At 43.3% G+C, this 134,887-nt stretch overlaps 2 protein-coding genes across 12 annotated transcripts; one reads left to right on the plus strand and one right to left on the minus strand.

Annotated features, from left to right (window-relative positions):
• The first annotated feature begins 34,227 nt into the window (after positions 1-34,227).
• Positions 34,228-95,595, plus strand: NID2 (nidogen 2). Of its 7 annotated transcripts, none has more exons than XM_036436771.2 (21): positions 34,228-34,533; positions 35,137-35,445; positions 43,167-43,399; positions 48,852-49,579; positions 61,315-61,464; positions 61,900-62,145; positions 63,747-63,947; positions 65,426-65,656; positions 72,940-73,083; positions 73,809-73,937; positions 75,271-75,414; positions 81,120-81,239; positions 81,990-82,220; positions 85,837-86,058; positions 86,968-87,137; positions 89,396-89,525; positions 90,390-90,561; positions 91,196-91,353; positions 92,613-92,736; positions 94,492-94,604; positions 94,879-95,595. In XM_036436771.2, the coding sequence occupies exons 1-21, from the start codon at positions 34,270-34,272 to the stop codon at positions 94,887-94,889; spliced, it is 4,230 nt and encodes a 1,409-aa protein (XP_036292664.1). In that variant the 5' UTR covers positions 34,228-34,269; the 3' UTR covers positions 94,890-95,595. The 7 variants fall into 7 exon arrangements, 6 of the variants coding, with proteins under 6 accessions (XP_036292664.1, XP_036292679.1, XP_036292671.1 ...); XM_036436786.2 differs by having other exon boundaries at positions 91,196-91,277; XM_036436778.2 differs by lacking the exon at positions 94,492-94,604.
• Positions 95,596-95,711: 116 nt separating this feature from the next.
• Positions 95,712-120,910, minus strand: RTRAF (RNA transcription, translation and transport factor). Of its 5 annotated transcripts, XM_045580739.1 has the most exons (9): positions 120,676-120,855; positions 118,499-118,623; positions 110,106-110,205; positions 102,225-102,311; positions 100,524-100,612; positions 98,377-98,445; positions 97,479-97,522; positions 96,167-96,215; positions 95,908-96,043 (listed from the first exon to the last, which is right to left on the minus strand). In XM_045580739.1, the coding sequence occupies exons 1-8, from the start codon at positions 120,734-120,736 to the stop codon at positions 96,197-96,199; spliced, it is 594 nt and encodes a 197-aa protein (XP_045436695.1). In that variant the 5' UTR covers positions 120,737-120,855; the 3' UTR covers positions 95,908-96,043; positions 96,167-96,196. The 5 variants fall into 5 exon arrangements, with proteins under 5 accessions (XP_036292722.1, XP_045436687.1, XP_045436690.1 ...); XM_036436829.2 differs by lacking the exon at positions 97,479-97,522 and having other exon boundaries at positions 95,712-96,043; positions 120,676-120,910; XM_045580731.1 differs by lacking the exon at positions 97,479-97,522 and having other exon boundaries at positions 95,712-96,043; positions 100,536-100,612; positions 120,676-120,854.
• Positions 120,911-134,887: the final 13,977 nt, after the last annotated feature.

The following is a 134,887-nucleotide window of genomic DNA, read 5'->3' on the forward strand; positions in this document are numbered from 1 at the left end:
AAGTGAGATCCAAACTGAGGTGTTTTCTTGAAAAATTGAGCCTGCATTCCCAAATGGCAAGGGCTGAAGAGAGGCTGTCACCTCAGAAGGGGTGTGTGCTCACAGTTTGAAAACTGTTCCAACACAGTTCCTTTTATTTGTTTATGCTGCTGGAGGTATTTTAAGTTTGATGCCCTTGATGTAGAGTTTTGGGTGTGTTTTTTAAAATCATTGCACTCATTTGAAGACACAACTTTATGCTCAGCTCTTTTCTTGTAAGCAACATGTCATTAACGCTTCCATACGCTCTCTCCAGTGTACCTACAGTCGTACATAGAAAGTGCATAAACATATAAAGAGGAAAGTGTTCTTTGGACTATTTCCTTCTAATTTTTTAATGCAAATATCCTTTTTTAAAATAGTGGGAATCATACTGTATGCACAATTTCCCCTTCAGCCTTTTCACTGTTTCTTATATTATAAATACCTTCACTACTTACAAGCTCTATGCAGCCTTGTTGACTTAGTCTTTCCCCCAGGGTTGGATATTCCTTTCTCTGTCATAATGAATATCTTTGTACTGAGAGCTTTTTTCTTTTTCTTTTCTTTTTTCCTTTTTAAAAAAATATATTTTATTTATTTTTAACAGAGAGAAAGGGAGAGAGATAGAGAGCCAGAAACGTCAATGAGAGAGAAACATCGACCAGCTGCCTCTTGCACACCTTCCACCGGGGATGTGACCGCAACCAAGGTACATGCCCTTGACCGGAATCGAACCTGGGACCTTTCAGTCCGCAGACCGACGCTCTACCACTGAGCCAAACTGGCTTCAGCGAGAGCTTTTTTCTATATTGAAGATTCTTCTGCTGGGACACATTCCTAGAAATGAGCTATGAAGTTAAAGGATACAAGCAGTTTTAAAGCTCTTGATGTGTATTGTCAAGTTGTATCCCAACAGGCCTAGCCAGTGTTCTGATTTACACACACACCTGCAGTATGTGAGAATACATTTCCTGACATCTTTCATAGCATTAAATGGAACACTTATTACTTATCTGACACAGGAACAAAGTGCCTTCTGGTTTTAATTTGCATTTTTCTCCTTCTCAAGAACCCAAGTTTCACTTTTTAAAAGAACAGAACACCAAGAAAGGAGAATCACTAATTCAAAAGGACAGCCATGGAGCAGCCACAGCCATGAAGGTGGAGGCAATTGTTAGAGGCAGAACTCCAGGAATCCCCAGCTGAGGCAGGAGCAGAGGCAGGAGGAGGATGGGATGAGGCAGAGGAGTGGAGGCCATGAGAGTCAGCCCTGGAAAAACCAGGAGGGTTCAGACCACCATCTATGGTTCAGACCTCATAGCTAAAACCCAAAGAGCTAAACCCACAAGATAATTTTTTTTTCTTTTTGTCTTCTAGTGTGTAATGTTTTCAGGTCCAAAGTCCTGATGAGGCCAGTAGTCTTGGGGAGGCCACTTTTCTGCCATGGGTAATTTTTTCATTTCTTTATTCTTCTCCCCATTTCATCCTGCTAGTTTAAAATCTCTCTTGAAAAAAGATTTGTCCCCAACCCAGTGCCCTAAATCCAAATCATTTCTTTAACTCACAGGAGCATGAAACCAAATTAGAAACCAGGTACTACCTTCGACCTGGATGAAGATGACCCAAGACAGGAGGGAGAGGAGGTCAATGGGCCGATGAGACTTCAGAGCCAAGAGCAACACAGGGAGTGGCTGGCGCTCACCGCCTAGAGCTATTTATTATTAGCATGAAATAAAAAATCTTTTCATGTTTTTTTCTGTGAACATTTCATAAAGCCAAAGTTTAGAGGGAAATATGAAAATCTGGAACCTCATATGAATAAATACTTTGCCACAGAAATCTGTAATCAAATTTGAAGGGATCAGTTGTTTCCAGATTTAATTTGAAATTTATTTCACTAACGGTGTTTTTATTAGTTGCCACCTCTGAGCCTTAGGATTTGCTAGTGACATTACTGCCTGGGAAACTGAGAGGGAGGAGCACAAGCTATCCTATATAATAAAACCCTAATATGCAAATCAATCTAATGGTGAACAACAGGTCACTATGACGCCAATGCAGGAGCTGCCCCCTGGTGGTCAGTGTGCTCCACAGGAAGCCGAGCTCATGGCTGGTGAGCACAGCAGTGGTGGCGGGAGCCTCTATTGCCTCCATGGCCACACTAAGGACCCCTTGTGGGATTTCACCTGCTGGCTTACGTCCACTTCCCCACTAAGCCAGCAGGTGGACATCCCCCAAGGGGTCCCGGGCTGCAAGAAGATGCAAGTTGGGCTGAGGGACAGACCTCCCCCCACCAAGTGCATGAAAGTTGTGCACTGGGCTTCTAGTATGTTAATATAAGTATTGGTCTTGTGGACGAAAGGGGCCATATGCTAACCTGACAAGCTCAGGGAAGGCCTGCATGGCCGTCTTATAAACTCAGAGACCTAAAGTAACCACAAAGGATGGTCTGAAATTAAACTTTAACTAAAAGCAGTTATGTTGGGTAGTTACATCCTAGGCTGGTATTTTCACTGACAAGGTCAACCTTTACCTTAACTGAGTCTGTCTTTTTGCATCTATAGTAACATATCCTTGAAATGTCTGGGTAACTTGTAACTTCCTTTTTTCCAGACCCGTTGAGGCACACACAACCTAATGTGCCTGGGTGCCAGGACAGATACCACAAATTCCTTCAGTGTTATGTTAATTGTTCCTGCACCCACCTAAATATGTGTCTATCATTTTACTTTTTATCCAATCCCAGGGGTTTCCCTGCCCCTCACTTTGCTTTCTCCCGCCTCTCTAATCTATCACCAATGGATATCATGTAACCCACCTATGTCCCTTCCTTTGATTGCAATGTATAAACACAGATGTAACCTGCCATTCTCCCGAGCATCATCTCAATCCATTGAGGTTCTGCTTCCCCACAATTATTGACAGCTTGACTCAATTAAACTCACAAAAATTCTTTATGGTTTGAATGTTGTTTTTTATGTTAACAGTCTCTACATGGGGGCTAGCAAACCTACTTGAGATCATACCTTATGTCTTTCTCAAGCTGACTTATCTCACTTAGCCTAATGTCCTCAAGGTCCATCAATGTTGCCACAAATGGAAGAATTTCCTTCTCTTTATGGCTGAATTATATCCCATTTGTGTGTGTGTGTGTATACACACCACATTTCATGCATCTATTTATTTATGGACACTTAGGTTGCTTCCATGTTTTGGCTATTGTAAGTAATGCTACAGTGAACATTGGGGTCCAGTTATCTCTTTGAGATTGTTATTTTCATTCTTTAGGACAAATACTCAGAAGTGGAAGTGCTCGATTACATGGTGATTCTATTCTTATTTTTATTTTTTTGAGGAAACTCCATATTGTTTTCCGCAGTGGCTCCGCCAGTTTACATTCCCACCAACAGTTGTACAAGGTTCCCTTTTCTCCACATCCTTGATAACACTTGTTATCTTTTTGGTCATAGTCATTCTAACAGGTGTGAGGTGATAGCTCATTGTGGTTTTGATGTGAACTTCCTTGATGATTACTGATGTTGAGCACCTTTTCACTTATCTGTTGGCTATTGTGTGTCTTCTTTGGAAAAACGTCTATTCAATTCCTGTGCCCACTCTTTAGTTTTTAATATTTATTTATTTATTTATTTATTTATTTATTTATCATTGCTATTGAACTGTATGAATTCTTTATATATTTTGGGTAGCAACCCATTACCAGATATATAGCTAGCTCACTGTATGTTAATGTAAGTACTGCTGTCTACATTGGGGCTAACAAAACTTGCTAAATCTAGCCTGTTTGTATAGTCTATGAGCTAAGAATGGCTTTTAGATGTTTAAGTGGTCAGAAAATAAATTAAAAGGGAAATAATATTTTGCAAAATGTAAAATGATATGAAATTCAATTTTTTGTGTCCATAAATTAACCTATTTGAGAATGTGGTCATGCCTGTTTGCTTATTGTATTGTCCACAGCTGTAGTGTTTTTGTTGTTGTTGTTGTTTGTTGTTGTTTTGCCATAACAACAGATCTGAGTAGTTGCGACAGAGACCGCAGGGCCTGCAAAACCTAAAATATTTACTCTCAAGCCATTTACAGAAAAAGTTTGCTGAATCCTGCTCTAGGTCATTTACAGACATAGCCTTGCCAGTTTTACACCCTCGCCCAGGGCTTCTTTCAGTAGTGGGAGAGAAGAGAAATGTCCCGTAAGGCCTTGAAATCAAGTATTGCACTTCTGTTGGCCAATGTGTAGATGCCACTCAATCAGGCAGGTCGAGGAGGGAATGTTCATCAGGTGTCAGAAAAAAAGATTAAAGATGAACAGAATAAACGATTAAGTTGAAGCGGACATTGAGCATCTAAAATGAAACACTACAAATCCAAAATGAGGCAAGCCCAAGGGAAAGCATGGCATTGACGTTCCGAATAATGTCATATTGTAATGGGAAATAAGGCCACTTCCTCATGAGAAGCAAACACGGACAAGCTTTTGCAGGAAAATTGGTCAAATTAGCTGATGTGTTTAAACTGGGGAAGAAAAAAGGAGCAGCTCGATGCTGTAGAGTTAGGAGTGGGTGTGAAACAGAAGGCTTGGTCTTTGATGCCTGGTCTTGCCACTGACTAGCTGTGTACTACAACCTAGCTAAGCTTCTTTATTGAAGCAACAGAAACACTACCTTCTTAAAATAAATTCTTGAGGAAATTAAATAAGGTAATGTTAAAAGAGTTTGGTAAATCTAAAACAGACAGATGTGGGACAGTGTTCTTGTGAGAAAGCCAGGCTGTAACAATGACTATTCTCAAGGACAGAAGAATTATCCCCGGGTTTGCACACTGTGCAAAGGGTTGCAGCCAAGTAGGCCAGCGAGGGCTTGCCAAGCCGCGCTGGCTTGGGCTGAATCCAGGAAGAGGAACATCTTTTTTTCATACTGAAGCATCTTTTACTTGCCAGACTGCACCCATTCAGAGGAGGTATCTTTTTTTAAAAAACAAACAGACATATATTTTATTGATTTTTAGAGAGAGGGGAAGGGAGAGAAACTCTGATGTGGACCAGGAATTGAACAGCCACCGACTAAGCCACACTGGCCAGGGCCAGAGGAGGTATCTTTCCACATTCATTCTCACCAAGGTGCTGATCAGGTTACATATTTACATGTGACTATACAGCAATGTTGTATATTTCAACTATAGTCAAGAGAAGATTGTAGATAGTTGTTTTCTATCTTCCTCAGAGGAGATAGAATATTGTGAGCAAAGAAGAGCTCAGCCAGGCAAACAGACGCTTTCCGTTGATCTGAGAGCTCCAACATTAGCCCACTTGAGGCAAGAACAGAATAGCCAGCTTTGCAAATGCTAACAACATAGGAAATCTAAGTGTCTGCCTTCTGAACATCTCCCTGACCCTCCTGGTCTCTGATTCTCACGTTTTGCTGAGATTGAAAAACCCAGAGGCTGCCAGTGGCTTCCCCATCTTCACGCACCAGAAAATAAAATGGTTTCTTTTTCTTAACTAGATTTGCATTTATCAAACATCAAACTATGCTGCATGGTGGTAATATGCAAGAAGAAAACATGCAGGAATACTTGAAACTTTTTGGAGTCTTTAAAAATGTCATCTATCCTGTGCACACATCTTATTTATATTTTCCCTGACATTTATTGATTAACTCAACTTTTTAACCTAGTTTGTAAGAAATGCTTCCCATATGGTGATGCTTCCTCTCTGTTTGCAGGAAGCTGAGCTGATCATTGAGCAATATATGTCCACAGTGATACAGGCATCAACCGCAAATATACGGCTTGCTCTGAGCCAGGAATTGAAATAAAAACAAACAGGTAAGCTGTTGGCCTGAGCCAGATGTAACTTTAATGATCCGATATGCTGATCTCCTACTTTTGGAAATTCTGCAGAAATTGTAGTTAAACAATGGCTTCCCTCTCAGAAGTACTTTATGCAGAGGACTCTTTGCCTTCAATATATGACCTTGTCACAAGTGCACCATTGAGAACCATTTGACTTTTTTTAGTAATGGCAAATGTCCCACACCATAAATGCCATTTAAAATGCATTCAGTGACTGAAGGGATGCTCAAAAACTATTGCTACAGAGCACTTTACATATGTATGCCTTTCTATATTATTTAATACTAGGGATTGAGCTCACAACCTGGGCATGTGACCCAACTGGGAATCAAACTGTGACCTCCTGGTTCATAGGTCAATGCTCAACCACTGAGCCACACCAGCCAAGCTATACTGACTTCTTGAGCAACTCAAGTTTTTGCTTTATTTTATATTGGGGCCATTGTCAGAGATGAATTATACATTACACATTATAGTTCAGGAATCCTTATGTAAACCAATGAAATTTACTATGCTGGACAACTCTTGGTCAGTTACTCTACAAGCTCTCAATAAAATGAGAACAAATAAAGTATGGCTCAAAAAATCAAAAATGGAACTCCCATTTGACCCAGTAATCCCTTCTAGTAATATATCCCAAGAACTCAGAAACATCCATCAGAAAGAATATATGTACCCCTATGTTCATAGCAGCACAAATTACAATAGCTAAGATTTGGAAATAGTCTAAGTGCCCATCAGAGATGAGTGGATTAGAAAACTATGGTACATCTACACAGTGGACTACTATGCTGCTGTTAAAAAGGAAGAACTCCTACCATTCACAACAGCATCGATGGACCTGGAGAGCATCATGCTAAGTGAAATAAGCCAGTTGGAAAAGGATAAGTATCACATGATCTCACTCATTTAAACAATGTAAACTGATGAACAAAAATAGATCCAGAGTCATAGAAACATCAAACAGATCATCAAACTTCAGAGGTAAGACAGAGGGTTTGGAGGTAAGAGATCAACCAAAGGACTTGTATGCATACATATAATCATAATCAATGGACACAGACAGTAGGAGGCTGAGGGAAATGTGCTGGAGGTGGGAGAGTCCAGGGAGAGGTCAATGAGGGGGGAAAGGAGACATATATAATACTTTCAACAATAAAGAGTTTAAATTAAAAAGGAAAAATGACCTTGAAAACTAGGAAAGACTCTAAAAGATATCAGCAACAGTAGCTAATTGGTTGGGGTCTAGAATCCCATTAAAGCATACAGATGTGTCACAGTTAAAAAAAAAAATTGTATCCTAATGAGTGTTGAAGGTATATATCAAATTTAATATTTAGAATGTTTGGTGGTAACTGATATTTGAGAGAAGCAAATTTAAGTCAGAGAGTTTTATAGGAAAGTAAATTGTTGAGAAGAGAGCAAAAGAGATTAGCACAAAAGGAAAGACGTAAAGAAGAAAGAGACAATAAATCTTAAGTCTAATGACAAGACTTTTGACCCTATCATTGGTGTTCATCCAAAGGTATTGAAAGGAAACTGTCTACACTTGATGTCATTTTTCTATCCATAGAGGGTTGGGAAGAAGCTGATGAACTCCAGAAGTTGCTGGCTTCTGGAGGCCTTGTATCCACTGGTCTAGGTCATGGGATCCAGATGGAGGACCCTGAGAATGTGTCTATGGTGTATGTCTTGAAACTTAATTTTTTTTTTTTTTTTTTGCAGTTAGGAGTACTTAAAAGGCCCCTTTCCATGTAGTTTTAAGACTGACTTTTATCGGAAACTGAATATTTGATCTTCTAAATCTATGCCATGTGGTGGTAATTCACTCATGTATGTATCGGGTCTAGTAATAATTAATGTCGTTTTTAAACATTCGTTTAAAATCTTGCTTGGCTTTGACTTGTATTGACATTACCTTCAAACACGTGGTATCTACAGAACGTGTGAAGTGCAATTAACAAGTTTTGCTTGAAAAAGTTTGTGTTTGGTTTGGTTTTTGTTGCAAAAGTAGGGCTAAGAAGATGGCGGATGAAGAGCATATTCGGCACTGCATGCTTTACGAGTTCCAATTAGGAAGAAAAGCAAGTGAGGCTGCAAAAAACATCTGTAGTGCTCTTGGTCAAGATGCAGTTAGTGCCAGAAAATGCCAGCGTTGGTTTGAGAAATTTCGCGAGGGAAATTTTTTGTTAGATGACAAGAGTGGTCGAGGCTGTGTGTCCAATTTTGATCAAGAAACTCTTCAAGCTCTTTTGGTGCAAAATCCTCAAATTACCCAACAAGAGCTTGTGACAACTTTAAATTGTTCACAAAAAACAATTTCCAATCAATTGGAAAATGGGTTCCTCATGAGTTGACCGACAACAACCGTAATCAAAGAGTCACAATTTGCAGTTCGCTCCTCTCTCATCAAAACCGTTTGCCATTTTTAGAGCAAATTGTTACCGGAGATGAAGAATGGGTGCTATATGTTAATTTGAAAAGGCGGCCTCAATGGTTGGACAAAAATGAGGCTCCGCAGCCCACGCCAAAACCTGACTTGCATGCGAAAAAAGTGATGTTGTGTGTTTGGTGGAATTTTAAAGGAATTCTTCATTATGAACTTTGACCATCTAACCAAACCATTACAAGTGCAGTGTATAGTGCCCAATTGGAAAGGTTAGCCCAAGCTTTAAGAGAAAAAGAACCCGCGCTGATTAATCGGAAGGGCGTAATTCTTCACCACGATAACGCACAACCGCATACTGCAAGAATCACTGCTGAAAAACTGCGCCAGTTGGAATGGGAAGTTCTCCCTCAACCTGCATATTCTCCTGATATTGCCCCTTCCGATTACCATTTGTTTCGTTCTTTGCAAAACTTTCTTCTTGGAAAAAAATTTAATAATGAAGAATGCCTCAAAAATGCATTGACCGAATTTTTTGTATCAAAATCACAAGAATTTTACAACAGAGGGATTAAAATGCTTCCTGAGTGTTGGGCACAAGTAGTAGAAAACAACGGCAACTATATTGTTGATTAAATTTTGTTGTATTGTTTAAATAAATTCGATTTTAAAAAGTATTAGAAAACGACATTAATTATTACTAGACCTATACCTTTGGGGATTTTAGCTCACCTCTGTTGGACCTATGACCACATGTCAACCTGATCATATCTAACAAGACCAGGAAGTTCCAAGTGCCATCTGCCAGAGAAAGAGTGAAAATGAGACTCATGGGGCTTTATGTAACAATTTTATACAGTGAGAATTTATGAGGGCTTTGACAGTTCCCATTAAAATGGAAAACCAGGATAGGTTTGATTATAAAATACCATTAGCTCATTTTATGCTCTTAGAGTTTCAGAAATAATATGTCAGTTACACATTTCTTTAAGTATTTCTTTACATATTTTAACTATAAAGTGAAAAAAAAAATTTTAAATCATCTGTTTTTTCCCTGGGTTATGATAATTCTAAATTAAGCAAGCTTCAACCACCTGTTGAGTCACTTGGGTGAAATTTTCCCACCCATAGTTTGTAAAGTCTGAACCAAATTTGACCCTGCCACTACCACAAGGCTATTTTTTTTTATTTATTTTTTTTAGTACATATGTATAATGATGTGGCTCAGAAACATCCCAAGATGTGAAATTTTTTTGAAATAATATTTTTTCTTTCTAGTGGAGTAAATTGTTATATTTGAGTAAGTCCATTTTATTCAGAAATCAGATTGAACAACTGTCTTAATGATAGTAACACCTGTAAGGGTTATTTGTTTTGTATAATAGTTGACTGATATATCTTTTAAGAATGGGCTTCAATCTTAATTACTGAGATTTTCTTTAGATGTTGGATTATTCCAATAAGTAGACATTAATTTCTTTTTTAAAAATTTGATTGGAATGTCCAAGGATGTTAGAAAAACCCTGTTTTAAAAAGAGTAATATGTCAAAATCATGACAGACCAGAAATATTTCTATGCATCAGGTGATGCTGTAAGATGATTTAGAGTGGAGCAGGGCTTCAGCCAGGGAAGTTAGGAAAATATTGCAATGTTTTTATAGGCATGTGGTGAGGAGAGCCTGTCCTTGAGAATGGAAAGGAAAAAACAGACCTGTAGTTGCAAATGAAGTGAGAACTGGCAGGATTTAGGCTTGCCTGAGAGAGAAGGCATAGGAGAAGCCAAAGATGATGTCTAACTTTTGATCCTGGGTCACTGGGATTGAGAAGGAAACCCCAGACAGAAATGAATTGGTAGTATGGAGGAGCTGAAGGGAGCTGAGGGTGGGGGCAAACAAGGAAAAAAAGCCAAGTATAACCTTCTAAAAGAGGAGAAGGAAAGATATGTGTGCTTTCATTCTTTCATTCATTCATTCATTCATTCATTACCTAATTCCACAAGGATCTGAAACCATTTATAAAATTACATAGTAGATAAAATTACATAAGTAGATGAGGGAATCGGTAGATGAGGAAAATAGGCACAGGAAATATCAAATCCAGATGTGATATTAGCACATAGGTTTGTGTACTATAGACACCACACTGCACGTTACTAGGGTGATGGTGTCAATTTGGCTCCAAACTTCCTAACGACCTACCAGCAGAGGATTCCCTGTACCCGTGAAAAGGAGTCTGCAGGTTAGTAGGAACGCAGCTTTCCATGATGCCGACACTCAAATATTTTCCTGTTGTCCACAGAAAAAAAGGACACAGTGATGCAACAGATGATGTAGTCTCCTGTCAGATCCCTTCAGGGATTTGAATGGAGAGAAGAAAAAAAGAATGCTGCCAGCGTCCCTTTCTCCCTGCTCCTTGGAGAGTATTTTAACTTTATTCACTCCGTTTCTTCTCCCCCTTCACCGTTTAAAAGCAGTTTGGCCTTTGCAGACTTCCCCCAGATTTTGTTGCTGACTAATCGAGAGGAAAGGGAGAGGAATGGGAAGCCAAGACATGTGTGAACTGAGATTGGAAGAGAACCCTTTACAGAGTGTTTGGAGGAGAGGTTGGCTCAGATGAAAGAGAACAAAATGGTTTTGAGAAATATTGCTGTTGGTTGTGTATCTCCCTCTTAATGTTTGAAAAAATATTAATCAGGGGTTGCTTTGTTTTGAAATCTTATTTGGCCGCTGGAGTTGTTTTTCCATGGATGCTGGCCCCATTCAGAGACCGGTTCATTATGGACAAATGAGGGAGCTGCCGGGTGGGATGTAGGTCTGCACTGCTGCACTCTTGCTGTCTGCTGGACTAAACCATTGCTGCATGCATGAGCTGGGGGCACAGTTTCCTCTTGGATGCTTAGACCCAGAGCCCAGGTGATCTTGAAACATTGGAACAGGAGCCAAACTTAAGATCCATTTGGAGTTGCAAAACAAGAGATAACGTACTGACGTTTGTGTGTTCACTGAATAGAGTTGTTTCATTTGAAACAAAACAACACAAGTCTCAAGAAATGACCAAGTTGAAATTGGTTTCTAGGTCAATATATATCAATATCTACTTTCTTTTTTTAAAAAATTGATTTTCTAGAAAGGAAAGGAGATGGAGAGAAACATAGATTGGTTGTCTGCCACCCCCACCCCATTCGGGGATCAAAACCCGAAACCTTTTGGTGTATGCGATTGGCACTCCAACCAGCTGAAGCCACACTGGCCAGGGCAAATGCCTACTTTCCTAAGCAAACGCCAAAAAGAGGCATAAATTAGATCCATGCTCTGCATGTTTGAGACTGAGATTGTTCCAGTGGTACATTTGACGATAAGATATTTCTTTGTGAGGGCCGCAAAAGCTGAGTGTTTCTAGCCTCTCTTTCCTATTTCTCCACCCCTCTTCTAGGAAGATTCTGGTTTTAGCTGATTAGTTTTTCCCCATCCCCTGCCTTTAAGCTGGGTCCTGTTCTTTGGTAGACCAGATCTTCTGAGGTTCCTGATGAAGAATTGATAGAAAAGGGGGTGGGATGGTGAAGGACAATGGGTAAGATAAGTCAGGAATTTTCTTAGGGATTTAGCAGCTGAGAGGCTCTGTAGAAACTGTGGGGTATGATGGTGGAACACAGGTGGCATTTTTCCTGGAAGCTTTATTTGTTACTTTTCACAACTTTATCAATGTATATCATACTTCAACATGCATAAACTCCACATATTTAAAGTGAACTATTTAATACATTTTGGTATATGTGGACACCCATGAAATTATCTTCACAATCAAGATAATAAATTTATAGATGAGAGTTTTAAAAAATTGCCTTTGCTATGTTTAAAAAAACACAAGTTAAGATCTTGTATGATTTTGAAATTACTTTTTGGTTGCTGGACTTTTTATTTTTATTTTTATTAGGACTCCATTCAGATTTATGGCCATTGCTTCAGTAGGGTTCTATATAACACAGAATTTAGATGGCTGTTTCTTTAACTTTCTTCAATTAAAAATATAACTAAAAATGTAATGCTGTGGCTGATGAGTGACTTGGGAGAGTGGGGGAGGCATAACAGTACAGCCATGGTTGCAGGACAGCTTGTTTGAGCCAAGGGCAAAGTGTCTCATCTCGGGGAGTATGATGAAGTATGTGCTTTTTGGCAAGCTCTATCCTTTTAACTGAGCTTTGGATAAATCTTGGACCACAAAGTTGAACGTTGTAATATTTAGCAAAAATCTGGAGTAGAGATTTCTGGATTCCTAATTAAAACAAGTTCCAAATGCGTTGGCAATCAATAGAGCTGAGGATAAAATGATGGTCCTCTTATTAGCATTAAGGAGCCTGATCAGGACAGTTGTCTGAACAGACACCTTCTCACCACTGATGGCAGGACCAAATCATCCTCAGGAAACAATTCTGGGTCTATTCTAATTTATAGATGCCTCTAGGACTCCAAAGTTTTATGGCACAAAATCTATTAAAGAAGATAATAAGTTTCCCACAAAAGCCATAGAAAAAAATGTAAATAAAATCCCTATGGAACTTCTGATTTTAAACAGTATACCTTTCTGGTTTTCTCTCCAATATAAGTTAATTGTAAATTGTATCCCCAGATAAACTCATTTGACTTGCTCTCATCAGGAAACTTTCAACTGCAAGAAACAGAGACCTTGACACAGCCAGCCCAAACAATAAAGGATTTATTATCCCACATAAAAAAATGCACAGGTTGGGCATCTCCAGAGTTGGTCAGTGTAGTGACTGAAAGATATCATCAAGAACCCACGGTTGCCGAAACCGGTTTGGCTCAGTGGATAGAGTGTCAGCCTGCGGACTGAAAGGTCCTGGGTTCTATTCCGGTCAAGGGCATGCACCTTGGTTGCAGGCACATCCCCAGTAGGGGTTGTGCAGAGGGCAGCTGGTCGATGATTCTCTCTCATCGATGTTTCTAACTCTCTATCCCTCTCTCTTCCTCTCTGTTAAAAATCAATAAAATATATTATTTAAAAAAAAAAAAAAAAAGAACCCAGGGTTTTTCTAGCTTTCCATTGTGTCTCATGAGCCTCACCTCCAGGCTGTTCTCCTCCTGTCACAAGATGGCTGCAGAAGCGTCTAACATCCTATTCTAACTCAACAACATCTGGTGGCAATAAAGTCATTCTTCATTGTTAACCTTTTTAAGATCAGGTATAATGTTTCCCAAAACCCCATCCACAGGATCCCCTTCATACTGCACTGGCCAGGATGGTAGCATGTATCCACACCAAAACGAATTGCTGGCATGCCGAATGGGACCACCCTGAGAGACACAGACAAATCAGGGCCTAACATTAAGCCACTGGGGGAGAGGTGGCTCCTGATGCAAAACCAGGTTCTGCTAACAAGGAAGAAGGGGAGCAACCACATCTGTCAAGCAGAGTTAGGGGTAGAATCTGATTGGATATTGGAAACATATGCCAAGGTTGATTATTTTCATTAAGATTCATTCCTAAGCTGTTGTTTCTGGCAAAACTTTTCTGGCAAGCCTAATAGTCTATAAAATCCAGTTCTAGTACATTGTAATAAAGCCATATCCTTTGTGTAGAGATCACCACAGCCATTTAGTCATTAAATTCAAGTTCAAAAGAAGGAAGCATAGAACATCTCTCTTTGCAGTGCTGCAAATGGTTACCTGGTCACATAGAAGGCCAGTCTTATCAGCCCTGACCCTAAGGAGCTGTTAAAAGCTTCATATGAGTATGATTACCTGGAGGCTCTGTATTCAGGTTCATGACTACAGAACACACATCAAAGAAAGGTCAATAACAACTGTAAATAACTCTTGTATTCTTATCTTTATAAGGAAATAGAGAGCAAGATACATGTCAATAGTAGTTGTATCAGACACCTGCATCAGGTCTCACCTGGTCTTGTTCAAGCCCCCGCTGAGGGAACCAGCATCGGTGTGGACTCATTGTCCTACTGCGCTCTGACAGGGCCTCCGCTTCCCTGCATGCTGCACCCCTCCTATCTCCAGCCCATAGCACCCCTGCTGATGCTGAGGTGTGGGACAGGCCCCTCTTTGGTTCTCACCCACTGCACAGCCTGAAAATGCAGAAGGCAGTAATGCTCCAGGGGGCAAACTTTTGGCCAGTAGAAAAAAGGAACTGGTGGATAAATTCTTCATCTTATACCCCTGCCCCAGACCCAGTTATATCATGGCTTTTTAAAGAGGACAGTGCCAACAATATCAAGGCATCAGTTGAATTTAATGGCAGAAAATTCTATTGAGTATCCTTTTTGTTCTCCTTCCTTCCCTGCCTCACTCTCCTTGTCTCTTGTGTTTGCTGCCTGAGATTGTGAACTCTAATAAAATAGTAACAAATAAAGCAGCTTTGGGGAGCTCTGGTTAAATCAATAGAATAGGTAAATCTAAAATCTACCTTGTGTAAAATATGGGGTTGAGAAGCCCTGGCTCAAAATTAATAATGGAGAAAGTCAATAGAGTTTAGAGGAGACAGTTATTTAATACATATCTTTAATACATTTAATAAATAAAAATATCATTTGGGAGGAATTTAAAATAGAATAGGCAATACTGGATTCTTCTAGGAAGAGGTGTAGACTTAGGAGGATGTGTGTTCATCCTCTTAGCTGTTGCACCTCCTTTATGTATGCTGACTGTGTAGTAGATGCTCACTTGATACTTGTTGAGTGAAAGGAGGAGAGAAAGTGACAGAGATATTTGAAAGTGGTGGAGGGGATGTGTGATTAGAGAACAATTTGAAGGTAGGGGGTCAGGAGGAAGAGGACATTGCTCTAAACTCTGCCTGGGGGCTCTAGGATGTTGAGCAAATCACATGGTATATCCAAATCTCTAGTGCTTCATCTCTCACAGAGAGATGACATTTTACCCCCTGAAGGTAAGGTCTAGGCCAGGTAGGCGCCTTGAAGTACTCTCTGAATACCAAAGGTCTTGAATTCCCTTCATTGTCACTGAATCTCCTTGAGTCTCATTCTCTGTAGAATGAGAGTATTGAATGACATAATCTTGAATGAATCTATTTCAGAAGTTCTATAGGCTTTCAGAGAAGTATGGGGCTGGGCTGGCGGGGGAGGGACTGTGAAGAGAACAGGGCGAGTGGGAAAAGCCTCACCGAGTCTCAGTGGCGAATGTTGGATGAGGGCACAAACCGGGTGCTGAGTTGCAGGTAGGACCCAGCTGAAGCCATACAAACCCAGCCAAGCGGCCCAAGGTTGCCAGTGGAAAAGTCAAGGGTTGGAAAGGCCCAAAGTCAATAACCCTGGGAGACCTATGAAGCCAAACTCTGGGGCCCAGCCGCTGCAAGGGGAGAAGTGAATCCAGGAGGAGGTGGTGTTTGTAGAAAATGGAAGGGGAGGAGTACCACTGCGTAGGAATTTGGTTCAGGGTTACCCTGGAGAAATAGAATTCAGAAAGTCAACTCAGGGAAGGAGACCTGAAGTTTAAGGTCTTGGAGGTGAAAAGTTGCAGTCATTGTGTGGACGGGGAACATTGCACTTGGAAAGAAGCAACAAATAAAACAAACAAGCAAACAAACAACTGAGCTCTAGACACACAGCCAGTTCGTGAGCTGTGCAACCTCAGGAAAAGGATTCCAGCTCTCGGAGTCCTGTCCGTGGAACAAAGTGCAATTCAATGCTCCTGCTTGTCTTCCAGGTTCCGCGGTGGTGGGCAGTGGCGGCACAGCTCACGGCGATGGTGCCAGGGAAATTCTGAATAAGAATAGAGGCCACTGTCCACATAAAATCTTCATTTTACCATGCTGTGGGTGCATAAATGAATCATGTGCTCCTGCCCGTCCCTCGAGAAAAGGAGGAGGTGGATGGCAGCAATAAAGAGGAAGTAATAGAACTTTCCGAGAACATTGGAGGACCTGCAAGGAGCCATTTCCCCCACATTCTTCCTTCAGCAGCTTCTGGGGTGTGGCTTCTGGGGCTCCTCCAGTGCCCTTAAGTCATGTCTGTGCTCTCCTTTTCCTACCTCATCCCTGCACGCCCTGGCAACAGAGAGAAAAATGACTGGCCCTTCACCTCACTGCCCAACCGGACTGCCTTAAGCCATTGCACTTGGCCTCTGCCAAGGGCATCCCTAGGAAGGTGACCAGCTACTCTCTTAATGATGAGGAAACAGAGGGTGTGGCTTGGGAGGGGACAGGGAATCCAGCCCTGTGGTTGTCTGGGCCATTCCTGCAAAACATCAAGAGGGACCACATGCCTCCAAACCACAGATTTTTATATTTTGAATATTTCTTTCTCTGGGCTCTGTGCATTTGGATATTTTGAAGCCAAGTTTTTGAGCTACTTTTTTTTTTTTTTTTACAGAAAGGATGAAAGCCCAAGATAGTCGGAGGAGGAAGATACTCTCGTTGGCATTGATTCAAATTCTTTTCTCTGGGGGAGGCCTGCGGTGGAGGCAGGATGGGGTGATTCATAAAGGTTGTAGCATGTTCTGGTTTGGAGCCCAACATTGTTGGAAAATGCTCAGAGGAGACTCGGAGCACTTAGATTTTTGGCTTGAGAACTGTCTTTGTTAAGATGTTCATATTTGTTTAAATATTTTTGTCAAACAGAAACAATAAAGGAATTTACATAGAATTTTTTTTTCCACGAAACGATTTTTTCCCCCTAACCCAATCTGACAAGTTCACTTCAAAATTACGTTCATGTTTAATCGATGAGTATCATGAAAACGAAGTGAAATATATAGTATCCAGCTGAGTTTTAAAACACTCTGGACTTTTTACAATAGCAGTTAACAACCACTTTCAGCTACTATGTGAGGCTCCGGCAGAGGTCCTATTGTGTTTCTTTTTGACAGTGATGTACTATTGTCCCCATCTTGAAGGCAGGGAACCAGACACTCACGGCTGGAGGAGCTTGCCCAGGCCACAGGATCAGTGTCAGAGTTTAGGTTTGTATCCAGACCCAGATTTGTTTGACTTTGAAGCCTGATCCCTCGCGGGTGTGCTGGTGACTGTTGAACAGCTCTCTGGTGGGGGGAGGGGGAGACGGCGTTCTAGTGTTTGCCAATTTCCTGCAGTATACATATTCCCACTGTGGCTGGTTTCAAGCTACTGACTTGACTTCATTGAACTACAGAGTAGAGAAAAGAAAAATACTCAAAATACACTCTTGCTGGTATCAGCTGCCTCCAGCACACCATATCATGTTGTCATTAAATACATCTTAGGGCCTGGGCCAAACTTGTGTCACCCACCATTTAGTAGCAAGACCCAATCTTCATCCCCTTTGTATTCACGGACACTTATTCTTGTCGGGCTCCTTCCTGCCACTGAGCACCAGACCCGGCCAGGCACTGCCAGAACAGCTCTGCAGGCCCTTTCCCACTGGATTTTCCCTGCAGCCACTTTGAGGAGACTGTTGTTGTTTTCCTTATTTCACAAAATGAGGAAAGAAAGGCTCAGAGAGCTGAAGTCCTTTGGGGAAGGTCACACAGCTCACAAGTGAGTGAGGTGAGGCTAGGTCAGGGGTCTGCAACCTTTAAGACATAAAGAGCCACTTGGACCCGTTTCCGAAGGAAAAAAAAACCTGGGAGCCGCAAAACCATTGCGACATTTAAAACAAATATAACACTGCTTATATTGTTTCTTACCTTAATGCTATGTACCGGATCGTGCAGTTAGCTGTCAATCTGAAGAAAAAAAGGATTTTTTCACTTAACAATGTAAAATATATTTTTGCAAATTAATAGCTAATTAAAATATTTAATTTACCTGGTTAATGGGATTTTTGCTCCTGAACCTCAGTGCACAGTGTCAGCACATCAGGGCTGTAAGACATTACCTTCATTTTCACACAGGCTTGCAAGTTGTCGGAGCCGCGGTAAAGCTTCAAAAGAGCCGCATGCGGCTCTGGAGTTGTAGGTTGCCAACACCTGGGCTAGACCAAGACTAGACCTGGGTCCGGGAGTCCTGTGGATGGTGAACTAACTCTTCAGGAGGAACTGGGAAATGAGATGGGGGGGGGGGGGAGAAGTAATGTCAGCCAAGTAAGCTTGGACATAGATGAAATTTTATCTATATAATGCCAAAAAAAAAAAGTATCGGTCACTTGTATCCGGATGATAACAAACATCAGAATGATTAGCTGTATTTTTAATTGTTTAAATGTGGATAATCAGCCGAAACCGGTTTGGCTCAGTGGTCAGAGCGTCGGCCTGCGGACTGAAAGGTCCCAGGTTCGATTCCGGTCAATGGCATGTACCTTGGTTGCGGGCACATTCCCAGTAGGGGGTGTGCAAGAGGCAGCTGATTGATGATTCTCTCTCATCGATGTTTCTAACTCTCTATCCCTCTTTCTTCCTCTCTGTAAAAAATCAATAAAAAATATATATATTTTAAAAATGTGGATAATCAGGGGGAAATGAAGGGTCTGGATTGAATCCACCCTCAGGCAATGGATTGTGGGCATGTCCCTTGACCCTTGACCCTCCCTAGCTTTGCCTCTTTATCTCTAAAATGGTTGCATAGGCACCGAGACCATATCCTAGTAAGTGAATGATGTCTAGGACCTACATGTTTGTGTAATATTACCTTTTGGGGTTGAACAGACACAGCTGAATCAAAGGAACTTCTTTTTGTTCACAGTCTTTGAGCTTTCAAGAAAAGTTTTAAAAGTTATGAATTAGCTCAGTTTCTGTGTAATTTGGGGTTGGATGATAAAAAACAACACACAATTTTTTAATCTTCAGGTTCATGAAACTAAAAAGCTGTGAGTTCATGGGTGACTATTTGGAGCCAGTCTTCTCCAGGAGGACTTGGTCCCGTCCTTTTATTCCGTTTCTTAGACTTTCTGGTTCTTGGCTGATTTTAAGGTTGGAATAGAAAACCAACTCAATCCAGATGGACTGAACTGCTGCTCCGGTTTCTGCTTAGGGCTGCCTCTCTAAACTCGCTCTGCATGGAAATGGTAGGTGTATCTAGCCACAGGTTTATGGAAGTTTTCTCATACACACAAATCATAAGTAGTATTAAGTTAAGACTTGATGCTTTAAGGAATTAAATCCTCTACATTCTCCTTTGACCAGAAGGAATGTTGAGAAAGAAAAGTACGGCTGTTTCCCCATGGACGTGATAAAGTCTGAGACTTGCAAAAGAGCTTAAGTAGTACAACTTGTGTAAGAAGAATTCTTTGGGTGCAGTTAGTATAAACAAAAGGGTCCTTGGCACGAACAGAGAACTAAGCAGCTGCGAGAGATTTGCTTAGAAACCAAAAGATTAAATACTCTTAGGAGAGGTAGAGAGGAAATACCCACTAAGTTCTATGATATTTCTTTTTTTCTTTCCTACTTCTCTATTGCCTTCTAGGATAAAATATGCCTCTCTGTGGCTAAAAATTCAAAAAAAAAAAAGTTTTCCTTGAATATTACCATTTTGTCAGTATTTTCTCTTCATCTCCTTAAAATTAAAGGAAGCTTATGGGTTTAAAGTCAAGTTACAAGAAATAAATTATTTACATTCTCTTGCCAGCGTTATCTATTCTCTATGAGATCATCAATGAAAGGACACTGATAGGAACTTAATCCCCATGAGAATATTATGAGTTAAGGGGAGTCATTGATGCAGAAAAGAATTGCCTTGAAATGAAACAACTAAAAGAACATAACAGAGTCAGTTTGTTTATTATGGGAAAACCCTGGTGAGCAATAATGCAAGGTAATAAATTTCTTTGTAGTCTTGCTATCTATATACAGCAGCTACCCACAGACCAAGTTACTTCAAACATAAACATAAAATAACTGGACTCTGTTTCATATTTCCACATCATTCAACTGGTCACATTTTTCTAAAAGAGCCCTTATTGCTGCTGCAACATAATCAGATCAAAGCTGGGAAACATGCAACATATAATTTCATCCGAGAGTTTGTACAACTTTAAAATTTTACTCAAATAGCAACACGACTGCTGTTATGTTGAAACATATGGGATTGTCAAAAAGTGACTTTTTACCTAAAAAACAAAATTTCTGTTTCATTAAAAAATATAACACAGTAGATAATTGAATAAGGCATACAATTGAACACCCCGACATGGATGGCTAGCCAAGATTGTTGGTAAGTGATAAAAGCAAGTTTTCAAATAGTTTGTATAAAATAAAATACCACTATTTTTGCTGCTCTGCCACACAAAAAAAAGGTATACTTTTGATTCATTCACACTGACAGCTATTGTTGTGTTGACTATTCTCATTTTTTAATTTGACAATCTAAGAGAAAGGAGGTCAGTGCCCCTGACTAAATAGTCAGGTATTGCATGTTTCAAAAACTCTTGCGGCACACCGATTGATAATCACTGTGCTAAGTGATAGAAGGCTGACTCATAGCTGCATGGTTCAGTTTATGTGACATTCTGGAAAAGGCATAACTCTAGGTTTGGAAAACAGATTAATGGTATCCGGGGATTAGGGGTGGGTGAGGAAAGTGAAGGTTTTAGAGTGAGGGAACTGTTCTGTGCCTTGATAATGATGGTGGTATTACAACTCTAAGCAACTGTCAAAACTTACAGAACTATACACCAAAAATGTGACTTTTATTGTATGTTAATTTTAAAATAACTTTAAAAAATAGTATTGGAAAAAAATCTAAGATTTTTATTAAAATAAAATATCTTCACAAGTCTTAATGTATCCTGTAATTTTCTGGGTAGAATTAAGAAAAGAAACTGCTTTGAAATTGACAAAGGTGGTTACCAAGTGTAAATTAATGATGATATTTTCCTACTTGAGGGAAGACGGGGAGTTCAGGGCCAAGCTCACAAACTCTCTATATAAATGCCAACTGTCTGAAGTGTAGACCAGCACTTGGTGACTAATGAGTAGACAGACTGTGGTGATGTCCATTGAGCTTTAATACACCACAGCTCCTCCTTCAAACCTGAAAGTTGCTTTTCCTTACCAATCAACTTATCAGATGCAAGGGATTGTTTGATCATGGGTGTCTTAAATTCCTATGCTCCTCCTCCTTTTATTGAAACCATGAGTAAAGAAGGCCCTTGAGGGCCAGAGAAGCAAGCTTTTCTCCCCTGACTGCTTTGTGGACCCTAACTGCATTTATCTGCTTGGGCTCCAAAATGTAAACTGTAAGGCTTAGATGGGCAGCATGAGAATAATCTCTTTAGCAGTTAGCATGGTATTTGGCAAGTAGAAGCAGTGTTTCCAATTATCTTTTTCCTTTCTTTTTTTAAATACATTTTTATTGATTTCAAAGAGGAAGGAAGAGGGAGAGAGAAACATTGATTGGCTGCCTCCTACACACCCCCAACTGGGGGATTGAGCCTGCAACTCAGGCATGTTCCCTTGAGCAGAATTGAACCTGGGACCCCTAGGTACCCAGTCCAACCCTCTATCCACTGAGCCTAACCAGCTGGGGCCAATTATCTTTTTTCTTTAAGTTTGCTTTTTTAATGGAGGAACAATCTTTAAAAAGAGGAAAAAGAAAGAGGAAAAGGAGGAGGAGGAGGAGGAGGAGGAGGAGGAGGAGCAGGAGGAGGAGCAGGAGGAGGAGGAGAAGGAGGAGGAGGAGGAGGAGGAGGAGGAGGAGGAGGAGGAGGAGGAGGAGGAGGAGAAGGGGGAGGAGGAGGAGGAGGGTGAAATAACCACAAAATCTGGATCCCTAGGCCAGAAGACTGAGCTCTTCTTGGTCATGTCCACTTTCCAGCTCAGCTGAGCAATGAGACCCACCCTGTTCACGTGGGTTACTAATGAGTCAGGCTAACCAACTTGGGTTTATAAACAGAAGAGGCAGAAACAGATTGTTCCGTGTAAATAAGTCTGTAAAGTGGCACCCTGAGTAACGGCTCTGATGCACCAGCTGTCCTTCATGAAGTGAGCACTTCACAACAACGGCGTGCCCAGGAGTCTAAACTGAAGGAAGCTCCTCCATTGGCCTGTTTGTCGCTTTCTTTCCCTGTTTGTAATAGGAGACCTCCTCCCAACCCACACCCCCATCAGAAAATAACACGGGGCAGCCACCTTGATGCTTATTTGAGTCTGTCTGTTATTGTTGACTGTGCTGCCAGATGCTTCAAGTGAGGGCTCAAAGGTCTTTTCCATCCCAAACTATCAGGCTAATGCTACCACATCTAAGTCCAGGGAGTGAGGGTCTGTTAAGCCCTTCTGATGTGCGTTGTCTTTGAAGAGATTATGCTGCAGCCAGGAAGCTCAGGAAAGAGCATCACTAGTGCTTCCATCTAATCTGAGAGAGGGGCTTCCTCTCATCGCCTGTTTATCCCTGGCAGGACGTGCAACAGAAAGGCCTGGGACTTTGGTCCAATGGTCCTTAGCCTGGGAACTTGGAGACTTGATCCTGGTGTTGTGACGCTTGAACGTGTAACTTAATCTTCCTGAGTCAGGATTTGCCAGACGAAAGCCAGGGATTCCTCAGGCCCCTTTTAGTTGTGAAAGGCCAGAAGTCTATAAAACAAGGGGGAACTAACTGTATGAAGCCCAACTAGATTAAATCAGTAATGGAGCACAAGTACACAGAATATTCAGGATTCTTTTTTTTTTTTAATTTTTATTGTTGAAAGTATTACATATGTTCCTTTTTTTTTTTTCCTCCCATTGACCCCTTATAGCCAGCCTCTGCCATCCACCCCAGGCCTTTACCACCTTACTGTCTGTGTCCATGGGTGATGCATATATGCATGCAAGTTCTTTGAGTTGATCTCTTCCCATCAACCCACCAACCCACCCACCCCAGCCTTCCCTCTCAGATTTGACAGTCTGTTCCATGCTTCTATGTCTCTAGATCAATTTTGTTCATCAGTTAATTTTGTTCACTAGATTCTACATATGAGTGAGATCATGTGATACTTTTCTTTCTCTCACTGGCTTATTTCACTTAGCATAATACTCTTTAAACCAGGGGCATTGGATTAAAGGATCTCTCAGGCCTCTTCCAGTTTTGAAAGGCTATGAGTTCATAAAATAAAAGGAGGAAATGTATGACTACCAACTAGATTAAATCAGTAATGGAGCTCAAGGATCCAGAATGCTCAGGATCTTCCTGAATCATTAAGCTCACCTGTTTCTCAGTACACTACTCCTTCAACATACAGAATAAAAATGAAAGAAGTGGCAAGGGGACAAGTGACACTATCGAAGGAGGACAATTTAGGTGGGGATGTTTCTAAAGTTTTAGGGCATCTAGCATAATGATGTTCAGTACGCAGGCTTTTGAGTCAGCCTGCCGCATTTGAATTTCAGCCTCACTATTTGATGCTGGTGTATCCTCAGTTGAATTTCTTTCTCTAGGCTTCAGTTCGTCAGATTTGAAAAAGAGATAACAATATTATTCACCTCAAAGAGTTGCTATGAGGATTTAATGAAATAACGCATGCTTGCCTGGATCATGAAACATTTGCCTGGATCATGAAACATCCTGACTCAGGAAGATTAAGTCACACGTTCAAATATTATATGTTACCCCTCCTGCTTTGGCTGCTGCTCCTCCTCCAAGTAGAATAAAGTGAATCATATGCTTCAGAACTATGCAGAGCAATGAATAGTGCTGGGGAGAAGGGACAGCTGTGATGGAGAGACTAAGGCACCAGGCTTGACATCCAAAGTCTAGGGTTTTAGTTCTGGATAACACTGAAATAAAGAATGTTCCCACAGACAAATTCCACAGTGCAGATTACATTAGGCACATGCTGCCTCTTACTAGCTGCGTGACTTTGGGCATGTCACCCAACCTCTCTGAGCTTTGGTCTCCCCATGAGGATGTGAATGCTTATCTCCCAGAGATACTGGGAGGAGCTGTATGAGAGAATGCATGTGAAGTCATGCATTGTAAACCACAAACCCCTCTGCAAATGTAAGGATCATTACGCGCTAGACATTCGTTCTTCCGATGCCCTGAAATACTTGGCACTTTTCACGATGACTCAGGTTTATCTTCATGAACATCTTGTTCTGACAAATCAAACATGGCTGTCTGTGGCATGTTACCAATTTAACCTGCTTTCACGTACATAACCTCTTTCATTCCCACAACCTAGATAAAAGGCACATTGGCTGTTTGTCCCCATCCTAATCCTGTCCTTAGTTCTAATCAGTGTCTTTTTTCCACAGCTGCCATGGTCTGGCTTCTTATCCCACTTCTCTGTACTCATGGAGTTATTCTTGGAACCAGACGTAAGACTATCAAACACCTTGAGTGCTGGGTCAAGGAAGAATTTGACAAGAAAGGAGCATGTTCAGTATGTTTAAAATCTTACTTAGCATCACTTGAACTCAGATAGACTAGAACATATGGCCTGAAGTCAGGATAGATTAGAGTGTTATTTAATAACAAGGAAAGGTGGTAAGAGCCTGAGCTTGAGTGATGGTAGGGAGGATGGGAAGGAGCCAAAGACTAAAGAGACTAGGAGATAAGGCAATAGACCGTTGGAACTTTTTAATTTGTTCAGTAAATGTTTATTGAACATTTGCCGTGTGTCGGGTATTGCCCTAGGGGCTGGGAACATTTATTGGTCAGACAAATTCTTGATCTTTGTGTACTTACGATCGATGGCATTGGTCCAGCAATTGGATATCAATGAGATGGGAAAGTGGAAAGTCACTCAGAGGTGGCTGGGGTTTCCAGCTCCAGTGTCTGGGGAAATGGTGTCACTGAGTAGCAATGGGAGGCAGGAAGATGCCTGGGTAGGTGTGAAAAGCGACACATTCCATGTCCAGCACAATGAACTTGGAGAATTGATATCGAATTAAAATGCTTTCCTAAAATGAAATCATCTCTGGAGTTAACTCTTGGGCTCTGGGGCTGGCACCACATGATCTCTGTGGAGCTGTACAGTGTCTAATTAAGGACACACTCAGGTTGGGCTGGAGACACAGTTTTTCCTGGCCCCAAATTTTAGGAGCTGTTTTTCTTGTATCTTTATATGAGAAAACACATTAAAACAGATATTATTGAATAGAGTTATTAATATATGGAAAGATACCGAATTGCATACCAAGTTGAGTTATCTCCTAAAGACCTTCCATAAAAGTTAAAAGTATAAATTAAACTTTAATTCGGTCAAGGCATTTTTTTGGAGGCAGTTAAAATAATCCAAGTACATTTATTTCTGATGATATAACTTAATATAGGAATGGAATATAGAAAATGTGTCCTGTAGGCTGTGTTTTAAACATCAGCTGTGTCTAAGAAGCTATTGCTGAGGGCTGGATTTTGATGAATTCCTAATTAAATTCTCAGCCTGATACCTGACACAGCAGTATTCTGCATGGCTCATCAAAGAAAGCTCTGAAGGCCATAGATATACATTAACACAGTTGACATGCGATTGGGAAACTTAGAAGCCTTCCTTTTTCTTTCCCAGCCTAGCAATCATTCTACTTTCTCATAGAAGTGGTCACAGAGGTCAGATCATTTTTTTAAATTATTTATTTATTTTCTTGATTATGGTATCACATAATTGTCCTTATCCCCCCATTCCTCTCCCAAACCCCTCCCTGTTGTCCATGGCCACTGGCTAGGTCCATATGCATGCATGCAAGTCCTTTGGTTGATCAGATCATTTTTTTGCCCCAAAAACATATTGAATCTCCTCAGACTTTTAAAGGGTTGGTTTAAACCTTACTGCTCTGTAACAAAAGCTCTAGAAGAGATCATTTTTATCTTGAACAAAATATTGAGATTAGGTTCAACAATCAATCACTTATAAACAGGATTTTCTTAGGTCAACGTGACCATCATAAGCTATTTATAAGGCACCTGTAGAGCAGTGGCTTTTAAGCATGGCTACATTTTGAATCATCTTGGGAACTTTAAAATATACTGATACTTGAATCTGACACATTTTCTCAGTGATTTGGTGGGCAGCTCTTATTGAGAACCACAGCTGTAGAATATCTGATTTGGAATAAGACCACATCCCAGCGGTCCTTGCCAACATAAGCCAGCTGAAAAATTAAAGTCCAAATAAGCTGACCTATTAGAGATACTCATTTATTGAGACCCTATTCTAACTTGATGCTGTCACTGGCTACCCTGCTGTCACCTGTCTAGGGCTCATCCAGAGATGGAGCTGTTTCTGAGGTCTGCTCCAGATTTTTGCTAATAAAACTATGCCATCAGTGTGAAGGAGGGGGCTCCTTTTCCTCTTCACATTGGCCGTTGAAATGCACCTTAGCCAGCCCTAGCAGGTTTGACTCAGTGGATAGAGTGTCGGTCTGTGGACTGAAGGGTCCCGGGTTGGATTCTGGTCAAGAGCACATGTCCAGGTTGTGGGCTCAATCCCCAGTAGGGGGCATGCAGGAGGCAGCCGATCAATGACTATCTCTCATCATTGATGTTTCTATCTCTGTTTCTCCCTCTCCCTTCCTCTCAGAAATCAGTAAAGATTATGAAGGAAGGAAGGAAGGAAGGAAGGAAGGAAGGAAGGAAGGAAGGAAGGAAGGAAGGAAGGAAGGAAGGAAGGAAGGAAGGAAAGGATGCACCCTCCAATCCAATTCATGGAGTGTCTTTATCAGGTTACATGGCCTGCTAATATAAAAAAAGGGGGGGGGGCAGCTATGAGACATAGTCCTAAAGCCTACTTTATATCATTTAGAATTTGAGAGCTTGTTCTACCCATGCTAATCTTGGTAGCAGTATTACAATATGAAGAATCATGAGTAGTGTCTGATATGGTCATATCTATGAACTTACCAATGGAATAAAAAACTGAAGAGATTTTGTAGCCTTCACATTTCTGTCTTTTCTTCATTTGCTTGTTTGTTGTTGTTGTTTCAGATGTACATGTTTGGAGGATTTCTGGCTCATTTTGTGGCTCACAGTCATTCCGGATGACTTATGAACTAGGTTCCTGTCAACAGATGCATGAAACACAACTCTATTTATATTTGATGTGGCCCTTGGGGCCATCAGCTCCTAACTCAGCTACTAATAACTCTTATAGCCTGAGCATGTCAGTTAAATTCTCATAATCTCATCTTCCTATCTTGTAATCTCATTTTCCTTATCTTGTAATGTTGTTGTAAAGATTACAAATAATATATTACAGTGTCTCCTGCATAATAAATGGCCAATAAATTATAGTTATTATTTTCTCCAAATCTAGATTGCAAACTCCTTAAGGGTCATGTTTTCTTTACCAAGTTTAGATACTTATAATTCTCAAGCATGCATGAGTTGGTGCTCAAAAAATATAACACAAGTCCAACTTTACAAATGATAGGCTTGCAGAATTAGAGATATAGTCTACAATCATGCTACTGAGCAATGTGACTGGTCCATGAGAGAATCAGATACAAAGTCTTAGGAGGTTAAAGCTTAGGTCCTGGAGTCAGATTGCTTGAATTCTTGATCAAGTTGCTTTATCCCTCTGAGCTCAGCTTCTTTATCTACAATCTGGACATGCTCAATGGATTAATGAAATAATACACATACAGTTCTTAACTAGAAGCTGGTTTATTATAATTGCTTAATGAAGCCTTGCTGTTATTGTTGTTGTCTTTATTAGCATTGTTCTGATTCATGCACTAACTTCCAGAGGAAGTGACAGTCGCCAGCAGGTTACTTGCAACAGAAACAAGGTGACTCAGTGTGGTAAGAAGCACAGGATGTCTAGGAAAGAAGTGCAGAGGGAGCCAAAGACAACAGCCTCTGGAAACACAGCCACAACCACTACCCAATGGAGATAGCACATACTGAGGTCACTCTTGGGCAGTCATTCAATTCAATAGAAATTGAGCAGCCTTTGTTTATTTAACATTGTGTTAGATAGCTGCAGGAGTCTTAAAGGAAGTGGAAAGTAGAACCTTTGAGGAACTTGAAGTCTGTGTGGGGAGAGAAGTCTCTGTGAAGAAGATGGAGACTGATGTTATATAATTCAGTACTGACTTGGCGCTTCAGCTTGTGCTTGCTGAAGCAATTTGAAGAGGAGAGTGAGCAATACTGGCTTGTCGACACCATTAATGGAAAATAATGTCATTTGTAATAACTCCTCCATGATGAGCAGTGAGGATATCTTATCTACCAACATAAAAGCCACACTGTTTAGTTTCTATGTTTTCCAGAAACAATCCAGAATATAACAAATATGTGAAAAATCAGGAATATAATCAGGAATATAATCCAGAATATAACAAATATGTGAATTATTCATGGAAAACTACAGGAGTCATGAAAGATTTCATTATGACATTTTCCCCAATTCAAATCCACAGTGGTTCATTAAACAGCCCAGAAGGCTGTACTAGGCACTGTGCTAGGCCCATGAGATCTAGAAAAAAAAGATATGGTCCTGCCCTCAAGGGTTAGCTCACATTCTCGTGGTCATGCGGGACTACCAAGGCCTGTCTCTTCCTATGCTCTCGCCCAGAGTAAACACAGTCTGAAATGCAGATCCTGGGTAGATAAGATTGCACACGAAATAAGATGACAAAGTGTGCATTACATGAAAACTACCCCTGAGGCCTTTGAATCTCAGAGGGGCAGGTGTAAATGGACTATTTGGGTGTGTTTGGCTAAGAAGGGGTGTGCCCAGGTGTTACAGCTGCTCGGAGGAGAAGCTTTCTGCCAGAACTCAGGACCACTGCCCCTGCAATGTGCTGTCTGAAATGAACTCTGATGGGAATGAGAGATGATCAGGAGTTGGGCAGGGTGTTCCAGGCAGGGAGCAGCAGAAACAGGAACTTGGGAGTCAGGCTATTTGTGTGGATGGGAACTACAGCCAGTTCAGTGTTGCTGAAGGTGTGAGTAGGAAAGGACAGGAAGGCCTTTACAGCACTGCCGGGCAGCCTAAGTTTCACCCTAAAGGTGAGGGAGATCCACCAAAGGAACATGGGGTGATAGGATTTGTGCTTTAGATACATGCAGAGAAAGGATTGAGCAAAATCTCAATTAGAATTGAGTGCTGTTGCATAGAATAGTGGCTTAAGCCAATTGGGGGTTTTCTCACATAACCAGAAGTCTAGAGGTGAGCAGTTACTCACTGGCTCAGGCACTCCTCTCCTTTCTCCTTTTGCTTTGCCATGCTTTGTCCTCTCAGTTGTCACCTCGTGGTCAGGAGGTGGTTGTCTGAACGTAAACTATTACATCCATGTTTAAGGCAGCAAAGATGGCAGCGGGGGAAAAAAATGGAGCTATTCCCTTTAATCCCCAATGTAAAAGGCCTCCCAGAAACCACCAGCCTTTTGACAGAATCCTGGTGGTTAGGTGAGGACTAGGCTAGATGGCCACCTGTAGCTGCAAGAGATGCTGAGAAAGCAATCATCTTCTTACTTCTAGAGCAGCTTCCTGTCAGGGAGAAGGAGGTCATAAAGAAGGAGTGGATATTGTTTCCATTCATTGAAATTCTTAGTGCATCTAGTTCTCCTGGATGTGGGTGGGAGGTGTCATCCCAAGGGGATATTCAGCGGGGAGTTGGATATAAATTAAAAACTCAAGCCAAGGCTTAGGGCTTGGGATATATTTGGAGGTCATTGGAATGTAGGTGGGGTGTAGGAGGATGCCCTGCATTCTCACAATTTCTGAGGCGTGAATGGCTTTTCATCCTCCTAACAGAATTTCCCTTTAGCCCAAGTTTGCGGAGACGAGCTAATTTTTCTACATGCTCACACACCCACCCTGGAATTTAAGGGATAATAAAGTTATGCAAAGAATCACTGTGTGCAACAAAAAGCAGAGCCTTTTCTGCCAGACCTACCTCCAATACAAACATGTATACACAGCAGTCAGTGCTATACATAGAACTGGCTCTTAAATACCCACTTCTATTTGCCGCGCTGCGGAGCAAATGTGTTTTCATTCTCCTGATTAAAATAACAAGAACTATCATCATACTGGAAGGCTTGGTATTTGTTACAGAAATATAACCGCACAAAAAAAATACAACTGTGGAGACTCTTGCTGAGGTCTCCTGGCAAGGTGTCTGATACTATCTGGCTTGGGATGAAAATCCTACAACTAAACAATCTTACCTCTCAAGCAATGCTCAGACCTACTACTGTGAAGACTATTGAAGAAGTCCTCTTTTACCTTCAGCCTGGAAGGGGCCTCTGCCTTTTTAGCCAGGCAGGCCAGTCACGGAAATTCTACTCTGGAACTGTGGATACAACAGGAGCATGTCTTCAGTATTTACTCTGACCGGTGAAATAGCTATGACAAATTTTTTCTTTCCCCAGAGACACAAGGTGACATTTTAAAGGAGAAACCACTCTTTTGGTGCCCTAGAGTCTTTTGAAAATATTAGAAGAAGGGCTCAAAGGAATGTCTGCTCAAGCACAGCTATCCAAAGCCTCCCATTTCAAGGAGAATCCAGCCACTTTATGCAGACAGGGATCCATCTCAGCCTCTTCCCAGTTGGATCTGCTTTGTACTCAGCATCAGATTCAAAACTAGTAATATCTTCTTGGTTCAATCCCCCCCCCCCCCTTTTTTTTTCCTGTTTAGCTAAATCCATGCTATATTGTAACATCACTCTGTGCCCCAATCATGAGCTCCTTAAGGTTAGGGGTCACATCTTGTACTCGGTTATTTCTTGCAGAGTTATGTCTGTCATGGTAAACCTGCAGGAAATACTTGTTAAATGAATGAATGAAAGAACAGAGAGCAATAGTAGGTGAGTTGCTAGGCAGCCTGGTAAAGAGGATTAGAAAACTCAGGTCAGGTTAGCAGGAAAGGTGGGGTAGAGGAAAGAATGTTTTATTGAGCCAGCAGACAGAAATCCTAGCCCCAGGTTGGCTTGTTTGCCTTTACTTATTCAACAAACATTTCTCTAAGCTTCTTCCAGTGAGCCAGGCTGGCCTTGCCACAGACCATGAATAAGACAAAGCCCCTGCCTTCAAAGTGCGCTGGGGGTGGTGAGGGGCACATGTGACAATCAGGGATGATAGAGATATGTGTGATTGGAGACATGATGGCCAGCACAGGGCACATGGAACAAGGTGAAGGGGCTTCTAAGTCAGACTGTGGTTTCCTGAAAAGCTTCCTGAAGAAGGATTTTGATTCAAGTATTACAGTGAGTGTTGATTAGATGAGAGAGATGGATTAGGTAAAGCATCATAGGTACAGGGACTAGCAGGTGAGGATCTTCCAAACCATAAAATAGGAGGTTGCAATTGAAAGCTAAAGTCTCAACTGAAAGATTGGCTACAGCTAGAGCTACCTTTCAAAGGGCTTTCTGGCAATATGATTTAGTGCCTAAGGGGAGAGGTTTAGAAATCAGACAGAACTGAGTTCAAATCTCAGCTGTGGTAACAATAACCAGATTGTTATTTGTGTGTGTGAGTGTGTGTGCATGTCTGTGCATGCGTGCGCGTGCGAGTGTGTGTTTACCCCTCTAATTCTTAGTTATCTGACATGGTGTCTAGCTCTATCACATATAGTATTGCTGCATAACAAATCATCCCAAACCATAACAGCTTGAAACAACATGCATTTATTAAATCCTCATTTTCTGTGGGTCTGTAATCTGGGCCCTGCTTATCAGGGCCCTCTGCTTCAGGATCTCACGAGGCTGCGATTAAAGCGTCAGCCAGAGCTAAGGTGTCATCTCAAGACATAACCTGGAAGGATTCATTCCCAAGCTCACTTACATGTCTGCTGGAAGAATACAGTGCCTTGCTGGCTGTTGGCCAGAGGCTGCCTCAGTTCCTTGCCATGTTGGCCTTCCCATCAAAACAGCTTCCTTCATTGAAGCCAGTGAAAGAGATATGCTATCAAGACAGATGTAGCCTGATCATTGAAGTGACTTCTCATCACTATTACCACATTGTGCGGGTTAGAAGTCAGTAGGTCAGCTCACATCCCAGAGAAGGGATTTATACAAAGAAATAATCACCAGGAAATTGCAGGCGGGAGGGTTATTGAAGGCCATTTTGGGATCTGTCTGCCTGACCCACTAAATAAATAGCTTCTTACCACTAAATAAGTGTTAGCTATTATTATTATACTAGAGGCCCGACGCACGAAATTCATGCAAGGGGCTTGGCCCTCATAGCCCCGGCTGCCTTGGCCCTCGAAGCCCCAATTTTGTCTGGAAGGTTGTTCAGATGGTCGTCTGGATGGTTGTTCTGCTGTTCAGTCTAATTAGCATATTAACTCTTTTTGTATAGAACTAGAGGCGCAGTGCACATAATTTGTGCACTGGAGGGAGATGTCCCTCAGCCCAGCCTGCACCCTCTCCAATCTGGGACCCCTTGGGATTGGGCCTAAACCAGCAGTTAGACATCCCTCTCACAATCTGGGACTGCTGGCTCCTAACCACTCGCCTGCTATCCTGATTGACATCTAACTGCTCTCCTGCTGGCCTGATTGTCCCCAACTGCCCTCCCCTGCCTGCCATCTTGTGACAAAATGGGGGCAGCTATCCTGTGATGACGTGGGGTGGCCATCTTGTGGTGGTTATCTTGTGACCATGTGAGGGTGGCCATCTTGTGAGGACTTGGGGGCGGCCCACCTTGTGATGTGAGGGCTTGGGTGTCAATTTGCATATTACCTCTTTATTATATAGGATTCAATTGAGAGTTGAAAAAGCTAGAAAGTCTGTGAGGAAGTAACATGGGCAAGTAAAATAACCTCATGTCATTGAGCCTTCATTTCCTGAATACATTGAAAAATACCTAGCCCCAAAGAAATGAGAACGCATCTATGCAAGCACAAATGCATTTTGTAACACCAAATATACAACTCTACACAGTCTGTGGAAGCAAACTGTTTTGGGCTAATTTTCCATTTTGTGTGGATTCTGTGAACTTCACAGTCTGATATCCTCAACCTTGTTAGGGCTTGGCTCTGTGGGCCCAAGAGGATTTGTTCAACTGGAATAAACATTCACAAGAAAAAAAAAAAAAATGTAGCTGTTGAGTGTCCCTTAAGCAATTCCTTCTTTTTGCTTTTTTTACTTCTTCGTACCTTCTTTTTGCTTCCAAGGACCCCATGAGGGACTGGAGAGAGAAAACAGGCTATCTGGGAAATTTCAAGCTCTTGATAATAAAAATGCTAATAAAATCTTGGCCGGCTCCTGATGCTTCGCAGAGGGAATGTTTATGGTGGATGGGGTTCCTCCACAGCCTCGCAGCTGGTTTGTGCGGGTTTCCAGTCCCGCGGAGCAGCAAGGGTCCCACCTCTGTCTCCAAGGGCGAGGGCAGCTCCGATGCCCACACCCCTTAAATAGCGGGTGAGAGACCCAGGGTGCCGCGCCCCTCTGTCTGATTCCCAAACCCGACGCCTCTTCCCACGCCCCAAACGGAACCGATCACACACTGTCGTTTTTCATGTTCTTCCCGGGTGCGGTTCTCCCCGGGGAAGGCAAACAGTTCCATGACCTGGACGGAACTTAGGAGTCAGCCCCTCTGACTCCGTACAAAGCCGCGCTTCTCCACTGGACTTCTTTGGGTGCCAGAGAAGCGGTCCAAGAGGGTGCGACTGCGACCAATCCCCTTTGCTTCTCGGCCCTCGGGGTTGGCCTGGAGGACAAGGGGCCCCTGGGACCCCGGCACACACCCTGGCCCTGCCAGCTGGGTAGGGGGCACGCGCCGCCGCAGGGTTCCCCCTTTGCGCTGAGATCCCCTCCTGCAGCGCAGCTGCCTGCAGACTAGCGGGCCCTCGGGTCCCGGGGGGCGGGGCTCGCGGGGACCGGACGGGAGGGAGGGAGGGGGTGCCCCGGGAGATCTCGGAGCAAGAAGGGGCAAGCTCTGGGCAGCGCAGGTCGGGGGCTTTCACCTCGCCCGGGGTAAAAGCGGGGCCGCTTCCGCAAGCCCTGCCTCAGAAAACTTTTAACAAGAACCAGATGTGGCAGCTGCTGTCGAATTTTTCTCAGAGCCGGGGATTGGTCCCCGGGAAGGGCCTCGACCAATCAGCGCGCGGAGAGGGCGGGGAGGCCCGCCCCCTCCGGAGCCCGCGGGGAACCAGGTTGGAGCGGGCGCTGCGCGGCCAGTGGGCTCGCGGGCTGGGACCGTGCGGGGGGCAGCCCAGGCCGAGCGAGCATGCGGGGGGACCGGGCGGCCGGGCTGCGGGCGCTGCGGGCGCCGCCGCCGCTGCTGCTGCCGCTGCTGCTGCCGCTGCTGCTGCCGCTGCTGCTGCCGCTGTTGCTGCTGCCCCGGGCCGCGGCGCTGGACCCCAGCGGGCTCTTCCCCTACGGGCAGTTCAGGGGGGACCAGCTCCTGAAGGAAGGCGACGACGAAAGCTCAGCCGCGGTGAAGCTGGCGAGCCCCCTGCGTTTCTACGAAGCTCAGTTCGACTACCTCTACGTAAGTTCGGTCCCCTCTGGGTGCGGGACCCGGCGGGTTTCATGCAACTCCTTCCCAGGGGGTCCGTGCAATGTGGGGCTCACCGAACCCTGGCTTCCGAGGGGAGGAAATAGTGTCCCTGAGCGCCCCTGGGGTGGGACCAGGCTTTGCGACGATGCTGCTGCCGGACCCACTGCTTTCCTTGCCTCTAGGGAGCGGCCAGGCAGGAAAGGAGGTTGCATGGCTAGGGCAGCCCAAGGGGCTTCCAGGGAGGGCGGCGAGGAGGCTGTGCACGTCTGCAGAGCTGGGGTGCCCCCTCCCCGGATTTGGAAGGTTTTCTCCAGGGTTTCGCGCGAAGTACGCGAACACGTTTTAGGGCTCCCGGACCCATTCCGTCGTTGTAGGGGACGGGTGGGCGGGTGGGACACGGGCTGGAGTTGCTCTGAACCAGGAGTTGGCCTCCCAGGCTTTGGGGAACGGGGAGCTTCACGCCCGGGGCGGTTCCCTTCTCTCCCAGCGGGGCAGGGTGGGCGTGCACGTGTGGGTCCGTGGTGGCGGCCCTTGGCTTCTTGTAGATCCTGCGACCGACCGCCACCTTTTGTCCCCCTCCCCTCCCCATCCCAGGTGGGCACCAACGGCATCATCTCCACCCAAGACTTCCCCAGGGAGACCCAGTATGTGGACGATGGTTTCCCCACGGACTTCCCGGCCATCGCCCCCTTCCTGGCCGACATGGACACGAGCCAGGGCCGGGGCCGGATCCTGTACCGCGAGGACGCGAGCCCCGACGTGCTGGACCTGGCGGCCCGCTACGCGCGCACCGGCTTCCCGAGCTCCGCCTCGGACTTCACCCCCACGCACGCCTTCCTGGCCACCTGGGAGCAGGTGGGCGCCTACCAGGAGCCCAGGCTCGGGATGCCGCCCTCCGGAGAGGTAAGGGACAAGGGGTGCTTGGGAAGCTGCTGAGCCAGTTGGGGGATGGGCTTGAATTCTAGGCTAGAACCCAGGGAGCGACTTGGAGTCTTTTCCTCGGAGTCTGCTAAGTGGCTTGAGTATGAGGTCTTCAGGCTTCCATTGAAGACCTGAGAGGTGGTCCCTTCTAGCGGGAGAATGTGGTGAGGGGGTGAGAGGGCCCCTGTGCAGATGCTGAGGGCCCTCAGAGCACAAGGCAGTTCCCTGTTTGGTTGTTTGTTTTAAGAATCACCTCTAAGTATGCAAGAATTATTTCTAATTATATGTTCATTGAAAGAAAAACATAAGCAAACACAGGCAGTTCACAAAAAAAGAACAACCTCTCTTTTTCCTACCACTCAAAGATAACCACTGTTAAACATTTTTCCTGTTTATTCCAGAAGTTTTTCCCACCCCCTCTATCAATATCTATATTTATCTGTCATTTTCTGTTAACAATGATGGGTTCACAGTGCACATACTGTTTTGTAGCCTACTTTCCCCCTCACTAAATAGTATATTGTGAATATGTTTCAGTGTCAGTAAATCTGTTTCTACAACATTATTTATAAAGTCTGCATCATAGTCCACCCACTGGATTTACCACAGTGGTCATTAAGGTTATTTCCAAATTTTTTTTTTTTATCATTATAACTAATTTTGGGAAGCACTCTTTTAAAGCTAAATCTTTGCACATGTCTTTCATTGACACTTTAGGGTTTGAATTGGTGGGCCAGAGGGAATGGGCTTTCTATAAGGTTATTGATAGCTTTTGCCAACTTGCCCTCCACATTTCCATGCCCCCTAGTTTACAGGAGACTGTCCTCAATTTGTTTTATAGTCCACACCTGAGGAGCAACCCAGGCTTGGCAACAACCAAATGGGCATCAGGTGGGGTCAGAGTGGCTTGACAAATGGTAAACTGCCTCAATCCTGGAGTAAGTAGGGACTTCCTCCCATGAAATGAGACCTGAATCAGAAGTGTTGTACTCCAAGGGCTGAAACACTTACAATTTATCTCTATTTTAACTCATCAAAAAGTTTCTTAGCTACAGAAAGACGGTACATCTCTTCCCTGAGAGATGAAGTAGCTTGCCCACTCTCAACTGAGTATTTCAAGATGGTGGCCATTTTTATGAGTTCTGTAAGAGAAGTATTTACTATAAAGACTGCACTAAGCAAAGAAGATTTAGAAATAAAGTGTTCAAATTTATGATTTTTTGGCCACTCATTCTTTTTTTTTTTTGGGGGGGGGGGTGTCAGGCAACATCTAGTTTTATTTATTGAATACTTTTTAAACAATACATGGTTTGACATTTTAATTATTCAGTTCAACAGAATACATTGAATTTGAACAGATATATTGAGCACCTCTTTTGGGCAGGACATTGGGCTAGGTAAAGAGTTGGAGAAAGTAAGGTATGGCCCTCACCATTATGTTGCATTCATTCATTCATTCATTTTTGTTTATACGTTTAAAAACATTTAAAATTAACTATAACATACTTACAATAAAACATTTAGAAAAGAAAATAAACATGAGTTATAATTCCACTTACCAGAGGTCACCACTGCTAATAGTTTATTTTCTTCCAGTCTTTTTTTCTAAACATATATATGGCGTATTTATATATATATGTGTGTGTGTAAGCAATTTACATTTAAGCGTAGTTGAGATTTATTCATCCAACAAACCTTTTTTGCATACTTACTGTATGTCAGGACTGACATAGACATCATGAAAGGACATTTAGAAGGAACATTCATTGTTATTCAATATGATAAGTGTAAGTAGGGAGACTAACTCTACCCCTCTCTGGTTAGGAGACACTATCAGGGAAGGGTTCAATGAGTCAGTAGCTTTGAGTCTGAGTTGAGCAGAGTGGAACATTCCCAGAAGGATAGTCTATGACACATCACCCATGAGTAGAATGGGTTTGGGGCACTATGTGTGTTATATAATCACTGAAGAGGAAGGGGGTGGGACAGGAGGCCGGAAAGGCCAAGAGGTGGGGATTAGCAGATAATGTGCTGAGAGCTTGGACTTGGTTATTTGGAGATAGGCAACCTTTGAAGGATTTAAAGCTGGGGACTGATAGTTTTTGTTAAGAGAATTCTTTCTGACTTCATTGAGGTGAGGGCACCAAGAAAGATTGACTAACTTACATAGGTTGTTAAGTTATCTAGTTCCTGCTGATAACAATATTTTTATCGGTACTGTCTTCCCACAACAATCCTACAAGATAAGTACCACATGACTTATCATTTGTATTGCACAGATAATGGAAAATAGAAGTTAAAGCTGTTGTCCAGACTTGTGCTCTTAGTGAGGGAAAGGTAGGTTTAGAATACAAATTTCTTGGGTCTTAGGTTTTTTGGTTGCTTTTACCCAGACATTTTTTTTCCACGCAAGACCCATTTCCTTGGCATGGGTGATGAAGGTAGACACAATAGTTGTGCCTTTTCGTAAGACTCCCAATAGATAAGGCTGGACCTTTATGGTCTTGATGTGATCTTAGTACCAGAAGAGTCCTAGGAACCATAATGCATTCAAAGAAAAAATGAGCTTGGAATGAAATCTGCTACCTAGGACACTCTTGATACAAATTAGTATTCCAACAGTCTGGAGCGATTCAGCTGTATCTGCCTTACTTTTCACCACGGAATAGAAAGACTAACTTGAGTGAGATAAATAGGGGAGATGAAATCACACTACAGCTTTAAGTTCTAATTTTGTCAGTTCCTTATTTGAAATAGAAAATTAAAATACAGATAGCATGACTTTGTTAATTTTCTCAATTTCTTCTGTAGTGTGGAAATAATGCTTCTCTTACCCATCTTTCCGGGTGATGTAAAGACAATGGCAATAAAGATAAAACCATTTTGAAAGAAAAAGTGATTATGAAATGTTATCCGGTGGTTTCAGAAACAATGACTCAGTCTCAGCCTTAGTTTCCTAAGCTGGGAAATGGAGTAGCAATGCCTGCCTTACAGGATTGTTGTGAGAATGAACTAAAGTGACATTTTTATGTAGCCACTGCCATCCCTTAGTCCAGTGATTCTCAACCTTTTTAACACCTCGACCCTTTAATACAGTTCCTCATGTTGTGGTAACCCCCAACCTTAAAATTATTTTTGTTGCTACTCCATAACTGTAATTTTGCTACTGTTATGAATTGTAATGTAAATATATGTGTTTTCCGATAGTCTTGGGAGACGCTGCTAGCGGTTCTCAACCTGTGGGTCATGACAGCTGCTGTAGAACCTAAGACCATCAGAAAACACAAATAGTTACATTACGATTCATAGCAGTAGCAAAATTACAGTTATGAAGTAGCAACAAAAATAATTTTATGGTTGGGGTCACCACAACATGAGGAGCTGTATTAAAGGGTCGAAGCATTAAAAAAGTTGAAAACCACTGCCTTAGACCCATCTGGTGTGGATGCTCACCCAATCTGTGTTCCCCTTTATGGCTTGATGGGACCAGTTCTGGTTCTTTTATTTCTTGATCTTGCAAGGATGCTATGACGCAAGTCCTTTATACAAGGACTCTTTAAATACAAGGTTTTCCAAATTGCAGTTTCCATTCAGGCTTTTTTGGGGGGAGGTGGGGAGTGCAGGAAGATTTGTGGATTCCATCTCTTTATCACTTTTCTAATTAAAATCTATCTTTGGACATTGGCATGTGCTGAGTTGGCTTCAGAGTTTGTTTCATTTAGAAAGGAGATAAGGATTCTGTTTCGAGAAAGCCTGTTGTTTTCAATTACCCATGCTGAAGGTTGTTCTGAATACTTCACAGAGCTCTGTGACTTGAGTTCTTGTTTTAATAGTTCTTTGGAGGTAGATTTTGGCAAGTCGTCTACTTTGCGTGAAGGATTTCTTAAACCTTGGCATATTAACCTTATGTTGCAAAGTTACCTGAAATGTGAAGATATCAGAGGAATGGCATCTTTACTACTCAAACAATGTCAGTTGTTGCCCATCCTCTCCATGGATGTTCATGGTGGGTGTGTCAGGATGTTGTAGCTGATACTGCAGGGATATCAAGATGTAACTGCATCTAAAAATATGAACAAATAGTGTTTATCAACTCAGTTCATCTGAGATTCCTAGAGCTGTCATAGGTACTTCACGGAGCAAAGAAGTCACGGTATTGACATTAAGAACTTATTGACGGACAGAGGGCTAGTGTTTACTTTAGCTGCATTTTGGGGGGGAAGAGGAGTATTGCTTTGCTGTTGTTGGAGGGATGGGGGTTACACAGAACTGTTTACACAGATCTGTGTGATACAGGAAATGTTGTGTTGATCTGGATTTTAAGTTGGGCTAGAAGAATGGATCTTGAGAGCGAGGCAGCAGGAGAGGTTGTTCTGAGCTAGGGTGTGGGAGAAGGCTGGGGAGCTGAGGCTGGAGAAATGGGTGAAGGAGTCATGGGGCAGTAGCATAAGATGAGCAGAAAGGTGCCCATTGGAGGCCCCTGTGGGGCCTGAGATATGTTGACTTGTTTCAAAGGATGGTGGTCATTGATGGAGGGCATTGGAGGCACAGAGAAAATTCGAGGTAAGAGCAGGACTTTGTTGCTACTTTTTGACTTCTGGAGCTGTAGTCTAGAAGAGGGGAGGTTTGCAGTTGATCTGAAAGAGTTTGACCTGAGGCTGAGTCATAGCTGTGAGGACTAGAGAATGAGACAGATAAGGAAATTGATGAAAGAAATGCTGACCTGCTAAAGACTAAAGGTCAGGAAGGGATGTGATAGCACTGAGCATTTACCTTTGGATTTGGGGCGGGCTCTGTAGGATTTAGGCAGAAAATGAGTGGGTGAAAATCATGCATGTGACAGTATCATACAGGTAATGGGCGATGGAGAATTATGCCAAGGCATGGCATTTAGTGCTGACACCAAACTCTGAGGCCAGAAGTCAGAGATGCTGTACTGTGGAAAGCATGCGACCCTCAGGAAGAGAGAAAACTATGACCCCTTTATGAGTCACCCTATAGTGACTAATTTTCATTATTTTTGCAAGCCACTACAGGCCAGTCTTTTTGGGATAAAGTTGGCACTGTTCTGATTTTTTTTTGCCAGATGACAAATTAGTTAAATCTGTGGTTGGCAAACTGCAGCTCATGAGCCACATGTGGCTCTTTGGCCCCTTGAGTGTGGCTCTTCCACAAAACACCGCCACCTGGGCGAGTCTATTTTGAAGAAGTGGCGCTAGAAGAAGTTTAAGTTTAAAAAATTTGGCTCTCAAAAGAAATTTCAATCATTGTACTGTTGATAATTGGCTCTGTTGGCTAATGAGTTTGCCGACCACTGAGTTCAATGAATTAGATGGGTACATTTGATATCCATCAGCTTGGCTCTGCGAGTATCCAGGCAATACTGACGGGTGGTCCTATACCTGCAGAGGACAGCCCGACTCCTGCCTGCCTTCTGCTGAGGGCTCTGGCTTTTCTCTCTTCCTGATAACAAGATGACAGAAGCCTTGCAGCTCCGCAGCCCCTGGCCCTGATCCTGTCTATGCTGCTCCTCTGACTGGGAAGGCCCCCCTCCCCTCCCTGGGATCCAGGGGGAGTTGGGAACCTGTGACCCTTTTGTGGGGTTTGGCAGCCCATCTGAGGGTTTCCCTTCAGGGACAGAGCGTGTGGGGTTCTTGCAAAGGCTTGTCTCTAGGAATGTGAAGACCTTTCCGGTCTGGAAGCCGGTCAGCGAGTGCCTTGGGAGGAGGAGCAGCCCTCAGGACTTGTGTAAGCCACGCTTTAGCAATGAGATGTAGAATTTTCTGGAACTGACAAATGGCATATGAACCTTTTGTTGCATAACCTTATGTTGATATACGATAAAAAGTGATCATTTGGTGGGTGGGTGGTTTTCAGTAGCCAAACTGTTGGTGTGTACTTGGGGACCCTAAATTCTATTTTAAAATTCTTCTTTTATTTGCCTCAGTGGAGACACGTAATTAAATGCTTGCCACCTGTAATAAGTGCTTGTCTCCGGGATGGCGTGTAAAAGACATTGAGTAAATGTTCCTTGAATTTGCTGACTGACTGAAAGAAGGAATAAAAAGTGCTTAATGCCCAGGCCCCACAGTACAAAGTCACACCCTCCTCTTCCCAGCTCTGTGTTTTTCCCCCCTCCCCCAGCTCACCTCCCATCCCTTCTATTCCTTCACCATCTGTAGACTTTCCTTATCTCGTAGAATGTCTCTAAACTTAGAACCAGGATTTCTTCCTATCTCGGGTTTATTATGGGCAATCAATGCCAGGAGCTTTGAAAGCTTAGCTTTTGGAAACAGGTTCTTTCTCTTTCCTGGAGTTCTTTTCTCTCCCTAGTTGAGCTTTATTTATTCTGACTATAGTAAAACTTGAAAGTTCCTGGATCCATTAATTGATGACGTAGTATATATATATATATTTTAAAAAATATATATATATTTTATTGATTTTGTACAGAGGAAGGGAGAGAGATAGAGAGTTAGAAACATTGATGAGAGAGAGTCACCCATCAGCTGCCTCCTGCACACCTCCTACTGGGGATGTGCCCGTAACCAAGGTACATGCCCTTGACCAGAATTGAACCTGGGTCCCTTCAGTCCCCAAGCCGACGCTCTATCCATTGAGCCAAACCAGTTTCGGCGATAACGTAGTATATATATTACATGATGATGTATAGACATGATGCAGACACTCTTGGTTTATATTTGGCAGAAGCTCTGGCTTCCCAGCTTTGAGAAATTCTAGAAAACATCTCTTGTCTTTTGTTTTTGGAAAACACAAGTCTTGCTGATAAAATAATCAACAACTATAATAGCAAATATACCAGCCCCACTCCCCTAAACTCTTTTTTTTTTTTTAATATTGATTTCATAGAAGAAGGGAGAGGGAGAGAGATAGAAACATCAATGAGAGAGAGTCATTGATCGGTTGCCTCCTGCATGCCCCACACTGGGGATCAAGCCCGCAACCCAGGCACAATGAGGTGAATGTGAACTAGAAACACTCACAAAGGTGTCACGGAGGGTCAGAGGACAGACATCGATCTATATGGAATCACAGCACACCCTAAGGGGAAGCAGCAGAGGGTTAGGAGGTTTTCAGTCCAGGAAAACGTGAAAACCTACACGGGACAAAAAGGGGGAATGTTAACCTCTGTGTCTCTGCTTCCTCTAACCTTTATACTCTGGTAGGGGGTGTAGAGAGATGAATGGAAGAGAAAAGAGAGTGAGGCAATAGTAAGGAGGTCTTTCGATGAGCCAGTGCCCAACACCATGCTGCCCACAATGGGCATTCAATAAATAGGTGAATGAATGAATGAATGAATGATCCAGGTGAGTGTCCAGGGCAGGAAGCTAGGGCAGTGGGAATGAACAAGGTAAGTTTGCTACTTGCTCTCAGCTCTGAAAGAGTTTGGAATTGAGCATTTATACCTTAAAAGGTATTATGTTTTTAACCAGTTTTTTTTGGACCTATACATATTTCAGCTATTAATCTGAATTGATAAAACATGATTATATCTGACCTAGCTTATTAAATTATATTGTCACTTGAAGAGGAAATTTAAAAGAATAGTACATATAAAAAATTTTTGGAAAAATCCTAATGAGGGGGGAAACCCTTTGTACTTGATGGTGCTTTGCTTGCATTGTCTTTTTGTTTGTTTGTTTTATTAAGAATATTTCCTTTTCTTTTCCCCCTCCCCGCAGCTGAACACTTTCCAGGCAGTTTTGGCATACGATGAGTCCGATACCTACACCTTCTTTCTTTACCCTGTCAATGGCCTTCATTTCTTTGGGACGCGCCCCAAAGAGTCCTACAATGTCCAGCTCGAGCTTCCAGCCCGGGTGGGCTTCTGCCGAGGGGAGATCGATGACCTGAAGACAGAGGGACCGTACTTTAGCTTGACTAGCACTGAACAGTCTGTGAAAAACCTCTACCAGTAAGTGCCCCAGGGCTAAGCCTTTCCCTGTTGGAATGGAAGGACCCTCTGGAGCTCCCCAAACCCAAGTGGTCAGAAGACCATTCAATAATATCTTGGTGGTTTCTAAGGAAGGCATCTAGACTAGACCCCGGGAGGAGCAAGGCCACCAAATATAAAAGGTCCTTTATTTTCCTTGCCCTGTTGGCTAAAGATACCTGAAACAGAACTCACGTGTGTGTGTGTGTGTGTGTGTGTTTGCAGAGCCACTGAGGTTTGCTATGGGAAATATTGCTCTTGGAACCACATAAAAATACCCAGGAATATAACTGCCCAGATTGAAGTTTTTCCAGGTTACTTATTTCACAGAAGGAGGTGTTGTGATTTTAGTCTTTTAAACAGATAATGTGTTAAAAGTTAGAGTAAAGTAATTCGGGAAACACGTAAACAAATAGATGGATAGGCTTTTAGCAGTGTCATGGTTTCACTGTGGCCGTATTATTGGTTTTCCATGGAGCAGCCCCTCAGTCCCATCGGCGGCTTACTCTGCTCATGCAATCTAAGCCCTTTCAGTTCTCGTCAGTCCACATCACGCCAGTATAGGGGCAGCACCTCTGGTCATCTATTAATTTTAAAAATATATCTGCTTTTATTTCTTTCCTGAATACGGATGCCAAAGCCAGACAGAACACCTTGGCTGTGCAGCCGCCCTTCCTGCCTCTTGGTTTCACTAGAGTATTCCTGGGCATTGAAACACTTTACACATTCGCATGCCATCTGCTCTGCTTAGCTACCGAGGGCTGGTCTTGTAGCCAAATATGGTTACTCGGCCTAACATTTATTGAGAACTTACCACTCACCAAACATTGTGCTAAACAGTCTCTAGAGGCTGTCTTAATTAAAACTCACAAGAATCCTAGGAGGTAAGTTAGATTCTTTTCTCAAACTTGACAAATGAGCTTAGGGAAGTTAACTTGCCTATAATCCCAGTTATTAAGTGGCAAAGCCAAAATTTAAGCACAAGACTGGGGCTCTGAACCACTTATTTTGTGCTGACGCCTGGTTTTCTTTTCCGTTCCTGTGCATCTGTAGGTCTCCATCTAGCCTTTTAGTCTAGACTCTGGTTGAGAAAACTTCGCTCCTTGCTTTTTTCCCCTAGATTCCACCTGACTGTTCCACCCTGGAAGCCTCAGAGTCTCTGCTCCTCCGATATAATGGAGAGCTCACAGGGGCCACACACTTGAAAGACAAAGGTGTCTAGGGCACAGGCCCTGCACTAGCAACTTGCCTTTTAGCAGGGCTGACAGACGATTAGGTCAACAGCTCCCACCCCAGGGCACAGGAGGTGGTAGGGGCCAAAGAGCCTGTCAGAAAAGCAGGCATGCTCCCCCACCACAACCATAACGGCCCCTAAGACTACACACACGGCCCTGACCTGGTGGCTCAGTTGGTTGGAGCATCGTCCCATACACCAAAAGTTGGCAGGTTCAATTCCCAATCAGGGCACATACCCAGATTGTGGGTTCAATTCCTAGTTGAGGCACATGTGGGAGACAACCGATGAATGTTTCTCTCTCATACCGATGTTTCTCTCTTTCCCTCTTCCTTCCTCTCTCTAAAATCAACTTTTTAAAAAAATTTTAAAAAGGACACACACACACTTTCATTTACCTCCTTCCGTGCCTTCTCTCATTTTTATCTTTGATGCTTCCCATAAACTTCTGAGTTGCTTGATGAGAGCAGAATAGTTATGGGGCCAAAATGACTAACAGAGGGATTCTTCTTTAAGTGTAAGTCACGCTTAATATTAAAAAACAAAATAAAATTACAAGCGATGCAGAATAATATAAATCAAAGTAAAAAATTACCCAGTATCACTACTTCAAGTGATAACTGGTGTTGATAGTCCTTCCAGAATTTTAGGTAAGTATATGTAAAAGAAGTTAAAAGCCATAAGGATATCATAGGCCTCTTTCAGTACAATATTTGTTATATGATCATTTTAAGGCAATTAAAACATGTATCATATCTATTCTGTATTATTAAGACAACTTATCAATGAACATTTCATGTTTCTGGTTTATCCTGTTGTAAATATCTTAGCAGTAAACAGCATAATATACAAAGTGGGGCAAAAATAGGTTTACAGTTGTGAGCATGTGAAGCAGAATTTATTCTCGTATTTTATTATTTTCCATATGAACAACTGTATATCTACTTTTGCCTCACCCTCTACATTGCTCAGATTCTCATTTCCCTTAAAAGTGGAATTTTTGAAAAAGGATGTATTAAGTTTCACATTTTGATGTGCGTTAACAAATTGCCCTTCAGAAGCATTGCACCAACTTATATCCTCACCAGTATTGCAGGGCAGTGATTGGCAGTGTCTGTTCCCTATAGGCTTTTATCCTTCTTAATATTTGTGAATCTAACAGGTATAAAATGTTCTTATTTTCTCATTGCTTTGGTTACTAGTAAATCTGAACACATTTCCATAGTTTATTAGCCATTTCTCTATCTTCTTTGTGATGTATCTGTCCAAAACCTTTGCTATTTTCTGTTGGTGTTTACAAAGAACCCTTTTAAAACAGAAACAAAACAAACAAACAAAAAAAACATGGTAAAGATCTCAGTCCTCTTCTATGCTGTGCATATTTTTATCCAGTTGTTCATTTTTAAAGATCTAGAAGTTAGAAGTTGAGAGTTATCTTTTCCTTTATAATTTCAGTCTTGAAGTTATTCTCAGAAAGGTCTTCTCTACCTCCAAATTGTAGAAATGATCTGCAATTAAATCTTCTTTTTTTACTTCTCATAATTTAAATTTTAAAAGATAGAGAAAAGTGGAGAGAGTAGCTAAATGAACAGCCAAATGCGTGTGATCTAAATTCAAGTTATTGCCATTGCCATGTTCATCAATTTTTTTTTCTTTTTTGCTTAAGTATTTTAAAGTACACACACATCATGCCATTCACTTCAGGTACTTCAGTATACAACCCTAAAGAGTTAAGTTACTTCGCTAGTCAGTGGAATCTTTGTATTCCTTAAACTTGTCCCATTGTTATAAGCTCAAAGGCCATACATTATATAATTCATAGTGTGTTTGTCATAAATCTTCTGAAAATTTGAATAAGAATGCACACATCTGCATTTTTGTACTTATACTTTCCTATTTCCTGGAAGATAGTAGTTGATTAGTACTTATTACGTGCAAGGCCCCATGCTAGGCATTTTATGTGATTTTCTAACTTTATCCTCCCTACAACTCAGGGAGGATGTCACTGACATCCCATTCTGTAGTCTTGTTTTTCTTTCTAGGAAATGAATTCTTTCCATCACTAAACTTTCCAAATGACCTTGGACTTTAGGATAAACTCGAATTGGTTACTTTCCCATCATGCACACTGACAAAACCAAGATAATGATTTATATTTAATGAGAAGGTTATTTTACTTAGCTTTTATCTGCCATAATTTGTATTTTCCTACTCTTTGAAGCTTTTATAGTTTTCTGTTTCTAACATCAAGAAGACATTTCACAGCTGCAACACCTCCGATGTGATAATAAACTCAGTATTCTCAGCTCTTCAGGGGTCTCTCTTTAGTGTTCCTTATTTGCTTGCCAAGAAATACCAACATTAATTCTCAGAACTTACAATGCATAGCATATTACACAAAGGATCATAGTTTTGCTTTCTATATTCCTGTTTTCCTAAGCTAATTAGAATAGCAGCAGCAGCAATAATCATAACAATAACACACACACACACACATACACATAGAGATAGAGATAAACAGATAGATAGATAGATAGATAGATAGATAGGGAGAGAGAGAGAGAGAGAGAGAGAGAGAGAGAGAGAGAGAGAGAGATTCATTCCCGAGGATATTTTTTCCCCATTGATATTTAGAGAGAGTGGAAGGAAGGGGAGAGACAGAGAGAGAGAAACATCAATATGAGAGAGAGACATCAATTGGTTGCCTCTCACACCCACTCTGACAAGGGCCAGGGATCATGCCTGCAACCCAGCTATGTGCCCTTGATTAGAATCGAACTGAGATCCTTCAGTCTGCTGGCTGCCACTCTACTCACTGAGTCAAACCATCTGGGACGTTATTTGTGGCATTTTGATTAAACTACTTTCTTACTTTCCCTTTAACTTTGTTCTGTGGTTGCTCAACATTTTAGACTTGTTCAGTTGTATTTCTTTGAATTTTTTTTACATTGACTTAACCATTCTCCATGAATTAGTTAACTGATTGGACCATGTGACTACGCAGTGAAATGTCTTTAACATTCTGCAGAGTATGGTAATTCAGATGTTGTGGAGTTATAATAACTCAGGTGCTGATTAATTATAGAGTATTTGTTTTCTGACATAAAATAATAATTATTTTATAATAATATAAAGCCCAAGTGTAGAGAATGGGTTTTGGACTTAGTGCCTAATCCAAGCTGTTCATTATTAAGAAGATTAGTTAGCCTCTCTAAACCTATTTTCTCTTCTATAAACTTGGGCATGGCCACTGCCCCTGCCTTGTAGATTGTACTGAAAAATGTTAAGCACTTGACGGATAACTCACTCTTAAAAGCATGTGGTAGTCATTGTTTGGCAAAAAAATTTTAGCATACATTTTCTTTTCTTTTTTTTTTTTTGAGAGAGAGAGAGAGGAAGGGAGAGGAATAGGAAGAGAGAAACATGAGAGAGGAACAGGGATCATTATCAATCAGCTGCCTCCTGCAAGTCATCAAGCCCGAAACTTGGGATGTGCCCTGACTGGGAATCAAACCTGTGACCTCTTGGTTCCTGGGTTTGACACTGAACCAGTGAACCACACCGGCTGGGCAGCATATGTTTTCCTAAAAGTAGAAGAAAGATAAATATTTCTGCATTCCTTCTTTGTTTTCAATCAGCCAGATTTCAGATAAAATGTGGATTGTAGAGCAGGTTACAACTTGACAGTCTAGCATTCTGTGGAACACAGCCTTTGAAAGTGACTATAAATAAGAGGTTGTTTATATCAAAATTCCAGTATCATCCTTTTAGTTAACATGTAAGTCTCATTTTATTTGTTTTTTCTATACCAAGGAAAACTCTGAATCTGATCTTGATAGTCTTTTAGTTTTAAAATAAATCGCTCATGAACAACATAGACTGATGAACAAGAACAGACCCAGAGACAAGGAACCATGGGTCAGACTGTTGGACCTCAGAGAGAGGGTGGGGATAAAAGGGAGAGATCAACCAAAGGGCTTGTGCGCCTAACCAGTGGTCAAGGACAAAAAGGGTGGGAGCATGAGTGTGGAGGGGTGGAGGATGGGAATGAGGGGATGAGAACAAATATATGACACCTTAATAAAGAAATTTAATTAATAAGTAACTATAAAATTGCTCACCATTTGTAGGAAGATGGGTAGTGGTCATTTTTATTACAAGGCATTATCCCCTTTTTATTTTGTGGTTTTGTTTTTTTAGACACAGCAACCTGGGGATTCCTGGAGTGTGGGCTTTTCATATCGGCAGCGTCTCCCCACTGGACAACGTCCAGCCAGCTACAGTTGGAGGATCCCTTTCTGAAGCCCGCGCCTCAGCTTCCCGGGAGCATTCCTTCAGCCACGCCGCAGCCCTGGAGAGAAACTACAGTGAGGACGATTTGGATTATTATGGTGAGAATGAGGAGGAGCCCGAATACCCACCGAGCGAACCGGAGGAGGCAATGAAAGGCCACGGCAATGCCAACGCTTCCTTGCGCTCCAACTCTGACTCGGGGCCTGTGGAAGGTGGGCTCTCTCCTCCAGATTCCTACCCGGACTCCGCTGTGCACCCAACACCCAGAAATAGGCCGTTCTCTCCGGAAACAGCATCTGCCTCCTTGGACTCTCACACCAAACCAGGGAGGCATGTGAAGGAGATGGAGGCCCCGGAGAGAGGAGGCCAAGAGGAGTCTTCGGAACAGCCATGGACCAGAGGCCCAGCGCCATCAGAGGCAGAAGGACATGTCCTGGGTCCTTCCCAGGGAGCCCCGCCGCCCTACCTGGAAAACAGAAGCATCCAGCCCGACGTCGATGGAGGGGCGCTGTCTCCAGAAAGGGGCGCTCATCCGGCCCGTGGTGAAGGAGTGGAGGCGCTGCCCGGTTATGCCCGGCCACGGGGTCCCGGGAGCCACGCGGAAGGGGCAGAAGATAACGGTCCCAACACTGGGGGTAAGTGGCTAGAACACCGGGTGCTCCGGTCCCAGTTTTAAAAAGGCTGGTTTTGCACGGAGCCATGCCTTTCCTCTCCGGCGAGTACGTGGAGAGTTTAGCCAAAAGAAGATTGGAACTGATTTCTGAACGCATGTTTCAGAGATAGAGTATCTTCCCTTTGCCAAAAACATCTTGGCAGGCGAATTCCGTTTGGAATCTCTTGACGATTAATAATGTTTTTTTTTTTAAACATGGGCCTCATGGAGCGAGCGGGGAAGGACTGGCTTGCTCGTGCCAGCGCTGCTCTCAAGGGTGATGAAGTATTTCGGTTTTGAAAGGTCAGCAAAGGTATAAAACATTCTGGGTCTTCACACACATCACAGCGATGGCGGGCGGAAGACGGGTTCCAAGTGGCTGTAACATCCCAGATTCTTACTGTGTGAGGGGACGACCCTGGTGCTCCCCTCGGCCAGAGCTACTTGGCTGTGCGTGGGAGGGGACGCCGCGGGGAGAGGACATGGCTAACCACCTGCGTCTTGTCATTCCTGCTCCGCGGCTGTGCAGCTGTGACATCGCCTCCCCAGAGCCTCGTCCTCATTTCATGACTCACTGACCTGAGCGAGGGGCCAGGAGGGAAGCGCGGGAGGAGGCGGTGGTTAGTTAATTCACGCAGATGCGGAGCCCGTGTCGCCTTCTCTTCCCAGGGCAGCCTTGTCGTGTCAGCTCTTTCTTCCCAGCCAGGGATGTAAACATGGGACGGGACACTGACCACAGAGCCATCCCATGTGTTCCAGGGCCTGCTCCTCTGACCTCTCATGGGAGGAAGGAGGTCAGAGGTGAAGGCATTCTTCAGGATCTCCTGTTTTGTTTCTTTCACTTTTTCTGTTTCCCATCCCTTTTGTGATAAAGAAAAAAAAAAAAAAAAAGTCGACCTAGCAAAGAGGGTCTTCTGCGGTGGTATGGGATTTGCTTGGAGAAGTGCTTATTTCAGGAGGGAGGGGACTATCTTGTGACTAAAGCTGCACTGTGGAGTGACCAGAGGGAGAGTGTTGGTGTCAGACTCGGGTTCTAGAGTCCTGGCTGCCACATTCCTTGCCAGGTCACACGAGGCAACTTCTGTATCCCCCAGCCTCTGACTTCTAAATACGTTGAGAGGATTGAATGAGCCCTAACTGATTTGGCTCAGTGGATAGAGCATTGACCTGTGGACTGAAAGGTCCTGGGTTCGATTCTGGTCAAGGTCATGTACCTTGGTTGCAGGCACATCCCCAGTAGGGGGTGTGCAAGAGGCAGCTGATCGATGATTCTCTCTCATCGATGTTTCTAACTCTCTATCTCTCTCTCTTCCTCTCTGTAAAAAGTCAATAATATATTATATATATATATGATTAAATGAGATATGAAGTTCTTAGATTAGTGTTTGCACCAGTTGGCTCTTCATAAGCGGTGGCTGCTGTTACTAATTATGGAACATTTACAGCGGTGGGAATGAGATGGGGGCGGGGTGAGTGGAGAATTAGGAGCGGGTTGTGAAGGGGTGGTGCCTTCATTTGTGCCTGAAGACTGTGCTGCTGCCAAGCTGGAGATGTGAGTTTTAGGGGAAGGCTTTGGAACCTCCAGACCCTCTGGGCCATTTCCTGACTTTCCAGCTTAAGTTCCATACATCTAGAGAAAGTTTGAAGCTAAGTATTAAAGGTTTTCAGGAATTTTGAGGCAATGATGTATTTCTCAGTGGTGTTTGCACTTGTGATTTCCTGCCCTGGGAAGAGGTTGGAATGTTAAAAAGCAGACCCACGGAGCGATTTATTAATTGGGAAGAGGAAGGGGCTGTCCCTCCTGCTTTGAGCTGTGAGAGGTTGAGATCACTGAGTCAGCGGAGGAGGTTGAGGGAACTGGCCGTGGAGAACAGAGGTGGCAACCGTAACTCTCCTGGGGCACGAACTATGTATTTATCAGACACTGGAAGGCGTCTACCACTGATAGCTGGGAAATGGCAAGATGCACAGGAAAAAGCTGGTTAATACACTGAGACATTTAAAAAAAAAAAATCTAACGAGTCACCACTATGTTAGAGAGTGGAGAGGAAAAACTTTAACACTTGAAAGCAGAGAGGGAAAATAGGTGAGCCCCTGTTTGCGCCTCAGGTTTTAGAAGTCTGTGAGGTATAGAACCATGCAGGCGTTAGGTTCTTTCTTTTGTACAGTAAATATCCCCCCTCCCCCCAAATGAAACCTTGGCACCCCAGAGGTCTCGCTGGCAAAAAAAGGAGATCCCTTGGTGGGTAGGAGTTGCAGAGACCTAGGCCTGACCCATCCCGCCTGGCTTTTTCTGTGATGGAGTGGAGGAGTGGACTGTGGTGTTCGGTGCACTGGAGCTTGATTTCCAGCTCTGCTCTGTGGTTTTGTGACTGGAGGGAGAGGTCCTCGTCTCTCCTGGGTGGGAATGGGGGTGGGTTTCTTGTGATATCCCAAGAGAAATAATTTTCTGAGGCTTGCAGGGAGAATGAGATGTAGTAGAGAGCTTTGTTTCCTTGGAAGGACATCCCTGAGTTTCCACTGTCCTGTTTCCCTCAGGGCAGTGATAGAAGAAGTATAGCTGGGCTTACAGATCTGAATTGGGAGCCAGTGTCCAGAGCCTCCTCTCCATGTTGGAGTAGAGTCCAGTTGGCATCAGGCTAGCTCGGTTTGTGTTCCCCACTGCAGTCCATCGGCCCATCGCAGGTGGGCCTATTGAGAAACACGGGAGAATGCAAGCGAGTCAAGAGCACATGAGCCACAAGAGAGAAAATTCCTTTGTATAGGAGATAATTTGTTTTCAAATTTCATTCCCTTGCAGTGGCCATGCCCGTTCTGGCCAATGATCTTGCTCCCATCAGGGAAGTACTTTCCCTGCGTCACCCCAACTTCACAGGGCAAGCGTCTGTCTCCCCTGGTCAGGTGCCTTCCCCCAGCCTATAATGTCTGGCTTCCCCCTTTGCTCTTTTCATTATGTATATAATATTATAGATGATAGATAGATAGATAGATATATAGATAGATATTTATAGATATATAGATATATATATATAGATATATATAGATATATATAGATATATAGCGGTAATATGCAAATTAGGCCGGGACGCCATAACGGGTCACTACCAGACAGGAGGAGATTGCATGCACAGGTGAGGCCCGGAGACAGAGACACGGGTGCCTGCTCAAGCTGGCATGGTGGCATGGGTGGCCCCGGAGCACACACAGACTGGGGGACCGGGGAATGCTGTGAGTCAGGTATGGGTCCTGGCCCCCCACAGGGTGCCTCCTTGCATGGTGGGAGGTGGGGCGCCTCTTCACATGATTTCAGTCACCTGCAGGACCTCTAGTTATTAATAACTGGCTAATTACAGTGGTATCAGTTTGGGGTAAGACTTAAGCTTACCAACGTTTTGTCCAACATTTTCCTTAGTTCTAACGTGGAAAAGTTTTAGACTTCATTAAGTCATTATGACCATTAAAACTGGGCATCAGAAGCACCTTGCCTAATGAATTTTAGTTTCTCCTTTAAGCTTCACAGTAGTCATCTTGCTAAAACAAAAAAGTAAGATTTAGTTGCAGCTCCTCATCCCAATATCTCCCCCTTCTTTTATTTTAATTTCTCCTTCCCCACTTAGGGACTCTTATTATAAACTTTCCTTTTTGTTAAGAAATCTAGATTCTTTTCTGATCATGTCTACACCAGGCAAGAATGTCCCAGTCACAAGCTGGTTCTGGCTTTAGGTATATACTTGCCTTATTCTGTTGTCTTAGCCCAGAAGCAGCATAAAAGGAGGGTGCAGTGTCCTCTGCCTCAGATGTTTAATTTCTCCAGGGAATGCTAAGGGCTGATTGTCAAACCAAAAAGTTACCTGCTGTGTGCTGTGTCTGATTGAGGCACTAGTGGGAGTTCCCCCTGGCATTTGTGGGTGCCCACTGGGGCTCCGAGAGGGAACTTGGCTGAGGATTGCGCTATCACAGTTAGTCCTCAGAATTGCCCTGTGAGGTAGTAGTATTATCCTTCCCATTTTATGGAGGAGGAAACTGAGGCCTGGAAATATACTGAGTGGCCTGCCTGAGTAAGAGGCAGACCAAGACGGCCAGAAGTAGGCTGGGAAGTAACACTGTGAAGGGTGAGTCGGCGTTATCACGTCAGGGAAGACATGAAGGAGGAGGTGCTTGAGCCAGGCCTTCAGGCCAAAGCTTGTGTTTGAGAGGGCAACAGTGGGGGAAAATTCTGGACAGGGAGGCGATGAGAATGGAGGTATGGAGGTAGACATAGAGAGACAGTATGTGAGTGAATGGAGGGGGTGGGAGAGAGAGAGAGAGAGAGAGAGAGAGAGAGAGAGAGAGAGAGAGAGAGAGGAGCTGCCAGTGAGGGCAACCGCTGACTAGAATGGGGACTGCCTGCATGTGGGTAGCAGAAATGACATTGAGGATGGGAGTCTTAAGGCTGTGGAGGTGGTGCTCCGAGGACCTCTGTCTGCATGATGAATTAGAAAGGGGGTGGGACACCTGGCTTTGAGACACCCCAGGCATTCATGCTCCATCGTGGGGCCTTCTTGTTTCTCCTAAGATGGCAGTCAAGCGGGGAAAGCCCAGGTGTGTACCGGATTTCCCTGTGGCTTCCTGTCCAACCCTTCTTTTGGCCTGGGGAAGGCTGCAGGGTGGTGTTGCTCAGGCAGCTTCTACCCTGGGATGCACTGGAGCAGGCTCCGCCACCCAATCCAGCTGTCCAGCAGGAGAGCCCCTCTCTGGGTGCACCTCCGGCTGCTGCGGTCTGAGAAGACAGCGGGGGGAGCCTCAGGTGTCAGGACAGTGGATGTAAACCCCACGCCCCAGCCAGGCGCCTAAGAACTGTTGGCCGGACAGCATCTCTGTGCACCGCACACATTCAGCGAAATAAACGAACATGTAAACTGGAGGAAAAAACACACCACCATTTTTTGGTATAAATTTGGATGTGGTTTTTCTCACTAGTCTGTCATTCTGGGAGGTGGGCAAACTTAGCGAAGTCTGGCTGCTGTGGGAAGGCGGGTCCCTTCTCTGGAGGTCGTAGTAGAGCTCATTTAAAAAAGTCACTCCAGCCTACCAGTTTGGCTCAGTAGATAGAGCATCGGCCTGCAGACTGAGGGGTCCCGGGTTCAGTTCCGGTCAAGGGCATGTGCTTTGGTTGCGGGCACATCCCCAGTAGGGAGTGTGCAGGAGGCAGCTGATCGATGTTTCTCTCTCATCGATGTTTCGGGCTTTCTGTCCCTCTCCCTTTCTCTCTATAAAAATCAATAAAATATATTAAATTTTAAAAAAGTCACTCCAGCCCGACCAGCATGGCTCAAGGGCTGAGCATCAACCTATGAACCAGCAGGTCAGGTTCGATTCCTGGTCAGGGCACATGCCCGGTTTCTGGGCTCAGTCCCCTATGGGGGTGTGCAGGAAGCAGCCGTTCAATGATTCTCTGTCATCATTGATGTTTCTATCTCTCTCTCCCTTCCTCCCTGAAATTTAAAAAAAATAAAAAAGCCACTCCAGCTGCCTGGGGCAGCCCCACCAGGAAGCCCTCCGCCCCCCTCGTGTTCGCACAATGAACCCGGTCTGTGCCTCGGAGTTTGCCCGCCTCCCACGTGGCTGGGCTGGCGCCCGGAGTGAGGGCGGGTAGGCCCAGGGCTGAAGACAAGCGCTTAAGTGTTTCTGGGGAAATGAAGATTGACGGGTGGATCAGAGCAAGCGAGAAGTTTTCGTTTTTGTGAAAAAATCCCAGTTAAGATGTGTCAAGTCCTTGGGCAGCACCTTTGCTTTTTCCCTCTCTTATGTATCCTCATCCTGTTTCCCTTTCTATCGAGGATATGAGAAGAGTAAAAACACATTAAATGGAGAGAAGAAGTGAGATTTAAAAACCCTCTTGTTAAGATTCCTTGAGCAGCTGCCTACCCTAAGTTAACAAAATCTTTGTGAACTGAACTCACTCACACCTGCCAGCCTCCGCCTTTAGCCCTGTCCCTCCCGCCCTGTCCTACAGTGCCAGCACCTGTCTCGGCCATGTGGACTCCATGACAGAGGCTCCCTGGCAGAGAGGGGGTCCCCGGAGGGGCTGGGAGACAGCCTGCCCCTGTGAGTAACTTCAGGAGAGAGGAAGCCATGGAATAAAAATGGCTTCTCAGCATGGGGGCTGTAGTCCACTTGCATGTGAGACCCTTGTTGAAAGCGCTGGTTTCCATGCCCGGCCTTAGCTTCTGAACCAGATTTGTATTGTAAAACCAGGTTCTCTGGTGATTGTGAAGCCCACACTTGAGTACTATCGGTGTAATGGAAAGACATGGGACGAAGAGCCAGAATATCATGTAATCTCTGTGGGCCTCGGTTTTCTTATCTGTAAAATGGAGGCAGCATCTCCTTATCAGAATTGGAAGAAGTGTGTGCAAATACAGTGGAAACTATGATGTAAAGAGCATATAAATAACCACGGAACAAGAAAAATAGGGCCCTTTTTTTTTTTTTTTTTTTTGAGATGCTCACATCTTATCCATCTGGGGTCCAGACACTGATCCCACACCTTTAAGTAGTTCAGCGTATTTGAATCTCATGCAATTCCCATAGGAATCTGAGAAGTCCCATTAGCCAGACGCGTGGCTTTTCGGGCCCCGATAGAGAGGTGCCCATGGGATCACATTTCCGGGTTCAGCTCTCGCCCTTCGCCAGGGAAGGCCTCTGGCCTCTGGGCGCGGGGTTGCCTCCGTTAAAGGGTCCTCACACTGCTTGCTTGTGGATCCGGGCCTAAGTGGGCCACAGCACTGAGATGGGCTTCTTGGCTGGCCAGGAGTGAATGCGCGAGCTTCCCTGAAATCCCACTCGCCCCAGATGGCCAACATTAAGGAGCATTCTCTAGCACAGAAATGGAACATGTGCAAATACCCTGAACGTTATCATCAGTGGGGAGTAGCTGAGGCTCAGATTCCCAAGGCCCACCCATAGAGAATCTGAGTGTGCTCTGGGAATTTGCCTTTTTAACAGGTACCCAGGTGATTCTGCTGCAATGCGGGATCCACAGGAGAGATGCAGCTCCCTTCGAGCTGGTGGAATAGCGCCTGGGGGAGGGGATAAGTCCCTGTCAGAGCTGGATTGGCACTTCCCTGCCCAAAGCTTCTGCTAGAACTGACCTCCCACAAACCTGCTCCTGGGTCTCCCTGTCACAGTAAGTTGGCAAGATGTGGATACCCTGTGGACTCCTCTCGGCCTCTCCCCTCTCTGCTTCTCCCTCCACTCCATCCACCAGCAGACGCTGTCAACACCACCTCAGATATTCCGGGTCTGGTCCCTTCTCCACCTCGCCACCAGCACTTCCTGCTACTAAGGCACCGTTCCTGCCCGAGGTTCCTGAAGTTGGATCATGTCACTCTTTTGCTGAAAACCCTTGGCAGCTTTCCAGCTCACTCAGTCTCAAGGCCCATCCTCCTTGTGACCTACAGGTCCTGGGAGACCTGCAGGGTTACCCCTCTCCCTTCTCTCCTCTGTCCTCCCACAGCCCCTCCCGCCTGACAGACAGGCTGTCTGCCTCCACTGCCCCCTCCTCCAGGTCTCGGCCCAAAGGCCGCCTTCTCCAGAGGCCTGACATTTAAAGGAGCACATTCACCTTCCCCGCTGGTCCTTCCCTGAGTTCAGTCTCTGCACAGCTCTTGGCACAATCCTCCATACTAAGTAATTTACCTGTCTGTTGACTCCTGCCTAGAAGATTGTAAGCTCAGGACAGGAATACATTGTCTTTCTCTCTCTAACCCCCACTCCCACCCCATCCACCCTCACCTCCACCCCACTCTAGCCCCAATTCCTAGACCAGCACCAGGGCCATAGTGAGTGCCCAATAAATATTTGTTGAATTGTTGAATGAAGATTGCAATAAGCATTTGCTTTGCACCTAGCAAGCCGCCCCTGTGTGAAGTGAGTGCACCTGTGTGTGAAGGCAGGCAGGGAAAAGGGGCCCCAAAAGCAGGCCTTCCAGCCCCCTGATTAGGAGCGAACCTATTTGCGTGCCCCAGGCGCGGCTGTCCTGGGGCGGAAGGCTGAGCTTGTGACGCAGTGCTTGGCTCAGTGAATTCCATCCTGAGGATGCCCTGTTCCTCACGCACACCAGATTTTAAAAGACTCCCAGGCCAGCTTAGCAATAACGAACTTAACCCATCGTTTGTCTCATCCTAGCCTTTCCTGGGAGCCTAACCATTATTTTTCTTTGTTTAGAAAAACATAGCCTGCATGCCCGTCAGCTTAAACGTGCACAGTTGTCTTTGTGGCTGGCTGCATGGCCATGCCTCTCTCTCTACCTATTTAGAAGCCGGGCCTGTAGCTAGTTTTTTAGTTAAAATAATCTAATGCTCCACATCTGTGGTCCTCCATCCCTTCTCTCCGTCTCATAACCCACCCTTGGAATGGGAAATGGGTCAGAGAACGAGTCTTCACCAAGGAACAAATGGGGGGGCACATGACACAGATCCATCCTTTCCTTAATTTGGGGCAGAGCAGCGATAGAGTTTGGTTTTATTTTGAACTGGATTTCCCGAAAATGACTACATTGTAGACCTGCATGAGATTGCTTTTTCACCTGGGGGCTCAGAGTTTACTAATTTAGAGAACATGACTTCTGCAATGAGGCGTGAGAAGAGGTGTCCTCCCGATTTCAGAAATGAGGAAACTGAGAGACGACGGCCTTTCCGTAGTTTCCCACGGCCATCTGAGCCATGCTGGGGTAAGTTCTAGGCCAGTGGTCGGCAAACGCATTAGACAACAGAGCCCAATATCAACAGTGCAACGATTGAAATTTCCTCTGAGAGCCAGATTTTTTAAACTTAAACTTCTTCTAGCGCCACTTCTTCAAAATAGACTTGCCCAGGCCGTTGTGTTTTGTGGAAGAGCCACAATCAAGGGGCCAAAGAGCCACATGTGGCTCATTGGTCGCAGTTTGCCGACCACGGTTCTAGGGCTTGGGACCCTGCGGGTTCTAGAGGGAGAATCCGGGTGGCAGCCGGGCCTGTGAGTACACTCAGGTGTGCCTTCCCTCCTGGTGCTATTTCTTTGCATTTAGTTGCAACTTTGAGCTGGAGAAAACAGACTTTGACACACCCAAGCCACATTCATTTCTTTTTACTTCCTTTCTTAAACCAAAGGTAGACAGTGATAGATATCTAGCTTCCCTCTTAGAATAGTTTTTGTCATTCTGTCTTGAGTTTTTGTCACTTTTCTGTTTTAAAAGCTGTTCAGGGTTAGTATGCCTTGTTTTTAATTTTTATCAGGCTGGGGTTTCTCAACTGTGCCGTGCAGGCCCTTGTCCCAAATCTTGAGTCACCAACTTCCTTTTCACTCGTTTCCCAGCCAGATGTTGCCCTGGAGTCAAGAGTCTGTAATGCCACCCCCTCAGCTTGCTGGACCTCAGGAATCCGTAAGCAGCACTCAGGTGCTGTCCAAAAGCTCCTGCTCAAGCTTCCCCCTACCTGTGTTTTCCCAGGGTGCTGCCATACGCCTCTGATCATCGCCGTCATCTTCTACCGTTAAGTCTGATAGCTCAAACCTCCCTTGCTGAAGCCCCTGCTGACTAGCCCCAGACCCCTGGTCAGATCCTTCATCCAGCTCTCATGATGCGTGGACCAGGCTTCCCTGGAGGGGTAATAGAATCCTGGGCCAGACTTCCTGAGTTCAAACCCAGCTCTGCTGCCTCCTGCCCCTGTGACTTCAGGAAAGTCACTTGAACCTATACCTCAGCCTGTTCATCTAGGGAACACGGATCAAAATTGCCCCCTGCTCTGCAGAAATTAAGAGTTCAAGTTCATAGGGTAGTGTCTGGCATACATTAAGCACTAGTTCAGTGTTAACTTTGTTCTGCCTGGTGGGTACAAGTCTCTATGGAACTACTAGTGGCCCAGTGCATGAATTCGTGCACAGGTAAGGTCCCTAGGCTGGCTGGAATCAGGGCCTATCGGGCCCTCTGGCTGCTGGCCAGGGCCTTCCTTCCCCTGGCTGCTGGCTGCTGGCTAGGGCCTTCATTCTGTGCCACCCCCTGGTGGTCAGTGCATGTCATAGCAAGTGGTTGAACTCCCAGTTGGTCGAACTCCAAGGGGACAATTTTCATATTAGTCTTTTATTATATAGGATATTGTGACATATACAGTGCTACATCTTCCCCCACTGGTTTCTTTGTTTCTGTTCTATGCTGGAATACTGGGCAAATATTGATTCCCCCCCCCCCCCCCCCCCCCCCCCATCATTTTTGCTTCCCCTCTCATTCCCTCTTTTCTAGACCTAGACCTGGGACACCACTACCTAAACTAGGGTGTCTGTCTTCCTGGGAAGACATCAGCATCAGTCTAGCACTAGAGTGCTGTGCCTTTCCTGTTGGCACAGATATCCAATACCAGCTCCTGGGGATACAGGAGCAGAGGCGTGCACAGCCCCTGCACCTCCTGGTGGCTTTGCTTGGGTTGGCAGAAAGCCATCTCTTGTCCATCAGTGCCCACCCCAGCCACACCCCACCCATGTGGCCCTTTATGATGCATGGCGTTTGCTCCAACTCCTTTGTTTCTTGGTAGCACTTGGAAGCTTGCTTGTACCCAGGTCTGCCGGGGCTTCCAGGAGACTGGGGTGGTGGCCAGGCTCTACCACCGCGTGAAGTCCTGCCTGTTTCCCAAGAAACCTTGCAAAGGCTCAGGGCTTTCAACAGCTGGATGGACTCCCAAGTCTTTCCCTCCATTTTCTCCCCCGCACTTTCCTTAAGGAAGCTGCGTGTTCTTTAAGGCCCCTCTCCTCAAAACAAACAAATAAAAACAAAATTTTTTTTTTCTGGGTAGTTAGATAAGACATAGGCTATTCTCTTTAAGATCAGGGTCTCTAAAAGAAGAGAAGCATGAATGGTTAGGCATAAAATGGCATTTGTCTCTTTTGTCTTCCTCTGAGGGGGTCAGGTTGAACTAAAATTGCTGATCTTTGGCCGTGTTTGACCCCCACGTTGGCAGTTTTGTACAGTTCACCCTAACACATTCTTACTGGTGGGCTCTCTGTTACTCCAAGCAGAGTGCTCAGCTCACGCTGGCTCACCAGCCTGGCAATGAGACCAGGTGGGAGCCCCGGTGTCAGCAGCCATTCTTGCCAGACCAGGCAAGTTAATCCCCCTGTGTTGAGTGTTATTCCTGTCTCTCAAATATCAATACCCACGTGTTTGTTACAATCTAAACTAGGGGTGTCGAACTCAATCAGAGAAGGGGCCAAAATCTAAAATCCAGCCTAAATCGCGGGCCGAATGGTTTACTGAACAGTCATAAACTGTCATTGTGATGGAAACGCAGTGGAGTGCAGTGATGACAGCGCGGTGCAGGCCACATTGCAAGGCCTGGCGGGACGGATTTGGCCCACGGGCCTTGTGTTTGACACATGTGATCTAAACTGATGTAACAGAGAAGATACGGTGTCCACGATGAAGCTGGCAGCATCAAGGAGGCTGGGATCGCCTAGTCCCGAGGTCGGCAAACTGCAGCTTGCGAGCCACATGCGGCTCTTTGGCCCCTTGAGTGTGGCTCTTCCACAAAATAGCACGGCCTGGGTGAGTCTATTTTGAAGAAGTGGCATTAGAAGAAGTTTAAGTTTAAAAAATTGGGCTCTCAAAAGAAATGTCCATCATTATACTGTTGACATTTGGCTCTGTTGACTAATGAGTTTGCCGACCACTGGCTTGGTCCTTTAATGCAGGTTTATTTGACCTTCTAGACTTCTTGTATCGAACTCCCAACAAGGAGACCTGTGAACACAACCACCAAGCGTGCTCCCGGAACGCCTTCTGCACTGACTACGCCACCGGCTTCTGCTGCCACTGCCAGTCCCAGTTTAACGGAAATGGGGAGCACTGTCTGCCAAGAGGTGAGACGTGCCAGCCTGGCAGGCTGGGGGCTGCTCCGTGTCTATTTCTGCTGCTGGCTCATTTCCAGCTGCCACTGGGAGCTCTGTCTGTACACCTCGTACCTCTGCTACCTGAACCAAAGCCTTAGGAGCTCGCAGATGCTCAATGGATGTTTGAGGAATGAGCATGTTTGGGCTAATGTCCCAATTTGAGGATTAGCCAGAAACGTTAATCCTTTTTTGCCAGCTCATTAGAGTCAAAGTGGATGGGAGATAGGGACGATGGGAGAAAAGAGATCGAAGACAGGTGCATTTCACACTGAGATGGGTAATTGGTTGATCTGGGAATCGTGGACAATGGCTGATGATTGAGTTGGGGGGGGGGGGGTTTTGCAGTGGAATTACGTTTTCCGTGGGCCCCTCCCCAGCCTGGATGATGACCTTGTTGTTTTTCAGGGGCGCCTCATCGAGTCAACGGGAAGGTGAGCGGCCGCCTCCTCGTGGATCACACCCCTGTGACCTTCACGGATGTGGACCTGCATGCTTACATTGTGAGCGATGATGGCAGAGCCTACACAGCCGTCAGCCACATCCCCCAGCCCGCCGCTCAGGCCCTTGTCCCCCTCACCCCTATCGGAGGCCTGTTTGGCTGGCTCTTCGCTTTAGAGAAACCGGGCTTTGAGAACGGCTTCAGCTTCACAGGTGAGCAGGGCCCCGGAGAGGCCGGTGGTCACCGTGGCTTCGGTGGTGTTGCTCCTTGGATTCTTATTCTGCGTCCCAGAGCCACAGGCGTGTGGTTTCCTGTCTGGAGGCAGCTGGGGCTGGTTTGGCCTCGCAGGACTGCTTTCGGAAGACAGTGGTTTCTTCTCAATGGCATCTGCTCCAATGCCTTTGTTTTGGGAAGCTCCGGGGGCCCTCTTGTTTTAACGGGCAGAATAAGTGGGAGGTGGAAGGAACCGCTGCAGCGTTGAGCTACCCTGGCCCACCGTGGCTTCCTCCCAGTTGTCCTGACAAATAGAATGATTCCATTTGGCCAAAACCGTTTTGGTTCAGTAGATAGAGCGTAGGTCTGGGACTGAAAGGCCCCAGGTTCAATTCCGAACAAGGGCATGTACGTTGGTTGCGGGCACATCCCTGGTAGGGGGTGTGCAGGAGGCAGCTGGTCGATGTTTCTCTCTCATCGACATTTCTAGCTCTCTATCTCTCTCCCTTCCTCTCTGTAAAAAATCAGTAATATATATATGAATGATTCCATTTGGAGCATTTGTGTCTTCTCACCCCAATTTGTTGAAGCTTGTTGGTCAGACTGTTTAATTGAGTTGTTATGCACAGATCTGCCCAATAGGGAGGCTCAGAGGGTAGCAATAGGGCACTTGGAAGTGATAGAACCTTTCCTCTTCTCCCACCCCCACCACTCTGACCTATGAGAGGAGAGACCAGAGCTGCTCAGACTTTATCCAGCACACAGATCCCCTGGGTGCAAATGCAGCGTCTCCCTCAGTAGGCTCGGGTGGGGTCTGATTTTATTTTCCTCACAAGCTCCCAGGCGATGCTCATGCTGGTGTAAGGACCACCCTGTGGTAGCGAGAGTGCAGAGGGTAATTTTTGGCTTTTCTGCTCTCCACCTGAAAAAGCTTGTTTCCTGGTAGATTTATCTTATTGCACATAAATGGCTGAGAGAAAAGTCCCACTCCACCCCCACCCCTAATCTCTAGCTGTAGAGCTCAACAGCTTTTAGAGGACCTTGCTCTTAATAAGGGTTTGACTAAAACCTTGAGTCAAACGTAGATAAATATAATACAAAATACCCAGTTACATGTGAATTTAAGATAAACAATGAATAATTTTAATAACTTCATGTAAGTATGCCCCATATATTGTGTAGGGCATGCTTATGCTAAAAACATATTCATTATTTATCTGAAACTGAAGTGTAACAGGGTATCCTGGTTCGTTGGTTCGTTTGTTTTTGCTAATTTGGGCACCATTGAAAAGAGAAAGGTCAGTGATGTTTCCAGGAGTTTATTTCTCACAGAAAATAAGCCCCTACAAAAAAGAAATGGTGTGAGATGTGGCAGGATAGCAACACCCTCTGTAAGAGGGAAGTTGAGGAGCTGATGTAATCGACAGCTGGCAGCACTTAGTCTTGGGGAATCACGTGACCTCCTTAGGGCCTTCCCCCGTCCCCCTCCATCCGCAGTGGAAATTGGGAGATGAGGGGGGAGGACATACGCACTAGTGATTATTACTAGAAGATGCAAGACCCCTTTTCATCTCTGTACCGACTTTTTCTCCCCCTCCAGGTGCTACATTTGTCCATGAAATGGAAGTTACTTTCTACCCAGGAAAGGAGAGGGTTCAGATCACTCAGGTGGCTGAGGGGCTTGGCCCAGAGGACTATCTGATCACGAAGACCAACATTCAAGGCCAAGTGCCTTACATCCCAGCAGGCTTCACAGCCCACGTGGCCCCCTACAAGGAGCTTTATCACTACTCGGACTCAGGTATGTGTAACTGGTCTTCACATCTGTAACATGAGAATGGTGCATATCGCCCAAGACAGTGTCGGAGATTGAGTGTTACTACATGGCATGTCCTTAGACGAGTGCGTGGCACGTAAAATAAGCTTAATGTCCTTTTTTTCATTTTTGTTGTTAATATCAAATTTATAGTGTAAGTGAGCAGAGTGTCAGCTGTTATACACAAGTATCTTAATGTTCCTACCCAATACTTTCAAATAATAATAGTGTCATCAACAACAATTTTGTCTCTGGGGATGGGTAGGGATGCTATAATTATAAATAGTTTTTAACCCTTTTGCTCTCTGGGCCGTGTCAAAATAGTGAATATTGGAATTTAGACTCATCCTATAACTTTATTTCCGCCTGCTTTAAAGTGACAGACATGCTGCAGTGTTGTAAAATTAATGCCAGGTTTGGAGTCAGAAGATAGAAAAGCGTGTTCTGGATCTGCCACTTAAAATAGGTGGGGAAAAGGTCATCATCTGAGAGCCTGTTGTCTCATCTTCAGAATGAGAATAACAACACCTTTTCTGTCCACCTGACATGGGGGAGATGTGCAAAGCGAGATCTTTGTAACACACCACCCGAAAGCAAGATCCTGCCGGTCACAGCTGCCACACGGCCGTTTGCGTGGGTTGTCTCTCCGTGGCCCTTGCTCCTCTCACTGTGTGAGGACTGGGCGCTGGGCAGAGATGCGGAGAAGAGAATGGCTGCTGAGACCTGGACTGTACAGAGGACAGTGGGTGCCAGGTAACTGGCCTGTGCTCCCGACTCGGGACTCAGATTGAAAGAAATGACGCCTTCCTTTCCCTGGAGCCCTTCAGACATATTCAGGCACAGGGGGTGGGAAGCCATCCCCTGTGTGATGTAGAGGATGGACTGGCTAAAATCATGGGGTGTAGAGTCAGGTGACCAGACGTCCCTCTTTTGGCGGGACAGTCCCGATTTTTTGACAATTTGTCCCGCATCCCACGACGTTTTTAAAAAGTCCAAAAGATTTAAAAGAATCTTTCCAAAAATAGGGACTTTTTTAAAACGCCACGGGACGCGGGACAAATTGTTAAAAATCGAACTGTCCCGCCAAAAGCGGGACGTCTGGTCACCTTAGTAGAGTCAGGTGGCCACATGCCAGCCTTGCATCTTTGACTACTTCTTAGCCTCTATAAGGCTCTGCCCACGATCACAGGGTGCACCTCATGGGCTGGCACATAGTAGCACTTATCTTCACATAGCGACAAGCAGTGACCGGACCTCCTCCCTCACAGTACTTTGGCTCTGAGTCAGCTCAGGTTCTGGAGGTTGCCTTGTAGGTTTCCGTGGAAACTCAGGAACTTCCCAAGCGAACATATCCCAGGACTTAGATAAAAATGTATGTGCAGACAAACATACTCTGTGTGAAATTCTCTGTAGTTAATATTTTTCAAATTTACTGGTTTGCCTCCATACTGTGTCTACTGCAGCTGTGACCTCCACGAGTTCCAGAGACTATTCTCTCACCTCTGGTGCCATCAACCGAACACTGTCCTACCACATCCAGCAGAACATCACGTACCAGGCGTGCAGGCACGCGCCCAGAGCTCTGGGCACCTCCGCCACCCGGCAGCTGACGGTGGACCGGGCCTTGGCCTTGTACAGTGATGAGGAGAGAGTGCTTAGATTTGCTGTGACCAGTCAAATTGGCCCTGTTGAAGGTATAGTTTCTTTTTTTGTTCTTGGGGAAAATTACATGTCAGCTTTCTTAATACCTTTTTGAGTAGCCTCAGAGTGATTCACAGAGGTTACTAATGGTTGCTGTGCCAGGCTCTGTGTTGTATGTGCTGGGTATAAAGATGAATAAAGCAGGGTCCTGTCCCTGAGGTGGAGACAGAAGCAGAAATGGAACTTTGAGAACAATATCCTTGCCAAGCTTGGGAATGGAGCATCCTATGTGAGGCTGGTTTGTAACAGAAATGATGAGCACTAACCTGTATTGCAACCTGTATTGGGAATACAACTGTGAACAAGCTGGGGCCAAGTTAGGAGGCAGAGGGATGCTGGCAGGTAGTTGTGATAATTGTGATAAGCACAGGGTGCTTTTAGCCTGGTCTGGAGGTTCAGGGAAAATGTCTCTAAGGCAGAGACAATTTAGCTAAAACTTAAAGGTGGGACAAAAATCCAGTGCTCCCCAAAAAACAAAACAAAATACAACTGACATGTATGAAAAACTTACAGTTGACACCACACTTAATGAGGAAAGACTGGATGCTTTTTCTGTAAGATCAAAAACAAGCCAAGGATGTTTGCTCTTCTATTCAACATGGTTCTAGCCAGGGCTATTAGTCAAGAAAGTGAGACATTGGAAAGGAAGAAGTAAAATGGTCTGTATTATATAGTATGTTCTTATATGTAGAAAATAATCTAAGGAATTCACATTAAAAAACTATTATAGAACTAATAAGCAAGTTCAGCAAGGTTGCAGGATATAAGGTCAATATACAAAAATTAATTATATTTCTATATAGTAGTAAATGAGCAAACTGAAAGGAAATTAAGGAAACAATTTCATTCCAAAAATAATAAAATACTTAAGATTAAATTTTTAAAAACAAAATATGTCTACAAAGGAACCTATAGAACATTTTTGAAAAAAATTGAAGATTTGAATAAATGGGAAAATATTCCATGTTCAAAAATAAAAAATAACTTAGTATTGTAAAGATTTTAGTACTTCCTAAATTGATCTATAGATTCAATACACTCCTGTCAGCTGGTTGTATGTGTGTGTGTGCGTGTGTGTGTTTTGAGAAATTGACAAGTTGATCCTAAAATTCATATAGAAATTTAAGGATCCCACAAGAGCAAGATCATCTTGAAAAAGAACAACAAAATTGGAGAATTTGTACTTCCTGAATTCAAAACACAGAGTAATCAAGACATTGATCTGTATGTCTAGACAGGTATAAGGCTAGACATACAGATCGGTGGAACAGAAGTGAGTCCAGAAATGCACACATTTACTGTTAACTGCTTTTGACAAGGGTGCCGAAACAGTTGGGTGAGGAAGAAGACTAATCTTTTTTAACAAATAATTCTGGGACAATTACTGGATATCCATGTATAAAATAATGAAATTGGACCTCTACCTCACACCATGTACAAAAATTAAACTCAAAATGGGTCAAACACCTAAATGTAAGAGCTCGAATTTAAAAAAAGACATGGGATGAATTTTCATGACCTTGAATTTGGCAATAGCTTCTAAGAGGATGATATTTTAAAAAACACAAGCAACAAAAGAAAAAAAATAGGTAATTTGGATGTCATCAAAAATGATGTTTGTGCTTCAGAGGACATTATCAAAACAGAGAAAATATTTGTAAATCATATATTTAGTAAGGAATTTGATCTAGAATAGATAAAGAACAGCTTAAGAATAAAAGGATATAACATAAGTAAAAGATAGGCAAAAATTATGGATAGACATTTCTCCTAAGAAGATATGCAAATGTCCAATGAGCACAGTAAAGGTGCTCAGCATTATTCGTCATCAGGGAGATGAAAAATCAAATCCATAGTGCGATACTATTTTACATGAGTGGGATGGATATAATTTAAAAAAGGATAAGTGTTGGGAAGGATGTGGAGAAATTGAAACCCACATACATGGCTGGTGTGAGTGTAAAATGATTGTACTTACTATGGAAAACAGTCTAGCAGTTTCTCAAAAGTCAAACACAAACTTACAATCCAAGCAGTTCTACTTCTAGCTATGCATGCAAGAGAAATGAAAACTTCATGTCCCCACAAAAATTTGTCCATGAATATTCATAGCAGCATTATTCACAATAGCCAAAAGGTGGAAACAACCCCAATGCCCATCAATTGATGAATGGATTTTTTAAAATGTCATGTATCCATACAGTGGAATATTATTAAACATAAAAAGGAATGTTGCTAATACACATTACAATATGGATGAGCTTTGAAAACATGCTGACAGTAACTAGGTAGGAAAGAACATATTGCATGATTCTATGTATATAAAATATCTGGAATAGGCAAATCCACAGAGGAAAGCAGTTTCGTGGTTGCCTACCTGAGGAAATAGTAGGGAAATAGGGAATTGATACCAAATAACAGGAGATTCAGGTCAGAAGACAAGACTCTTCAAGGAGGCAGAGGTGACTTGAAATGAGAGTCCTGAGTTAGCTGGTTTGGGTGGGAGGTCAGTTTGGTTTTAGGAAACTTAGATGGACACAGGCATTGGGTGTCCGGCTATGGGATTATAAGATAGTGAATTGAGAACAGGCCAGTGTCACTTGATTTTAGAGGAACATGCACCTCAGAGAGATGGAAAATTGCCAATTCCTCATAGAGAGACTGAAACAAAAACAGCTGGGGAAAGCATTCTTCATCTTTGAGTGTCCAGCCCAGCCCGTAGCTGGGGAGTAGGCGCTCGGTCTGTGAGAACAGTGATGAGTGGGAAGGGCCTCCCAGGCCACAGAGGATCGTTTAGGGAAAAGATAGATCTCTGGCGTGTTTTTCCTAAAGACATACCACTTAGGAGTCTCAAAGGGCCAGAGAAATCCCACACACTGGCAGGCACAAGTTGCTAATTTGTCTTCAGAATTGTATATGATTGTTCCCTTCCGCACCACGTCTAATAATAACAAGAGGGATGGCAAAGGATGGTTTGCTTGGTGCTAAACACCAAGAAAACCAAGTACCCTCACGAACTAATTCATGTTCTCTCCACTGCAACTTCAACCCAGTCAGGGGACTGTTACCCCGCTTTCCAGACTGAGTGGAGACATGAAGCAATTTGCTGGGTCGCAGCTAGAAAGGGGGAGGGGAGCTGGACCCAAACCTGAGCACCAGCTCCAGAGCCCCCTCTCCCCTCCCCAGGGCCTTCCCCTCCACCTGGCCTTGCTGGCCTCCTGGCCACTGGGCTGCTTCTAATTTAGACCAACTTTTACAAGAGGGAATGCATAGTTTAACCCTTTATGTTTGCACCCTGCTTCATCCACCCCCACAGAAAACAGCGGTACTATTTATTCTCTCCAAATAGGGGGGAAAAAAAAAAAAAAAAAAAAACAGGGTGGAGGGGATGTTGGCGGGGTAGGGATAGGGTTGGGGGGGAACAAAAGAAAAAGTGCATAGAATTTCTCACTTTTTCCGGGGGAAACAATGATCTGGTTGGAAAGTCTGTGGCCCGGCCCAGCTGCCCCTGAGGTGGGAGCCCCTGGCTCCCCAGGGCTCCAGGAGGGGTGCTGAGCGCGACGGCCACACGCCCACCCCTTCAGTGTGGGCTGGCGGTCTCCTGCCCTGGCTCCCCTTTGGGGCTCCATCTGGCGAGTCGAGCAGACTTTGGGCAGAGGGCCCCGCACTGAAGCTGAGCAGGCTGTTCCTTTAAGGAAAACCGCTCTTCCCTTCTTGATTAAATGAGAAAATGAGTTCCAGATCCCCTGTTGGAGTCAAGCTGTTTAAGAGGGTGAGGGTGAAGAAGAAAATGTCTGAAGAAGGGCACCGCTATTCTTTGCTTACTATAACAGGAGACAAGCTAACACGCCATGGGGAATGAAGAGCCACGTGGCTGTGGAGATGCGCTTTTAGAATAATGCTCCTGAAAACCAAGTTTAGTCAACGGGCCCAGAGCACAGGAGGGCTTTAACACTCAGGTTAAGGCTCTGCTGTTGTCTGCTGGAAGCGCTTACTAATTTTGAGCAAAGGGCTCCACGTTTTCATTAGTCATATGGCCAGTCTTGTCTGTGACGTGTATTTTATTTTAAATCGGTTTTATGGAATTGGGGGCATTTTTCCTGAATTTCAGGTAGGCCGCTGTATCCTGTCCAAGGTTGCTCGTCAACTTTTGTGCTGCCTTTTTTTTTTTCTCTCTCTCTTTATACGCCTCGGAGAGGTGTAAGCTCTTATATACTCACTGATCTTCGCTGGGATGTGCCAGGGTGAAAATGTGATGCTGGAAAGCACTGGACGAGAAGGCCAAGCATGAGTATTTATAAATTAAAACATTTCAAAGCACACATTCCCCTTTGGCTGGGTAGGCCAGGCATCTTGTAAAGAATCTTCTCCTAAAATGGAGAAATAATCCTGGGAGAGAATTGGGTTCTTGTCTTCCACCGGGCCTCCGGTGAGGACATGACCCTGTCGTTGTTAGCTGAAACACAGGCTGGGCCTGACTCAGGAACTTGGTCTACACTATTATAATAGATTAACCCAGCGACCACAGCCCCAGTGCTGGGCTTCTGTCCCGTCTGCAAAGAGGTCCAGAGGGAAAAAATGAAGGGCGTCCAAGGATGTTTGCATGATTTGGGGGCTAGGCTTATGCTGGCAAACTTAAGTTCATCAGGTTTAAAAAATGCTGGAGTCATTTGTTGGTCCTCTTCTCTTGGCAAAGTTGCTGTTACTCTGGCCAGTGTCATTTAGGCAAACCAAAGAGAAATCTTTGGCGCCTCCCTCTCTCTCTCTCTCTCTCTCTCTCTCTCTCTCGCTCTCGCTCTCTCTCTCTCTCTCTTTTCAGGCCATAATATGGGAATTGGTACCATGAGGCTATTCTACTACAGGAACACACTGTGGTGTTTCTTTTAAAGTAGATGATGGGACTTCACCAGAAAGCAAGGGTGTCCCAACAGGGACTCAGCCAAGGCCTCCCAGTTCACAGCAGGAAACTGGGAGAGTCCTAGTGTAGGCAGTGGGGCCAGGACCGGGGTGGTGGCCAGACATCCTGAAGGACTGGGAACAAGTCCAATCTCTGGGGCAGGCGACAGCAGCAAGCACTTGGGTCCAGCCTAGGTGGGAATGCCACAGTCTGTCTGCAATGCCAAGATGCTGGTTTCTGGGGAAGTGAGGGAGCTGTTAGGAAAAAGACAAGACATGGCGTGTACTAAGCTGGCTGTCAAGATGGGGAATCAGACATAGAAATCCAAGGCAGAAGCCCAAGTTAGCATGACTTAGAGAGGGCCCCAGTGGTAGCAGAGATGGCCTGATGTAGAACCGGGGAGGTTTGGATCAGGCTCCTGAAATCTTTCAAATCTAAGTCCAAAATTAATTCTAGGGATTGAGACAAAGATAAAAAATACTTTAAGTGAGGAGGAAGATGAACATAGTCACTGGGAACTGGGGAGGCCTGCCTGGGAGAGTCACTTTTCACATGTGTTGGATTTTCTTTATTTTCTTCAGTGGTTCTAACGGATAGAAGCATTGTTTGTGTTCTTGTTTTATTTTATTTATTAAATGTATTTTATTGATTTCATAGATGGAGAGAGAGATCGAAACATCAATGATAAGAGAGAATCATTGATCAGCCGCCTCCTGCACGCCCCACACTGGGGATGTCTGAGCCTGCAACCCAGGCATGTGCCCTGACTGGGAATTGAACCCTGACCTCCTGGTTCATAAGTCAATGCTCAATGACTGAGCCATGTCAGCCGGGCTGTGTTCTCATTTTTACTGGAGGAATCAGAAGTAAATGGAAGTGCTCATGGTTAATGGATTCATACTATATGGGTGATTGGGGCCCTTTCCAACACTATCATCTCTGTGCCCTGAGCTGAGGCTGGATAACTTTGTGAAGTTCCTTTGGTTATGGCTGTCACAAAATGATGGAAAGCATGGTCTCTGGAGCCAGACTTCCTGGCTTTTTATCCCAGCCCCATCCATCTCTTCTGGCTGTGTGGCATTGGAGTGGGTTACCTCCTCACAGTGTAGTCTTGAGGATTTAAGGGGATGGGAAGTAAAGGGTTTAGAACAGTGCCTGGCATATAGTGCTCGATAAGCGTTACTATAAGTTGCATGTAGAAATAAAATTATTTAGGGAAGATTTCAGATGTTAACAGTCATCACTATCTAGTGGATGGATGGGTCCACGGCAGAGTTAATCCTAAAAAGTGAATACTGCAAAAATCATTCCTCTTTATTTTGTAGAAGCAAGATTTTTCTCATGAATTTTGATTTATAGTGAATTTTAATGAGAGATTGCTCAATTTATGAGCAGAAATTCAGGGTGTGAGTCCTTATTGTCCCACTTCCTGGATTTGTGAGCTCAGGCAATTTTTCAAATAGCTCTCACTTTCCTTATCTGGGAAAATTACCAATAATGGGGATGACAGCCCCGCTCAGAATTACCCCAAGAATCACATGAGCTGATAGGCCATCTATAATAATCTATAATAATAAAAGGGTAATATTGCTAATTAGACCGGATATCTTCCAGACATCATTCTGGATGTAACTTCCTGACGAAGCTGGGGCTGGAGAGAAGCCATCCAGGTCTCGGGTGCCTGCAGGCAGCCCAAGAGAACAGCCCGGGTCCCGGCTGGGTGCCTGCGGGTGGACAGAGGAGGGAAGCAGCCCGGGTCCCAGAAGCTGGAGGGAAGCCAGGGAAAGAAGGCCTGCTCTTGGCATGAATTTTCTTGCATCAGGACTCTAGTTAAATAAAAGGATGCCATGTATTGGATATTTTTAAAAATATATCTTTATTGATTTTGGAGAGGAAGGGAGAGGGAAAGGGAGACAGAAACATCAATGATGAGAGAGAATCATTGACCGGCTGCCTTCCACACGTCCCCTACTGGGGATCAAGCCCACAACCCAGGTATGTGCCCTTGACCAGAATCGAACCTGGGACCTTTCAATCCGCAAGCAGACACTTTATCCACTGAGCCAAACCAGCCAGGGCATGTACTGGATATTTTATTCCCTGGACACAAACCTACTATAAATAAGAAAATATTTTTCTTATTTTTTAAAATATACATTAGTTGTCTGTAAAGTAGGTAAAAGGAAGTCATTCTGGATTTACAAATCACCATACAAAGAATGCAGCCTAGCTTTGGATATTACTAATTTAGCAGCTTGCCAGGTGCATCACAAACACAGACAAGAATGCAGTTTGTTCCAACAACTCTTGGAGCTCCCTCCTGTGCCGTTCTCGTAACAACAGCCAGATTGTGCTTTTATTTCCTCTTTGCTCATACAGAGCACCCAGCCCCCGTGCCGGTGAATCCTTGCTACGATGGGAGCCACATGTGTGGCCCGACAGCTCAGTGCTCCCCGGGGACAGGCGTGGACTACACCTGCAAGTGCGCGCCTGGGTACCAGGCGAATGGACGGAGCTGCACGGGTAAGAGCCATACTCTGTTCTCGCGAGGAGTTGTCAGACACTATGTTTATAAGAGACAGTGTCTATTTCTTAATGATCTTCATTGATCCATGAGGTCAGCAGCTGTTAATCTAAAGGTGGCGATGTAAGAACTAAGGTGTGTGCTGGATAGTTTGAGAGGACAGTTCGGAGGTGGGTATTTGGGGACGGGATTGTGAAAAGAAGACCTCTATTGCAATTCCTGGATATTCTGAGTTTTTAAGCTTTGTAATCTTAAACCTGTATTAAATATTTCTTACACATATTAAGCAGAACGTTTTCTGGTGATTGTTTTTTGTTTGTTTGTTTGGTTGGTTGGTTGGTTTTGTTTTTTAGGTTCAGACATTGTGTTTTTTCACCTATTATGTCCCCAAAAGTAGCAGTAGAAATCTCTTTACATTTTAAAACAAAAAGTTGTTGTTTTTCTAAATGTTCAGTATTTTTTTAAACGTTCAAAACCTTTTCAGAATATTTGTTCAAAATTCATCTCCCTGTGGCTTATGCTTGAATGACTTGAAATGTTATTTGTGATCTGCAACACGCAGCCATATCTGGTGCTTAAAACCCTGCGTTTCAACTCCTGTTTAGTCCACCAACTGTGAGACCCATTGCAGCCTCCTTGTGGTGAGAATATATTGAGTTTCCAGGCCTTCCACCTGTGGGATCCCCGATCTGAGGAGCACTTTTCTGTTCTGATTTCTTCCTAGATGTGGATGAATGTGCAACTGACTTCCATCGCTGTGGCCCCAACTCCATGTGTATCAACTTGCCGGGAAGCTACCGGTGTGAGTGCCGGAGCGGCTATAGGTTTGCAGAGGACCAGTACACTTGCATCTGTGAGTCCCAAAGTCATTCCTCTTTTTGGCCAAAATGATGCTGAACCTGGCTCTTTCATTCATTAACATTTCCACTTCTGCCATATGGTTTTTCTAGAAAACATACAATTTACATTAAAATAACCCTAAGCTATGGCTCAGTTCTGTTCTGGGTTGTTTGTTTTAGTTGCTTTGATGTTGTTTTTCTCTAAATAGACATTTTTGGTGTTGAGATATTGAAGGATGTTCACTTCAGTTCACTTCAGTTGGGATTCCCGTGTGTCTGTTATTTGGTCCAATCATGTAACAAGACTATGAGCTTCTTTAATAAATAATAACAGCTCTAGGTAGAGGCCAAATATGTCCCAAATTACAGTAAAATAGATTTGTAATTCAAAGATGCTTTTCCCGCCGAAACCGGTTTGGCTCAGTGGTAGAGCGTAGGTCTGTAGACAGAAAGGTCCCGGGTTCAATTCCGGTCAAGGGGATGTACCTTGGTTGCAGGCACATCCCCGGTAGGGGGTGTGCAAGAGGCAACTGGTCAATGTTTCTCTCTCATCGACGTTTCTGGCTCTCTTTCTCTCTCCCTTCCTCTCTGTAAAAAATCAATAAAGTATATTAAAAAAAAAAAAAAAAAAAAAAAAAAAGATGCTTTTCCCATTTGACCAGCCATAGCATTCCACATTTATATATGTAAAAGCCTAAGTGACTGTTACAACCGGATGACCAGACAACCGGATGACTGGCTGATAGCCATGATGAGCACTGACCACTAAGGGGCAGACTGTCAACACAGGAGCTGCCCCCTGGTGGTCAGTGCGCTCCCACAGCCAAACTCCCACGGCTGGCCACACTCCTTCAGTCCTTCCTCTTAGCCAGCCTGCCTCAGTTGGCCCCTTGGCCCTGATCACTGGCAAGGCCAAGGGACCCCACCTATGTGTGAATTCATGCACAGGGCCTCTAGTCTATAATAAGATACCATCTTCTAGGTATCTTATTATATTATCCCCCAAAAAGTGGATCCAAAGGAACTAGAATTTCAAATTCATCCCATTGTTAGATGATATTAAAGAAAAAACACTTTTAAATCCACTGTTTTGATGATCTTCATGCCTAGTGCTTTAACCACAAATCCAGACCACCACTTCTCAAAGTTTAATATGCCTACAAACCGTCTAGTGATCTTGTTAAAATTAAGATTCCCTAGCTCTGGGATGGGGCCTGAGAACCTGCATTCCTTATAAGTCTTCAGAAGTCCCAATGTTGTTGGTGTGCCAGATTGTGCCAGGAAGAGCAAAGCTCACCCATTTGCAGGCCTGAACTCTTGGACATCCTCGCTTTCTTCTCTTTTCAGTGATTGCCCTACCTCCCAACCCCTGTGAGGATGGCAGCCATACCTGTGCTCCCTCTGGCCAGGCCCGGTGTGTTCACCTTGGAGGCAGCGCCTTCCGCTGCATCTGCCTGCCGGGTTACACTGGCAGTGGGTACCAGTGCACTGGTGAGTACCTGTGCGTCAGCCTCAGTGACATCTCAATTTCATGCTGTCTGTCCAGTAACACCCAGATTATGGTAAAAGCAGACCCTGGGAAGGAGAGGACGGTGGGAAGAGGGTTTGCAATGGGAAAAAGTCTCTCTTGGGAACGTAAACCTGAGAGGCAGGCTTTCCCCCCTTCTCAAATTGCTGCTTGCATCTGCCACGGTACCCCTGGGCCCACTGAGCTGGGGAGCTAAGAACTGCCTTGTAACGCCTGGCAGCTCCACAAAGATCTAAGTAGCCCGGGCCTCTCCCTCCTCACCAGAGGTTTGATTCTCATCCTTCTCCCTTTCCTTTTGCTTTGGTTTCACCAGGACAGGCGGACTGGGCCAGCAGACACGACCATATGTCATTAACAGACCATGTGTGCCAAGGCAGCTCAGCCCTCCTCTCCTTTCTAGATGCGGAGGGCTTAGTCTCTTCTGACTCCTGCTGCTTAATCAATTGATGTTTCCTTTTCTGTACAGAAGCTGTTTATGGTTTTCTTAAAAAGATAACTTACGTTGAAATGACTTAAAGCTAGGTCTCAGTTCAGGCCTGATTCCCCCAGCCCCCTGCAAAAACAACAGAAACCACCCCCAGATTTAGACAGAACTCACGTGTTTCTCAAGTTAGAATGAGGTGCATTTGTAATTCACAGATGCTTGTCCCACTTGAGCAGCCAAAGAGCTCTGTCTAGAACAGATAGGCTCTTTATAGATGGGGTACCCTCTTCAGATTTGGGGGGGTCAGGGTGAGGAGCACAGGCTCCCTTGTTTATGTCACAGTGGGAATAATACTTTGTCCGCCCTTGTGGAACTTATCGCTCAGTTCAATTTAACACACTACTGGTTTGAGAAATGAGAATGCAGAGAGAAAAAACATCTTGCCAGAATTTCATATTCAAACACCTGGCTGCTCAGGTCAGCTGAGAGGGTGCTTATAAAGTATTTAATTTCTTGGGTCTAAAAGCAAAGCAGTTGAAATTAATTGCAGCCTAGATGTGAGGAGTGTTAATCATCAAAATGTTAATTGAGGTTAGACGTGCCATGGCCCTAATCCCTTCTACAGTCATTCTCTCCCCCTTCTTTAAACTTCTAGCCTGTCCTGTAACACTCTGCTTGCTTCTCTTGTTCTCTGCTTTTAGAATCCTGTCTGGGACCCACCAATTTAAAAACATGCCAGACACATCAGTTGCTTCTTCAGTGTGTTAATTATCTATTGCTGTATAACAGATCACCCCAAAATGGGGCAGCTTAGAACAATACACATTTATTACCTCAGGTCAGGGTCCTGCCTTAGGTGGATCCTCTGCTTTAGGACCCTCACAGGGCTGCAGTCAAGGGCTCTGGCAGGCTTGGGGTCTCCTCTGAAGGACCAACTGGGGAAAGAGCCCCATATGGTTATTGCAGGATTCAGTCCCATGAGGGACTGAGTGATGGATTGAGAGCCTCAGGTCCTTGCTGGCTGCGTCTGGATGTGACCATCAGTTTTTTGCCACATGGCCCTCTCCAACAAGGAAGCTGACTTCGTCAAAGCCAGGCACAGAGATGGAAGTTATAATCACAAAATGCTTTTGTGTATTAGAAGCGAGGAAGCAAGTTACTCAAGTGAAGGGGATCATACAAGACTGTGAATACCAGGAGGAAAGAGAGATCTTTGGGGCCATCTGAGAAGCTGCCTCCTATAGTCAGTTACCACGTGGTTGCTTTTCAAGCTTTCAGACTGTGGTAGTAGAGAATAAATAGTCATTTTCCTAAATACCCATGCCATATGTAAGTCAGGCTGGGCTAATCACAGAGGTGACTTACAGAACAAAGTGTGTGTGTGTGTGTGTGTGTGTGTGTGTGTGTGTGCATGCATGCATGCACACATATTTTAAGGCATGTATCCCAGTGGCCATAGAAATAAATAGAAAAAATATAGGAGAATAGAGATAAGGGCTCAGTTTTGTGGAGAGTATACATTCTTAAAGCCACTTTTTTATTCCATCAAACTAGCAATAAAAGGGTATGTGGTTATTTTTTCCAGGTAGTTTGTTAACATCCTGGTTCCCTGGAGAGGCTGCACTTGGCTTTAGATTCTCTCAGTCTAGTCTGAATCACTAGCAGGAACCCCTTTATCCAAGTTGAGTTAAATCGTTCCTCAGCCCTGTGTTGGATCAGGACTTTGTGTTGGATCAGCCCTTTGTGGTGGATCAGCCCTTTGTGGTGGATCAGCCCTGGGGTGGATCAGCCCTTTGTGGTGGATCAGCCCTGTGTTGGATCAGCCCTGTGGTGGATCAGCCCTTTGTGGTGGATCAGCCCTTTGTGGTGGATCAGCCCTGGGGTGGATCAGCCCTTTGTGTTGGATCAGCCCTGTGGTGGATCAGCCCTTTGTGGTGGATCAGCCCTTTGTGTTGGATCAGCCCTTTGTGGTAGATCAGCCCTTTGTGTTGGATCAGCCCTTTGTGGTGGATCAGCCCTTTGTGGTGGATCAGCCCTGTGGTGGATCAGCCCTGTGTTGGTAGGAGCTGATGTTCCTCAGGCACATTTGTCCTTTTGGAGCCTAGGCCATTTTGCCAGGTGCAAAAACATTGTCTCGAGTTGGACCTCAAGTGTGAGGGAGGAGCAAGTGTGAGCTGAGGAGATGGGATCCAGATGGCCCAGGGCCACCGCTGCTCAGCAGGGCCAGGAGAGGAGGTTTTCTGCTCTAAGGATATGATATTGAGTAAGGTGAGGTAACGGTGCAGCCACGGGAGAAGAGAACAAGACTTAGAGGAGGAGGTTTATTCTTCTCATAGGACCAGAGAAGAGTTCACCGTGTGCCATGCAGAGCCCCAGCCAGAAGGATGCTTGACCAAATGGGTGGGCAGTGAGAGCTGTGGGCCCTTCCTGGGGGTCTGGAGTGAGAGTCAGGTTAATTGGCACCAGGAAGTTGCACTTTGGGTTCGAAAGCAAAGCAGACAGAGGAGTGAGGGAAGGAGGGAGCTAGAATCCATTGGTTGGGTTTGTTTTGAAGGGATTTCAGCTGGTTTGGGGTGTGGGCTTAGAACTAGGGCAGTGAGAAGAATGTGGAAGCACCAAAGCATGAAGTCAAAATGGAGGATTTTCAACACATTTTCCAAACTGTTTCTTTGCCAGCGTAATTGATGCTGGAAAGAAGTGTGCTGAGACTGTGCCACCCTTTGCTCTCTGAGTGGTGAAGGAGCTCTCCTATGCCTTGCACACTGCTGTCCTGACCTTGGTGTTCTCACAGCCCCCAGAGACCCTGACCGTGATTGCTGGCATAAACCCCCCCAGGGGTACAAGGAAACCCCCTCCCTTGGCAAGGGGCCGGAAGTCTTTTCATACTTTCTCTCCTGACACCCTGTGAAATAGGGGAGAGCTCTTCTCCTTACAAAAGCCCCAGTTACCCCTGAACCCCACAGTGTTGGCCCTCCTGAGGGGGCCCCAGCTTGCTCTGAGCTCGGAACGTAGAGTGGCTGACTGGACGTGGTGTAAGCTCCTCCAAGGAGGTGGCAGGGACTGTGCTCCAGGAAGCCTTAACCTTTTCCAGATTTTTTTTTTTTTGGGGGGGGGGGGAGAAGGGAGAATAAGGGTTTCTCACTTGTGATGCTTTTAGTCTCTTGAGGGCTTGAGGGACTTTTCCCTGTTGGGCATTTATAGCAGTTCCTGTCTCCCCAAGACTTCAGTGTCTGTGGGGAGGATGGCTTCTCTTTTAGGTCTGATCAGAATTCTAGACCATAGGCTTAAAGGACACAGGTAACTTGGTAGCTCCGGGGAGTCCCCTCTGAGTTCAAAAATAATCAACTGATCCATGAGTTCTAGAAATAGGTTGTGTCTCAGGAATTCCTGCTTCCTGTCATTGCCTAGGTTCCGGTTACCAGAAGTACTTTTAGCATATGTATTCTGAATAGCTTTCATTTCCTGCCTCTGTCTGGACGTTGATTTTTACAGCTTTGGTTTCATAGCCTCTTCCAGGCCCAAGGAAGGGGATGGTCACCAGCTTTGCCCAACTGGGGATTTGACTTGAGCTTTGGAAGAGATAATCCCAAGGATAACTAAATTTGACAACGTACAGCTCCTATTCATTATATTGGAGATAAGGTTTTCCTTGCAGTTGTTTCGTTTGGTTTGTTTTGGGTTAACTGAGGAGCTAACCAGAAAACCTTGTTTCTAACTTCTCAGATGAAGTTATAACTACATGTTTGCCTCTGCAGGTGAAAGGAAGTTTAGCATGGAGGCCGATTCCTGTCTGAGCAGAGCCTTTCTGGGTGGCATTAAACTTGGCTGTGTTGAGCGTTTAGGACTTTTTTGGACTTAAGGGAGCTAATTTATGTCAACTAACCTCTCCTGAGACTGAGGAATGCTAACTTTCTAATTATAATGTAAGAGATTCCTCTCCTGTGAAAAGAAGGTCTGTGTTGCACCACCAGTGTGTCTGCTTGCTGGTACCAGGACAGGAGTGGCTCCGTGAGGGTGTGGTCACAGAGAGGGTGGCGCTGATAACCCTGGAGGAGATTCCATCTGGGCCCCGGGAGGCTGGGTGAGGAGCCACGTCTGCCCTCAGCCAACTCACATCCAATTCCGGCTGTAAGTCTCTGGCTTCCCAGGCCCACAAGTCTCCACCCTGGGTTGTACCAAGTGGTTGCAGTTCGCTTCTTCTGGGATTCCTGTTTTCTCGGTGCCACACTGATCATCCCATCCACATGTTTCCTATTTACTCATTTTGAAATCAGTTTTTGGATGTCATTGTGGATGTGACTATTTTCACAGAGCCTTGATCAGACCTACACCCTTAGTCTCCTCTTAACTCTCAAAGACTTCCTGTCTCAACCACTGGGCATTGGTTTTAACAGACTCTCAGAGAGAGTTTTCTTTTTTGCTATTGTCTGACTTCAGCAAATAAAATAGGAGGGCTAGAAGTTGGCTTTTGTTTGAAGTTTCAGGTTGTTACAGGTTTGAGAAATAGGAAAACTCTCATGGTGCTATGTAGTAGAGTGTGTGTGTGTGTGTGTGTGTGTGTGTGTGTGTGTGTGTTGTGTGTGGAGGGCGGGTGGATCTGAATTGTTTGTACTTTGTAAGACTGATAAATTTAGATTTTATTAATGTATTATATCAAAACCTGATAATATTTTTCTTATACTTTTCTATTTCTTCTGAAAGTAGAAAGCAAAGAAATTTTTCTGATAAATTGGGCATTTTAGATAGGATTCTGACTGGGCAAGACTGTATGTGCTTCTAACTTTGTTGAAACCTCATTGGGCTTCTCTGTATCCATGTCATAGGGACATGGTACCAGCAACAAAAGGGAAAAACCATTGTTACATCTGTTGATGGTAGTGTTACTGAGAGAAATTAATGATTTATAGTCTAAAGGTTAGTTCACAGGTAATAACTTCTTGGACTTCACTATAGATGGAACTGCTATATAAATATACTGCAGGGTCTATTTTTCTGAGTGACCACATGTTTAATTTCTACACTGAACTAACTCACACAGCCTTGGACTAACTCACACAGCCTTGACCTTGTCCTGTTAGGCATGCCTTTCAGTGTCAGTATATTTCTGCTCATGCCCAAAGGTCTTCCGAAGTTGACCCCTCATCATTGATCCTCCTGTACTAAAGGCCAGGTAGTAGCACCGATTGAGTGCAGTGAAGTCACATGCCCTCCCTCCTGCCCCCCACCCCTGTTCTGACACTGCAGATGTGGATGAGTGCTTGGAGAACAGATGTCACCCTTCAGCTACCTGCTACAACACCCCCGGCTCCTTCTCCTGCCGCTGCCAGCCTGGCTATCTCGGGGACGGACTTCAGTGCACACCTGGTAAGGGGGAGGCCAGATTAGGCCAGAGAACGCTCGGTCAGCACTATTTTCTATAGCACTTGATTTCTCCAGGTCAGAGGCTGTAGTTAGTGGATCTTCAGGCTCTGGATATTTCCCGCAGTTACCACCAGAGCTCCTTTGCTGTTCAGAGCTATTCGCATTCCAGGAGGCCCGGGGTGTGGCCCATCCATCGTCCTACCTATGAGCAGTTCTGGTTAACTGCCCTAATGACCTGCTTTGCCTAGATAAGTGCGAGTTAGAAGTATTGAGACTCAGGTCACTAAACAGGAGTCCTGTGCTCTGGTGAGCTGGGCGCAGGCTCCCCTAGGAATGCTCTGGAACTTGGCCCGAGGGGCAGTCTGGTGATAGCTGTGGAGCTGGGGCTCCTCAGACTTAAACTCTGGACTCAGGGGACAAGCCAAACTGTTTCCTTCTGAGTCTCTGGATGTTTGGACCACAGGAGCTAGGAAGGGAGGGGCCGCTTCACAGTCAAGTCAGCCTGGGGACTTACAGGGAGGACTGCGAGAGTTAGGAAGCATTGGGTAGTTAGTGGCAGAGCTAAAATAAGAATCCAGGACTCCAAATTCCCAGCACGTTGCTAATTTTCCCACAGTGTGCTGCCTTCCAACTATGGGAGAAAAGCCTCCGACAGGAAACCTTGAGGCTGGCTCAGAAAAGCGGGTGGGTGGCAATGCCTTTTATTCTTCCTCCTCCTCCATCTCCTGTGTCTCCTCTGTCCCTGCCCTGAAGACAGCACCTCAGGACTGAAAACCTGTGAGCGGCAGCAGCGCGCCGCCCAGGCCCAGCACCTCTACCCGGGCGTCAGGATCCACATCCCCCAGTGCGATGAGCAGGGCCACTTCCGGCCGCTGCAGTGCCACGGCAGCACCGGCTTCTGTTGGTGTGTGAACCCCGAAGGTCATGAAATCCCTGGTACCCGGACTCCACCCGGCTCTAACCCACCTCAGTGCGGACCCCCAGGTGAGCCAATCCCAAAGAAATCCTGTGCCCGGTTAGGCCTGGGGCTTGGGGAGCAGAATGGCACTGGCTGTGGGTAGATTATAATCCCTGCCCAGACCACCCAGACTCAGGGCTGGTGACCATCCTTTATGACACCATCCTCCTTCCTTCTAGGAACACTCGAATGATATGCACTCAGCTACATGCACATTCACATTACAGGGACATAGACACGCACACATGATATATGTGAGCCCAGCACTCACTGTACTCCAGTCTCCTGACCCTTGTCTAATACAAAGCTCACCTGTATGACAGGGTCAGCTTGAAGGGAGAGAACGGTTTCCACCCACGATTGAGATGGAGTGTGTAGGTCAGGCTGAGGCCACTGCCCTAGATTTGTTAGAGCAGCTTAGAGATGTCAGAACCAGAGGATCTTGCCAGAACAGCCTTTTGTCCCAAAGAAAAACTGCCTTCCCATATAACTGTCGCTTAACTTTGCCTTCTGAGTTACAGGAAACTGTGTGAAGGCTGTTTTAATAGCATTAGGAAACATAAGTATGTCAGTTGTGGGTAGATCCAGCGAGCTTGCTCTGAGCTAATAACCCAGGCCCCTCTAGCCCCTCATGTCCATGGGGAAGCCACTCTTGGCCAAGCTGCCTTCAGAAGAGAAGCAGGAACCGGTTTTATTAGCCGCTGTGATCTGAGATGCTGATAAACATGTCAGGGTGGGGCATGGTTATCAGGAGCTCACAGTATATGTCAACTACAGGCTGCCTCGGCAGGTTTCTGCTCCTTGCAGAACTCTTCAGAGATGGGAAGAACTTTATTTTTAAAAAACAGAAGAACTTGATTGTGAGGAAAGTAAATTGGTATGATACCATTTCAGCCAAAGTAATTCCTCTATCAATGCGCTTGCTATAATCAAAGATCTAGTCTTAGTATTGAAAAGGTTTCCATAAATACTAGTTTTGGCTTTTAATGTATGTGAATATAAAGAACTAGAGAATTACTGCCAGCTTTGATCCTTTTGAAATATTAGTTATTATGACCAGGACATTAGTGACTCATATACAGTAGGTAGGTAAAGATAGGTATTGCTTCATCTAGCTTAGCGGTCCCCAACCTTTTGGACCTCACGGACCACCAGTGGTCCGCAGACCACCAGTTGGCAACCGCTGATCTAGCTGTTCTCACAGTGACACTCCTAGTTCCTAATTTTAGGAAAATATTTTGCAGCCTCCATCCTCCCGTCCCCCCTATCCCCTAAGAAAGAATACAGAGAGATCCTGTTAGTCTTGGTTCTAACTCCAGCTGGGACTTGAAGGAATCAGATGTTTGGGAGGTTCCTTGGGTTCAGAGTTCTGTTGCATTTACTAAGTCAAGCATGTATTAAGGACAGTGATTCAAAAGGGAGCCGAGAGAGTGGGAAGTTCATCGCTAAAAGAGAGGCATGTTCTTTTGGGCACTCTTTCCTGGCCCAGACCTCCCTCCTGGCTGCCATTTCTGACTGGTCTCATCTACATAATGGGGTCAGCTTGAAGGGGGAGAGAACGGTTACTGCCCACAACTTCAAAATATTTAAAACCCTGCCAGCCAGAAACAGAAGAAAAATAAATCCATGGTCAGATTGAGAAGGAGCTTCAAATAGTAAGGCATGAGAGCGATGCCCACGTGTGAGGGAGGTGCGGTGCCATTTCCCAGAAGCTGACTGTGCTGTGTGTCCTCATTCCAAAGACATTCCTCACTGGGTGGTCCCTGAACCAAGAATGGGTCCTCTGAGTTTGGAATGTGGACCAGCGGCGGTATTGGCAACTTCTCCAGGGATGGAGGGCAGACATTTGAGAAAGTAGCATGTCCCACTCTGGGTTCATAGAAACACATCTGCATGAGGAAATCAGTTTTTCCTTCTGTATGAGGCCTTAACAAGAGCTTGCTTCCCGTGGGTCATGAGCGATGGTGACTCTTGTAGTTGAGCCTGTTGAGTTTGAACCCTGAGGATTTCATTCCCCATCTTCCTGCTTGCCTAGAGAGATTGTAGGTGTTGGAGCCCAACTAGTGTTTCCAGCTTGTTCTTTGAAGCCATTGGAGATTTTGATGAGAGGAATGGCATGAAATGACTTGGTTTTAAAGGGACTCTTTCTGGAGAGCTCCGGGTTGAGTTTACACTGAGGGGCAAGAAGGAGGGGAGAAGCAGGGGAAACAGCTGTGGCACGAGGTAATGGGGCATGGACCAGGGTAATGGGGGTGGGATGGTAAGATGAGAAGATATTCTGAATGTATTATGAAGGTACAGTTGGTATTTCTTGACATATGTGAGCAAGAGTAAGGAGTCCAGGATGGATGGATGGACCTGAGCAATGGAGAGGTGGAGGTGCAATTTACTCCTAAGGGAAAGTCCAGGACCCAGATTTTGTTAGTTGTCTCTGAGATTTCTGTGATACATCCAAATGGAGATGCCAAGTAGGCACCTGGCTGTTTCTTCTGCAATGACAGGCTGTGAGTGGCAGGAGATAAAAAAGGAGCAGCACTTTCTGTTTCAGGTCCTTTTTAGGCCAGTGATCAGCAAACTCACTGGTCAACAGAGCCAAATATCAACAGTACAACGATTGAAATTTCTTTTGAGAGCCAAATTTTTTAAACAATTTCTTCTAACACCACTTCTTCAAAATAGACTCGGCCAGGCCGTGGTATTTTGTGGAAGAGCCACACTCAAGGGGCCAAAGAGCCACATGTGGCTCGCGAGCCAGTTTGCCAACCACGGCTTTAGGCAATCCTCCCACAGGTGGCTGTGCTATAGGCTGCAGCAGAGCCCTCTGGGACAGAGAACTGGTGTTTGGGACAGGCCACGACGGCCTGTGGAAGCAGTCTGGGGTGTTGCAGGTAGAGAAACTGCTCTGCAAGAGAAGCTAATGGACTGTGGGCATGGTGGTGAGCGGGGAAGGAGGGAAGAGGGGGAGGGTGCTGGAGAAACACGGCGGAGCCTACAGAAAAAGGTTCAGCTTTGAGATAATACCAGGAACTGGAGTGTCACTCCCTCTGCTGTGTTCCCATATACCAATTACGACAAGTTATGCTTTCACCAGTGTAGTCCTCTAGGGGACAGGTATGGAGAGCCACATAAGTGGACAGTCAGTAATGCTTTCTGAGGGAAGCACTAGCCAGTCAGTCTGAAGATAACCTCTCAGATGCAAGTCCTAGAGTGTGAAGCCAGTGGGAAAACAGCAAACACTGCGTTAAGCGTCTTGCAGGCCACTACACCCCACAAGTGTTCTGTTAACAGAGGCCCTGGGCCTCTCCTGTCCAGAGTGAGATCGCCCCCTTTCCAGGCTGAGTGAACCCTGCACCTGATCTTAACCTCTTGTTCTTTCCTGACGTGGTGGGGCCTTGATGGCAGATCCTCCTGGCCTGGGAAGAGGGGAGCACCAAGAGGACCCCCTTCTCCTGATTCCTGTGGAGAACTTCTTAGAACACTTGACTATTCTGGTCTGTGTGCAGGGGCTTGGCTGAGGCCCGCTAGTGCACATGAGGAGGGAGGCCAGGCGGCCAGGCATGGGGCTCTGGAGCTACAGGCTGCACTGTCCTTGGCTTACCATCAAAGGCTTTTTTTTTTTTTTTTTTTGTCCCATCTGCTCAGCGCCCACCCAGCGGCCCCAGACCATGTGTGAGCGCTGGAGGGCAAACCTGCTGCAGCACTACGGCGGCGCGCCCAGGGACGACCAGTATGTGCCGCAGTGCGACGACCTGGGCCACTTCACCCCCATGCAGTGCCACGGGAAGAGTGACTTCTGCTGGTGTGTGGACAGAGACGGCAGAGAGGTGCAGGGCACCCGCTCCCAGCCAGGCTCCACCCCTGCATGTAAGCACCCCGGGGCAGCCCTCACTCACCCCGGCGGCCTCCGAGCTTTCTCTGTCGGGAGGCTGTGATGGAGGTGGGCAAACAAGGGGTCAACAGACCCAATGAGAGAAGTCACTAGTGCGTGGTGTTTATGTATAATCTGATCCACCCAAGATCCCAATCTGGACTTAATGTTTGACTTTGTCATTAGCCGTTCCTGTAACTAGAACATCTGGAACTCAGCTCAGCACGCAGTGACTCCCCTTCCCCAGCCCGGGGTCAAAGGGGACGCGTGTCACCCGGGGGCCCCCCCGAGGAGAAGCTGACACAACTCTGGCTCTGGTTTCTTTCCCTTAAAAAGAAGGAAAAAAACCAAACCTGCTTTGTTCTGAGGGAGCTGTGTTGTTTTCTTCCTTCCTAGTAATTGGCAGTGATTTACATAATTGATCCTTGAAAAAAAAAAAAAAACCTAGAAATTAGAATTTTTTAAAAGAAACATCTGGAGCACATCTGTCTAGGTTTAAGAACTTTTGATGTTTTTGGAGGCTCTGGTCTATGGTCTAAAGCAGCGTTTTTCAACAGCTGTTCCGCGGCATACTAGTGTTGCCTGGTGTGCCGTAGGTGCAGACAAGACAAGAATTTTATAATTTTTCACTATTTTGTTTACTTAATATTTCATAGTAATTATAAAATACTTTCTTTGTGTTTATTTGATTCCTAATCAAGAGAATTACTTTATATATAGTCAATATAGGCACAGAGTTAAAATTTTTAACATTTTCTAATGGTGGTGTGCCTCGTGATTTTTTTCATGAAACAAGTGTGCCTTTGCCCAAAAAAGGTTGAAAAACACTGGTCTAAAGTAACTGTTCTCTCTCCCCACCCACTCCTGTTTCCTTTTCTCTCTGCTCACTGTTTCTCCCTCGGCAGGTATACCCACGGTTGCTCCACCCTTGGTGCGGCCCATGCCTCGGCCTGATGTGATTCCTCCGTCCGTGGGCACCTTCCTGCTCTATGCCCAAGGCCAGCAGATCGGCTACTTGCCTCTCAGTGGCACTAGGCTTCAGAAGGACACGGCCAGGACCCTGCTGTCACTGCATGTAAAGAGGATTTCTCGTGTGGGACGGAACTGCGTGGGGGTCTAGACCTGGGGAGGGGCCTGAGACGGAGGGAGGTTGTGGAGGGTTTCTGAGCTGCAGTCTGTCTTCATGGGCCTGACACCAGCACCACGGGAGGTGGGCTCCCTGTTACTGGGTCATGTCTGACCAAGGCTGTTGCCTTGTTGGTTCATGGGGTTTCAGATGTGTGGAAAGGGCCTTTCAGGGTTGTCAGGAGGGTGGTGAGCCAAGGGAAAACAGACTTTTAACCCCAGGCCCCAGGTGGCTTTCAGTGCCCCCAACCGTCTCCCCCCCCCCCCCCCCCCACACACACACACACACACACATTTCCAGAGATCTAGAAATCAACACGACAGGAGTGGCTGCAGGGTGTGGTTTCGGGGGTCAGATGAGAATCCCAAGTGGAAATCCACTAATGACTGCCTCTCCCCTCCCATTTTGGTTCTTTTCTCATCTTCTCTGGCTCCTTTTGGATGAGCTGGGGAGAGTGTGATGCTGGAAAAGGAGTGGACAGCTCTCCCTCGGGGATGCTTGCCGCTTCCTGAGCCAGCCACTCCCTGTTGTCAAGGCATCCATTTCAGAGGGCTCTTCTCTCAAATGGAGAAGAGAAGGGAGGTGGCCAGAAAGGCAGTGTCACTTGTAGTGGAAAATGGCCTGAGTCCATTCCTAAGCTTCACACTCTAGGCACCTGCTTACATATCATAGTATAGCATCCGTGTTTACTTCTGTTGATGAACCCATATCTGGTTCTGAAAAAGTTTAGAAGCAGCCAGTGTTTAGAAAAAAAAATCCCCCCCCCACCCCAAGTTTTTGTGTTTTCTTGGCAAACACTAGCATGCTCTTTTTTATAAAAGTTTCTCTAGAGGTAGAAACTCAGAAGTTATCACAAGTAACCATCTCTTTATTCTAGCCATGTCACATGGCTTCTCGGCATTTCTGAATTTACCTCTGATGAGGATCGGGTGGTGGTGGAACTGAAACAGAAATGGAACGTGGGTTATAAGCACACCTTGGGGAAATTGACTTACACGGGGACATTTTTCTCCAAATAATTTAGAAGTCATTACACAGGTTAGCGAGCGCATGATTCCCTGGATCCATGGAAGCCCCTATGGATGTGTACTCTTGCCTGAGACACATGACTTTTTAATTTTCAAGTGAAATTGTATTTGACCTTCAGACCCTCCTACCCCATATAAACTGTTCCCTTTTCCATAGGAGTCAAATCCTGCTTGTATAGTGGTTCTCATACTGACTCCTCTGCCAGAGGCCGTAAGTCACACCAGCCAAGCTTTGTTAGGCAAGCAGGAGCTGGCGTGGCCTCAGGGACAGCCAGATGGCCTCTAGATGTTGGCTTTGCACATCTGCTGGGCTTCTCAAAGCAGGAATCTGGGTTGGAAATCAAATGAAGCAAGTACTGTGCAGACTTTTGGAAATGAGTATCACAGACACAGCATTTTATAAGAGACTTTGCAGTTGATTTAGCAATAAGGAAGCTGAAACCTCCCTAGCCAGAAGCTGAGTGACGACCATTCCCCAGTTCCTTAACCCATCAAACTGTAGACTTTCTTTTACCTACGAGTTCAACCAAGACTTGCTTTGCAGTGAGAGGCAGAGTTGAGGGTGATGGCACCTGAGCTAGGGCAAAGAGCTCAGATGGGGAGGGGGGGAGGAGAGCATGGATTTTGTTGTTCTGTTAGCAAATTTTGGAAAGGCTTGTTCAAAAAGCGCAGATAACATTTGAAAGGAGTCACTGTTTTTGTCCGTTAAATATTAAGACCTTACTTTGCTGAGACTAACAGCTGTCCTTCAATCACTGAATGGGCTAATTTTTTTCATGCAGTCACTTTTGCTCTTACTGCCAACAGTAATAGTGATAATTGAGAGCTTACTGCATGCTCATTTCTGAATAGGGCACTTCACCAAAGAATTTACGGTATTAATTTTTATAGCAGCCATATGAAAGTATAAGTACTTTTACCTTCATTTTAGAAATGAGGAAACCAAGAACAGAAAGCTTAAGTACCAGAATCGCACAGCTAAGTAAGTGGCCAAGCGTGGCTTTGACTTCAAGAAGTTGGCCTGCAGAGCCTACATGTCTAACCATGAGCTTGGCTGCCTGTAAGGTTACAGTGCAGGGTTGGTCACCGCAGGCATGCATGAGTGAGGTGGCTGAGCATGAACTCAAGGGAAATGCAAGAAGTCCTAATTCTTCCAATTCTGTGTTCTGGCCCACACAGGGCTCCATAATTGTGGGAATTGACTACGACTGCCGGGAGAGGATGGTGTATTGGACGGATGTCGCTGCGCGAACAATTAGCCGTGTTAGTCTGGAACCGGGAGCAGAGCCTGAGACAATCATTAATTCAGGTCAGCAGCTTCACCCAGAAGACACTCCCATTTCACTTGATTCTATTAAGTCCACGTTATTTTTGCCTGTTTATGCCAGTCTCTCCTCTATTTTCACCCAACAGGGGAAGCTAAATGCTATGCAAGTCACTTGTGAGCTGTACAACATCCTCTTTATAAACAAACATGTTCATGCATAAGTAGTAAGGTGATTTTTACTGTGGGCTCTTTCTATTGAGGAGTAGGGCTCCCGGAGGAAAGGTTCACAGTAAGGATTCAGCGCGAGGCCACACAGTGCTGCCTGGGACACCGGCTCTGTGGATACCTGGCGCGTTTAGGCTGCTAGGTCCGTTCGTCTAGCCCAGTGGTCGGCAAACTCATTAGTCAACAGAGCCAAATATCAACAGTACAACGATTGACATTTCTTCTGAGAGCCAAATTTTTTAAACCTGAACTTCTAACACCACTTCTTCAAAATAGACTTGCCCAGGCCGCGTTTTGGTAAGAGCCACACTCAAGGGGCCAAAGAGCCGCATGTGGCTCACGAGCTGCGGTTTGCTGACCACTGGTCTAGACCAATGATTTTCAACTGGTGTGCTGCAGTTTTTAAAACATACAATGCCTATTTAGTCAGGGGCACTGATGTCTCTAGATTGTCAAATGAAAAAATTGACAACAGCCAACACAACAGTAGCCATCTAGATGATACCATTTTTGGTGGTCAGTTCGGCAGAAGTCGTATTTTTGCTACGCCACAGAATTTTAGCAATTAGTTTGTGTGACCTGGTTCTTCCGACTTGAGGGACTCTCAAGATTTTGTTGTTGTTCAAAGATAAATCTGTTTCAGGTTCACCTGCTCCAGTCCTGCCTTTGTTTTATTTCCAGATCTGATAAGCCCCGAAGGCCTTGCCATTGACCACGTTCACAGAACGATGTACTGGACAGACAGCGGCCTGGATAGGATAGAGAGGGCCAATCTGGACGGCTCTGAGCGCAAGGCTCTCTTCCACACGGACCTGGTGAATCCCCGAGCCATCACTGTGGATCCTATCCGAGGGTCAGCTGGGCCTCCCTAATTCTCCGTTACCTGTAGATCCTGATTGAAGTCCTTAGATTTAAATGAGGTGGGGAATCAGTACAAAAGCAGAAAGAAAAGCCCAAATGCGTTAATTTTACAGTATTTATTGAGGAGCTACTACTCAGGAACTGTTCTACTTTTTATCAGATGATAAGGTAGGGCCTAAGGTCAATACTTAAACTAGAATGAAGTGAGTCTCCTTCAGCAACACACTAGGAAGTCATAGTGTTAAAACCACCGTAGGGTTAATGCCCATTAAATGGTAACCAAAACTCACACCTGGCATTTTATTTCAGAGACCTCTTTCATTGTAGCAAAATCAAGAAGAAAATGTTCCCTGTCCATAACTGCTAAGGTCATCGCCTGGGACATATAACTTGGTCAATGTTTCAGTACTTGTTAGAACCAGGGAGGATTTCTATATCTTGAGAAACTTGCCATATTTAATGGGGCTTCTACCAAATGAAATTCCAGAGAAAAACCTCAATAAGTGAAGAAAACATTCTGTTTTTGACTCAGAAATACTTAGTGAAAAGCCTCAAAGAAGGTTCTGAAGTTTGACTTCTACATACTCAGGGTGCTTCTTTTTCTACTCCATTTAATTTATCCACAGCAACTTGTACTGGACAGACTGGAATCGGGATGCTCCTAAAATTGAAATGTCATCTTTATATGGAGAAAACAGAAGAATTCTGGTGAATAATGACCTTGGACTACCCAATGGTTTAACCTTTGACCCCATGTCCAAACGGCTCTGCTGGGCAGATGCAGGTAATACTATGGATAGGATGCAGATACAGAATGCTTCATTACAGTGGTGCCAGCAGTTTATCAGATTTTCTAGCAAAACAAAATCCCATCTTTTGGCTTAAATTTGTAACAGCACAGCACATATAATCTATTCCTTTGGTATGTAAACTTTCAAAGGACATTTTGTAATGATGCTTATAATGAACTTCTTAGGGTTTTAGGGTGTGTGAATGTGAATTCGGCAATTAAGTTTCAGGGGTAGTACAATGTCCCTTATTTTTGTATTGTGTACCATTTCCCCACATAAGTATTTGGCATGCTTTTTAAGTTAAAAAGAAATACTACCTACTGTTAGAATGGATGGATTTAAATAAATGAACAAGAGGTTATAGGTGGTTTTTCCTTTGGCCAGTGTTATAAATTTCTAAGTATCTGTTTAGTGGTCAGTATGCCATTTTGCTGAGGACATTCTTGAAAAGTGATATGGCAGCTGCACTTCAGTAACAAGTTCAGGTTGCCAATAACCAGGCTATTGTTCTCTGTTGTGTGATTTCATTATTAGCACTATGAAAAGATGCAATATGTCTACCACAGAACATGAAAAAGGTCGTTCTTAAAGAATTTATAATCTTAAAAAAGGGACTATAATGCACATAGGTCACTATTATAACCCAATTGTCCAAACAACAATTAACGTTTTAAGTATTTGAAATTTAAATCCATGTCTCATAAGAAATGTGAAACTTGGAAGTTTTTAACTCATTTAGCTATGGCAATATTTTCACAATTGGCTTTCTTTAAATTGAAAAATATGTCATGTTGCCCCTTTAGTTACTTTTCATTTCTACCTAGAAACTAATAGTCTTTAAAAACTTGGAGTTTAGTTAAAGGGCAATCCTGGCTATTATATATTATTTACAAAGGGCAAATATTTATCCAAAAGTTATGTTTATACTTGAAATTAATTATTTTTTAAAAAAAGCTTATCTCTAATGCCCTGCTTTGGGAGGAACTTGGCTCAATTTCTGTAAAAGCAATCCTTTCTTCCAAAAAAGGATTAAGATTTAAACTCTATTAAAAACTGGAATGTTATTAAACAATTTAAAGACTGGTAATAGAACAGAAAATTTTAGTTTTTAATTTTTATCACTGCAATGGGGATAAAATAGCTATTTCACATTCTACCTTTCTCTAAGATGGAATCAGCCACTGTTATTTTTGGCAAGGTTTCCCCTTCTCTCCCCCATGATGTGAAAGTATCTTTTTTCCTGTTTCCAAAGGAACCAAAAAACTGGAGTGTACACTACCTGATGGAACTGGACGACATGTTATTCAAAACAACCTCAACTACCCCTTCAGCATTGTTAGCTATGCAGATCACTTCTACCACACGGACTGGAGGAGGTGAGTCTGACACATTCTGGATGAGCCTGAAATTTCAAACTGTTCTGGGGGATACATTGCTTGTTTCATCTAATATCAGCTAGTGACTTTAGTAATTAAGCCCTCTACTTCTACTGATGTTTTCTCTTTTTGTAATCTCTTTATTAGTAGACTAGAGGTCCAATGCATGAAATTCGTGCAAGAGTAGGCCTTCCTTCCCCCGGCTGCTGACACTGCTTCCCTCTGGCACCCAGGATCGGGGCATCTTTCACAGCTCTGGCTTCATTTGAAGGACTGAAGGACTTCCTGAAGGATGTCCCATTTAATTAGCATATTACCCTTTTATTATTGTAGACAGCATAATTCAAACGTTACCCAGAAATGTAATGTTAATGCTCACATGACTACAAGTGGCAGAGCTTTCCTAGCTAATAAAGAGGTAATGTGCAACTTGACTGTCACACCATTACAAAGATGGCGGTGCCCAGTCCCCTCAGCCCCACTGGAGTCCCCCAGTCGTTTCAGCCCAGAGTGGGGTGGGGCAGCAGCAGGGGCAGCAGGCCACGGTGCAGCCCCAGTCCCCCAGGGCCGGCCCAAGGTGCAGGCAAGCCTTGGATGACGGCTGCCCAGCTGCCTAGGGCTAGCCAAGGCTTGCCCAGCAGCAGTGGCAGCAGCAGATGATCACTGGTGGGCCTCTGCCCAAGGGCTCCTGGGCTGAGAGGGAGCAGACTGGGCTGAGGAAACACACACACACACACACACACACACACACCCCCCCGTGCATTTTCATGCACCAGGGCTCTAGTTAGGTAATAATTATCCAAAAAGGAAGCGCTTTAATCTAAATATGATCTTCAGAGAGTTATAACTGGCTTAAGTGGCACCATGAAGTATATTAGTTATATGATTGAAAATGACACTGTGGACTTATTGTCTACCAGTTCTCCAAGGAGGAATTAGGGAACATTAAAAAATATATACAAAATTGGCAAAAGTAGGTTTACAGTTGTGTGGAAAGACATGAAAATTATGATTATTACAATAGCCTTAGCTCAAAAGTGTGTCATAGACCTACTTTGCGACACTCCTGTAGTGTCGGAGCCCTTCTAACCCCTGTAATTTTGATTTAATTGACCTTGCATGGGGCCCAGATCAATTTTAACAGATCCTGTGATTCCAACACCAGTTAGTGGTCCTCAAACTTCAGCATGGATCAGTTATTTAATAAATATATAATAAAAGGCTAATATGCATATCTACCATGGCAGAACAACTGGCTGCTATGACGTACACTGACTACCACGGTACACTCAACGCAGAAGCTGCCCCGGGTGGTCAGTGTGCTCCCACATGAGGAGTGCTGGCTGGTCAGCACAGTGGTGGTGGCGGGAGCCTCTCCCACCTCCACCACAGTCGGCCATCCCCCGAGGACTCCCAGACTGCGAGAGGGCACAGGCTGGGTTGAGGGACCTTCCTAAGTGCACCAATTTCATGTACTGGCCTCTAGTTAAAACATATTACTGGGTCCCATGTCCCAGAATTTGATTAAGTCTGAAGGAGGGCCCAAGAATTTGCATTTCTACCAAGCTCCCAAATGAAGCTGGTCTGAGGACCACTTTGAGAACCACTGATACAAACCTTCTGAATCTAAATGAGTCAAAACTTGTTTTATTATATTAATTTAAAATAAAGACTGTAGACTTTTTTTGTTTTGAAATTTACATTTTTCTATCTAACCTTAAATCCCATGACTTCATGTTTCCTTTCTGTTCTCAGGGATGGTATTATATCAGTCAATAGAGACAGTGGCCAGTTTACTGATGAGTATCTCCCAGACCAGCGATCTCATCTCTACGGCATAACTGCAGTCTACCCCTACTGCCCAGCAGGTAAACAACATGCCCAGACTGCTCCTTTGGACAGATCTGGCAACTGATTATCCTTGGCTCAGATTCTGGCTGATGCCTCTGACATTGCCACCAGTGAGAGCCACTTTAAGCTGGAAAAGTTAATGGCCAACCCATTGGGTAACCAGTGTTTACTACATTGTCTGCTTAGCTAAACTATACACAAAAATATTTTTCCTTTAAAAAGACTTACGTTGCAACTCAGTTGTAAAAAATACTCATATAATACTGTCCTCTCCTACACTTCCCTTTACAGGAAGAAAGTAAATATAGCATCCTAAAGGACTTGAGTTTACAATCAGAGTCTGGACCCTAAAGACATTTACTGCAAACAAAGGCGAAGAAAGTGAAAAAGGAATTGGCCATTAAAAGTTCCTGGACATACAAAATGGACATTTTCAGTGCAAAAAGACTAAGTATATTTTGTGAAAAGTTTATACCTCAATCTTCACTACTGTATTTTTAAAAACAAAAATTATTGCAAGTTTAAAAGAGGTAATAGAATTTTAATTGTTGCTTATTAAAGCAACTTTTTTATAAACATTTATGTCATATTTAAAAGGTCAAATTTGTTCAACTAAGAGCCAATTAGAAATATGTCAAGACCCTATATGAGTTCTCTTTAGCCAAGAAATTAAAGCACAAATGAGCAGTATAAAAATAAAACTCTAAAGATCACAAATTTGACATAGAGAAAGCTATGCATAACTGATGGGAAAGAACCAACTTATTTATACAGTTTCCCAACAAAAGTTCTAAGAGTTAAATTTTTTTTTTTTTTTTTTTTTACCTCTGCATTACTGCATTTCTATTTATATTAAAAGGTGCTAGGACATTTGTTTGTATTTCCTGATCCTGTAAGTCCCTCTATAGAATAACCCACAAAAATTACTACCATTTATAAATACCAAAGATGTATCAGTCCTCAAATTTTCTAGATTACTCCAATAAAATATTTTAAGTTTTCTTATGACTTTTTGAGGATCTGTATTGTTTCTATAACAAAGTTGGGGGTTGGCATGTACCTTAATTACAAAGGAAGAAACAGATTCATTATACATAAACATAACACATAGTCAAAAAAAAAAAAAAAATCCGCTTTCCCAAACTTTATTAAAGAAAAAGCAATGATGGAAATCTCTACAACATAGTCAATTTCTTGGGATTCTTCCCTTGAAAATGTGATTTGTGATTCTGAAACACATACCATGGTGTGCATGGTTCCCAACTGTACTAAATAGGTGAGAGGCTAAAATCCTAAAAGATTCATCTTCCAACTTTCCCCAGTCTGTGGTCTGTCTTTGGATCAGCAATAATTGCCTGAACAGCTACTATGGCTTCATTAATTTTTGTCTGTAGCTCTCTGAGCTCTTCTATATGCAGCAATCGAAGAATTTGAGCAGCTTCATTAAGAACTGCATCTATTTATAAGAAATATGGCAAAATTAATAAGTTGTATTTCAGACCATTTACTCATTTCCCCCCAAAATGTTCACCAAGTCTCTAAAATATTTTGAATTAATCAACAAAATAAAATTACTTACCTCCTGTGTCAAAACCAAGAATATGCTTGTCTAAAGCAACAGGCAACCCCTTAAAAAAAAAAAAAAAAAGGGGACAAAATGAGACTATAGTTAAGTAGCACCTCTTTCTTATCTAAAACTAAAAAGCAGCTAGCTATTCTTTTAGTCACAGTAGCAAGGGGAATAAGAGTTCTCTTTAAGTTTGCATTTTGATGTGTTTTTTCCCCCAATGTAGTAACACCAGTTAGGAAAGAATGGCCCTTAAATATAGTGGGAGGATAATTCCATAATTCATCCAATCCTTTAAGTTTAAAAGCAGGCATATAACATGGCTCCCCCATCACTACTGCAGAGCTGCTATTATTCCGTTTTACCTACAGTATGCAGCAGTGTACAGGGCAAATGGAACAGGACTACTTGTAATATTACTTTCCTGAGCACATTAATTTGTCTTTGCAAACTGCACAAACCTAACACATAGTTTTCAACCAGAAATCTTAACAGATTATCTATATATAATATAGATAATTTAACTTTCAGCAGTTCATTTTCAAGTTACGTTGAATAGAATATAAACCATTTAACTAACCTGTCAGCACCTACATTTAGATATACCAGAGGGTAGTTATGATGATGCCAAACCATACTGAATTCACAAAACTTATCAAAAATAAGGACAGGCAGTCTAGACTTTTTGTCAATTATAATGAAGAAAATCATTACCAGTAAAAGAAGGTCACTATAATTCAATGCTATAAACGCTAAGTTGTCACTACTCAATTCTTGCCTAATCTATTAATGAAAATCTACCTAGGTTATATCTGCTTCAAAACAGCTAATAAACACACTATAAGTACAGAGACAAACAGGTATGGAAACTCAGTGAGCAAAACTAAAGAGTGCAATTGTATACTAGGCTGCACCAGAGGCTTTATTTTCTCTCTCTCTGCCCAAAGACCAAGGAAACCTCTATGGCTAAAGAGGACCACATACTAGTTACGAACAGTTACAAACAATAACACAACTGTAAAACTTCTCCACTGTATTATTTATAGCATGGAATCTTTTGAGATGACATTAAAACTAAGATTTATTTGGAGCACTGGAAATAAAAGAATTTTATTTTGCAAACAGCAGCAGTGATCCGGCTATGTCCTTATTTGCACTGCCTTCCAAACCATAGCTTTACTGAATGAATTTACTCTCTGTTTAGAGTGTGGGAGAAATAGGCTGATCTTGAACTCAATTTCCAGTGGCTGGATTCACACATAATTAATAAGCCAGTAAGAATCTCTAAAAGAAACTAAGTGTCTTTCAGAGGGAGTACACTTACCTGGCATCAATAACCTTTAATAGAGGACAAATGACATTGGGGAAATTGAGGGAGGCAAAAACACACACTAAAGGACCAGGGTTCAGGATGGTGGTGGTACCAAGGGCAGTCGCTGCAACATCTGAACAGCAGGAAGGGGGCATTATCAGGCAGCGGCTGCTAACCCATAGGACATTCTTTATACTGCCCCATAGTCCATGAGATTTTAGGGACATTTAGATTTCTGGTATAGTTTACCTAAAAACTTCAATTATGGTATAGTTTTCTCATTCTACAAAGATGAGTTTTAATTACCTGAACCCTGAACCTCGTAAGCCTCTCTATCCCCAATTCACTTAGAATATCAACAGCTCATGTAAACCACCACACACGAATCCTTGTCTCAACCGTGTTATCTACTAGGTGACACTATGCAAGTTACTTATGTTTTATGCTAGGAAATAGAAAAGGTAAAATGAGATTTCTCTGAAGAAACAAATGAGCAAGCGTAGGATTAAGGTCAAAAAGAAAAATACTAAGAGTGGTTGTATCCTGTTTCCCAGCAATTAAGTCAAAATATCCCAGAATACATTTCACAAGTGCACATTTCTTTAAATAAACTTCAACTAGGTACAGGCAGTGATTTATACTGGTAGAGTGGATGTGCCATTAGCAGCTTCTCTAAGGTATGAAGGGAGATAAACATGAGTTCATTTTCACTCAAAACGATTAGACACAATTTTTTTAAAAACCACATTCAATCCCCTTTAGGTAAGTTATTCTTTCTCTGGTCAGTTCTAACACAGAATGGATATCTTAAAGCAGTAACATGCAGAACTTAAACCCATGACAACACCAGAAATTTTCATTAGTAATTACTTTAGACTTTTTTTTTTCTTTTTTTTTTTTAAATACATACCTCTTTTGCTTGATTTGCTTTAGCAACTGCATCCTGTGTCAGGCGTTCCTGGACCAAAATGCGAATTGCCTAAGAAACCCAAAAATACTGTTTTTAGTTTTCACAGGCTGTTTGTCATCTTTTCTTCTGAGTCTAGATAAGAAGGATGTCCAGTTTGATCAAGTTAAAATTACCTAGTTCATTAACAAACTCCCCATTAAAAAAACATATTGTAATAAAAGTTCTCACATTTAATATTTAAAATGTGAAACGATGACTAAAACAATTTAAAACATTTTTTATGAATAGGTAACTCATTTTTGCAGTAAAACAAAAAATTTAAATAAAGAAGGACACATGGTAAAAAGTAGGTCTCCTTCCTTGTCTAAGCCTCAACCATCTCTCCAGAAGACAATCATTATTACTGGACCCTTGGATTCTAATACAAGTGCAAACATAATCAGGCAAACCTGAGCACACACACGCAATCTCTGACACAAAGGGTAGCATATCACATACACTGTCCGTGCTTTCTTCACTTAATTATAGTAAAATGTTTTCAGGTTTTTCATAGAACATGATTTTTTTTTATCACCAAAGAATTTTATTCTAGCAGACACAAGTGCATACATGCATCTGCATAAACTAAAAAATAAGATTTTTAAATGCAATTTTAACTAATGGATGACAATTTCAACTCAAAAGTACATATGAAAACTGGAAATTTGTTTAAATAATAAAAACAAATCAAATGCTACATTTGAGAAGATTTACTTAAATCAATCTTTAACAGTGCCTGCAAATTAAACAGTCTTGTGGTCAAACAGTTAATATACTGATTCTCATACTTGACAAATCTATGAAGATGTTTTCCATGTTGTTATGCATTGTTTGAATGCTTCTTAAAATAACTCAAAGGACAATCATGAACTAGGATAATAATTTTACTAAGCTTATGATTATAGATGACTTTACTTTTTCCCCCATTGGGTGTTTAAAGTATAACAAAGAGAACCTCTAGATGCTATTATAAATTGTCTTCCTCCTCCCAGTTTATGATTAAAGCTGATGTGAATACTATAGAACTGTTCCAAACAATTTACATAATTGTCTAGGTTAAGGAACAAACCTTTGAAAGGGCTAAATTTAACTAAATACAAGTTTTTGTCTTTTCTGAGAAAATCCAAGCTGACATTTAGAGTCAGCATACAGAATAATAATCTAGGAACAGAACAGTCTTTCCCCTGTTATAACTGCCATTTATTACATACAATTCTAAATAGTAGAATAAATTAAGGCTTAATCTTTCTTAGGGGTAGAGTGAAATTTAATTATTTAATTCACTGAAAAGTAATTTAAAAGTAATTTACATGCACAAGGTCTAGATTTTTATGAGAAACTAAAACTTTAATTAAACTAAAATAATGCCCAAGTCTGGTATCGTCAGTACCACTCCCCTCCCCATGAGACCTCCTACTATACTGTCACAATTACTTAACATAAATTTTCTGAAATATGAGTATATTTTTCCTCTCAGAAATAAGACACCTTTTTCCCTGAAGTGGAGGTAGGAACTGAGGACCTACCTAGGAAGGGTGACTTGGAAAACAAACATTCTGTTTTGGGATATGTACTATTGGCCAAATTCAGCACCATTACTAATTTGGCATGTTCCACTATCTTAATGAATACAAACGATGAATATTTGAAAGACTGATTAAACATAAATAGGGCGATTTAGGAAATGTAGAAACAAGGTCAGAATGCCCATGTTAAAATCCTGGCTCTATCATTTTTTGTGTCATCTTAGACATTTATTCTCTTCAAGTCTATTTCTTCATATACATATTAAAAAGAAAGACATTAGCATATACCTCTAGAATTTTGGGGAGGATTGGATGAAATCATCTTTGCAAAAGGATGTAAACAAAATGGCAGGCACACTCTTTGATATTTGCTGTTATTAGACAATCTAAAACAGATGAAATCCGCTTTATGTTCCACATTCCTCCACATTTTAGTTATCAACCATAAATTTAAATATAAAAAGTTGATTTAAAAAAAATGAAGTTTAAATATATATGTATGTGTATAATATGTATATGTGTATATGTATATATATATATATATGTAAAATATCTGTCAAGAATCAAGAATATGAAGCTGACCTTAAGCATTACCAGGTAATCATCATGACGTTGAATCTGAAGAAGGTTAGCTAAAGCCATTACACCAGCCTTAAAATCAGGATTATTAACTAGAAAAAATTAAAATGGAAACTTAGAGCTCTGCAAACATATAATTAGACAGATATATAAACATAAATTTACAAGAAACATTTTGAATTTTCCAGTGACAGCAAATCTCAATTTTTAAATCTTCTGACCGGAGCAGTGCAGGGGCATCAACAACTAGGCAAACATAAGATTAATGATTTTCTTATTAATCAGCCAAACTGAACAATCCAATAAATAATTAAATTAACTCATAACTTTTTCTGCAAGGCCCATTTATGCAGCACTTTTAATTAATATTTCTCCCCAAAGCTATTCATTTTTATACACAGATCCCTTCAACGGACAATTTTCCCAAAACCTTTTCTCTAAGCAGCAGCTCTCGAGTGCCGAAGCAGCTTATTAATTCACAAGAATAACTCAAGTTACAGGTCACAATGTATCAGCAAAAGAATTATTTAATGTATTATTATAATGTAAGTAATTAGACTATACTTTTTAAAGCAAAATTACTTAAAAGACATCTGGACTTAAAACAATTAAATATTTTACCACTTTCTCACAATGACACATTAGATTAGAAGAAATGTTTATTACCAGAAAGCAAACAATCATACAAATCAAAACATCCATATTACTATGAGAAGATCAAAGAACAGCATTTCAATATTCAGATATTCAATTATAAGAGGAAGGAGACAGCATATAGTAACTGAGAATTAAAATTTAAAAAAGAAACACAAAGAATAAAATATCCTCACAAATGCAACCTGCATGAAGTATTCTTAATTTACTAAAACCAAGTAAGCCCAGACTTCATGTTAAGAAATAGAATTATTCAGGAAACCAAAAATGTTGATCATCTTTACGCAGTTACATGGTCATCTCCTCTTATCCAAAGGAAATCCATTCCAAGACCCCCACTGGATGCCTAAAAATGGGACAGTACCTAACCCTTTATATACCACTAGAGGTCCAGTGCATGAAAATTCGTACATTCATACATGGGGGAGAGGGGGGGGGCACTCCTTCAGCCCAGCCTGCCCCCTCTCACAGTCCCGGAATCCTCAAAGGATGTCCTAACTGATGGCTTAAGCCACCCCAGGCCTTGCAGCTTCATGAGCCCATGGCTGCCTCACAGCCGCTGTGGCTTAGTCCAGATGGACGTCTGGAAGATGTCCACCTTAATTAGCATATTACCCTTTTATTAATACAGATGTTTTTCCATATATAATATACACACACACACACACACATATATATGTTTTTCCATTTTAAATAAGCTCTTTACGGCTTCTCTTTGGCATATACAAATTGCCAATATCACATCTCATGTTTTGGGGCCATTATGTAGCATAAGGTTGCCTGTACACAAACACTGGGATACCATGATAATTGATCTGATAACCAGCAGATACTAAGTGATTACAGTGTGGATATGCTGATCAAAGGTTTGATTCATAAGCTAGGCAAAAGACAGTGCAAGATTTCACCATATTACTCAGAACAGTGTGCAATTTAAAGTGTATTGTTTATTTCTGAAATTTTTCATGTAATATTTTCAGAGCAGTTGACCACAGGTAACTGAAAGCATGGAAAGTGGAAGTGCAAATAAAGGGGGTCTAATGTACTTACCATCCAAATTGATCAATGGCTCTGCATTTTTTGCTGCATTGTCAGCATTTTTTGTATTATCAGATACTGAGTCCTTATATTTTTCAGCTGAAAATAGACAAAAATGCAATTTGTAAAACAGCAACTTAAAACAAGCATTGCTTATTTATTGAATCTGAACCAAACTGGTTAATATAAAACAACTCATCCAATTAAAATTATTTTTGCTATTAAAAAAATCTAACAGAAGAAAATGTATTACAGCTTTCTAATTAAGCTAAAATGATTATTGAACTTTTACACAAGGATCTTTTTCACTAATATCTTTAAAAGTAATATATATCAGCGGAAACCGGTTTGGCTCAGTGGATAGAGCGTCAGCCTGCGGACTGAAAGGTACCAGGTTCGATTCCGGTCAAGGTCATGTACCTTGGTTGCAGGCACATTCCCAGTAGGGGGTGTGCAAGAGGCAGCTGATTGATGATACTCTCTTATCAATGTTTCTAACTCTCTATCCCTCTTTCTTCCTCTCTGTAAAAAATCAATAAAATGTCTATTTAAAAAAATAAAAAATAAATAAAAATAAAAGTAATATATATCAAACATTATTTAAATCAAACATGTTGCCCTGACCAGTTTGGTTCAGTGGATAGAATGTGACTGAAAGGTCCCGGGTTCGATTCTGGTCAGGGGCATATGCCTTGGTTGCGGGTAAATGTTAAGTTACATGGGATTTCTTCCCAAGTCTTTTGAAAGCTGTACAAAGAACCCCAAAACTTTTCTTTCTAAAAAAAAAAAAAAATTAGCACTTCAAATAATACACCATCATATACAAGCCTAAACCTATTTCATGGAGACCTGAAAGCCAGAATTCCAAAGGTTAAGTTTGCAACTTTTACTTGAAAAATATTTAATACACTAAATGTAATGTCCAAATGCCATCTTCTGCTATAATACTTAGATGACTTGCTATTGAAATGAGAGAAAACAAAAGTGTTAAAATTTAAATCAGACAGGAGATAGTTTACAGGACCTCCTACTGGCCAAATCTGGGATAGTGTAAACATCAAGATACACTATTAACAAAAAAGATTATAAGCCATTGAGTAAAATAAGAATCAACAGGGAGAAACCAAGATGGCGACATAGGTAAAAACTGCTGCCTTGCACAACAATATCAAAACTACAACTAAAAGACAAAACAGACACCATCCAGAACCACAGGAAAGCTGACTGAGTGGAAACTCTACAACTAGAAGGAATGAGGAAAGCACACTGAGACTCAGAGGAGCGGAGGTATGAAGACGTGCATGCATAGAGGATGGGCAGCTAAGTGCACAGATGGCTCAATGCACGGGTGGCTGAGTGCACGGGCAGCTGAGTGCACAGCTGGCTTTCTGAAACAGGAGAGAGACGGAAGCTCCTGATTGCACTGAACTCCAGTCCCAGGCGAGACTCTGGGAACCCAAACTCATTCGGGGGAATCTGGACTGTCAGGAAAGGAGAAAGCACACTAAGACTTGGGAGAACTGCAGAAGGGAGAGGTCCAAAGGTGCACGCGTGTGCAGAGGACTGACTGCTGAGTGCATAGGTGGATGAGTGTATGGCTGGCTTTCTAAAGCCAGAAGGAGAGGGAAGCTCCTGAATGTGAACTCCAGTTCCAGGGCGAGTTTCTAGGAAACCAGACTCATTCGGTGAGAAACTGGACTGTTTGGCAGTGGGCAAAACTCGAGGGCAGTTTTCTCTCAGAGGTACTTGCCGTGATTACCAAGGGATACTGAGACACAGGGGCCTCATAGGGCAGGGCTGACGGGAAGCCAAGGATGTCTGCTCCACCCATCCAAGCTGAGCACAGAAGCTTTTGCAAGTCTTCCCCCATAAGGCTGTCTCCAGCACAGAAGTTCTCCCAGCATAGACACAGCTGATCCTCATAGCCAATTGGCCTGGAGGTCAATTCCTCCCAGTGATACCAATAACAATCAAGACTTAACTACAAGGCTGTGCACACAATCCACAAAGGAGTGCACCAAAAGTGTCCACCTCAGGTAACTGGGGTAGGCTGAGCCACTGGGCCATATAGGACACTTATCACACAAAGCTACTCTACCAACTCAGGGAAGCAGCAAAAATGCAGAGACTAAGGAACAGATCACAAATGAAAGAAATGGAGAAAAACAAATGACTGGATAGAGAGTTCAAAACCACGGTTAAAAGGTTTTTCAAGAATTTTCTAGAAAAGGCCGATAAATTTAGTGATACTCTCAAGGATATGAAAAAGGACCAACTAGAAATTAAATATACACTGACTGAAATAAAGAATAATATACAAAGAACCAACAGCAGACTAGAGGATTGCAAGAATCAAGTCAAAGATTTGAAATACAAAGAAGCAAAAAACATTCAACTGGAAAAGCAAAAAGAAAAAAGAATCCAAAAATTTAAAGTTAGTGTAAGGAGCCTCTGGGACAACCTCAAGCGTACCAACATCTGAATTATGTGGGTGCCAGAAGAAGAAAGAGAGCAAGATACTAAAAACCTATTTGAAGAAATAATGACCAAAAACTTCCCCCACCTGGTGAAAGAAAGAGACTTACAAATCCAAGAAGCTCCGAGAATCCCAAACAAAAGGAATCCAAAGAGAACCAAGCTAAGACACATCATAATTAAAATGCTAAGAGCAAAAGACAAAGAGAGAATGTTAAAAGCAGCAAGAGAAAAACAGTTACCTACAAGGGAGTACCTATATGACTGTCAGCTGATTTCTCAACAGAAACTATGCAGGCCAGATGGGAACAGCAAGAAATATTCAAAGTGATGAATAGCAAGAACCTACAACCAAGATTACTATACCCAGCAAAGCTATCATTTAGAATTGAAGGTCAGATAAAAAGCTTCACAGATAAGAAAAAGCTAAAGGAGTTCATCACCACCAAACCAGTATTATTATATATGAAATGCTGGTATATGAAAGGTATTCTTTAAAAAGAGAAAAAAAGAAGTAAAAGGAAAAGATAAAAATTATGAACAACAAATACATGTCTATCAATAAATGAATCTAAAAATCAAGTGAATTAAAAATCTGAGGAACAGAATAAACTGATAAATATAATAGAATCAGGACCATAGAAAGGGAGTGGACTGACAATTCTGGGGGTGGGAAAAGGGTGTTGGAGATGCGGGAGAGACTGGACAAAAATCACACACCTATGGGTGAGGACAGTGTGGGGGAGGTAAGGGCAGAAGGTGGGGTGGGAACCAGATGGGGAGAGCTATGAGGGGGGGAAGGAGAAACAATTGTTAATAATCTGAATAAAGATTAAATTTTTAAAAATCCACATATCCATTTAATCTAATTAAACAAACCAGCTGGAAAGACAGGAAAAGTTCCTCCTTAAAGTAGAAAGCCAACAAGTAAATGTAGAAAGAATGATGGAATTACAAAAACATCATTTGGCAATCATCATCTGCATAACTAACTCAGATGAGAATCATCAAATGGAGCTAAATCTAGTTTGAAGAATAAAAGCATACTGACATCATCTCAAAGTATCTCCCAACAATAAACTTATTTATTACAAAGGAGAAATAATAACTTTAGAATGGAGAAGCCTTAACCAAATGATCAGAGTAATAGGACCAGTAATAGGCACATCACTAACTCATGCCTCCTTATAACATGCACTCAGAAGAATAAAATATCACACTTCTGTGTTCTTAACAGAAAAACAAACCCTAACTCTAATCATGAGGAAACATCTGATAAACCCAAACTGAGGAACAGTCAATAACTAGTTATCTGCCACTCATTCAAAACGGAAACCATCCCCACATTCCATAGATGCTTATGATATAGAAAGGGTTAAATTTACGTCAGTCTCATGAAGCACAAATAAAGAATGAGAAACTTTTCCAGATTATAGGAGACTAAAGAGACATTAACAATGGAATGCAACACATGATCAAAGATTGCACTTTTGTTTTTGTATAAAGAATATTATTGAGCCCAACCATAAGTTGAGTATGGAACTATGAACAAGTCATAGTTTGATTCTCAGGGCATGCATATGCCTGGGGTTGTGGGCTCGATCCCCAGTGGGGGGCATGCAGGAGGCAGCTGATCAATGATTCTGTCTTATTATTGTTTCTCTCTGTCCCTTTCTGAAATTAAAATATATTAACAAAACCAAAATAATATTATTGAGACAATTTATAAAATGTGAATAAGAGCTATAGAGAAAAGTAGTGAATCAAAGTTTATTTCTGTTTTTGCAAACTATCCTGTAGTTATGTACATTTAGGAAATGCACATTAAAACACTTAAAGCTAAAAGAGAACCACCTGCAAGTTAGTATAAAATGGCTTAGAAAAAATTATGTATGAATATTATATATAGAGAGAATAAGGCAAATGAATTAAATGTTAGTATTTACAGAATATGAGTATAAGAAAATATGTTTTATTCTTGCAATTTTTCTGTAAATCTTGTTTAGTTTCAATCACTTAATTGACAAGCTAACAAAACCCTTTAAAAGTACTAAAGCATAATACAAATTTACAATAGTATCATCAAATAAGGATAAACATTTTAAATATTTCAAAAGTCAAGAAGAATGCAAGGAGTTAATATAAAACTACAAAAAACAACAACAGTGCCTTCTACTGACAAGGGACAGTATTACCACTTCGGCCCTTTTCCCAAAAAGTCTGTTCTTACAATTATGAACTTTAAGATTACACAAAAACTTGTTTTCTAGTTTAGACTTTCAATATGCTTTTGATATAATTTACCTTTCAACTATAATTAAGCTAAATTTTCAAGTAAAATTCAAGTATAAATTTCAATACCAAAAAATTTACTTTCAGATACAACATCAGTGTATTTATTTTATTAATTAAAAAATATCATGCTAACCCAGCTGGCATTGCTCAGTAGTTGAGCATCAACCTATGAGCCAGGAGATCTGCAGGCTCAATCCCTAATGTGGGGTGTGCAGGAGGTAGCTGATCAATGATTCTGTTTCATCATTGATGTTTCTATCTTTTCCTCCTTCTCCATTCCTCTTTGATATCAATAAAAATATATTTGGTACCTATAGTTCCTGGTACCTAGGTAATCTAAATTAAAGTATTATAAAAATAGACAAATGGGGAATAAATAAAACTAAAGCACAAATAAATAAAATGTGACTACAATTTCATTTGGGAATAGCTAGAAAACACTTTTGAAAAGCTGGAAAATACTTTGTTAGAAATTAACATAAGAGTTACCAACTCAAACCAGAATAAAGACTTCCCTAAAGGTCCTAAAAATCAGCTAATACCACCAAGGCTTATGATCACAATGTTTATTCATAAGTATTTCCTTTTTAAACTAAAATTCAATCTGGAAAAAATAAAAGGGTTGGAGCTTTTAATATTTCTGACATACGGTTTCTGAAATTTAAGTCTGGAGCTGGGTGGTGCTCCATATTAGAATATGTGAATATCAAATACTGTATTTGCCAAACATTAAAAGTCTTCTATTATATGCAAAGAAACAGAATCATGACTGCCCACTCCCTTCAAAAGATGCCCATATTCCCAATTCCTGTAAACTATGAATGCTAAGTTCCATGGAAAAAGGACTTTGCAGATACGGTTAAAGTAAAGATTATCCAGGTGGTTCAATGTAATCACAGCACCCTTATAAGAGGGAGCAGGATGATCAGAGATGTGACAGTGGAAATAGTCACAGAAAGACTAAAGATGCTATGCTGTTAGATTTGAAGATAAAGGGACAAAGTCAAGGAATGCAGGCAACCTCCAGAAGATAGAACTAAGACAAAGAAAGAAATGGATCTTTCCCTAGAACAATGGTTCTCACTCAACCTTTCTAATGCCGTGGTCTTAAGGTTGAGAACCATTAGCAGGGTCGCCTAAGACCATGAGAAAACACAGATATTTACATTACGATTCATTAACAGTAGCAAAATTACAGTTATGAGGTAGCAACAAAAATAATTTTATGGTTGGGGGTCACCACAACATGAGGAACTGTATTAAAGGGTCCGAGGCATTAGAAAGGTTGAGAATCACTGCCTTAGAACCTCCTGAAAGACTCTGACAACAACCTGACAGTAAGACAGATGGCTGGGCTTCTGATCTCCAAAGACTATAAAATAATAAATTGTGTTTAGTCACCAAGTTTGTGATAATTTGTTACAACGGCAATAGGAAACTAATAGAGGTACAATACCATGTAGGAAATAAACTGAGTAAGAGTTTACAATTTAGTGGGGCAAATAAGAAATAAACAAAATGGAAAGTGAATGACTTAAAAGGTATAGAGTTAAAAACTATGAAAGTTCAGAAGGAAATGCTAATTGGCATTTGTGCTGCATCTTATAAGGATGAGCAGGATTTAGAATGCGTAGAGAATAGAGTGAAATGGCATATTAGTCAAAGGAAAATGTAAGCCAAGAAATGGAGGGAAGAAAAAAAAGATGTAAACAGAAACCAGCATTAATCTAGTTTGTCTGGGATATCAAGCACATGAATACTGGCTGGCACCAGTTATCAAAGGCCTTGAATACCAGGCTAAGGAGCCTGTAGTCCCTTTTGGAGAAAAATGGAAAAGCAATGTTGCTAATAGGAGGTGCTTTTTTTGGAAACCAAGCATAGGATTCTAAAACAGATTGGTTTTTAAAAGTTAGTTTGATGGGATATGCTGATGAGAATAGAGGGTGATGCTAAGAGACCAGTATGAGAGAGACTATAATAATCTCAGTAGAAAGTGATAAGGGACTGAATGAGGCCAATAGTAGTGGGAAGAAAGAATAGATACAATAGACATGGAGGAAAATAGATGGGAACAGGATGGGAAAAAAAGGGAGTCAAAGATATCAAAAAGGCTTAAAAAAGCAATGACTAAGAGAACTGAACTGACAGCCCCATAAGTAAGAACAACACAAAACCCAGAGGGTGAAGATAAGATAATCGGAACTTGCATTTAGATATTGACAGGCCTTTCAAAATGAAATGGTCTAGTGAGAGGAAACATTAATTTTGTGTTGTTTTTTTTACTATATATATTAGTATTTAAAAGCTTCCAATAAGTATCTGTAACTAAATGACATTACACATAAATAATACATTTTGACCTATTAATGTATATTGGCACTAGATGTATGTTTCAGTTTCTTGTGAAATGACCTACTGCAATCAACATTCTGGAATCCTGGTCGGTCTGCGGACTGAAGAGTCCCGGGTTTGATTCCGGTCAAGGGCATGTAAGTTGGTTGCGGGCACATTCCCGATAGGGGGTGTGCAAGAGGCAGCTGGTCGATGTTTCTCTCTCATCGACGTTTCTGGCTCTCTATCTCTCTCCCTTCCTCTCTGTAAGAAATCAATAAAATATATTTAAAAAAAAAAAAACAACATTCTGGAATCCTATCAAGTCTTGAATACTAACAATTCAACTTGAAAGGCTAAAGTGCAGACTGTGAAAGATGAAAAATTTACTAATGTAATAAATACTACTTTTTGAGAAGGCATAAAAAAGCTTTCTCCAGAAGACATCATTTCTAAATTCTAAACAAAAACAAAACAAAAATCTATATACCAATGAAAGACAGTGTTTTTAACTTCTTATAATAAAAAGACTAATTTTAGAAAAGAAAATTCTTTCCCAGACAATTTGGGAGTTAGTGGGGGATGGGAGATGGGTACTAGATAAAGAAGAATGGTTACCAAAAAGTAAGTTTTTAAATTGATACTGAAAAGGAACATGAGGATATATAAAACTTAAAATGAACCAAAAGTAAAGACAAAGAAACACAAACTGGTGTTCCCTACATTTTTACACTCCTTTCCTAAGTCCCTCTCCCTCCTCTCTTTAAAACATACATTGCCCACAAAACATACCGTTATCTCCATATTCAAGTCTAACAGCTAAACCAAGAAGCCAGTCAATTGCTTCTTGTCGATCTTGAATCTTGAAAGGACAGCTAACATCTGTAAGATACTGTGAGAGAAAAAAGAAAATCATTTTCATTATTGCTATAAAGTCAAAAAAATGATAAAGTTAAAAGATACCTTAGTTTGGATCTCAAAGAATTTCTTGAAACATTTAAGTGTACCACCTTAAGTATTTCCATCATGCTTTTTGAAATTTTTCTTTTGAAGATTCCAGATTTAGAACTTCCTCATTTTATAGATAAGAAAATTGAGGTTAACACTTGCCAACTGTCACACGACTTAGATCTGGGACCTGAATCTAAACTTCCTGATTCCAGGTCTTAATACACATAGAGCAATTAAATAAAAAGGACTCTAAAAAGAAGGATATAAAAATAAAGAGACTGAATTTTTAATTTGAGAAAATCCTTTGGAATAAGGAGAAATGGCAAAGGATAAAAAGAAGCTAAGTTGTATGAATAAATTCGTTGCTATTTAGAAAAGAGAGTCCCAGAAAGATAGGGGGGAGGGGGGAATGCAGTGTTTTTAAAACCACTGGAAATAAATTTCTCAGACTTAGTAAAACATAAAGAACAAATGGAAGAGGGTGAAGATTAAAAATGAAAATGGTGGCAAAGTGTATGCTTCATGGACATGCTCCCAGGAACAAACTGATATTACAATTAAAATAATGAAAAACTTCCTGAAAAATCAATGGAAAACTCGCGGGAGAACCCTGACGCCTGAGGACTGAAAGTGGAGATGGCATAGAGACTGGTAGGAGGGGTGGAAGTGCAAAAGGTCTGGGTAGGCACCCACAGATGGCAACAGAAGTCCCAGAGAGATATCTCAGATGTGGGGAGTTGCCACTGAGAACTCTGGGGTCTAATCCCCAAGCTGGGTCCTCCAGCAGAGAGCACCAAAACTGAGGAGGGCACCAAAAAACATCTGGCTGTGAAAAGCAGCCAGAGAGTAACAGCTGAAAATTCAGGCACCCTCTTAAACTACCAATGCACAAAATCCTTTGTGGAGCCACCCACCTTGTGCTCTGGCAGAGGGAGGGTGAAGTGGACTGGGGCTGGGAGAGCAGAAGCCAGGACTGGGGACTGGGGACTGGAGCTCAAAAGGCAGACACTCCAAATTTTCTGGGCCTAGTCATTCCCTCATGCAACTGAGAGCATCTTTCCCACATAAACAGACATCAGCCCTGCCTGGGGGTAAGACAGTCAACACATCCTATTGGGAAACATCTTGCCCAGAGGACACTTAAGAGATTAAAAGTAACAATTAGCCTTTAGGCAGAAGTAACTGCCCCACCCGGTTAAAAAAAAAAAACAAAAAACTCACTGCACACCTGAGGACAATTGCTCTGGGAAGCAATTCTAGTGGAATCCTATCAGTCTGTAGGTGAGGCAGTCTCTGGAGGCTGAGCCTTTAACCAGTTAACCGAGCAGGACGTATAAATACGTCAAACGTAAACAATATCTGTACGGGCAGGGCATAAGAATACATACTTGAAATATACATTGCGACCTGAAATGGGCGGGACGTATATTTCCGAACAACAAAGGTATTGTAGTCATCCATACATGTCTCGACATGAATTTAAGACACGGAGGGAATAAGTATAATTTCGCTATTGAGAGTGGTGGACGTGTTCTGGGTGAGCAGTGACGGGTACGTACTTACACTTACCTACCTATTTTTGTATTATATATTATTTACTTATTTTTTTATATCTCCAACCTTTATTTAATAGAAAAACATATAAAATTGATCCAATCATCAATAATTTGTCAGAAAAGTTTAAAAGTTTTTATGTATGTGAACGAGAAATATATGTAGATGAATCTCTTTTATTATGGAAAGGCAATTTGTCTTGGAAACAATATATATCTACAAAAAGAGCTAGATTTGGAATGAAGTTGTTTATTTAGAGTGAAAGCCAATCTGGATATGTACAAAATATAATTTTATACACAGGCAAGGTCACAAATTATGGTTCGAACTACCCACAAGAAAAACAATCAACAAGAATTGTTTTGGAGTTAACCCATGACTTACTGAATAAATGGTATAGGATTTACTTAGATAATTTCTATACATCAATTCATTTGGCTGAACTCTTGTGTCAAAACAATACAAACATTGTTGGAACAATGAGGATAAACAGAGTCGGAATCCCCAGTGAAATAAAAACAAAAAAATTACAGAAAAATGAACATATAGTAAGAATCAAAGACAAACTTATGGTTTTAAAATGGAAGGATAAAAAAGACGTATTGATGCTCAGTTCTATTCATAATGACGAAAAGACAATGATTGAAAAGAGAGGAAGAAGGCAAGAAAAACCAAATGTTGTCCTGGATTATAACAAGAATATGGGCGGTGTAGATTTGGGAGATGGGAGTTATGGTGGCCTACACGGCTGCCTGTAATAGGGTAAAAAAACTTTATAAAATTTTTTTTCTACTATTAATTGATATGTGCTGCTTCAATGCATATATTATATACAAAAAAGATAAAGGTCATTTGGATCGATTACACTTTTTGATAGAGTGTGCAGAGAAATTGGTAGATAACAACATAGTAAAAACCCACCCAAAGACATCAACAAGCAGCTCTACATCTAAACCATCACACTTAGTTGAAAGGCATTTTCCAGAACAAATGAAAAGCGATATAGGAAAAACTAAATCCAGGAAATGCCGAGTTTGCTACAAAAAAGGTGTTAGGAAAGAATCTACATACTGGTATCTGGATTGTAAGGCAGCACTATGTACCAACAATTGTTTTAAAATACATCACACGGAAGTTGAGTTTTGAATTTTTACATCTATATTTCAATTTTTTTAACTCAATATTTCTATTTTATTTGTGTGCTTTTGTTTATTGTTCTGTAATTGTTAACTTTTTTATATTTTTTACTGTGTATAGAAATAAAAAATATATATTTTTTGTAATCTTTATAATTGTTTGTAAAATTTATAATTGTTTGTAAAATTTGTAATTTTTTAATTCGATGTTTCCATTTTTTTGTTGGTATTCTTTTCTATTTGTTTGTAATTTTGTATTTTCCTTTGTGCTTTATATATAAATAAACAAAAAAATATATATTTCATTTATTTTAGTTAAGTATAAAAAAAATAACAGAAAATTACGTCCACTGGGCGTGAAGTACTGACACGTCCTAGTGAAAGAGTATGAGCCCGTTGTACATTGCGTAATTAAAAAGGGAACTCCCCGGTTAACAGGTTAATCTAATTAGTTAGAAACAGCGTTTAACACAGTCCTGCATTAGAGATTAAGAGGTGTAGAGGATCTACCTTAAACATAGTCACAAACCCAAAACAGAAAGCCAAGATGAGGAGACAAAGAAACAACCCCCAAATAAAAGAACTAGAGGATTTTCCGGAAGAGATAAATGAAGAGATTCATCCGAAACAGAATTCAGAGTAATCATGGTAAAGATGCTCAAGAGCATGAAAAGAGATATAGTAACAGCATGAAAAAAAGATATAGTAACAATCTGAGATAAAGAATAACATCTATCTAATAATAGAGGAATATGGAAATTGTCCAGGATGCCATCACAGTAACAGTAATGACCAGCAGGCTGTGTGGGACGACCAGGCCGGCAGGGGGGTTAGTGAGGGATGACCAAAAGACTGAACTGCAGGCTTTGTGGGGAAAGCAGGCTGGCAAGGATAAGCAGTTGGGGGCAACCAGGCCAGTGGGGGGTGGGGGGGGTTGGCAGTTGGGAGTGACTAGGTTGGCAGGGGGGGAGCAGTTAGAAGCCAGCAGTTCCAGATTGTGAGAGGGACATCCCCCAAGAGGTCCCAGATTGGAGAGGGTGCAGGCTGGGCTAAGGGGACCTCCCCCCACCTCCCTTCCACCACCCCCCCATGAATTTCATGTACCGGGCCTCTAGTAACACAAATAAAGAACACATTGGAAGGAATACACAACAGGTTAGTGGAAGCTGAGGATCAGAATCAGTGAATTAGAAGACAAAGTTGAAAATACCACTCAATCAGAAAACCAAAAAGAAAAAAACAAGAGGGCAACTTAAGGGAGCTGTGGGACAACATGAAACATAACAATATTAGAATAGCAGCTATGCCAGAAGAGGCAGAAAGGGAGAAAGGCATAGAGGTGTTTGAAGAAATAGTGGCAGAAAACTTTCTTAACCTGGTAAAGGACAGTTCAGGAGGCACATAGAACCCGAAACAAGAACACAAATAGGCCGAAACCGGTTTGGCTCAGTGGTAGAGCGTTGGTCTGCGGACTAAAAGGTCCTGGGTTCGATTCCGGTCAGGGGCATGTACGTTGGTTGGGGGCACATCCCTGGTAGGGAGTGTGCAAGAGGCAGCTGGTCGATGTTTCTCTCTCATCGACGTTTCTAGTTCTCTCTCTCCCTTCCTCTCTGTAAAAAATCAATAAAATATATTTTTTTTAAAAACAAAACACACACACACAAGAACCCAAATAGGCCCATGCCCAGACAATCATAATTAAAATGCCAAAAATTGAAGACAAAAAGAGAATCTTAAAGGTAGCAAGAGAAAAGAAAACTATTACCTACAAAGGAGTTCCCATAAGGCTGGATTTCTCATCAGAAACTCTATAGGCCAGAAGGGAATGGCATGAAGTACTCATTATCCAGACTCAAGAAACAAAGAGAGAGGACCCAAATAAATAAAATCAGAAATGAAAGTGAAGGAGTAACCACTGACACCACAGAAATACAAAGGATTATAAGAAAATACTATGAACAACTATATGCCAACAAGCTGGACAACGTGGATGAAATGGAAAAATTCCTAGGAAAATACAATCTCCCAAAACTAAAACAGGAAAAATCAAAAAACCTGACTAGGCCAATAACAACTGATAAAATAGAAGCAGTTACCAAAAAACTCCCAAACAAAAGTCCAGGTCCAGAAGGCTTCACAGGAGAGTTCTACCATACATTCAAGGAAGAACTAACACCTACACTCCTCAAACTATATCTGAAAATCCAAGAAGAAGGAATACTTCCAAACTCTTTTTGAGGCCAGCATTATCCTAGTTCCATAACCAGATAAAGACACTACAAAGAAAGAGAATTAAAGGCAAATATTCCTGATGAACCTAGATGTTAAAATCCTCAACAAAATATTAGCAAATTGCATCCAGCAATATATGAAAAAGATCATACACGATGATCAAGTGGAATTTATTTCAAGATGCAAGGCTGGCACAATATTTGAAAATCAATAAACATGATACATCACAAAAACAAACAGAAAGACAAAAATCACATGATCCTATCAATAGTTACAGAAAAAGCATTCAGCAAAATCCAACACCCATTTTTTATTAAAAAAAAAATCTCAGCAAAGTGGGAATAGAGGGAGCATATCTCAATATGATAAAGGCCATTTATGACAAACCTACAGCCAACATCATACTCAATGGGCAACAAATAAAACCATTTCCCCTAAGAACAGGAACAAGATAGGGATGCCCACTTTCACCACTCCTGCTCGAAATAGTAATGGAGGTGCTAGCCATAGTGATCACACAAGAAGAAATAAAAGGCATCCAAATTGGAAAAGAATTGTCATTATTCGCAGATGACATATTGTACATAGAAAACCCTAAAGACTCCATGAAAAAACTACTAAACTTAATAAATGAATTGTGAATGCTTACTTTAAAACAGCTCAATGATGGAGAAAATTGTGGCTAAAAAAAAAAATGACATTATTGCCACTTTGCTTTGGTCCAGGAATATCCCCAGAGAGGCGGCCTTTTTATTTTTTAAATCTTTTTATTTTTTATATCTTTAAAAATATATATATTCTTATTGATTTCAGAGAGGAATGTAGAGAGAGAAACATCTATGAGAGACAATCATTGTTGGCTGCCTCCTGCACGCCCCACACTGGGGATTGAGCCCACAACCCAGGCAGGTGCCCTTGACCAGAACTGAACCCAGGACCCTTCAGTCCTCAGGCTGACAGTCTACGCACTGAGCCAAATTGGCAAGGGTCAGACATTTTTTATATTGTAGTCCCCCATTATCTGCGGGGACTATGTTCCAAGACACTCAGTGGATTCCTGAAACCTCAGATAATGCCAAACCCTACAAATTTATATATATACTCACACCTATGATAGTTTAGTTCATAAATTAAGTTCAGTAAGAGTTAATAAAATAGAATTACAATATTACTGCAAAAAAAGTTATGTGAATGGGTTTCCCTCAAAATCTTACACTGTGCCCTCTTCTCGTGATGATGTGAAAGGATACAATGCCTATACGAGTTGAAATGAGATAAATGACATAGTAGGCATTCTGATGTAGCATCAGGCTACCATTGACCCGTTGTCAATTAAGGGTTATTTGAACACAAGCACTGTGATACCATGACAGTTGATCTAGATGGAGATAGCCAGTAAGTGAATAAAGGATGAATAGGATATACAGTGTGGTTATGCTGGAAAAAGAGATGATTTACCCCTGGGACAGGGCAGAATATCACAAGATATCACCATGATAGTGTGCAATTTAAAATTAATGGATTATTTCTGGAACTTTCCATTTATTATTTTCAGAAAGTGAAATGACTGTGGGTAACTGAAACCTTGAAAGAGCAAAGGAAAATAACCTAGTAGTAGCAATAAGAGTAGTAGAGGCAGTGGAATAAGCATATAGTATTTGCTTAGCATTTGCTGTGGGCTAGGCACTCTGTAAACAGGTATATTAAAACTGAATAACACAAGCCACCACTATGAAATAGGTACCACTGTTAACCCCATTTATTGATGAGAACTTTGAGACACAGAAAAGATTAATAAACTTGCCCAGTCATAGAGATAGTGTGTAACTTACACAATCCTCTAATTCATAAAGTCTCTGACACTAAGGAGAAAGTTAGGTACCTAATCACTTTGCTCTAACAAATGAAAAATTTGGTCTTTTTTATATTTTTAAAGGAAACTACCTTACTCATTAAAGTAATATAATTAATGAAAATGTTTACTATAAATAATGATATTGTAAAATGTGATTTTTATTCTAATTTGGAAATAATTCTTTTTCTGTAAAAGTGTTATTAAAATTAAACTAAGTCACAAATAATAGTAAAAATTATTCTAGCCACAAAAATAAGATATGCATTCAGGGCCTTTTAGGATTATTTCTATTATACACAACAAGGGATGTGTGTACATTACATATAAACATAAATAGGACAATCTTCGTTTTCAAGCATATCAATGTCTTATCCTATCTAATAAAAGAGTAATATGCAAATTAACCATCACTCTGTGACAAAAATGGCAGCCCCCATAGCCACAAGATGGTGGTGCCCAGTCTCCTCAGCCCCGCTGCTGGAGTGTCTGGGCCTGTCCGCCCCTAGGGGGTGGATCCAGCCTACCTGCTCCACCGGTGCTGCAGTGTCTGGGCCCCTCAGTCCCTCACAGACCAAGCGGAGGGCAGACAGAGCCAGGACAGGCTTGAGGTAACCAAGCGGAAAAGATGGATCCGCCGCTGGAGGGGGCGGAACCAGCCTTCCGGCTCCACTGGTGCTGCAGCACCTCGGCCCATCAGCCCCGTGGGTGTTTGCACGGATCAAGAATCTGTCCTCAGACAGAGCCGAACAGCAGGGCTTGGGGCTTCCTTATAACGTGGCAGCGGGAACACCCCTAGCCCTGCAGACAGAGCCCAGACAGCAGGGCTTGGGGCTTCCTTTGTGTGTAGTGTAGGCGAAGCCCCTAGGCCTGGCAGCCAGAGCACACTGCAGGGCATTGGGGCTTGCTTCGCATGGCGGCAGGCAGAGAGCAGACAGCAGGGCATGGGGGCTTCATCTCCGTGGTTGCAGCGAAACCCCCAAGCCTCGCAGAGAGCAGAGAACCACAGGAGTGGGCCTGAGCCATCAGTAGGACACCCCTGAGAGCTCCTGGATTGTAGAGGGTGCAGGTTGAGCTGAGGGACATACACACCACCCCCCCCGCCCCCCCTGCACAAATTTCGTGCATCGGGCCTCTAGTTTTAATATTAGTATTATTGCTACATTTGTAGTCTACTGTAAAACTTATTTTGGCCATTTTTTACCATTTATAGAATACGTGTATATCACTGTTTGTTTATCTTTATTTTCCAGACAAAAATATTTCTAATACTGAAAGCTTGGTAGAAAGAGAGAATATAACTTACTCTAAAAAAACAAAAGTTGAATCCTGAAATTCAGCTCTTTGAACACTGATTATTATTTTTATTTGAAAAGAACAAAGTACTTTGAAGCATGTTTGTCTTTATATAATTTTTAGAAAAGCTCTCTGTACTTTTATTTTACTTTCTAATTCGTTACCTTTTCAAAGAACTTGGGCCAGTCATTGCTGTGGATGTTTCTTAAATTACCTCTGTCTTCAATCTTGTAGTGTCTGATTTTCTGGTCTTCAAGCCAAACAATGAAGTTTCTAAATTCTGTTTCATCTGCAACAAAAATACCATATAAATTACTAGAAGCACTTCCTTCACCTCAAATAAGTGGTTTTATGGAAATTTTAACTCCAAAAATAAGAAGTTAATTGAGCTCTCAAAGTAGAGGTGAAAGTGCAGACTTTGGATCAACAAAATGTTCCGCTCATATCTTAGCCTAAATTCAAATTCTGGTTCCAGATAGTGGTTGTGTAAACTTGGGCTCATCACCTTAATTTTCTCTTCTTCAGATTCTTGAGTTACAAAATGGAGGTAATAATAGGGCTTACTTTATAGAGTTATGAAAATTAAATGAAATAAGCCAAAACCGGTTTGGCTCAGCGGTGGAGCGTCGGTCTGCGGAGCATCAGTCTGCGGACTGAAAGGTCCCGGGTTTGATTCCGGTCAAGGGCATGTACATTGGTTGCAGGCACATCCCCGGTAGGGGGTGTGCAAGAGGCAGCTGGTAGATGTTTCTCTCTCATCGACGTTTCTAGCTCTCTCTCTCCTTTTCTCTCTGTAAGAAAAATCAATAAAATATATTTTTTTTAAATTAAATAAGATTAAAAACAGTGTCAGGTAGATAGTTTTGGCTTCTTCAGTGTTATTATTCCAGTCCCTTTGGAGAGAGGGAAGGGGCAAGGTTCAATGTAAAGCAAAGTGATAATAAAGCACAAAAATTAAATTACAAAATAAAAAAAGATACTATTGTCACTGTTACAGCACATTAAGTGTACACATGATAAAGTACATGTTTCATTTAATCTTTCCACATGCTTTTGAGGTAATATCACACACACACACCCGCTTTCACAGATGAGAAAAACTGAGGCTCAAATCCTGATCTAAACTCCATTGCCACTCATCCTTCTTCTTGTTAAATAAAAGGCAAGATAGAAATATAATATTCTATTAAACTGATATGCTTCTGTGGAGATCAACAAAACACTGTTAATCCTGCTTAGGAATTATTTTATCTTTCAAAGTCAAGCTTCCATTACGAAGTCTTGAGAATTACACAAGGACTGGTCTAGAGCAGTGGTCAGCAAACTCATTAGTCAACAGAGCCAAGTATCAACAGTACAACGATTGAAATTTCTTTTGAGAGCCAAACTTTTTAAACAAACTACTTCTAACACGACTTCGTCAACATAGACTCGCCAGGCCGTGGTATTTTGTGGAAGAGCCACACTCAAGGGGCCACAGAGCCGCAGTTTGCCGACCACGGGTCTAGAGTCTGGCGGGCTGTGTACCTGGTTCACTTTCAAACTGGTGGACAGCAGTTAATTCACGGCGGGCAGCAAATGTGACTTAATGTCACAGCCAATGTCAATGCCTTAACATTTTTGAATGCTGTAAAAGCCAAACACCTTGGTACTTACAATTCCACCACCCGGTGTACCTGCTACCAACTTTCTTGTGCGACCCACACAAGGGAATTAGCCCGTCACTACATCGCTTACTCCAACACCACGGGTCCGGGACGGGCTTCCAGACGGGCTGTCACCCCACCCTCACCCAGCCGTTCCCGGCGGGCAGTCAACTAGCCAACTAGTCTTCAAATTACTCAGCATCTCCCTCAGTTCCCGGCCCGGCGGAGCCCACAGCAGGTGCTCCAGGTGTCGCCCAAGCACGGGAAGCCGCGGGGTCGAAGGACTAAGTTAGAAAGCGAATTCATTCTCATTCTCTCATTCTCTCTCTCTCTCTCTCTCTCTCTCTCTCTCTCTCTGTGTGTGTGTGTGGGGGGGGGGGTGTAGGTGTAGGTGTGTGTGTGTGATGTGTGGGGAGGGGGCTTGGGGGTCATGTTGGGAGTTTAGCAAGTGCAGAAAGTGACGGGGCCGAGGAGGAGGGGTGAGGGGTGAGGTGGCTCCGAAGCCCGGGCGTGGCCGGGGGTCGGCAAACAGAGGTGCTTGGAGGCCCGGAGGAGAGCGCGGCCCAGGGAGCCCCGGGGAGACGGCCGCGCAGGGTCCCGGGAGGGAGCCCGGCCCGGGAGGGACGCCGGAGAGGAGCGCGCGGCCGGCAGCGGGTCCTCGGCCCCGGGCCAGGCGGGGCGGGGCGGCGCCTCACCTTTGCAGTTGAAGCCGGCGGGGTTGTGGTAGTCGAGCGCCGTCAGCTTGCGGCGGAACATGGTCCCGGCGTCCCGCTCTGCCCCCGGGCTGCGGCCGGGAGAGGAGGGGAGAGGAGCGAGAGGCGAGGATCGGCGGGCGGCGGAGCTCCCGGCGACGCGGCGAGGGGGCGGGCCGGCGTGCGGACGCTCGGAAAGGACGGCAGCCTTTGCCAATCGTGGCTCAGGAAAGGCGGACGCCGGCGGACGCCCACCAATCGCGGCTTCGGCTGGGGAGGCGGGGCCACGTCGGGCACGTCGACGCTCAAATAAACTTTATTGTCAGCTTCCTAGTTGTACAAGGGGCAGAAAGCTCCTGAGAAGCCTCTTTGGTCTTGTGTTTTAGGCCGGTTTCCTCTTGTTTTCCTCACCTTCCAGATACAGCGTGCAGAGAATAGGATATGTAGAATGTCTACCAGGGGACACTGCTCATTGGCTCATAGGATTACTCTTTAATACTTTCAGTGTATTCATTCATTCATTCATTGAATGCCTCCTACATAATGGAGGAGTTCTTCTTACATGACTAATAATACAAAGATTCCTTCCAGACTAGTTTGGAGTGATCCGCAGGTAATATACAACTATAATATTATTATAGTTACAAACCCCACCAGTTATATATGTTTCATTTCATTTCAACAGATTACAATTAAACAGTTTTAGCATTTGTGGGTCATACACATGAGCAAGATATTTTCAGGAAGTTTAAGTGTAATAGCAAAAATAGGCATGTAAATAGATAGTTGTAATCTAGAGTTGGAAAGTGGTAAGTTATGATAAGTACTCAGTGTACTGTCAGATCAGAATACAAATTGAAGGAGGCACTGTGAGGCAAGGTATTTTCCAATTAAAATGCTTACTGATGGAAGCAAGAAAACCAGCTTCAAGAGTGTCTTGCTGCAAACAAAATTTGATCAAAATTGCAGCTATAACCACACACTCTGGTGTATGTTAGTTGTATAACTATGAAATACTAGCCAAAAAAAAAAAAAAACTCACAAAAAATAAACCTTTCAAGGAAGGGAAGATAATAAAGCAATCGCTTATATGCAATTGCAGATAATACATTTTTCTTTTTTATATAAAGGGGAGAAAAGCAGCTCTTACATTTTATTTTCTGGAATTGACCCTTTAATGCAACTAAGTGGCTTGCTCCTGGCCTTGTCTTTCCATTTCAGAACCCTAAGTTGTCAGCCACTTGAAACTGGTCATGAGCCCTGGCCACCCCCAGGTGCATGGGGGAGTTAGAAGAGGATTCAGATACACAGAATGCTGAAGGGACCTACCAGAACAGAGGAGGAGATAAAGCTAATCTTGGAAAAGACATATTACAGATTATAAACATTCACCCCTCTTTTGTATAAAGAAACATTTGCCCTCCCTCCCCCTCCCCCTTTGCATTTGAAGAAGTTCTTTGGCCTATCTTGAATGAAGTGTCTAAGAAGTGAATCTTAGGCAATTCCATTTCTGAAGACTAAGCCCTCTATGCACTCCAAGAAGGGGAAAACAACTTTTATTATCAACTGTCCTTGAAACAGGAAATTTTGGGGTAAAATAGGACAGGCTTAGGAAATTTTAGAAATTTTGGAAATTAAGGGGACCATGGAGGAGGCACAGGGCTGCAGAGCAGCACAAAATATATTCCCATTGACTAGGAAAGCTGAAAAGCTGCAACATTTCTATAGAATGAGGGAGGTGGAAACAGCAAAAGGTATATATTTACAAAATAAAGGGAAGAAAGCACAAAGGGAAAAGAAAAACAATAAGGAATAGAGGGGTATAGGGGGGTGGCGGAGAAGAACCTCACGTGTTGCATGTGAGGTTCGACCTTTGAGCCCAGGAGTTACTACAGTCCCCGGTCTAAAAGGAATGGTGACCAATCATAGGGGCTATCAAGACACCAGGATCTGCAGCCTTTATAAGCCATAGGGTGAAGGAACTCAGTGGGACCCTTTCCCCCTCCTCACTCAGGAGTCCATTGTGTGGGACTCTTTCCCTCTCCCCATGTAGGGAGTCAGTACTTGTTCTTCAGTAAATCTCCACCTTTCTAAACCACTTTCTGCCTGTGGATTCATTGTTCGATTCCAGCGGACAAAGAATCCGGGTTCCAGTCCAAAAATTCCGTTTCATCCTGAACTTCAGTCTAACGGTTGATGGGAAGTTGTACAGGTGATTAATCCATCTGTGGAATTATTTAACACAGGTGTCGTCTGCATGCCAAGCAGTCTTCTAGCCACTTTGGATTTGAAGCATCCATCTTATATAAAAACTGCTGTTTGAAATTTTAACCCTGCTATTTGGCTTCTGTAAATGCTTGCTTGCTTGCTTAAATAATAAGGAAAATAAGACTATTCCCACTTCAGAGAGGCCATTAAACCTTCCCCAGATGAAGTTATCAGTGCTGGCACCAGGCCAAGCCTTTGGTTGCAATCTCAAGGCCCCAGCACACAAGGGCTCTTTAAGAACTTGCAAAGGAGGCAGGAAACATCCCATATTTGGGAGACAATAAAGGTAAAAACTTATAAATAGGGAACATTCCTCCATGTTCGGGCCCAGAATTTGAGAGACCTTTTCCTCTGGACCCCAGCGTAATAAATGTAGCTCCATCTCTCTATGTATTGCTTGGTTCTTCTCCGGTTTTCTGTAACAGATTCACCTGTGAACTTACACAGATACACAAAATCCTCCGCCCCCAGAGAGCTTGCCACTTGACAAGAGAAGACAAATAATATAATTATAAGTAAGTAAATGATTTAGTATTTTAGAAGGTGAAAAGTCCTGTGGAAAAATCATGGAATAAGGAGTGGGGGCAATGGGAAATGATGCAGGCTGCAGTTTTAAACAGAATGGTTGGGTTAGGCTCATTGAGAGGGGGAATGCGAAGACTTGAAGGAAGAAAAGGGGACTAAGTGGGGGAAGACAGTTCCAGGTGGAGCAACCAGTGCAAACAAGAGATAAAAATAATTTGTATATTTTTAAATAGTTGAAAAATCAAAAGGAGAATATAGGGTGCCCCCCCCCCCCAAAAAAAAAGTATACACACATTTTGAATAATTATAAAGGCAATGAGCGATCAGATGTTAAAGTCCATAAATATTTTTTTGGTACACCCTGTGTTTCATGACACATGGAAATTATATGAAATTCAAATTTCAGTGTCTATAAATAAAGTGGGATTGGAACACAGACATGCCCACTTGCTAAATGTCTGCTTTGGTGCTACAAGGGCAGAAATGAATAGTTGCAACAGAGACCATCTGGCCCACAGAGACTAATTGTATTGTTTTAGAAAAGCAGAGGGGACAGTTTCACCATTATTACCAGGCCAACACATTATCAAGCGAGACAACAAATCAGAGATACCAGAAATACAAGTTGTTCTTTGAAGATTATTTTCACAAACTGCAACATTTTTAAAAGTCCTGACAGTTTTACTAGACCCCTTTGTTTAAATTCTTCTTCAAAAGATAGTGAACAGAACAAGTTGGTAACACTTTGGAATATACACAAAGTCTCTATACTGAACAGAAAAACAAGCTTGATGTTTTAACAAATGCTATTAATTTAACATCCATTAAATCAGATCTTTTAAAAAATATTTTTAATTGATTTTAGAGAGGAAGGAAGAGAGAGATAGAAACATCAATGATGAGAAAAAATCATTGATTGGCCGCCTCCTACATGCCCCCGACTGGGGATCGAGCCCACAACCTTGGGCATGCGCCCTTGACTGGAATCAAACCTGGGACCCCTTAGACCACAGGCCGACGCTGAGTCAAACCAGCCAGGGCAAATCAGATCTATTTTAACAAGTGATAAATGCAAAGAGAAGCTTCAAGTCTTCTTCCTTTGAGCTTCCTACATCTCCTTCATCTCTTTCTGAGACTCTTTGTTAATTATGAAGACTTGCTTCTTCTTTGTATTCTTTTTAGGTCAGGTTTTGGAATTTTGTGATTTAAATTAAAAGTAAAAAGCAGGCCAGTAGAGCTCAATTTTAAGGGTAGAAATAGAATAGGAATTTCCTTAGCCATACCGGGAACATGAAGCATTCGCCTTCCATACTTTATCCTACATGGAAAAGCTTACGACAATGAAAAAACAGAAAAAACAGATCCAAGAGTTGGAGAAAGGTAATTCCTGAAAATGTCTTACCAGGGCCTAGATCCTGCTGTTCAGTTATGTGAGTCAGTACATTCCTATCGATGCCTGAGCCAAATTGGGCTAGGGTTCTGCCACTTAAAACTACAATAGTCCTAACATGAGGACAGATTCCAGAGAGAGTTAAAGGAAATGATCCCCATGCTGGTGGGGCTCAGCATGGAAGAGAAGGAAATGATGGCTTCAAAGTGGCCTTGGGAATGTCACACCAGAGATTTGAAGAAACAACGGATACAGGCATAGAAACAGGAGCACTGGTAGAAATGAACCAGATGGAGAGGCTGAAGAATCAAGTTCAGCACCTGTCAAGTTTGAGGGGATGATAGATGTAGCCCATGAAGGAAATCAGAATATGTCTTTCCAAAATATGCCTTTTTGATATAAAATTTATTTTGAGCTGAAGGCAATTAAGAAGCAACAAACTCAGAAAAAGGTCCCCCATTTTTGCCTAAAGTTAGAATATAAATTCTCATTTTATTAGAGACAGTCTCTTACCATCCCAGAGATTTAATAGAAGATTCTGCAAATCTTATTTTGTTAGTTTCCTCCCATTTATTTACCTTCCCATAGTTTGTGGCCCCTGAAAGACTAAAACTGCTTTGTCCTAAATGATTCCATTTATATGAGGTACCTAGAACAATAAAACTCATAGAGATAAAATTGGAATGGTGGTTGCCAGGAGCTAGGGTGAGGGGAAGAATGAAGTGTTATTGTTTAACTAGAGGCCAGTGCATGAAATTTGTTCATGGGGGGTGTCCCTCAGCCTGGCCTGCACCCTCTTCAATCTGGGACCCCTTGGGGGATGTCCAACTGCTGGTCAGACATCCCTCTCCCAATCTGAAACCACTGGCTCCTAATCGCTCTCCTTCCTACCTGCCTAATTGCCCCTAACCACTTCTGCCTGCCAGTCTGATTTCCCCCTAACTGCTCCCCTGCTGGCCTGATTGACACTTAACTGCACCCCTGCAGGCCCGATTGCCCCCAGTTGCCCTCCCTTCCAGCCTGATGGCCCCCAACTGCCCTCCCATGTAGGCCTGGTCCCTCCCAACTGCCTTCCCCTGCAGGCTGATTGCCCACAACTGCCCTCCCCTGATGGCCATCTTGTGATGTGAGGGTGGCCATTTTGTGGCAGCCATCTTGTGATGATGTTGCACAAGGGCATGAAACTATATAGGCTTTTATGATATAGGATAGGTTGGGTACAAAGTTTCCATTCTGTAAGATGAAAAGAGTTCTGGAAATGGATGGTGGTGATGGTAGCACTACAATGTAAATGTACTTAATACCACTAAACTGTGTACTTACAAAATGGTTAATCTCTGGCTGGTGTGGCTCAGTTGGTTCAAGCATTGTTCCATACACCAAAAGGTCTTAGGTTCCATTCCAGGTTGGGTCTACTCAGATTACAGGTTCGACTCCCGGTCAGTCAGTGTGTGTCTGGGAGGCAACAGATCAATGTTTCTTTCTCACATTGATGTTTCTCTCTCTCTCCCTTTCTCTCTAAAATAAATTTTAAAAAATATCCTTGAGTGAGGATTTAAAAAAAAATGATTAAGATGTTAAATTTTATGTTTTGTGTATTCTTCCACAATAAGAAAAATTTTAAAAACTGCTTTGTCCTGTCTTTTCTCTACTAAGGTATTATTTTTTGTTGAAGGTGCTATAAAGCTGGAATTCTAAGCCTCCACTTTGTTTCTCCCACGCGATGTGTTCTGCATGCATTCATCAACTGTTTTTCTTTTGTTAATCATTTAATAGTTTTTCTTACAGGGGTCTCAGGTAAGAACTCAGAACGGTAAAGGGGAAATTACATTTCCTCTTCTATACCTGTAAACACTCCTGTAATTCAGGAATGAGCCTGGGAGACTGGTCCAGTGATGCCATCGGAGGGGTCATCAGCGTAAAGTTGTAGTTGAAACATACCTGAGAATGCGCTCCCTGAGAAACCAGGGGAAGTAAAGAGAGCTGACGACTGCATTTCAGGAAAACCCCGTGTTCATACTCAATCAGAGTAGGAAGGGAGGCTTGGAAAAGGGACTTCCATGGAAAAAGTGGCTGGAAGGATAAAAAGAACAAGGGAATACACAGTGTCCCAAAAGGCAGAGAGGAGTTTAGAGAGGCAGGATTAGGGGTGGGGCAATGGAGATCCACATTTGGGGGTAGAATTCTATGAAGGGTTCCCTAAGAATTACAGAAAAGCCATCGCGGAATGTTTGAAAGCAGGTAATAATAAGGCAGAGACAATGGCCTCATAGGTTAACCAACACAGTCAAATTTAGATAATATGCTTTACAGACCTCCCAAAGATATCTCTATTCCCTTTCCCTCTTCCCAACACCTAAGTGAGCCCTCAGGCAGATTTACGAATGGTCTGAGACACCCACAAAGACTTGCCATTTCCCCTTATTTTAAATTTTGAAGAACTGGTCTTTCTCCAGGATGCTGGGAGCCCGGCAAGGATTACTACTGCAGAATCCCTATCGGCTGAGAAGTCAGGTTTCTCAAAGAGCCTTTGATCATTTGGGAAAAGGCATTGTCCTGCAGGTAGGCTCCAAATGTAAGCTTCACTTTGGGGCCAGACTTCCCAGGGTTCTTCCCTGTAAACCACAGAATTGGAACTCAGCCTGCAAGGTATGAGGTAGGCAGGTGACAGTGAAGTCCTTCGGGTTTGCCCTGATCCCATACTGGCTCTACAATATGAGCACATCTTATTTTTTAATTTTTTAAAATTGATTTCAAAGAGGAAGGGGGTGGAGGAGAGAGAGAGAGAGAGAGAGAGAGAGAGAGAGAGAGAGAGAGAGAGAGGAACATCAATGATGAGAGAGACTCATTGATTAGCTGCCTCCTGCACACCCCCCTACTGGGGATCTGCAGGCCAACGCTCTACCACTGAGCCAAACTGGTTTTGGCTGCAACTTTTAATTAATATAGATTTTCATATTTCTCAGTGAGATGCTGGCCCCCATTTCTCTCCTAGGCTCAGGAAAGCATGATAGTTTCCTTACACTTTTCCTTTTTTTTATTCTTCAAAAATTTTGAAATAGATTTTATTGATTTTTTTTATAGAGAGGTAAGGAGAGGGATAGAGAGTTAGAAACATCGATCACCTGCCTCCTGCACACCCTCTACCGGGGATGTGAATGCAACCAAGGTACTTGCCCTTGACTGGAATCAAACCTGGGACCTTGGTGTCCACAGGCCGACGCTCTATCCACTGAGCCAAACCAGTTAGGGCTACACTTTTCCTTTTTTCAGAGCTCCCTAAAAAGCATTGTAAATGTGCTACTGCATGGGGTTTCATCATAGAGAGGAAACTTTCGGCTCTTTATACTTATTAACCCTTGAACACTTTGTTTCTCTTTATTTTTCCTGTTTGCTGGGTCATTCTTACATCAGCATTGGCAAATGGGAGCCACAGCAGCCTCCTGGGGATCTAGTGGCTCCTAGTCAGGGTGGGGCAGGGGCGTTAGCCCAGGACATGCAGCCTCTCCCATCCTGTCCTTTCCAGCTGTCATCCCGCTGTCACCCTGATGGCCTTGCTGAAGCTGAGGCCTGACTTCCTGGGTCCCACTAACAACTGTGTAGGAATAAACCATGTAGATGGCTGACGAGGGTCTGAGTTATTTCCCCCGTGAACCCAACTTTCTGGCTGCTTTGGCCTTCCGGGCTCATGGAGTGTGTGCCTGAAGCTGCTGCGGTTTCCACACTCTTCCCTCACAGTCAGGAAGCATTTGGAATCTGGTTTTCAAAAGCAAAGTGCAGGTCTGCTGTCGAGAAGGGGCCTCTTTGAGAGCACCCCTGGGAAAAAGTCGGTCCCAGCCTGTCCGCCCCAAGCATGGCTGGAGAAAGTGATATCCAGCAGTCCACCGTGGGAATCTCATTTCGGCTTTGAACCTCCCTTTCACGCAGGAGAGAAGCTAAATCACCGTCAATTTATACTGTGAGGTGCCCGTGTTGGTCTCTCTTTCTAGGGCCTGCATCTAAGTTGGGGGAGATGGTGGGAAACCAATCAGTTTCACTGAGAGAGAGCTGTGGACAGGAAGCCTGGGAGGCTGGTCAACAACCTTAATTGCTCCAACCACTCACTGTTCAGTGGAGACATTGTTAGCAGAAGCAGCCTCCACCTCTGTTTGTCTTATGTAAATATCTGTTATTTCCCGCCTAAGGACTATAGGTGTTTCCCATAGCCTCAATAAAAGGCATAGCAAGCCAGAGCAGTGTGTAGTCCTCCCACCCTGGCCTCGACTATTGCCAAATTAATGCTTTTTCAGTCTCTTTTCATTTGAGTGCAGTCTTCTCCAGAACCCAAACCCTAAACCTGAACCCTGAACCACATGGGACATGAAAGGCGTTCCTACAGGAGCATCTGAAATGCCAAGGAATGAGTGGCAGGTGTCCTCCTGGGCCCCACGGGCACCTTTCCCCCCGGGCCTGTATCATTCTGCATAGTCTTTGGTTGCTGGTGCACAAGTCACCGCTGTGCCCGCCTCGTGCCCGCTGCCCGGAATCCAGGTTCACTCTGCTGTGCTGCCCTCAGTTGTTCGGAAAGATCTCACTGCTCCCGCGCCACCCAAGTGGCAGGAACTCCATTTCCATGGCCTCTGGGACCCCTGGGACCACAGCCCTGATCCTCTGCTGCAGCCCGTGAAACAGGAACTAAGCCCCTTCTGCCTGCATCAAAGGTTGCAAACTGCTGGCCACATATGGCCCTCAGATGTGTTTTGCTCATCAGCCCAGCTGGCATGGCTTTGTGGTTATGCATCCACCTCTGAATCAGGAGGTCACGTTTCGATCCCGGTCAGGGCACATGCCTGGGTTGTGGGCTCGATCCCCAGTAGGAGGTATGCAGGAAGCAGCTGAACAATGATTCTCTCTCATCATTGATGTTTCTCTCTCTCTTTCTCTCTCCCTCTTTCTTCCTCTCTGAAATCAATAAAAAAATGTATTTTTAAAAAGGAAAGAGTTCCCGACTCAGAGGCTTTCCAGAGCCTTGGCTGAGCCCCGCCCTTCTTCAGGACCTCGTACTGTTCAACCTTAGAGACCTGAGCGCGCGCGCACGCGCGCACACACACACACACACACACACACACACACACACACACACACCGGCACTCAGCTGTGTCTCCACAGAGGCAGCTTCATTTGGAACAATTTCCTTCCCGCTTCCATTGTTTCCCAAGCTTTCAGGCATTGGGTTGATTAAATTCAGAGGAAGAAATAGGTCAAATCCTCTGTTCCATAAAAACTAATTACCTTCTCTGTCCTCTTGCTTCTGTCCTGGGAGGTGGAGGAGTTCGTTCCCTCCGTTTTTCTGAGCACAGTCCTCTGTTGTCCAGGGCCTGGTCTATGGGGCGGGTGGCACGAGGCCCCAGGTGGCCACACCTGCTCTCAGATGCTTTCTGATCCTCTGACAGGAAGCTCTGTCCCTGGAGGGAGAAGTGCAGGAACTTGTGAGACATCTCACTTTGCTCAGCCATCGATACTGCAGCATGAGTATCCCTGTTTTGTCATCTTTGTTCTTCCCTCTGTCATTTGCTGACTTCAGCGATAGACACACCTCATTTTATTGCACTTTGCTTTATTGCTCTTCACAGAAGCCGCATTTTGAAGACAAAGCCCCTCTCCTAGCAAAAAAGACTGATTTGCCTTATTGCGGTGGTCTGGAATGGAGCCCACAGGATGTTGGAAGTATGCCTGGACTTCATGGCTTCAGCAGTCTACCTGGCAGGGAAGCCTACTTCTGTCTGTCCAATCCCCACCTTCCTGAGAAGCTCCGATTCTGCCCTTCCTGGGCTGGCCCCGCTCTCTACTTCACAGCCTACGCATCCAAATTAAACATAACACATTTGAAGAGAGGAATACAATTTTCTCTCTGCCCTTTTACGTTCTCAGCTGGGGTCCCTATTAGATAAAAGATAAAAGACAGCCTGGCCGGCGTGGCTCTGTGATTGAACGTCAACCTATGAACCAAGAGGTCACGGTTCGATTCCCAGTCAGGGCACATGCCCAGTTGTGGGCCTGATCCCCAGTGTGGGGTGTGCAAGAGGCATATTCTCTCTCATCATTGATGTTTCTAACTCTCTCTCTCTCTTTCTCTTCCTTCCTTTCTGAAATTAATTTAAAAATACATATTAAAAAAAAAGAAGACAAAAGACAGATAAGCAAGAGAAAAGCAAATAGCAGTTTATGAATATGCATCCTTCATGTACCATATACATGGAAGGCATCCAGGGGAAAAAATCAGTGCCTCTTTAAGAGGAAGCTTAGAATTCAGGCTGAAATACTACCTTAGCTAAAAATAAACAAACAAACAAACAACCCTCTGAAAACACCAAACCATGGTGCAGAGAACAGCAGTCTCTGGGAGCCGGCCAGGAAAAGATCAATGAGAGTCAGGCTTGTTATGCAGACTCAATCCGGTGCCTTAAATGAAGAGTCTAGTGATTCAGTCACCCTTCTCTGCCAGGTACAGCGAGGGGGATTTCCTCTATAAATGTCAATTTCTCTTACAAAAGGCAACTTCTATTCCATTTTCAGAGCTTCTCCTGTGTCTGCTGTTTCTCAAAATAAAACTTTTGCCAAAGAGGCATGCTCAGGAGGCATTTCCACAATAAACCCACTTGTTCTCTTGCATTTTCCATCTCAGCTAATTAATCACCTACTGTATAGGCCAAGCCAGAAAACGGCTTCCTCATCCCCAGCGTCAGTGTCACCAAGGGACAGTGGTTCCACCTCTTCACTGTGAATCTTTCCCCCTTTCCGTCCTCGAAGACACTCTCTCAGGGAAGGTCTCTCCATCAATTATTTCAGCAATAGTTTCCCAGCTGGTTAGTCCTTTTTTGCACCCACCCACTCACCACACTGCAGCTGGAGTGGATTGCCAGATAACAAGTCAAGTCATTAGCACAGTGGTCGACAAACTCATTAGTCAACAGAGCCAAATATCAACAGTACGATTGGATTTTCTTTTGAGAGCCAAATTTTTTAAACCTAAACTTCTTCTAACGCCACTTCTTCAAAATAGACTCGCCCAGGCCGAGACATTTTGTGGAAGAGCCACACTCAAGGGGCCAAAGAGCCGCATGTGGCTCGAAAGCCGCAGTTTGCCTACCATACGGCATTAACACATTTAGTACTTTGCTATTAAAACTTTTCCAGGGGCTAAGACCTCCTAGATAAAGTTCAACACCTTTGCAAGCAAGGCCCTTGAGCACCTGGCCTCAAACTTCATTTCCTATGTTTTCCCAAAACACACTGGATTCCAGCCACACAGAATCACTTGCCACCCCCAGGACACCCCGGGAGCTTTTGGGACATCTGGGCCTGGGAAGCCTCCTTTCTTAGGTTGGAGAGTTCCCATCATGCCTTGAATCCCTGACGTCTCCCCTGGCCACGGTCCTCTGTGCATCCCCATCGTTCCCATTCCTCTTGGTCCCCTCAGGGCCAAGGCAGACACTTAAGCCAAACCCGCACTGCTGTAGTCTGGGAACATCAACCCTTTTCCTGTTAGGTGTGGGGGAGGGAAACATTTCTCTTGACCCCTGTAGGGTTCCAGGCTAGGTCTGAAAAGTAAACTGACAAAGGCAGACAAAGAGGAGAAATTTTGTAGAATTTTTACATGCACATGGCATCTTCACAAGAGAAGGAAGACTTAAAGAAGTGACAGAGCAGGAAGCTTTTGCAGGTATACTTCGGAGAGACTGCGGGTTCCGTTCCAGACCGTTGTGGTAAAGTGTAAAGTGAATATTGCAATGAAGTGAGTCATAATCTTTTTACTGGTGGCACGTCCTGACTTCAACCTGTAAAAAAATGCAACACTGAGAAGTGCAATAGAATTAAGAAAACAGCCGAGACCGGTTTGGCTCAGTGGATAGAGCGTTGGCTTGGGGACTGAAGGGTCCCGGGTTCGATTCCGGTCAAGGGCATGTACCTTGGTTGCGGGCACATCCTCAGTAGGGGGTGTGCAAGAGGCAGCTGATCGATGACTCTCTCTCATCGATGTTTCTAACTTGCTATCTCTCTCCCTTTCTCTCTGTACAAAATCAATAAAATATATTAAAAAAAAAAAGAATTAAGAAAACAAAACAGTCTCGGCTAGGGCCCTCCAACTAGGGCTAGGCCTTTGTCCTCTTCCTAAACTAGGAAGATAAGGGTTAATTTAACAAGGTTTGGCAGAATCCCCTGGTGCCCTCTCTCGGCTGGTTAAGAGTCGGTCTCCAGCACATGGAAAATTTATTTCTTGCCTTTAAGCAGAAAAGGGGAAGCTTTTTCTGCATTTATTGCTTCTTAATTGCCTTCAGCTCAAGATAATTTCCATGCCAAAGTGCTATGTTAGATGGACTTGAGCAGAGCAAGGACGGTGGGCCAGGTACAGAAGGTCATCAGCAGGGAAGCCCCCAGGTGGGTAACAATGGACAATCAATTTTTGGAACATCACCCCCAGGGTGACTTTTCTTCCCCTAGCGCCAAGGTCGGCAAACTGCGGCTCGAGAGCCACGTGCGGCTCTCTAGGCGAGGTTTTCTGCTCTGTTGACTAATGAGTCTGCCGACCACTGCCCTAACATATGGCTATCAGGCAGTTTGGGCCCCCTGATGTTTCCTCCCTAGAGATAGCATCTAGGCCTGCGTTGTATTTCAGCTCCAGGCCCAGATAAGCAACAACCAGCCTTGAATAATGACCTCCTGCCCCCGTGCCTGCCAATCCACCAGTGGAGACCCCAACCCTGAAATGACCCACCTGGAAAATTGCCGAATGTTCTGTTAAGGTCTTTCCCTGAGACCTCCCCCAAAATCTCTGCCCTTAAAACCCTTAGGATGGAGGACCAAGTGTCTCTCCCTTTCGGGAGCAAGCCCCCCTTTCACCCGTCCCTCCAGCATGTTACCATTAGCTTCCTCACTCCCAATCTCTTAGGGCCCTTCCTTTACTCTAGAACTTGTTGGATAAGCCCAGTTCTTTTAGGAATTACTTTTTCTACCTGAGTGATTTACCCATAAATGTTCTCTTACAGTTTGGGCCTTGCTTTGAATTCTTTCCAAGCCAGAACCCAAATACCAAGGTGGCTGAACCCAGGTCCGATCTGACCCCATAGGGCAGACACCTGGTGCCATTCCCACAGCCTACAACAAAAGAGGCATACAAATTTGGGGTGACAAATTCTGGTTTCCTTCACAGGCTACCTGGTAGCCACAAAGTCCCCACACCCAAACACGAAAGTTGTAGACACAGTTCCATTCACCCCGACAAATCTGGAAGCCCACAACAGGCCCAACATTTTGTCTCAGTCTCTAGGGCATTAGCTATGTCCACATCTCATCCATACTGAGCCTCTCAGACCACAATAACCATTTTTAAGAGGCTGAGAATCAAAACCCTCTATCTCCCCACCCCCACAGTTTACTGTGTACATAAACATATTCAAACTATTCCACCACTCTCATTAGAATAACTTCACAAGTTCAGGGACTCTTACCCTGGAAAAGCAAACTTGAAAATCTTTATTTCATTGTAGAAATTTCTAGAAAGTCTCATCAAGTTATCACTTGGCAGTTGACATTCCTAGACTCCGCTTACTTGTGTCCACCAACCCTAAACAGCTACATCCTGATCCTTACCAATCCTAACCCCTCTTCCAACATGAAAAGATCTGCTGTAAACCAGACCTCAAACTCTTATTAAATCACACCTTGCCCTTCCCTTATGTAGACTCAGACTTCCTTACAGTGGTAAGCAATACATTCAGTTTTGCCTTACTAACAGGTGGGTTGGCCAGCTAGCATTCAACAAGGCTTTGTGATCCCTAGACCTCTCCTGACTAAGGAGGATTGTTATTTTGCATTCAAAGGGAGTTTTGTTCTCTCACCAACTTAGCCAATGAAGAAGTTCTGTATCTTCAGATGCTGATAATGTGCACTGCGAAAAGCTTGACCAGGCATGGAGATAATACTTGCTTGGCTCTTGCCTTTGTCCTCTTCTGTAGATGTAAACACGCTGAGGTAGTGTCTTCTGAGAAGTGA

This window comes from Pipistrellus kuhlii, unplaced genomic scaffold (assembly GCF_014108245.1).
Source record: "Pipistrellus kuhlii isolate mPipKuh1 unplaced genomic scaffold, mPipKuh1.p scaffold_m20_p_1, whole genome shotgun sequence".
Classification (NCBI taxonomy): Eukaryota; Metazoa; Chordata; class Mammalia; order Chiroptera; family Vespertilionidae; genus Pipistrellus; species Pipistrellus kuhlii.

What these genes read in the sequence shown, in the direction of transcription:
- NID2 (XM_036436771.2), top strand. Translation starts at nt 34,270, where the DNA reads ATGCGGGGGGACCGGGCGGCCGGGCTGCGGGCGCTGCGGGCGCCGCCG. An exon ending in TCTGTGAAAAACCTCTACCA is followed by an intron (nt 43,400 to 48,851) that starts GTAAGTGCCCCA and finishes TTGTTTTTTTAG; the next exon opens with ACACAGCAACCTGGGGATTC. An exon ending in TCAAATTGGCCCTGTTGAAG is followed by an intron (nt 65,657 to 72,939) that starts GTATAGTTTCTT and finishes TTGCTCATACAG; the next exon opens with AGCACCCAGCCCCCGTGCCG.
- RTRAF (XM_036436829.2), bottom strand. Translation starts at nt 120,736, where the DNA reads ATGTTCCGCCGCAAGCTGACGGCGCTCGACTACCACAACCCCGCCGGC. An exon ending in GCCATTGATCAATTTGGATG is followed by an intron (nt 100,613 to 102,224) that starts GTAAGTACATTA and finishes AATTTTTTCTAG; the next exon opens with TTAATAATCCTGATTTTAAG. An exon ending in ATTACCTGGTAATGCTTAAG is followed by an intron (nt 98,446 to 100,523) that starts GTCAGCTTCATA and finishes TGGGTTTCTTAG; the next exon opens with GCAATTCGCATTTTGGTCCA.